General features: G+C 45.0%; 1 protein-coding gene across 1 annotated transcript; it reads left to right on the forward strand.

Moving 5' to 3' along the window:
- Nucleotides 1-34,180: 34,180 nt before the first annotated feature.
- On the forward strand, nucleotides 34,181-104,011 carry LOC134578280 (5-hydroxytryptamine receptor 3A-like). The gene is made up of 9 exons (XM_063437256.1): nucleotides 34,181-34,268; nucleotides 81,076-81,230; nucleotides 81,553-81,597; nucleotides 82,629-82,738; nucleotides 89,157-89,329; nucleotides 93,408-93,568; nucleotides 94,612-94,819; nucleotides 103,292-103,498; nucleotides 103,579-104,011. The coding sequence occupies exons 1-9, from the start codon at nucleotides 34,223-34,225 to the stop codon at nucleotides 103,857-103,859; spliced, it is 1,386 nt and encodes a 461-aa protein (XP_063293326.1). The 5' UTR covers nucleotides 34,181-34,222; the 3' UTR covers nucleotides 103,860-104,011.
- Nucleotides 104,012-144,179: the final 40,168 nt, after the last annotated feature.

Genomic DNA, 144,179 nt, shown 5'->3' on the forward strand with positions numbered 1-144,179 from the left:
TTATTATATCCAGGTCAGCTCCCTTCTCCTCCGCACCGGTCCAGTCAGCTCTCCTGTTAGCTCCCAGTGTAAGTCTCGCGGCCACGTGGAGCGTTGCCACGGTAACCCGTGGCAACGCTCTTAACCACGCGGCTCTCGCGAGGCTTACACTGGGAGCTGATCGGGGAGCTGACCGGACCGGCGCGGAGGAGAAGGGAGCTGACAGGAGCTGCAGGAAAGGTAAGTAAACGCTCTCTGCCAGCCCCTGCCAGCCCCCAACAGCCCCTTGTCTGTATTATGGCAATGTAAGTTGCCATAATACAGACATTGACTCGAGTATAAGTGTCTTATTAAAATGTGCCGAAAAACTCGACTTATACTCGAGTATATACGGTATATGTATATTAATATCCAAATACAATTATATGAGGTATGTACAGGTATGTGTATATAAAAGTACATACATATATATATATATATATATATAGTACTTTCTATTTAATTTCAAAACTGTTTAATAACCTTTACTAACGTTTTAAAACCCAGGATCGCGACCGCTGGTGTGGGATTGGCGGGGACCGGTTAGTGCCCTGGATGATGGGGACGTTCTATTCCGCCCGCCAGCGTTTAGGACCGCCCCAAAAAGGACGGTTTAGAAGGCCCGCCATCCTTAAGGGGTTAACTATATTTTTATTGAGACTCTACTGAGCGGCTTAAGCACGGGAGACCGAAAAGACACTGCTGCGGCCTACCACACCGAAACTGGGGAGGCAGACGACCTTTCCTGCTTCCAGGTATCCAGCTAGAGCAAGCAATCTCCTACCTCCCCCCCCCAACTGGACCAGAGGGGGTTATCCCGGTCCCTACTCGACTGCACACATCGAGGGGCACAGCACCGACATACAGACCCAGCACAAGGATTTAACAAGCAAGGAAAGACAAACCAAAATGGCGACTGTCGCATGGCCTGCTGAGACGACACACAAGCAGCGCGCACCAGCTCTCTGCTCTGCAGACCGCATGTTGAGGCGGCTAAATATGCACTTCCAAAGGCTGTGGACCGCTCTGGAGACACACCTGTTACCCGAACCACTCCGACCCCAAGTCTGTGAACGGGGCGGCGGGAGACGAAGGGTGCAGAGAACTCCCTCGGGCCTAACGCACTCGAATAAGCCTGCACTTCCTAACGCTAGCCCACCTGGGCCGAGGGCCGCCAAGGGCTTGACCCGAAAACGTCGTCCACACGGACGGAAGGAGGACCGCCACAGAAGGCGACAGACTACCAGATCCCCCCGTTACCCCTGCTATGGGACAGACCCGGCCCATGGAGGAGCCCGGGTCAGTGGTTTAAAGACGTCGGCCGTGATCCCGACCGGGGGCTGGAGGGAGGACTCACCTCGCCTTTGCCGAACAGCCGCCTCCGTACCCTCCTCTGCCTCATACCTTCCACAGCGGAGAATATACAAACCATCACAAACCCTGCATACCTCCAGCAACCGGCCAGGTCGAACAGGTCAGCCACGGAAGGCTCAACGCACCGCAGCACGCGACAGGCAGACAAAGCCACAATTGCCCCAGCGGATCACTACTCCCCGGCAGAGAGAAGAAGAGGACAAGGCACCGGGCACTCAGAGCCACAGGGTAATGCGCAAGCAGCTCGCTGGACCTTGGCAACCAAGCTATGGCGGCCTACCACAAAGGGGCATCGGCTGAGTGGCCCACTGGGACTTTAAACACCCAGGCAAGAATTACGGCACCCAAAACCCGATAATGCCCTATTTACCTCTATCTTTACTACTAATGCTGTTTAATTTATAATTGTCTCAACCTCGATAGCTATACCTGTCACCATAATGTGAATAGAGGGGCCTCACTTAACATGTCCACAAAGTTATATTAGCAACGTTATATCTAGTGTTCTCTCCTATGTGGCCATCAACTTATAATGTATAATAGTGGGCTCCACCCTTGCTATACAGAGGCTTTGGAAGGGCTACCATCTGCCTCCCTACCTTAGCCTGCTTGCCTCACACTAAAAGATCCTAGCATAGAGCATATGTTGTCTTAGGCGTTGTTTCCTATTGTGTCATAGCTAAACATTTACATCACCTGCCCTCACAAGCAGCACAAGTGAACATACTTAACAAGCGACATCAATATATATTAAAATAAGCAGCAGAATCTACTGCATAGTTAATATACCCACTTGTTGGAATGACTACTCGCCCTAGCCGGGTTAGCACTGTAAGACAGATAAGCAATGTTTTAACTTGACCTATATATTTAATCTTCTGTTGTTTCGTGTTATGCTGTTTGACCTAACCTTGTACCATGGACTACACCAGAGACAAGACGTGCCCCCACAGGCACAAATGCAGCAACGCAGCACAAGCTCACTCTCTGGACTATACATGAAACTAAGCAAACGTCTCTGAGTCAGGCTATGCTCGTTATAGGCCCTGGCATATTTGTTTTATGTTTTCTATTGTCTTAAAACCCACCGGGCAGCACAGCATTAGAGACGAAGATCTAAGACATGTAATTTTTAAGGTCAATCTTCATATGTTATAAAGCGCCTGCCTTCACATTGTCTAGCTACTACCTAGCAAATGACGGGCTCTGGGTACATAAATCTGTAGCCACCCCTCACCAGGTTTAGACTAGCCCGTTTCTGCAACTGTTCACATATGTTAACACTCTATGCAAGATGTCGCTCACTAACTTACTGCCTGTAGTTTACTGTTTATAATTAAGCACGTCACAGCATGTACCCTAGCTATACCTTCACGAGCACAATGTCTACAAAGTACAGCCTAGAACAAACGATAACCCTATATGTCTTAGTACCTTATTGCAATATACTCTGTTGCACAAACAGCGAGAACCACTTAGAGATAACCCACACTAATTGCGCAGTCTTATTGAAGAAGATGATTATGCTACAGTTATCAACGGAGTTTAACAATTTATTATTATTTTTACATTCACGAAATAGGATGCAACTTTCTGTTACTCGATTATAATATAAAAATGTGCAATGTTTTTCCCTGCCGAACCAATGTACAATATTGTCGACACTCTACACGCCCTAGCTGTTATGGCAGAGCGTGATGTTTGTGATTCTCCCTGCACAATAAAATAAAGAATAAAAAAATAAAAAAAAACTATATTTTTATTACCATTAATAAAAGCTGTGGACATATTGACCCATACATTAGTGTCAGTGTGTTATTGAGTTATAGTTTGGGAGGTAATTCCACCTGCCTATATGGCGACTATGCGCCTGTCGTGAATCTTTTATATTGTCCTGGTAGAGTTGCTATGGTATGTAATTGGAAATTGCAACCTCATCCTTACGCACATCCAGGGCCAAAGTTACCCACTGGGGATACAGGGAAATTTCCCCCTGGGACGTGGCACCTGGGGCTCGGCAGACAGCCCTAATCATGAGACTAAAGCATTTTAACTTATTTTCCCCTCGTGCTGTGATAGCCTGTGTCAGTCTGAGGGGATTAATGAGGGAGGTACTGGGGGCTAATGCGACCGTATTTAGCCTGCCAGCGGCTGGAGGGAGCACTTTGAGTCTCTATTCACAATTCCCAGCAATTTGGGACCTCTTAGGCCCCACCCCCAAGCTCTGCCCCTACATTCAAGCTCTGCCAGAACATGGCAAATCCACATCCCAGTGTTCCCACAGTCTTCAGTGTCAGGTAGGCTTCCGCCCATCACAGTGATTTTGTGTGTATGTGTCTCCTAGGGTCTCCTAGACCGTCTGATAACCGCCCCTGCCTGATTCCAGCTAGCCATGGTAGACAAGCCTGGCATTGCCCTAACCAGGTGTAAAAACTTTACCTTAGGGGGGCGTGGCTTGACCGCACATGGAGTAAGTCGCACGCTGCACTTGCTCCCAGGCCCCGATCCGCTTAAGCCCAGATCCTGAGCGAATCCCGCGGTCCACATGGGGAAAACTAACGGACGATTACCCCAAGACACCCTCCCACACCCCACACCAACCTCAAACCCGGTCCCATGGACGAATTTCTATCCACACCTCAGCACCTCAGAGACACACGAGGCGCGGACAAGATGGCGCCCCCCTCCCCGAGCACCAGCAGCATAGCAGGCTCCGCAAGTGACACACCCGGAGCAGCTGCACTGACCCAAATGTCGCTGGACCTGGCAGCTATCTCAGCCAACATGCTCACACGAGGTGACAAGACGGCCCTGGTTGCAGAACTACGTACCGTTATCCGGGAGGAAATAGCCGCGGTGCGCAGGGACCTAGCGGCCCTGGAGCAGAGGGTGGATGACCTGGAAGAGAACCGCCTCCAAACCACGCATCACCAGCAAGCCACAGACCTAGCTACAGCACGGCAGGGGAATATACTCCTTGAGATGCGTAGACAAGTCGAAGACCTGGACAACAGAGGCCGCCGCAACAACATACAAGTGCGGGCCTCCCAGAAGCCGACAATGAGTCCCCACGGGAACTGCTGATAGGCCTCTTCTCGCACCTACTAGGGGATGATGCACCCCCCGACATATCCATGGAACGCGCACATAGAGCGCTCCGGGGCCCTAGGAGAGATGGCCAGCCCAGGGACCTGATTTGTTGCCTCACATCGTTCCAACTAAAGGACGCCATAATGAGAGCAGCCAGGACTCGACGCACGATCACATTCATGGACTCCCAGGTTACGCTATTCCAGGACCTGTCGCCCCTCACACTGGATGCCCGCCGGGCGCTGAAACCGCTAACAAACATGCTACTGGAGAGGCGGATTCCCTATAAATGGGGTTTCCCATTCAGCCTACAAGCCAAGGTCGAGAACCGCTGGCACACGCTGCGCTGGCCCAACGATGTCACCCGATTCCTCCAGTCCGCTGGATTGCCACATGTCCACGTACCTAACTGGATTCTTGAAAATCCGCCCGCACGCCCCACTGGACCCCACCCAGCGGCCGAGAACCTGCTGAGCAGGCACGCTACCCCTCCTCCGCAACATCGAGGTGGCCCCGTAGGCCCAGAGGAGTAAAGACCGGAGATATCGCAGCTGACCTCCCTTGCCAGGTACCATGGGCCGCCCCCTAAGCTACCCAGCCCTCATAAGGGAACCTTACTTGACCCCCTGACTTTGACGCCTGACGACCCCATTTTGGGCGGGGTGGACACTGTGAAGTTGAGCCGCAGGTTAGTGGGACAATATCACAGGTCCGTAACAGAACAGACTTGGAGTTGCACCTTGGGTGGGTTGTTTGGGGGCAACGGACCATGCCGGGTGGGCTACGATGCGACGAACTGTTTGGGAGGTGGGCTTGGGCTGCTCACCCTGCCGTAGTGCTGACACATAGTCATACCCCTGCCTAGTAGGATGGCGCACGCACAGGTCAGGGTATCGGGGTCTGTCCCCCCATATAATGTTTATTGTCTGTATCCTTTTGTCCATTACAAATTGCCGGCACGCCTAAACTGTGCCACGACGCCGCGCCCGGCGCAGGTCCATAAGTCAATTTAGGCAGCGTACCACTTTACTTACTCTTATGTCTTATGTTGTGTTGCTTTGTATTTCACATGTTGACCTGCCCCACTGCCGCACACCGAAGGAACCCCCTGGTGACCCGCACGCTGCGCCCAATACCCTAGCCCCTGCTATGCACCCAGCGTAGGTTACAAGTTCAATGTAGGTGGTGAGACACATTGCTTGATATAGGTAGTATTACATTGTACTTAAACTGTCGACCTCCCTCATTGCCCTTTACCATATGTTCACCCGGGAGACACATGCAATGGGCTCGTTATTCTTGCATCTATAACTGTTTGGGGTGCCCGAATTACGAATGTGTTTTGTCGATGTCGTGGGTTGCAATGTTAGCATAGACTGCATAGCGTTCTAATTGGAATATGTTGTTCTCACCTACGCTTAAAATGTCACCACCTCCGACTGCGCTGACACGTAGCCATACCCCCGCATAGTAAGATACGCACAGGTCATGGTAACGGGTGCTGACCTCCCCCACATAATGTGAGCATTACCTATATTATTTTGCCTTTAATAAGTTGCCGACACGCCTAAATTATACCAAGGCGTCACCCCCGGCGTAGGTTCATACGTTACCGTGGATAGTACTATACTTTACTTATTATTATGTTGCATGTTGTTTTGCTTGGTACTACACATGACGACTCTCCCCATTGCCACACACCGCATGGGCACCCTGGTGATACGCCACTGCGCCCAATATCCTAGTTTCTGCTATGCATCTGGCGCTATGCATCTGACCACCACCCCCCGCAGGCCTGCCCTGGGGGTCCACTCCCGCCCCCACCTCCCCCCACCCAAGACGGACTAACACCCACCGCGCTAACAGGCGCCCTTACGCAACCGACAGACTCGGACCCCCCCCTCCCTTCCCCCCCCTCCCCCGGACTCGCAAGGACCATGACAGCCATCCCTCAAGGCGGGTCGGGTGCCGAGGGACGCAGGTGCTAATGGCATCCCTTCCCGTGACACAGACTTCGTAGGCGGCCCTCCCCGCACCTAACGCAACTGACCTCCCTTGTATATAGGACTGGAGTTCGACAAGACTTCCCTGACCCACAGTCTCCTGAACGTTGTCAACCGGTCTAGGTTCAAACGTTGCATTGACCTCCCCCCCACCCTTCCCCTCCCCACTCCATGATGGACCCCCCCCTTCAGGCGTCTGCCGTGCGGGGGCCGGGACGGGATTCGACCCGGCCCTGCTTACATACTGGTCCAATAATACTGGAGGCCTTAACCAGCCGGAGAAGCGCTCCCACCTACTCCGCCGTCTTTGGGCGGAGAGGGTGTCCGTGGCGTTCCTGCAGGAGACGCACTTCCGGGGCCCAAACGCTCCCAAACTGGAGAACAAACGTTTCCCTCTGGCTTACTACGCCAATCATCCAGATTCTAAGAGCGCAGGCGTAGCAATACTGTTCGCGCACTCCACACCCTTCTGCCATACCGAGACCCACATAGACCCATGAGGGAGGTACCTTTTTGTCAAGGGTAAGATAGCCGATCACACATCCCCTGCTACCTCTTGTCTCAAATCCCCATGGTTTCCTTTAGATTGTAAGCTCACGGGCCATCTAGCCAAGCACTTTGTATAAAAGAGCTCCAATTGCTAGATATCAGCTTACGGGCAGGGCTCTCTTACCCCTTGTATTTGTATGTGTATATTGTACGTTTCTCAACTAATTGTACAGCGCTGCGGAATCTGTGTGCGCTTTATAAATAGCAATAATAAATAAATAAATAAATAATTTCCCATGTGTACAATTGCTTGCCAAGAAATCTGTACACTATTCTCAATACATTGAATTACCACACTGCCTCTATTTTAAAGAGCCATTCAAGTTTAAACCTTTGTTATCTTTTTTCCGCTTGCCTCATTTTGGTTTTATCAGTGTTTAAAAAAAAAAAAAAAAATTGTCTAAAATTGGGGGTCGTCTTATACACGGAATGTCACTGCAGTGGTTAAAAAAAAATAAAAACAGTAAGATGGCGCCCCCAGCATTTCAGTGTGCTACAGCCCACACACATACCTGCTCTCCCTCCCGCTGATCCACTTCTGAATGCTGTGGCAAGGAGGAAGAGGTCACTATATGCGCGGGAGCTGCAGCAGACTTCAGCACTTACCACCAACGGAGCTCCAGAGACATGCCACACCATAAAAGCAGCAGCCATATTAAGGTTTGCTCCACCTCAGGTAGGTCTTGCTTTCTGATTTATATTTGTGGGGGCGGGGGGGGGGGGGGGGGGGGAAGGGAATGGGGATCAGAGACCAGAGAGAATACTACTGTGATGTCCCAGCATGCCCTCACACCACCTGCTGTATTGTGGGAGCTGTAGTCTCCCAGCATGCACTATAGAGTCATTAACTTCAAAGAGTATCTTAGCACAGGGATGGCATGAGAACCAGAAGTGTGCTTTTCTCCTCAAAGTTGTTCTATTTGATGTTCAAAATATGGATTTCTAAAAATTAGGGGTCATCTTATCTTGGGGGTGTCTTATACACAGAAAAATGCGGTATGTTCTTTACCCATTTACAGTACAAGAGAATATTTTAGAGCATTCAAATAAATATAATAACAATAGTACAGATATATAGATTATTAGAATAATCATAGTAAAAGCTTAAATAATGATGCGTTGGTTTTGGACATAGAGGGATGTGCTGGCTTTTGCATTTGGAGCATGCCACCTATATACTTCGTTTAGATATGTCCTCTGTGGAAAGTCGTCCTCAGCATCCTCTAGATCGGGGAGACTAAACAATACACACACAAAAATAAAATAGAGAAATATAGTGCAGCCATCAATTCTATTCAAGAGATCAGTGGGGAGCAAGCAATATAGTGTAAGACTGGCAACTTCCTCTAAGTTTCTCTAGAGAGAAACTACTTAATACTTACATCGTGTGTTTAATACTTACTTTTCAAACTCATATTCTACATTCTCAAGATCCGGGAGATTGTTAGAAAATAAAACAAGAATAAAAATAAAATTGTGAAATAAAGTTCTGCAATACAATTGTGTTTCTTCACGAGATCTTAAGCCAACAGGGAAACAAGACATTACTTTCTGATTTCTTTGTAGGTAAATTTCTCATTCACAAATATTCATTCTTCCACATCCTCTCTAGATCTGTGAGACTGTTGAGAAATAATAGAGAAACATTTGTAAAACACAGTGCAGCTTTCAATAATAATAACTGTATCATGGTGTCCGTAGACTCATAGCACCACAACAACTGCAATACTTGTGCCTCTATATAAACTGGTCATTTGATTCTTACATAACATCTTCAAGTTGATATGTCAATTGAATAGTGGGTCATTGTATTAATCGTTCAACATTATATAAACTGGACATTGAATCCTTTTATAAAACATTCATCATTATATATAAACTGGACATTGAATCCTTTTATAAAACATTCATCATTATATATAAACTGGACAATGTATCCTTTTATAAAACATTCATCATTATATAAACTGGACTTTGTAACCTTTTACAAAACCTTCACTATTATATATAAACTGGATATTGAATCCTCATAAAAAAAAAAAAAAAAGAAAAATAATTCACTAGTATATGCACTGGGCATTTCATTATTTTATAAAACATTCAACATTATATACACTGGGCATTGGATTCTTTAATAAAATATTCATTACGTTCTATATAAATTGGACACTGTGGAGATATATAAATTTGACACTTTCTTATGTATCAATTGCAGCTGATTTTCCATCATCATTACTTAAGTGTATATAAGCTGCTCACAGTCACATATTACCCGATCTTGTTATCTTAATGACCAGATCATGTTTTCCAAACCCGCACTGCAGTAAGTCACATGGTACCCAAGCACTAACTGTGCTGCACAGTCTAATGAGATAGTATCAATTGTGAAGTTGTTAAAGGGATACTGTAGTGCCAGGAATACAAAGCTGTATTCCTGGCACTATCGCTCCCTCTGCCTCCCCCCTCCCTCGTGCCTCCTCCTACCCATTAAATAAAGGGTTAAAAACCATTTTTTTATTACTTGATCCCTGTGCTGATGTTTAACATTGCAGCACTAGGTGCGAAAGGGACACAGTGCCCAGACCACTTCAATGAGCTGAAGTGGTCTGGATGCCTACAGTGTCCCTTTCAGCATTGTGCATGCATCTCCTAGGCTGCCTGCCATTCATGGGAGTAACCATGGACAGATCAGCTCTTTGGAGACACAGCTTCCACATCCACTGCGCACAGAACAGGCGAGCAATAATTGCATTGCCCCAATTTGTTTATATATTTTCCCATAATACAAACTTTATCATTACATATGTTGCACTCATAATTAAAATGTTCGCGGATTGTAATATGAAGACAGAGGTCTACCTGTAGCTGTCTGCAGCCTCACCAAACAGTGCATCTGAAGGTACTTGATGGGAAATATCTATTTTATTATTATTAGCATGTGTATAGCGCCAACACATTCTGTAGCGCTTTACAAAATTATAAAAGAGGGAGATTTAACAATAAATGAGACAATTCCAAAAAGTTACAGGAACAATAGGTTGAAGATGATCCTGCTCAAACGAGCTTACAGTCTATAGGAGGTGGGGTATAAAACACAATAGGACAGGAGATAGCAAACAAGGTGGGAGTGAAGCAGAGCTGGAGGAGAGAGGAGAGTGCTGCCCTTTAGGAGAGAGCAAGAGACAGGTATGTGAGGTAGAGGTTACTCTGGAAGGTCATAAACTTTCCTGACGAGATGGGTTTTGGGCACTTTTTAAACTATTAAAGACTACGGGAGAGTCTGATGGCGGTCGGCAGGCTATACCTGCAAGCGTGAATTGGCTGTACGGATGCGAGCAGTGGACAGGAAAAGGTCATGGGCAGAGCGGAGATACCGAGAAGGGGCATACTTCTAGATCAGTGAAGATATATAAGAGGGCCTAGAATTGTTCAGTGCTAGATACAGGGGAGGGCTGGCAGCCTTAGGTCTAGGGGGCAAAACCAGTCAAGTGGCCCATTGCACCACCAAATCAGTTCACCATCCATGCCCACCTTTTCCTGGTTTTATAATGGATATTGATGTTATGCTAATCAGTAGCTCTTTGCCATACCCACTCCTTCACGGCTCTGACTTTCAATGTTGTCAGAGCGCAGGCTGAGAATCTCTGAGCCTGTGCTCTGACTCACTAACTGAGCGCTGGAACCACGAGGGAGAGGATAGAATCTGACTGCACCTACTGCTGGTGCGCACCAGTGGACCACCAGCGAATTGTTTAAATTGAATATGCTGGTGTACCCAACTTGTGAGCTGTGTTGACCACCGGGCGCCTCTGTTGTCATGGCACCCTGCGTGACCGCACAGCGTGCACACCCCAATGGCTGGCCCTGCTAACACACACTGACGTTACTACTTAGAAATCCCTCAATATTAATACAGACATCAGAGTAAACACCAATAAACTGTGGACACAGAGCTGATCCCCCCAAATTTATAAAGATTTGCTTAGTGGATTTGTTGTAAGATTAAATCATGAGCTAGCTCACAGGGAGTGGAGTGTGTAGGGGATGTGTTATGTGTTATTATAGAGGATCTAATGTGTGTGCTTATGGTATGTAGTGTATAGCAGTTTTTGTAGGTGATGCAGTTTATTTGTTTGTAGTGGAAGCAGTGTGTTTGTGTATAAGGGATGTATTGTGTGAATCTGTGATTGTATGCATAAGGGATGCAAGGTGTGTTTCTGTAAGTGTGTGCATTGAGTGTGTGTAAGAAATGCATTGTGTTTCTGTGTATATGTAAGAGAAGCAGTGTGTGTGTTTGCATGTATGTGTAAGGGTTTGCATTGTGTGTTTCTGTGTGTGTGCAAAGGATGCATAGTCTTTGTGTGTAATGGATGCATTGTGTGTTTCTCTGTGTGTAAGGGAAGCATGTTGTGTTTCTGTGTGTGTAGGGATGCATTTTTTCTGTGTATGTATATGGATGCATTGTGTGTGTGTGTGTGCGTAGTGTGAAAGAGCTCCCTGTCCTGTAGAGCTCTCCCTTCTGTCCCTTAGTGGTCTCTCCTCTCCCCCCCCCCCCTCCCCTAGCAGTCACTTCTCACACCCACCCACCATCCCTGTGCTCTTCTCATCCCCCCACCCCTCCCTTTGTTCCTCACCCCCTACCCTCCCTGTGTTCTTCTTACCCCCGTGTTCTTCTTAATCCCCTCACCCGCCGTTCTTCTTAATCCCCTCACCCCCCGTTCTTCTTAATCCCCCCACCCCCCGTTCTTCTTAATCCCCCCACCTCCCGTTCTTCTTAATCCCCCACCTCCCGTTCTTCTTAATCCCCCCACCTCCCCGTTCTTCTTAATCCCCCCACCCCCCGTTCTTCTTAATCCCCCACCTCCCCGTTCTTCTTAATCCCCCCACCCCCCCGTTCTTCTTAATCCCCCCACCCCCCGTTCTTCTTAATCCCCCCACCCCCCCGTTCTTCTTAATCCCCTCACCCCCCGTTCTTCTTAATCCCCTCACCCCCCGTTCTTCTTAATCCCCCCACCCCCCCGTTCTTCTTAATCCCCCCACCCCCCCGTTCTTCTTAATCCCCCCACCCCCCAGTTCTTCTTAATCCCCCCCGTTCTTCTTAATCCCCCCCCGTTCTTCTTAATCCCCCCCTGTTCTTCTTAATCCCCCCCACCCCCCCTGTTCTTTTAATCCTCCCCACCCCCCTGTTCTTCTTAATCCCCCCCACCCCCCCCTGTTCTTCTTAATACCCCCCACCCCCCCTGTTCTTCTTAATCCCCCCCAACCCCCTGTTCTTCTTAATCCCCCCCACCCCCCTGTTCTTCTTAATCCCCCACCCCCCCGTTCTTCTTAATCCCCCCCCCGTTCTTCTTAATCCCCCCCCGTTCTACTTAATCCCCCACCCCTCGTCTTCTTAATCCCCCCACCCCCACTGTTCTACTTAATCCCCCACCCCCCCCGTTCTACTTAATCCCCCACCCCTCGTCTACTTAATCCCCCACCCCTCGTCTTCTTAATCCCCCACCCCTCCCCTCCCCTGTAGCGTGGCCGAGCTCCTCTCCGGTCCGCGGTGCCCGGCCGGAGTGATAGGAAGGTGTGCACTACCTGTCAGTCCGGCCGGTTACAGGAAACAGAAACTCCTGTTCCGCCCGGAGTTTCTGTTTCCTGTAACCGGCCGGATTGACAGGAAGTGCAAACTCAGTGTGCACCTTCCTATCACTCTGTCCGGGCACTGCAGACCGGAGAGAAGCTCGGCCACACTACAGGGGAGGGGAGAAGCTGCAGTCGCCTGAGGCTCTTTACAGATCGCTCAGGCGGCTGCAGCATTAGGACCGACCCACAGCGGCCTGTTTTAAAATTATTTAGGGCGGCCTGGGGGGCAATTACCTCCTTGCCCCCAGGCCCAGCCCACCCCTGGCTAGATAGGTATGGATTAGTGCTTTGAATTGACTCCTATAGGATACTTTGGCTCATGTAAGGACTGACAGACGGGTGAGGTGTGAGAGGAGCGACTGAAGAGAGGAAAATTGTGGGGCACTACGGCTTCTAGGAAGACCAATTAGGAGAGGGCTACAATAATCCATGCAAGAATTGGATGAGATAATCAATTCTAATTATGTCAGCCAAGGAGGTGCATCTCTATGAGGAATGTTCAGTGTCTCCATGCAATGCGTGGAGACAATGAATGTCCGTGCTGCATATTGAGGAGCACTGACCCAGGAAGCACCTCCAGTGGCCGTCTGAGTGACTGCCACTGGAGCTGTCCCTAGACAGTAAACACTACCTTTTCTCTTAAAAGGCAGGGGTGACATAGAAATACACTGCTCAAAAAATAAAGGGAACACAAAAATAACAACCTAGATCTGAATGAATTAAATATTCTTCTGAAATACTTTGTTATTTACATAGTTGTATGTGCGGACAACAAAATCACACAAAAATAAAAAAATGGAAATCAAATTTTTCAACCCATGGAGGTCTGGATTTGGAGCCACACTCAAAATTAAAGTGGAAAAACACACTGCAGGCTGATCCAACTTTGATGTAATGTCCTTAAAACAAGTCAAAATGAGGCTCAGTAGTGTGTGTGGCCTCCACGTGCCTGTATGACCTCCCCACAACGCCTGTGCATGCTCCTGACGAGGTGGCGGATGGATCTCCTCCCAGACCTGGACTAAAGCATCTGCCAACTCCTGGACAGTCTGAGGTGCAACATGACGTTGGTGGATGGACCGAGACATGATGTCCCAGATGTGCTCAATTGGATTCGGGTCTGGGGAACGGGCAGGCCAGTCCATAGCATCAATGCCTTCATCTTGCAGGAACTGCTGACACACTCCAGCCCCATGAGGTCTAGCATTGTCTTGCATTAGGAAGAACCCAGGGCCAACCGTACCAGCATATGGTCTCACAAGGGGTCTGAGGATCTCATCTCGGTACCTAATGGCAGTCAGGCGAGCACATGGAGGGCTGTGCGGCCCCCCACTGCCAAACCGGTCATGCTGGAGGATGTTGCAGGCAGCAGAACGTTCTCCACAGCGTCTCCAGACTCTGTCACATCTGTCACAGGTGCTCAGTGTGAACCTGCTTTCATCTGTGAAGAGCACAGGGCGCCAGTGGCGAATTTGCCAATATTGGTGTTCTCTGGCAAATGCCAAACGTCCTCCAGCACATTTGTGGCCTGCTGGAGGTCATTTTGCAGGGCTCTGGCAGTGCTCCTCCTTTTCCTCCTTGCACAAAGGCGGAGGTAGCGGTCCTGCTGCTGGGTTGTTGCCCTCCTACGGCCTCCTCCACATCTCCTGATGTACTGGCCTGTCTCCTGGTAACGCCTCCATGCTCTGGAACCTACGCTGACAGACACAGCAAACCTTCTTGCCACAGCTCACATTGATGTGCCATCCTGGATGAGCCGCACTACCTGAGCCACTTGTGTGGGTTGTAGACTCCGTCTCATGCTACCACTAGAGTGAAAGCACTGCCAGCAGTGGCGTACGTACCGCGGTCGCAGGGGTCGCAGCTGCGACCGGGCCCGGCACTCCAGGGGGCCCGGCCGCCCTGCGGCCCCCACGACCGGGTAGCAGCTGCCACGCTTTGCGACCCCGGCCCGTGCGGCAAACCGCATGTTAAGGGGTCCATCGGGTGGCCCATGCTGTTAGGGCCACCCGATGGACATGGATTGTAATGGGGCCCGGTCTGCGCTGGGCGCTTTAAGAGCGCGACCAGGCCCCCTGTGATTACATCATCACTGCTGGGAGGAAGTGACCGCACGTCACTCCTCCCAGCATACTGAGAGCCCGCGCGGGAGGAACTCTGACTCCCATCAGGCTGAGCCACCACTGGACCCCAGGGAAAGTCACACATGGTAGGAAACATTTTGTGTATTTGTGTCTCTGTATGTGTGTCTGTGTCTTTGTATGTGTGTATGTATGTCTGTCTGTGTCTCTGTATGTGTGTATGTATGTCTGTGTCTCTGTATGTGTGTATGTATGTCTGTGTCTCTATGTGTGTATGTATGTGTGTGTCTGTGTCTGTGTGTGTATCTGTATGTATGTATGTTTGTGTCTGTGTCTCTGTATGTGTGTGTCTGTCTGTGTGTGTGTGTGTCTGTCTGTGTGTGTGTATGTGTATCTGTATGTATGTCTGTGTATGTATGTTTGTGTCTGTGTCTCTGTATATGTGTATAATTGTGTGTATTTCTCTGTATGTGTGTATGTGTGTGTGTCTGTTTCTCTGTATGTGTGTATGTGTGTGTGTCTGTGTCTCTGTATGTGTGTATGTATGTCTGTGTCTGTCTCTGTATGTGTGTGTATGTGTCTGTCTCTGTATGTATGTGTCTGTGTCTCTCTGTGTGTGTATCTGTATGTATGTCTGTGTATGTATGTTTGTGTCTATGTGTGTGTCTCTGTGTGTCTGTATGTATGTCTGTGTCTCTGTATGTGTGTATGTATGTGTGTCTGTGTGTATGTAGGTCTGTGTCTTTGTGTGTGTGTGTGTGTGTCTGTGTGTGTGTGTGTGTGTGTGTGTGTGTGTGTGTATCTGTATGTATGTCTGTGTATGTATGTTTGTGTCTGTGTCTGTATGTGTGTATGATTGTGTGTCTGTGTGTGTGTATGATTGTGTGTCTGTGTCTCTGTGTGTGTATGTGTGTGTGTGTCTGTGTCTCTGTATGTATGTATGTGTCTGCATGTGTGTCTCTGTATGTATGTGTCTGCATGTGTGTCTCTGTATGTATGTATGTATGTGTCTGCATGTGTGTATGTATGTATGTATGTGTCTGCATGTGTGTATGTATGTATGTGTCCGTCGGGGGTGTGTGTATGTGTTTGTGTCTGTATGTATGTGTCGGCGGGGGGAGGGGCCCACAGTCAGGGGGTAGAGAGTTAGGGAAGGGGGGGGCCCACGGATCAGTTTCGCACCAGGGCCCCATGGAGTGTGTGTACGCCACTGACTGCCAGCAATCAAAAGTGACCAAAACGTCAGCCAGGAAGCATAGGAACTGAGAAGTGGTCTGTGGTCACCACCTGCAGAACCACTCCTTTATTGGGGGTGTCTTGTTAATTGCCTACATTTTCCACCTGTTGTCTATCCCATTTGTACAACAGCATGTGAAATTGATTGTCACTCAGTGTTGCTTCCTAAGTGGACAGTTTGATTTCACAGAAGTGTGATTGACTTGGAGTTACATTGTGTTGTTGAAGTGTTCCATTTATTTTTTTTGAGCAGTGTATATGCAGACAGGCAGTAGACACCAGAACAACTACATTGATCTGTAGTTGTTCTGGTGACTATAGTGTCCCTTTAGTGCATTATCTAATCAATTAAAAAAACAATATGATGTTTATTTTCCACACATAATTTAATGAATAAAAGGACACGTCCTATCTACTACAGCTGATTGATCAGAGAGTGTTGAAAAATCTGTCCCTGAGAATATTTTTTTTTGTTTTCTTTATAAATCTTTACAGCTTCCGTATATTTTATCTTCATAAATCTTCCAGTGCCAGGCTGCACCCCTCTCCCACTTACGTCATACAGGGAAATCTAGCCTCTCCTCTTAGTCATCCAACTATCTGGCATGAACCATTAGTTGCACAGCTCAGTGGTACACCTAGACTTCCCCATATAGGTCAGTAGGAAAGGGAGTGGAGCCTGACACTGCAGATGAAGATTTAAAAGTTATAAAATCACAGTAAATGTGAGAATTAAAAAGATAAGCTTTCATGGACAGCTAACCAACAGGATAACCAATATAATAAACTGTACTTGTACAGAATACTCACAACGCTAACCAACTGTACGGTTATCTATGTTATGTTTACTCTTGTAAATATATGTGCCATTGGAAGCATTGCCTGCCCGGCGATGTTATTTCCATGCACAACAAAAACAAAGATTTGCAAAAGAAAAAAAAATTGAGACCTGTGCGTCTCACAGTTTCACATTTAATTGATACAGACCTGCGAGTCTTGTTCTACTCTGTGATGTGTTATAATCTATACAAAAAAAATGAACGAGAGGATTCTCTTGTCTAAATTAAAAGACATTCACAAAAAAAAAAAAATGTATGATGTAATATGAAATATTTAAAATTTAATAAAGATGCATTAATTTAAAAAAAAAAAAAAAAACTGTACTTGTAGTAATATTCAGTCAGTTTTAGGTAAAGTTCAGGGATATACACCTCAGCCCACTTTGGAGCTTAGTGAATAATCCCATCAATGTTCTTTTCTAATATGTGGGTCATTTTCTACTGTATCACATGCCATGCTGCTCATAAAATAATATAACTCCATGTGAAATGAATCCATCATGCAGCATCCTGACACCCTGACTTTCGAAGAGAGTTTGATCCTTGTCTCCAGATATCAAAGGAACATTCTAAACACCATAACCACTACAGACAATTTTACAACAGTTTAACCCTTGAAGGTAAGATGGTACACCCAGACACTCCTGCCAACATAAAAACTTCAATAAAGGTGTTACGAGGTGGGATTGCTCCTTTAAAACTTGGTTTCTATGAAAGAACTCAGGACTGAAACTGGACTGAAGCAAAATGTTCAGTGTTCATGTAGATTAATGTAATCTCAAACCAAGATGTCCCTACACAGCCTTTCCACTCACATAAAGTTTACTTTGACTGTGTGTAGGCGCTGCTGGTGTGAATGGAACAGTTATTCCACCCCCTCTATGCGGTCAGCCGATGGACATCCTAAAATGGCAGGCAGAGCACAGGTTCGGTCATGGGACATACAACTTTATTTAAAATGAAAGTACAAAACAAATTAACTGCACAGTAAATACAAAAAAAGAAAGAGTAAGCGCTTAATAACAAGATGAGGCAGCAACCTTTAAATGGAATCCCTCAAGACCCTTTAGATACAACAAGGAAAAAACAAAAATAAAAGCTGCGCCAAATTAGACCAATAAATTATTAATGAATAAAATATAAAGTAGTCCAAATACAAAAGTCTTAGCTGAATAGATCTTCCTTAGATCAAATAGTCTGTAAAATGCTTGATCAGGAACAATGTCCAAATAGTGTAATATGTTCACTAGGGTACAACAGATGATAAAAGAAGATAATAATGCACTCACATTTATTAGAGCTATAGCTAGCTCTAGAATGGAAAGTGTACAGCGGTATAATCCCCGCTTATGGGATATAATGCAGCCTTCTTTCATCAAAGATAAGTTGACCACTCAAAGAGAATAAAAAAAGGACAACAGATATTGCTCACTGAATAAAATGGTATAGAAATAAAATAAATATAAAATGGTACTCACAAGGATGGAGCAGACAAACTGCTCCTTGGCATTTTTTATTATCCTGGACTAGTGATGTACCGAACTGTCCGCCGGCGAACAGTTCCCGGCGAACTTAGCGTGTTCGCGTTAGCCGCGGCGGGCGGACACATGCGCAGTTCGATCCGCCCCCTATTCGTCATCATTGGGCAAACTTTGACCCTGTGCCTCTCGGTCAGCAGACACATTCCAGCCAATCAGCAGCACTCCCTCCCTTCCACACCCTCCAACCTCCCTCCCAGCATCCATTTTCGATTCATTCTGAAGCTGCATGCTTAGTGAGAGGAGGGAAAGTTTAGCTGCTGCGAATTACATAGGGAAATTGATAGCTAGGCTAGAGTATTCAGTGTCCACTACAATCCTGAAGGACTCATCTGATCTCTGCTGTAAGGACAGCACCCCAAAAAGCCCTTTTTAGGGCTAGAACATCAGGCTGCTTTTTTTTTTTCCTGTGTAATGTAATTGCAGGTGCCTGCCTGCCAGCTTCTGTGTGAGGTTCACATTGGATACTGTGCCTACTTGCCCAGTGCCACCACTCATATCTGTTTTAACAATAGGTTAAGCTTTACATTTAAAAGAAATAATTTTTTTCACTGTAATAGCTTCTGTGTCAGGTTGGATGCCTTGCCCATTTGCACAGTCAGTGCCACCACTCATATCTGTTTTAACAATAGGTTAAGCTTTACATTTAAAATAAATATTTTTTTTTTCACTGTAATAGAAGAGCAGTTGCCTGCCTGCCAGCTTCTGTGTCAGGTTGTATGCCTTGCCCATTTGCACAGTCAGTGCCACCACTCATATCTGTTTTAACAATAGGTTAAGCTTTACATTTAAAAGAAATATTTTTTTTTCCACTGTAATAGAAGAGCAGTTGCCTGCCTGCCAGCTTCTGTGTCAGGTTGGATGCCTTGCCCATTTGCACAGTCAGTGCCACCACTCATATCTGTTTTTACAATAGGTTAAGCTTTAGATTTAAAAGAAATATTTTTTTTTCACTGTAATAGAAGAGCAGTTAGTTGTCTGCAAGCGTCTGGGTGTCAGGCCTACTTCAGCGTGTGCTCTGCAGACCTGTGCCAGCGTACTTTGACAGTTGCCACTCATATCTGGTGTCTCTATAGCGTGCTTTTACAAAGAAAAAAGGTTTCTAGTGTAAGCTAATAGCAGCCAGTCAGTGTCCTTCAAGCGGCTCTGTCAGTCCTTCCTTCAGCGTGTGCTCTCCAGAACTGTTCCAGTGCACATTGCCAATCATATCTGGTGTCTCTATAGCGTGCTATTAAAACCAAAATTTTTTTTTCACTGTTATAGATTGAATAGCAGTTACTTGTCTTCAAGCGGGTGTGTCAGGCCTACAGTGTGTGCTCTGCAGAACTGTTACAGTTCACATTGCCAATCATATCTGGTCTCACAGTAGCTTGCACGCATACTACCACTAATCCCCTAAAAAATGACAGGCAGAGGCAGGCCACCCCGCAGGGGCCGTCGTGGTCGTGGTGCTGTGATTCCCTTTTGCCCTAGAATAATGCCCAGTTTTCAGAAGCCACGTACCCTGAACTTGAAAAGTTCTGAGGACATAGTTGACTGGCTAACACAGGACACCCAATCTTGTACAGCCTCCGCTCGGAACCTTAACGCACCATCCTCCTCCAGCTTAGCTTCAGGCACCTCTCAAGATACCACTCACCCGCCTGCCGCCACCACCAAAACTAGCACCACAGCCGCTTTACTTGGTATGTCGGGAGTTATTCACACACCCGTTTGAAGAAATGAGTGATGCGCAACCATTATTGCTAGAGGATGTAGATAACAGGGATATGTCTCAGGCAGGCAGCATTAAACACATGGAGGTACGGTGTGATGATGATGATGTTGTACCCACTGCTGCTTCCTTTTCTGAGTCGTCAGATACAAGCGAAGCGGTTGATGATGACGATGCGTCCATGGATGTCACGTGGGTGCCCGCTCGGCAAGAAGAAGAACAGGGCGAAAGTTCAGATGGGGAGACAGAGAGGAGGAGGAGACGAGTTGGAAGCAGGGGGGGGGTCGTCGCAAGGAGCTAGTGGCACAGTCAGACAGCATGCATTGGCACCCGGGGTCAGCCCGACAGCACGCCAATCAACGCATGCTGTGTCCACCACCAGAATGCCGTCATTGCAGAGCTCAGAAGTGTGGCATTTTTTTTGTGTGTATGCCTCGGACAACAGCGATGCCATTTGCAACCTGTGCCAAAGGAAACTGAGTCGTGGGAGGTCCAACACCCACCTAGGTACAACTGCTTTGCGTAGGCACATGATCTCACATCACAAACGCCTATGGGATCAACACATGAGTACAAGCAGCACGCCTACTCTAAGTCGCCATCCTCCTCCTGGTCTAGCATCTTCAGCCACGTCAACCACTGCTGTCCTTCTTGCCCCCTCTCAACCATCCGCCACTCCGTCTCCCGCCTTGAGCAGTTTCCGCTCATCTGCCCACAGTCATGTGTCTGTCAAGGACATGTTTGAGCGTAAGAAGCCAATGTCACCAAGTCACCCCCTTGCCCAGCGTCTGACAGCTGGCTTGTCCGAACTATTAGCCCGCCAGCTTTTACCATACAATCTGGTTGAGTCTGAGGCGTTCAAAAAATTTGTAGCTATTGGGACACCGCAGTGGAAGGTACCCGGACGGAATTTCTTTTCACAAAAGGCAATCCCCAACTTGTACTCGATTGTGCAAAAGGAAGTCATGGCATGTCTGGCACACAGTGTTGGGGCAAGGGTCCATCTGACCACTGATACCTGGTCTGCAAAGCATGGTCAGGGCAGGTATATCACCTACACTGCGCATTGGGTAAACCTGCTGACGGCTGACAAGCAAGGAATGCGTCGCATTGCAGAGGAGTTGGTGACACCGCCACGAATTGCAGGCAGTCCTGCTGCCACCTCCTCTACTCCTCCTACTCCATCCTCTTCCATAACCTCCTCGGCTGAGTCCTCTTGTGCTGCTGCGTCTTGCTCCACATCAACGGCACCCCCCCAGCTCCCCAGGTACTATTCCACATCCCGGATACGGCAGTGTCACGCCGTCTTGGGTTTGACTTGCTTGAAAGCAGAGAGTCACACCGGACAAGCACTCCTGTCCGCCCTGAACGCACAGGTGGAAAAGTGGCTGACTCCGCAGCAACTGGATATCGGCAAAGTGGTGTGTGACAACGGAAAAAATTTGATAGCGGCATTGAAGTTGGGCAAGTTGACACATGTGCCGTGCATGGCACATGTGTGTAATCTGATCGTACAACGCTTTGTGCATAAGTACACAGGCTTACAGGACGTCCTGAAGCAGGCCAGGAAGGTGTGTGGCCATTTCAGGCGTTCCTACACGGCCATGGCTCACTTTGCCGATATCCAGTGGCGAAACAACATGCCAGTGAGGCGCTTGATTTGCGACAGCCCTACACGTTGGAATTCAACACTCCTAATGTTCGACCGCCTGCTCCAACAAGAAAAAGCTGTTAATGAATATTTGTATGACCGGGGTGCTAGGACAGCCTCTGGGGAGCTGGGAATTTTTTTGCCACATTACTGGACGCTCATGCGCAATGCCTGTAGGCTCATGCGTCCTTTTGAGGAGGTGACAAACCTAGTCAGTCGCAACGAAGGCACCATCAGCGACATCATACCATTTGTTTTCTTCCTGGAGCGTGCCCTGCGAAGAGTGCTGGATCAGGCTGTAGATGAGCGTGAAGAGGAAGAGGAAGAGTTGTGGTCACCATCACCACCAGAAACAGCCTTATCAGCATCGCTTGCTGGACCTGCGGCAACGCTGGAAGAGGATTGTGAGGAAGAGGAGTCAGAGGAGGAATGTAGCTTTGAGGAGGAGGAAGAGGAGCAAGACCAAACACAACAGGCATCCCAGGGTGCTCGTTGTCACCTATCTGGTACCCGTGGTGTTGTACGTGGCTGGGGGGAAGAACATACCTTCAATGACATCAGTGAGGAGGAGGAACGGGAAATGAGTAGCTCGGCATCCAACCTTGTGCAAATGGGGTCTTTCATGCTGTCCTGCCTGTTGAGGGACCCTCGTATAAAAAGGCTGAAGGAGAACGACCTGTACTGGGTGTCCACGCTACTAGACCCCCGGTATAAGCAGAAAGTGGCGGAAATGTTACCGAATTACAAGTCGGAAAGGATGCAGCATTTGCAAAATAAATTAAAAAGTATGCTTTACACAGCGTATAAGGGTGTCACAGCACAACGGGAATCTAACAGGGGGAGAGGTGGAAGTCATCCTCCTCCTCCTCCTCCTCCCACGACCACGCCGGCAAGGACAGGACGCTTTAAAGACGTGTTGTTGATGGAGGACATGCGGACCTTTTTAAGTCCTATGCATCGCCACAGCCCTTCGGGATCCACCCTCAGAGAGCGACTCGACCGACAGGTAGCAGACTACCTCGCCTTAACTGCCTTAACTGCAGATATCGACACTCTGAGGAGCGATGAACCCCTTGACTACTGGGTGTGCAGGCTTGACCTGTGGCCTGAGCTATCCCAATTTGCGATAGAACTTCTGGCCTGCCCCGCTTCAAGTGTCCTGTCAGAAAGGACCTTCAGTGCAGCAGGAGGTATTGTCACTGAGAAGAGAAGTCACCTAGGTCAAAAAAGTCTAGATTACCTCACCTTTATTAAGATGAATGAGGGATGGATCCCGAAGGGACTGACACTGGGCGATACATTCGATTAAAAAAGGCCTGATGAGATGAGCTGCCTTGGGCTAAAAATGGTCCACACACTGCTGTATTTTAGCTCTGAATGACGTTTGACTTGCGTGACTTATTCGCCACCAACTAGGGTTCAAGCCGCCATGTTTTAGGGCACTTTCTGCCTGTGAAACAAACATCAATTTTTCTGGCCGCTGCTACAGCAGCGGCTGCAACAATACCAAATTTTTCAGGCATGTGTACATGCCTAATTTTTAGGCCCACTGGTGCAGCACTGTGGCTTCAAAAACCAAACTAAAAAAAATCCTCCAAGATGGCACCAATATACCAGTGGTCTAAGCATCTTCCCACCTTGGCCTAAAAAGGGGAGGTGATTCAACAATTAAAAATCTCTGCCATTTACACGTCCACTGATAGGAGACGCGGAAGGTATTAAACTGATATGAACAATACTAAACTCACCACTCCTATCTGGTGGCACATTAGCTTGCCCGCGCAGTGCCCCAAATTTCAAGTAAGAGGACCGACCAAGCATCTTCTTCCATTTCCCTGTTACATAAATCAATGCCATATCCATAGAAATTGTAGAGAATATCCAGGATAGTTTTACAGGGCCAAATCATGTCGCCTGTTGAAAGAGGTGACCTTGCTCGGGTCCCAGGTGTGCGATTCCTAAAATGGCTGCCATATACATGTCCTCTGATAGGAGACGCGGAAGGTATTAAACTGATATGAACAATACTAAACTCACCACTCCTATCTGGTGGCACATTAGCTTGCCCGCGCAGTGCCCCAAATTTCAAGTAAGAGGACCGACCAAGCATCTTCTTCCATCTCCCTGTTACATAAATCAATGCCATATCCATAGAAATTGTAGAGAATATCCAGGATAGTTTTACAGGGCCAAATCATGTCGCCTGTTGAAAGAGGTGACCTTGCTCGGGTCCCAGGTGTGCGGTTCCTAAAATGGCTGCCATATACACGTCCACTGATAGGAGACGCGGAAGGTATTAAACTGATATGAACATTTACTAAACTCACCACTCCGAGTGCTGCTATTTATTTATTTTTTTTGTGGTGAGGCTTTACAGGACAGAGTGCTTCTCCACGGGACATGTTAACTCACGGGCAGCTGGCTCATCAAGGAACCAGAGCAGCTTGAACGAGGTGACCTTGCTCGGGTCCCAGGTGTGCGGTTCCTAAAATGGCTGCCATATACACGTCCACTGATAGGAGACGCGGAAGGTATTAAACTGATATGAACAATACTCCACTCCTATCAGTAGGTCCGTCCCATTGTGATTTATGCCCCCCACCCACCGCGCAGGGATGGGGGCCGGGGAGAGGAAAGTAGGCCCCCCCATTGTGATTTATGGCCCCCACCCACCGCGCAGGGGTGGGGGCCGAGGGGGAGGACAGTAGGTCCCCCCATTGTGATTTATGGCCCACACCCACCGCGCAGGGGTTGGGGAGGACAGTAGCTCCCCCCAGTGTGTATCATGGGCTTTGAGGACAGGTGTCAATCCATACCTGCCAAGTGACCCTATGTAGGGGTAACAGTCCCTATTCTGCTCTGTGTCAGTGTGGATCAGGGCAGGGCTTTGAGGACAGGTGTCAATGTTAGGTGATTTCTGCCCTTTATGGATTAAAAGCAGACTCTGCATCAACTGTGCAATTTTCCATGGGAGTTTTGCCATGGATCCCCCTCCGGCATGCCACAGTCCAGGTGTTAGTCCCCTTGAAACAACTTTTCCATCACTTTTGTGGCCAGAAAGAGTCCCTGTTGGTTTTAAAATTCGCCTGCCCATTGAAGTCAATGGCGGTTCGCGAACATTTGCGGAAGTTCGCGTTCGCCGTTCGCAAACCGAAAATTTCGGGTTCGCGACAACACTATCTTGGACTCCAAGCAATCCTCCAAGCTTTTATTTGTAACTGCACATGGAGCCTGCAATTGAATAGATGTTCTGAAAATCTATGTAAACGCAAGATCCCTCCTACAGGCAGTTATCCTGTTCTCCATCACAGCAACCAGAGTATGTTGAAGATCTACTGCATGAATTTACATTTTACAGCGCAGTTATGTCTAATGACTCAAGTGCACTGTGCTATTTGACCTATCCCCCAAAATTGGTGTCCTGAAAATCAGGATGTTGCAGAGTGGTGTCTAAAAAGGGGCAGGCCAGTGACCCAAAAAGGGGGTTCCCAGGAAGGTCTTGCTCACTACCAATTAAACCACTAATGGAAGACAATGCAGAGAGCACTATTTCAATGTATTTCAAGTGCATCTAATGATGTACTCATGCTATGTTTTTAAAGACAGTTCCCTGGTGTCCCCAAAAGCTGGAAACCAGATTACAAAGTTGGGACAGCAAGACATGACCCTGAAATAGGAGCTGCCCCACCAAACGTGGGGCAGTTTTGAGTCAATTTTTCTAGTGTCTCCAAACTGTATCTGCCCTGCAAAAACCTTATGGGAGGTATGCATTCAAGCATATATACAGGTATATGTTAAAATTAAAATAATATGGGAAGGATAGATGGATGACACTGTTAAACAACACACAAACTAAAAGACCTAAGCTGTGGTCACCTCTGCCCTAGACCTTCTGTTGCATTCCAGGGCTTCAAACAGGAACAACGATTCCGATGAAAATATTGTGGTGCCCGATATGTTCCTTTCATTTTATGTCTTTCAAAGGGAAAGGTTTTGGAAGAGCCCGATCTATTTTGGTAGTACATAGCTGTGCATGCAACGTTGTTGAAAAGGAAAAAAGAGTTAGACGGCCACTGGGTGATGTAAGAAAAAAAAAAACGAAAAAAAAAAAGCCTACAAAGACCTAAGCGTGCATAAATTTCATACTCCAATAAAAAACTAATTCATGTGTGGCCTTGATTTAATTATTTTGGATAAGCTATTCAAATAATCAAATGTTAGAAAAACGTTTCAAATTAGTTATCTACTGAAGTTTCCACAGACTTTATTGGTTACTTCTGTACATTAATCATTTGAAAGGTTTTTCTAGCAGACAATGATCATTTGAAAATGTTATCCAAAATAATTAAAGGAACACACCCCAGTAAATGACATTTTTTTTTTTTTAAATAAAGGTTTAGTAGATATAAAGTCAGGTTGATGAGGATCCTGCTCAATGAATTTACTATTGTCACTGTAATATTTTATAATAGTCTAATTTATGGTTACATTTCCCCTTTATAAAATATTGTAAAGCGCAGTGGAATAATTTGCCACTTCTTATGAACTCCATCCTTTGAAATCCCTCCCCTTTTTCTCCAGAAGAGACTGAAAGTCTCTGAACATATCCCTCTGTGCGTGTGCACCTTTTAAATCGGATACTGCCCACACATAAAGCACTTCAGCTTGGGTGTGGATACGTCCTGTAAATCGAGGCCTATGTTTGTTACTTTGTCCAATGTTTTTAAATGTTAGCAGTCTGCCACTAGGTGGAGTAAAGTCTAAGAAATCAATTTAAAAGGACCTTACAGCCTACACATTTCAGAACCAACAGCTTGCGTTAACACTAAAAATATATCACGTATATAATCAAATTACAACAAATTTGGCCCTTTTAACAAATACTTCATGCGGCTCTGTCACTTTGCAAGTTTTTTTGTTTGTTTGTTTTTTTAAACTGACCCTTTTGTCTATTTCGCTTGTTTTTATAGGCTGTAAATTCACCTTAGTGTTTTAGCACTGACTTATTTTTCTTACAAGGTGCCTGGTCTTTGGGAACCTTGGAAATGGGCAGAGCCAAAGCTCTATTTAAGTTGCTAAGCTAATTTACCCACAATCCATCAGCCTCAAGAATCCCGCAGAATGGCAAACACCAGACATCATGGACAGAGAAGAACAAAATGGAGGCACGCGTGTATCGAAACTGAGCCCAACGAAGAAAAGATAATAAATATATATAAATAAAGGCAATGGAAGGGAGTACAACATTTTAAATACAAGGGGCATAAGGAAAGGTTTAACTTAACAAGAAAAAAAACAACATTACTGTGTCATATTATCTGTAGTAGTAAAAAACTTTAAAACGGAGCATAGCTTTACATACATTTTTGTTATTACTGAGCAAAAATTTAGTATTTTCTATTTAATTGTTTAAGTTGGTATAAGCAAAAAGTACCAACATTTTTTTTATAATTTTTTTTTTAAAATTAGCATTTTAGTTTTTTTGCAGAAATGCAATAATACAGTAATCTATAAATCATCGTCTTTTAGAGAAAAATCCACTGGGTGCACACCAGATCAGAGCGGTCTTTCATGCTATCCTTGTACAGAGGCACGCTTTGTGTCATCAATTTCGACACAGGACACTACACGTCTGTGGTCCTAAGTTGCATCCCCAATGTGCACAGGAGAATCCAAATGAGTTTCGGCACACAAACACTTGCGTCATGTAACTTTTTATTAGATCAAGGAACGCACAAATGTTTCTGTTTTGCAATGAGGACTTTGTCAGGATAATCACTCCTTGAAATAAAATCCCATATATAGTGAAGCACATAAGATAATTATATACAGCTCCTTCGATTCATGGGAATCTCCACGCTACGGAGAGAGCGGAGCTGACACAACATAGTCACATCAAGTGACACTTAAGGACAAGGAGACATACACAATATCCAAACAACGCATCTCCATCTCTCTTGGGAGACAAATAGAAGGAAATAGATATACAATCTAAGTACATTATATTTGTACAATCTAAGTACATTATATTTAAAAAAAAATAAAAAAGAGTAAGAATAACCCAGAATAAAGAGAGCTTATCATAAAGAAATAAAACATTGATCAAATCGCATTGTCTTCATAAAAGAAGAAGTCTTATACACTAATGTTACACATTAGTATGAAATCCATCCCACAATATTGATCCAAATCATAAAGCATACTCAATAACATTCACTAAACTTTTTTTTCCCCAGTAAATACATTTTTGTGTAAATAATAGCACATGAGGGTTAAGAATAATACTGACCATTTGGACATCAAAGGATTAAAAGTATTAAATTGCATTACATTTTATTATATTATAGAATTTACACAAAACTACAGTTGTATGTGCAAATATGGAGGAAAATTGTATTTTTCTACTAAAAAATAACACATAAAACAATTAATAAAGGGTCATGTATAGTGGTAAAGTCTCTGAATGTCATACTACATCCCATCTGTGTTTATACTAAAAAGTTCCAAATCAGAATACGAATAAAGTGCTAAGTGTTGTGCATATATGGAACCAGTGAATACATAATTAATCCAATAAAGTGATAACATCTAAATAATAATGGTAAATAAGAAAAGCTTATAGGGACACTATAGGCACCCAGACCACTTCAGCTCATTGAAGTGGTCTGGGTGCACTGTCCCAGGTCCCTAAACACTGCAAAACTAATTATTGCAGTTAAGAAACTGCAATAATCTTTGGTAGAAAGCAACTAGAGGTGGAGTTAACCCACAGACAGCCACTAGAGGGACTTCCAAGCTACTTCTGGTCGCCTAACTGACACTGGATGTTCACACGCTATGCATTGGGAAGTCCTAGACACACTTTATTTTACAGTTTGGAACAGCAGTAGTAATAGTTTTCTGATGTCTGTAGGATTATCAAGAATTATCAGCATATATATAATTTATGTCCTGATCTTGCCCCTAACACACCCTTGTGCGGAGTTAAAGTCCATCTCCTTTCTCTCCTTTTGCAATTTTGTACCCCAGTGCTCTAAAAGGCCAAAACCCTCTTTCCTACACCATGACTTTATCCAGGGCCAGATTAAGAGCCCAGTGGGCCTGGTGCTGACAATTATGATGGGGCCTAATTACAGAATCTTATCGACCAAAAACACTAAAACAGTCAAACCTCCCAAGCGTCATGTATCTAATGGAGTTGGTCTTGGAGGGAAACTCAAAGGATCCAGCCATGAGAAAACACATACTCTATGCTAATCTCTTTATCTAACTAATGCTTTCATCTTTCAAGTAAATCCATACCCCATAACAGCAGTGTCCATGGGCACTGGGAGATATGGGGACACAGACATTTGGGGACACTGGGACACAGAGACATGGGGATACAGGCACTGGAAGACATGGGGACACTGAGACACTAGGTACACTGGCTGGGAGACATAGGGACACTGAGACACTAGCTTGGAGTCGTGGGGACACTGGGAGACATGGGGACAGAGAGACATAGGGACACAGACACTGGGAGCCATGGGGACACAGACATTTGGGGAAACTAAGACACTAGGGACACAGACACTAGGGACACTGGCTGGGAGTCATGGGGACATAGACATGGGGACACTAAGGACACAGAGACATGGGGTCACAGACACTGGGAGACATGGGGACACTGAGACACTAGGGACACTGGCTGGGAGACATAAGGACACTGGGAGACATGGGGACACTGAGATATGGTGTCACAGATACTTGGAGACCAGGGGACACCCGGAGCCATGGGGACACAGACACTAGCTGGAAGACATGGGGACACTGGGAGACATGGAGACACTGTGTCCCTAGTGTCTCCCTATGTCTCACAGCGTCCCCATGTGAGTGTCCCCATGTGTCTCAATGTCCCCACGTCTCCCAGTGTCCCCTAGTGTCTCCATGTCTCCCTGCTGCCTTTCCCCCCATCCTTCACATACCTGAGCTATAGTCTCTGCAGGCTGGGAGCTGTTGTCTGGACTCTCTGTGCTGTGTAGCTGCTCCCCCGTGGATCAGTGAGTAGAGAGAGGCAGGGAGATGCTGTAACTTCCTATCCCTGCCTCTCTCCATACACTCCATACACACCCTATAGGCCGGTGCTGGTATTGCAGAGTAATCTCAGTTTATACACTGCATATTAGCTGTTATAACTCTAAAATGGGCCTGGGTGCTTTTTTTGTTTGTTTTGTTTTTATAGCAAATCAGGTATAGCAATTTGGACAGAACCCTCTACAACTTCATTCTTCTTATGTAATAAGCCCTTGCCCCTGCTGTGACTACATTCGTACTATTCATTGAGCAGGGCCCTCAACCCCTCTGTTCCTGTGTGTCCAACTTGACACCCCGTTACTAAGGCTAGAGCTGTGCTGTGAACTGTGCCTTCGAGTGCACCTCTCACTAATCCCACTGGTCTAGATACAAAGTAAAATAAGAAATATATGGATAAATCGATAACTAATTCTTTAAATCAGTGTGCTCAAAAAAGACGATTAGCACACTGAAAGCCTCTAATGTTAAAGGTAAATTGGAAATAGTTAAAGATAAGTAGCATGGTCGCAGATGCAAGTACTTCACTCTACGTCATAGAAGAAGTACTCTGTGACACCCTGACGCCCGCGTTTCGCCCGACCGTCAGACGAGCCAGGTCGGGCGAAATGCGCACTTCAGGGTGTCACAGAGTACTTCTTCTATGACTTAGAGTGAAGTACTTGCATCTGCGACCATGCTACTTATCTTTAAAGGAACACTATAGTCACCTAAATTACTTTAGCTAAATAAAGCAGCTTTAGTGTATAGATCATTCCCCTGCAATTTCACTGCTCAATTCACTGTCTTTATCCTGTTAACCCCTTAAGGACCGCTGACGGTTCAGGACCGTCAGCGGTAAAACGTGCGTTTGGACCGCTGACGGTCCTGAACCGTCATAACGGTTTTGGGCAACTTACCTGATCGCCGTCGGTCCCACGGCGGCGATCAGCTCTCCTCCCGGTCCAGGGGGACTGCCTGTCTGCCCGGGCAGTCCCCCCTCGGCAGATCAGGACCCTCACTCGATCACATGACCGCAATAGGGGTCTGTGTATCTGCCTGCAGGGGGACTGTCTGTGCTGACAGGCAGTCTCCCTGCAAGTGAAAAATCATAAAATAAAGTGTAAAACAAAAAAATCAGTGTAAAAAAAATTATAATATGTGTATATATATATGATATATATACATGTATTATATCTATATATACCTATATATAATATATGTATATATATCATATATATAATGTCACACTAAGTGTATTTTTATGTTTATATATACGTATATTAATATAAAAATACACTTATATTTAAATTACACACGAATATATACAATATATATAATAACTATATATATGGTATATATATATATTATTATAAAATACAAATAATATGTTAATAAAAATAAATAACAAAAAATAAAAATAATTTTTAATAATTAAAAAAATTATATATATATTCAATTTTATTCTAACAGTATTTTGATATTGATATATATATATTTATATCAAAATACACTTAGAATGTAATGATATATATATCTATGTATAAATAAATAAATAAAAATAATACGAAATATACATATGTCCACATACAAAATTACATTAATAATTTCATAAATATACACGTAGACGTCAAATATATAAATATGTATATATATTAAAATTCTACGTGCATATTTATGTAATATTTTTACCTAATTAAGTAATTTTAATGATTGCAATTTGAGGGACCTGCCTGCCAACCCAGGCCAAAAGTCCAGATAATTTAATTTGCTAGCACTGTGCTTAACCCTGTAACTTTCTATGACACCCTAAATCCTGTACATGGGGGTACTGTTTTACTCGGGAGACTTCGCTGAACACAAATATTAGTGTTTCAAAACAGTAAAACATATCACAGCGATGATATTGTCAGTGAAAGTGAAGTTTTTTGCATTTTTCACACACAAACAGCTCTTTCACTGAGGATATTATTGCTGTGATATATTTTACTGTTCTGATACACTAATATTTGTGTTCAGCGAAGTCTCCTGAGTATAACAGTACCCCACGTGTAGAGGTTTTATAGTGTTTGTGAAAGTTACAGGGTCAAATATAAGGCTTGATTTTACTTTTTTTTTTTATTGAAATTTGTCAGATTGGTTAGGTTGCCTTTGAGAGCGTATGGTAGCCAAGGAATGAGAATTAGCCCCATGATGGCATACCATTTGCAAAAGAAGACAACCCAAGGTATTGCAAATGGGGTATGTTCAGCCTTTTTTAGTAGCCACTTAGTCACAAACACCGGCCAAAGTTAGCGTTTTTTGCATTTTTAACACACAAACAAATATAAATGCTAACTTTGGCCAGTGTTTGTGACTAGGTGGCTACTAAAAAAGACTGGACATACCCAATTTTAAATACCCTGGGTTGTCTACTTTAAAAAATATGTACATGTTAGGTGTGTTTCGGGGATTTATGACAGATAACGGTGTAACAATGTCACTATTGATACATTTAAAATATATATATATTGAAACAGCAATTTCCTACTTGTATTTATAGGCCTATAACTTGCAAAAAAAAGCAATAAAGCATGTAAACACTGGGTGTTTTTAAACTCGGGACAAAATTTTGAATCTATTTAGCAGTTTTTTTCATTAGCTTTTGTAGATAAGTAAAAGATTTTTCAAGTAAAAGTCCAAAAACATGTTTTTTTTTATTTTTCACCATATTTTATTATTTTTTTTAAATACAATATATGACATAATATAAATACTGGTATGTAAAGAAAGCCCTTCTTGTCGTGAAAAAAACAATATATAACTTGTATGGGAACCGTAAATGAGAGAGCGGAAAATTACAGCTAAACACAAACACCACATAAGTGTTAAAACTGCTCTGGTCCTTAACGTACAAACATCGCAAAAACAGGCCGGTCCTGAAGGGGTTAAATCACTTTGTTTCTGTTTATGCAGCCCTAGCCACACCTCCCCTGGCTATGATTGACAGAGCCTGCATGAAAAAAAAACTGGTTTCACTTTCAAACAGATGTAATTTACCTTAAATAATTGTATCTCAATCTCTAAATTGAACTTTAATCACATACAGGAGGCTCTTGCAGGGTCTAGCAAGCTATTAACATAGCAGGGGATAAGAAAATCTTAATTAAACAGAACTTGCAATAAAGAAAGCCTAAATAGGGCTCTATTTACAGGAAGTGTTTATGGAAGGCTGTGTAAGTCACATGCAGAGAGGTGTGACTAGGGTTCATAAACAAAGGGATTTAACTCCTAAATGGCAGAGGATTGAGCAGTGTGGCTGCAGGGGCATGTTCTATACACCAAAACTGCTTCATTAAGCTAAAGTTGTTCAGGTGACTATAGTGTCCCTTTAACTATTTCCAATTTACCTTTAACATTAGAGGCTTTCAGTGTGCTAATCAACTTTTTTGAGCACACTGATTTAAAGAATTAGTTATCGATGTATCCATATATTTCTCATTTTACTTTGTATCTAGACCAGTGGGATTAGTGAGAGGTGCCCTCGAAGGCACAGTTCACAGCACAGCTCTAGCCTTAGTAACAGGGTGTCACTGTTCTGCATCGCTCTATTCTTAATGACAGCTATCTTTAGCCCTTCTACCAACTATCTCACCATTATAGCAACGGTTTATCTACTGTCTATTTATCTACAGCGTTCTGTGTAGCAGCAGTTTCACCAGGGATAGCTGCGTCATTACGAAACATCAGACCATTAGTGATTACAGGCTCCAGTTACAATGTTGCTAACATAACTGTTGTGACCGTTACTATCTCTCCGTTCTCACGGGGAGCGGTGCTCTTTTCTTTTCTTTTTTCCCCTACATATACATATATACATATATATATATATATATATATATATATATCTCAGTATTTACATCTTCTATACTACTAAGTACTTATACATCCTACAGTACTGGCCCAATCCCTTAACTCTTTATGCATGGCATTTTTTTGCCGCTATTCAGCTTTGCAGATCTCCCTCATATCTACCAAGTGGCCTGGGGTTTGCTTGCCAGTCTTGTCAATATTCTGACGACCTCCAGTCAGCATCAGGCCAGACCCAGGCTCCTGGGAGACAGTAAACTGTCTAATCTACTCTCTTAAGAAAATCATATCATGACATACATGGCATGCTACTGGTAAGTATGAAGTTACTTTAAGAATAAATGCAGTAAATTTGACAAAGTAAATGTCACAATCCACAGTGCCGATGTAAAGCACACCATTTTAGAAAGTTTTCTTCAAACCTCTCTCTCCTAAATGACAATCTTCTACATTAAAACAAGTTTCACCGCTTTGATTGATGTCAAGATTCTTTAGCATTTAGAGCACAAATTCCTTTCTCAAAACAATGTTTTTGTCACAAGCAGATAGATTGCAACGAGGACAGGAGTACTCAAGTGTGTCTGCTCTCAATGCAAAATGTCGAAACCCATCGTGTCCTTAATTTTTGTAGTTTCCTTGCTGGGTAAGTTAATTTTCAAAGACCATTAGTCATTAGAAGAGTCATATTGTAAAGTAGCAAAAAAAATGTGTTTTGAGTTAATTTTATTTAAAAATTAGATAAAACTTATAGGAGAGCATCTGCATTTCACAGGAAATTGGGAAAAGCTACTCACTGGGTTTTATTCAATAAACATCATATTCTAGTGAATTAAAAATGATATTACAAAATGTAGGTAAAAATAGCTAATTTGGAAATTCTCTAACTCAGCTATAGTCAGTTTTTTTTTTACTTATTAATTTAGTGTAGCGTAGACTGTGGTGAAACAGAATTGTTAAATTTAAACACAAAGTGGCTGTAACAATATCAATCTCACTTAATATGGTATAAATGTTGCAGTTAATTTTTAAATTCACCATGGTGAATTGTTTATCAAATTAGCTCAAATGTGTGTTTTTCTAACAATTCTATTTGACGTCAGCTAGATTTTTTTTTACACTGAAAGGAATATTTCAGAAACTGTAGGTTTTACATTCTATAGTTTTTTTAATGGTATCAATTTTATTAGTTTACCAATGAAATTAAAATATTTTTTTATTATGTCCTATACTTGTTATACCAATATAAACAGTGTATTATATAGAATGTAAAATGTTTCAGATAACAAAATGGAAACAAGTAGAACATCAGTCAGTAACTGACTAAGAATATTAGTGTAACGGTTTGGAATTACAGGATTACGTTCTTTTATTTTTGGGGCTTCTTATTAATTTGAGGTGTGTGCTTAAGATACATTTATAATTTACAGCAGTTTTGTTTTGCTTTTTCTAGGGATTTGAACATTAATCCACCTTTTTGTATGTTTTATTGTGAATTTCTAATTGGAAACACACACACACATATATATATATATATATATATATAAATATAAAACACTCAACAGTACTGTAGGTTGATGTCTGCCCACTGTCAGTGACCCAGAGTCAACAGTAACATGGTATTTCATATCAGCATCAAGCCAAAGAGCTGTGATTATTCATGTGTTTGTGGACTGTGTAGAGAACTCAGGACCGGTGCAAGGATTTTTGCCGCCCTAGGCAAAAAAAAATTTGCCGCCCCCTCCCCCCCCATATGTCCTGCCCACCATGTGACATCACAATGCCCCGCCCATATGCTCTGCCATATGGGCCAACGCCAGTCTTCACAAAGTGTCTTTTATCTGAAAAGACTGTTTACATTAAAAAGCCTACAGGCACAGGTTATAGACACCAGAACCACTACATTATGCTGTAGTGCTTCTGGTGACTATAGTATCCATTTAATGTGAGGTAAATTAGAAATTAGTGCCACTAATAATATATTGGATTGCCTACTTACCACCAGATGAGGACAAGAGGCTGATGATGGGCTCAGTCTGGCTCCACAGGTCTGGTGTAGAAGAGGCTCTCTGGAGACTGTTTTTAACAGTGCTCACAACAATTAACGAACAGGAAGCAGCTCCATTTTTCGGGCCCCTTACACAGCTCAAGGTCTGGGCCCCCAGAGCTTGACCGTGAGTATGCCTACAATGCCCACCCATAAATCCACCTACATGGCCCATCCATGAGTTGGGGATGTTTTATGTGTGCAATTTGTGTAAGGGATGTAGTGTGTTTATAGGGGATGCAGTGTGTGTTTGCATATAAGGAATGCATTGTATGTTTCTGTGTGTGTGTGTGTGTGTGTGTGTGTGTAAGGGGTGCAAAGTTTGTTTCTGTGTATGTAATGTAGTTTCTGTGTCTAAGAGAATGAGTGTTTGTGTGAACGTCAGGGATGCATTGTGTGTTTCGGGTGTGTCTGTATGGGAGTAGGAATGCATTGTATGTTTCTGTGTGTGTGTGTGTGTGTATGTGGGGGGGATGCATTGTGTATGTGTGTAGTGTAAAAGAGAGGGTTTGTGGGGTAGGATAGGGACTGAGAGGGGAGCAGCTCTTTCTTTCTTTATTTTTAAAATTCATAGTGCTCTCCCCTCCGGTCAATTATTGATTTCCCCTTCCCTTCTGTCCCTCCATGTTCTCCCTTGGCCCCCTGTCCCTCTGCAGTTCCCCCTTGGTGGTCTTCTCACTCCCACCTCCCCCCCCCCCTTAGTGGTCCTCCCTCTCCCAAACCCCTTAGTAGACCTTCCCCTACTCCCCCCCACCCCCTTAGTGGTAATCTCCCCTCCTCCCCTAGTGGTCCTTATACCCCCTCCCCCCTAGTGGTCCTTATCCCCCCCCCCACCTCCCTCCCTCCCACCATTAGTGGTCCTTATCCCCCTGCCTCCCTCCCACCATTAGTGGTCCTTATCCCCCTCCCTCCCTCCCACCCCTAGTGGTCCTTATCCCCCTCCCTCCCTCCCACCCCTAGTGGTCCTTATCCCCCTCCCTCCCTCCCACCCCTAGTGGACCTTATCCCCCTCCCTCCCTCCCACCCCTAGTGGACCTTATCCCCCTACCTCCCACCCCTAGTGGTCCTTTTCCCCCCCTCCCTCCCACCCCTAGTGGTCCTTTCCCCCCCCCTCCCTCCCACCCCTAGTGGTCCTTTTCCCCCCCTCCCTCCCACCCCTAGTGGTCCTTTTCCCCCCCTCCCTCCCACCCCTAGTGGTCCTTTTCCCCCCCTCCCTCCCACCCCTAGTGGTCCTTTTCCCCCCCTCCCTCCCACCCCTAGTGGTCCTTTTCCCCCCCTCCCTCCCACCCCTAGTGGTCCTTTTCCCCCCCTCCCTCCCACCCCTAGTGGTCCTTTTCCCCCCCTCCCTCCCTCCCACCCCTAGTGGTCCTTTTCCCCCCCTCCCTCCCTCCCACCCCTAGTGGTCCTTTTCCCCCCCTCCCTCCCTCCCACCCCTAGTGGTCCTTTTCCCCCCCTCCCTCCCTCCCACCCCTAGTGGTCCTTTTCCCCCCCTCCCTCCCTCCCACCCCTAGTGGTCCTTTTCCCCCCCTCCCTCCCTCCCACCCCTAGTGGTCCTTTCCCCCCCCTCCCTCCCTCCCACCCCTAGTGGACCTTATCCCCCTACCTCCCACCCCTAGTGGTCCTTTTCCCCCCCTCCCTCCCACCCCTAGTGGTCCTTTCCCCCCCTCCCTCCCACCCCTAGTGGTCCTTTTCCCCCCCTCCCTCCCACCCCTAGTGGTCCTTTTCCCCCCCTCCCTCCCACCCCTAGTGGTCCTTTTCCCCCCCTCCCTCCCACCCCTAGTGGTCCTTTTCCCCCCCTCCCTCCCACCCCTAGTGGTCCTTTCCCCCCCCTCCCTCCCACCCCTAGTGGTCCTTTTCCCCCCCTCCCTCCCACCCCTAGTGGTCCTTTTCCCCCCCTCCCTCCCACCCCTAGTGGTCCTTTTCCCCCCCTCCCTCCCACCCCTAGTGGTCCTTTTCCCCCCCTCCCTCCCACCCCTAGTGGTCCTTTCCCCCCCCTCCCTCCCACCCCTAGTGGTCCTTTCCCCCCCCCCTCCCTCCCACCCCTAGTGGTCCTTTTCCCCCCCCCCTCCCTCCCACCCCTAGTGGTCCTTTCCCCCCCCCCTCCCTCCCACCCCTAGTGGTCCTTTCCCCCCCCCCCCCTCCCTGCCAACGCTGTGATGGTAGTCACATAAAGTAAATTACATATAAGCACAGTGTGGATAATGATGCTTGTGCCTTTGAATGATTTACACAAAATAAAGAATGAGGTGTAATAATTGTCACACAATGTATGAATCTTGAATAGTGAAGCGTGGAAGCATTCTACCTTTGCACAGTATAGGGTAAATTAACCCTAGTGGTGCCTATTATTAGTTCTATTATGTGAAAGATGTAATGAGCCGAAGGAGCAGCATTAAAGAGGAATACCACACATTCTTGCCTCTTTTAATCCAGACAATAGTCTGACACTAGTTTGTTTAAGATTGAGTAATTACATAATCTATCTGGTCCTTTCTCCCCTCCCCCCTCCCACCCCTAGTGGTCCTTACCCTCCCCTCCTGCCCATGTAGCGTGGCCGGGCGGCGCGGAACGCGGGACAGGAACCTTTGTTTCCTGTACCCGGCCGCCGGCGGACTGAAGGGAAGCGCTCACTGAGTGAGCACTTCCTGTCATTCCGCTGGCGGCCGGGTACAGGAAACAAAGGTTCCTGTCCCGCGTTCCGCGCCGCCCGGCCACGCTACATGGAGAGACCGGCAGGAGGGAGTGCTCTGCGCTTCCCTCCTGCCGGTCACTCAAACCCGTCCGCCCTCCATGCTGCGCCGCCTGAGGCTTGCAAGAGCGCTCAGGCGGCGCAGCATGAGGAGCGACACCGGGTGCAGGGATCCGGCGCCCCCTGGTAAGTTGCGCCGTAGGCGGCTGCCTAGGTCGCCTTACAGGTGGCGCCGGCCCTGAGAGAACTTGATTAACCCCTTAAGGACCGGACTTTTTTGCGATGTTGTACATTTGCGACCAGGCATCTTTTTTACACTTTTGTGGTGTTTGTGTTTAGCTGTAATTTTCCGCTCTCTCATTTACTGTTCCCATACAAATTATAGATTGTTTTTTTCAGGACAAAAGGGGCTTTCTTTACATACCCTTATTTATATAATCTCATGTAATTTAATTTTAAAAAAAATGAAAAAATATGATGAAAAATTGAAAAAAACACACATTTTTTTTAATTTTATGTGAAAAATCTTTTACTCATCTACAAAAGCGAATGAAAAAAACTGCTAAATAGATTCAAAATGTTGTCCTGAGTTCAAAAATACCCAGTGTTTACATGCTTTTTGCTATTTTTTTGCATGTTATAGGGCTATAAGTACAAGTAGGATATTGCGGTTTCAAAACATACATTTTTAAAATGTATCAATAGTGACATTGTAACACTATTATCTGTCATAAATTGCTAAATAACACCCCACATGTACATATTTTTTTAAAAGTAGACAACCCAGGGTATTCAATATGGGGTATGTCCAGACTTTTTTAGTAGCCACTTAGTCGCAAACACTGGCCAAAGTTAGCGTTCATATTTGTTTGTGTGTGAAAAAAGTAAAAAACTAAATTGAACGCTAATTTTGGCCAGTGTTTGTGACTAAGTGGTTACTAAAAAAGACTGGACATACCCCATTTGCAATACCTTGGGTTGTCTATTATTGCAAATGGTATGCCATCATGGGGGTAATTCTCATTCCTGGGCTACCATACGCCCTCAAAGGCAACGTAACCAACCTGGCCATTTTCAATGTAAAAATATTTGACCCTGTAACTTTCAAAAACGCTATAAAACCTGTACATGGGGGGTCATGTTCTACTCAGGAGACTTTGCTGAATACAAATATTAGTGTTTCAAAACTGGAAAATGTATCACAACAATTATATCATCAGTAAAAGTGCTGTTTGTGTGTGAAAAATGCAAAAAAAGTCACTTTCACTGACAATATCATCGCTGTGATATGTTTTACTGTTTTGAATCACTAATATTTGTGTTCAGCGAAGTCTCCCGAGTAAAACAGTACCCCACATGTACAGGTTTTAGGGTGTTGTAGAACGTTACAGGGTAAAATACAGTGATAGCAAATTAAATTCTCTGGACTTTCGGCCTGGGTTGGCAGGCAGGTCCCTTAAATTGCAATCAATAAAATAACTTAATTATGTAAAAATATTACATAAATACGCACGTAGAATTTAAATATATATGCATATTTATATATTTGAAGTCTACGTGTATATTTATATAATTATTTATGTAATTTTGTATATGGACATAAGAATAGTTCGCATTCTTTTTATTTATTTATATATACATAGGTATATATACAATTTCATTCTAAGTGTATTTTGATATAAATATATATATTAATATCAAAATACAGTTAGAATAAAATTTCGGATAGATATATAATTTTTTTTTAATTTTTATTATTATTTTTACTTTTTTTAATTTAAATTATTTATTATTCGTATTTTATAATATATATATATATATACAATATATATAGTTATTATATATATATTATATATATATACACGTGTGTAAATTAATTATAAGTGTATTTTTATATTAATATATGTACATATTAATATAAAAATACACTTAGCATGACATTATATATATGATATATAGACATTTTTTTTATTAACTTTCACTTAAATTTTTTTTTGATTTTACAGTTGCAGGGAGACTGCCTGTCAGCACAGACAGTCCCCCTGCAGGCAGAGACTAGGACACCTATTGTGACCATGTGGTCGCCCTCTTGGGCGATCACATGGCCACAGGGGTCCTAAACCGCCATGGGGAGACTGTCTGGGCTGCAGGCAGTCTCCCCACACCGGGAGCACCGCCGATCGCCGGGGGAACGACGGCGATCGGGTAAGTACATTGGACGGTTAGGACGGTTCAGGACCGTCACCGGTCGGCAACGCAAAAATGCCGATGACGGTCCTGAACCGTCCTCCGTCCTTAAGGGGTTAAAAACAATAAGGATCCACTCTCATCTTGTAGACCTCGGTGCACTGTACCTGGGGCTGGCAAACCCCTATTCCATATAGTAAAGACAATGTAGTCCAGGCACTCAGGGTATTTTTAAAACAGCAGTTTTAGTGGAGAAACACAGCAACGTTTCGATCCACAGTCAGATCTTTGTCAAGCTTGACAAAGATCCGAGTGTGGATCGAAAAGTTGCGGTGTCGTGTTTCTCAAATAAAACTGCTGTTTGAAAAAGACCTGGACTACATTGTCTTCACTGTGTAGAGAACTTGGTAGACTAGCATATACAGTCTATGTTTATGTGAAAATGTGTTTAATACCTTTATTAAATACATTTTTAAGCTATAGCATTTTATTTCAAGTTTAAGTTTCTTCTTTTTTTGGCCACACTTGCAAAGTGTGTTTGTTGATAGATGGCACGCTGATGCACAGAACCAAATCAGGATCATGTAGTGGAAGAATATTCCTGCAAAGTATGGTTGCCAGGACCACACACGGATTCTACGTGCTGATGGACAGTATATGAAACGGATTCTACGTGCTGATGGACAGTATATGAAAAGTGCTGTTTTACAATATGTATATGTTGCTTGAGTCCAATCAATTATGTAATCAAAGCAATGTGCTGTGATCTCATCTGCATTAATTACTTTACTTCTTTCCTGATGCATACTGCAGGTCAGTACTTTTCATGCACTGCCTGGTACCTTGAAGATGTGTCCAGTTAAATTTGGTAAATTGGGCTACTCTCTGAGAGAGATTTCATCCAGAAATGCTCAGGTTTTTTTTCCACCCATTTCAATCTAATGTGTATTTGTAGAAGGACAAATCTACAGGTAGAAATGTTCATGGATTTTGTATAGAAAAATGAAAATGCATAAAGATGCAGGCATTCCTTCAAGCTAGGAACAATCCACTTTTTTTTTTTTTAATTCTTTATTTTTGTTAGTGCATAAACATGTAACAGTCGCGTGTGAGGTACCCCAAAGGCAATCCTCCAGCGTTTTAAATTTATAGATTACATTGGGGTAAATGAGAAACATGCACATTTTTGGTGTTATTAAGAGAAGGTTAATACAATATGTTGCATACAAGTTTGGTCATTTATGTCTTGTCATTTAGGTCTGTAAAATTTTAACAACAACAGTGAGGAGTGCGTTAGATCGTGCTTAACCTGTCCTGTCGAATAGGTTGGCAGAATTTTTACATCAATTGTGAAGCTTTAATGCAAATGAGCTGAACTAGAAGTGCGTTAGAACATGCTTTTATGTCACAGTGCTTATGAGACAGGGTCATCAGCTTAACGTTTGTGTTGTAGGTCGCACGTACAGCATTATGGAAAGTTAATTAAGACATTCCCAGTGGGTTGCAGGTCGCTGATAGCGCATCACACAAGGTAGCCAGCCCAAGGCCTAAGTACTCCTATTTAATAAGGTGACTTGTGCCTTGGGGGCAAACCAGTGGTTTTGTAAAAGACGTTAAGCTATCACAAGTGATGATAAACTAGGATTAAGGACATGGGTAGGCAATATAAGCACCAAGCTTGGTTCAGTGTCTAGGTATTAGATGAGCCAAGTGTAGCTTCTCTCCCCAGGGTCTGCTCCTAAGGAGTGTACCCCAGCCAGACTCACATGTCTGTCTTATAATGATAATTAGTGAGTGGTGAGAGACTAGTGAGATAACAGGAATTAAGCACTAAAGATAAGAGTAACAAGCTTATGTTAATCTTCTCGTAGGGTAAGTAGACTGCTACTGGGTAAGTGACAGGTACCATAACAGATGCTAAACGAACAGAAAAATAAAAGATTAAGTTCCCTGGCGGCCACCCCTAGAGCAAGTATATAACAAACATATATAAACATAAACAGAACGAGTGGGGGTCCCTACGGCAATGGTGCTGATGTGGTATATTAACATACAACAGGTACATTACCAAGAGACCTAGCTGGGCTCAGAGTGCAATCAAAACTGGTGGCATCCAGGGGTAGTAAGGCAGTTCGTTCGCACCTAGCCGAATAAGGCTGATGGATCCCCCTGGTGCACCCTTTTTACAGTCCACAGTCACCCTATACCTTGTATCGGTAGGGCACAGTCCCTGTCCGCACTGGGGCATGCCAAGCTTTGGGGTCCAGATGCTAGGCAGTGCAGTTTGGCGACCAGAGTTTGGTCTCTCTGCAGCTTGTCAGGCGTGGGCTTGATCCATGGCGGCTTCCGCCACTGTACCTCCGCTTGTGGGTCTTTGCCGGGTCGGCTTGTGGAAGAGCCTCGCTTTCCGCGGTGGCCCATGGATCGGGTATGCGCTCGGTCCTTTCGAGATTTCCGTCCGGTCGTTAGTCTGCTGTTCCGATTGGATATGTGAGCCCGCTGTTTAGCGTGTGGGGTTGGTCGGTGTCTCAAGCTCTCCTGGTGCCGAGGTCGACTCGCGGCGGCCATTTTATGCGCTCCACGTGGGTGCTGTATTGAGCGGGTGCCTTGTTTAAGTGTGGCGCTCTGCTGCATGCGCCGCTCCAGCTCATCCCAGAACGCCTGGAAAATTGCATCCAGCTTTGCAGCGTATGCAGTGTGTTCTGGGCTTGAGATCCCTGTGATCGCCCTGGGTTTTGTGGGTGCTACTGCGGCAGCAGTTTCAGGGGTGTCTCGGGTCCGTTTGGTTACATGCTGAGTTGTGGGTATAGTCGTCCCCAGCGAGGACCGGGATAACCCCCGCCGGTCCAGGGGGGGGGGGGCAGCAGGGCTATAGTGGGCTCTCGGGTATGAGCGTGTCCCGCGCCAGGGGATCGGCCACCTCCCCCAGGCTCTAGGCTCCGCTCCGCAGTAGGCCGCATGGCCGGTTGCAGTAGTCGCTTGGTGTACCGGGTCAGGAGAGGTATCTCCCTGATGCCCGCTTGATTCCGCTTCAGTTTCTGAGCCTCCCGGGCTGTTGGAGCCAGTATCTCGTTCTAAAGTAGCGTGTTTGCGCCCGTTAGACCAGGAGCTCTCAGAAACCTCGACCGGCCATCTTGGCTGTCAGGCCCTGCCCCCTCGGAACAATCCACTTTTGATACTCCAATCCCCCATCTCAAGTTACGCTATAGCCAAATGTTAGCCTAGATCTGAACTCATGGTCTTCGCAGAGCCAGAAGGACAAGGTTAGCTTCTTTTTAGATTTGGAACTAGCAGGAATATACGGCCATTGATCCTCCCAGACACCTCATGGTCTCAATTGCTGATTTGTCGAGAACTCCTGAGGAAATCGTCAGATTTCAGTTTGGCGTGGAGTAACCTATGCTGTAAAACTGTAAGCACTGCTTAAATCAACATCCATACCTAATGCCATGGTTAACTTGATCCAGCTAAATCAAAGTTATCCCTTCCTACCCACAGCATCCAGATTGCCTTTTTCTCATATTTCTCTTCACCGATCAGTATACAGGGTGTAATGTTGATGTACAGTATGACACTTTATTTTCACATGCTTTGAGAATTTCCTTGGGTCAAGTCCTGGGTGGAAAAGTGTGGGAACTCCCCCAAGATTTTCACCATCCACCTTTAAAAAAAAAAAAATGAACGTACATGCATAGACACACACGAATACAGTTATACAGACATACATGCACCCACTCATACAGTCATACAGACACAAATAGTTATACACACACATACTCTGTCATACAGACACACATGCACCCACTTACACAGACACACACAGTCAGACAGTCATAAAGACACATTCTCATACAGCGACACACATGCACTCATACATACTGACAAAGTCATAGAGACACAAAGTTTGCAGCTGCAGCAATAGCCCAAATGCATTCAGTGTCCAGAAAAAAAATTGGTGCTTACACATCCGGATCCTATACAAAGTGCCTCCAACAGGATGCACATTCACAAATTATATTTTGGATAAACTATTAAAATTATTTTTTAAAATCTTAAAATATAATTACACACACAATATATTAAAAAAAATATCAAATTATGATTATGTTTTCAAAAATGTGAAATCATTTGAAAAGATTATTTAAAAAATATTACATTGAGGCCAAAATGATCAACAAACATAAAAAAAAAAAAAAAATCCTGTCAGAGACAGCGTAGATATTGTAAATGGGAGAGAGACAGTGTTTGCGATCTTTTAGCAACCCTCACCCATGAAGCCCCATGTAGCACATCCAAAATAGTCACAGATTTGGGCTCTCCTCTATAGAATATAGCATAAAATTAAGTTAAGAGTAAAAACAGGGCGTGGCTTGGACGTCGACCAGGATGGAAGCTTAAGCTGTGAGCTCTGCTCCACCGGTCCTTACAAAGCCCTAATAATCCTCGACTATTAGCCCTAATGGGACGGAATTGAAGGGGTGAACCTACCAGGACCCCCAGGGGTTCCCAAACACACCAGTCGCTGGGTCCGATGGATGAATTTCTGCAAACACCAGCAGACACACGCGACGAGGCCGGAGGCCCCAAGATGGCGCTCACTTCCTCCGCACCTGGAGCTCCCTCTACCTCTACATTAGATGGTATCGGGGAAGAAATCCGCACTATAGCGGCCTCCATGGCCACGAAGGCAGACCTCCTGGTACTCACCACCACTATCCAGGATGCCCTGCGAGCTGAAATGTCCGGAATCCGGACGGAGGTGGAAGCGCAGGGTAACCGCGTCCAAGAGCTAGAACGCTCCCATGAGGCCCAAACTGCCAGACTAGCGTCAACTGACACGGCCGTAGCTCGACAGGGTGACTTGCTCCTGCAGCTTAGAAGGACGGTCGAAGTCCTCGACAACCGCGGGCACCGATGCAACATCCGGGTACGCGGCATGCCGGAGACAGAGGGCGAGGAAGACATCGAAACCACATTAACGGCCCTTTTCTGCCTGATCATGCCTGGTGACACCCCGCTGGAAAATCAGGCACGATAGAACACACAGGGCACTTAGACCTCGCTCACTAGAGGAAGGCCCGAGAGATATATGTTGCTTGCACTCATTTGCCATGAAAGCTGCCATCATGAAGGCGGCCAGATCCCAGCCCACATGGAATATCGAGGGGCGCATATATCATTATTTAATTACCTATCTCCGGTTACATTGGAGGCCAGAAGAGCATTGCGACCCATCACATCGCTCCTTAGGGACCACAACGTTCCGTACAAATGGGGCTTCCCATTCGCCCTATCGGCAAGGCACCAGAACGGGTGGGTATCGATCCGCTGGCCGGAAGAGGTCCCCAGGTTCCTGGAGCAACTGGGACTACCATCCGTACAAGTACCAGATTGGATCCTGGGACCGCTAGATGCTGGCCAGAGGCCACAGCGCGCGCCCCGTCGACGCAGGGGAAGGTCGCCGCCGGGACCACCACGTCGCCACCGCGATGCACGAGGTGGCCAGGAATAGCAACCGCCACTCCGACACTGCTGATCCGCCAAACAGGTACTACCCTACTTAACACTGGGAGGCCCCCTGAACTTAGCGCTGTATCGCTGATTTGATTGGGCCGAGTGACCTCACTGAGACGCTTATACCTGCCTTGATATCCACAGTAGCCTGGACAGGGATGGGTGACGGATACATGGACCTTGGGGAGGTTACAAGGGAACCCACAGCACCATTTCCACACTACCAGGGCCGCACGGAGGAACAATGCATCCGCAATGGGAGCATACATGACAAGGGGACTACTCGGATCGACTTCCCTCCCTTGCAGAGATAACAGTGGCAATTACGTGTCTCTCCTTGTTTTTAGAGCTACCAACCAGAAAAGTGCTTTGGGTTTCCCGGACGGGACCTTGGGGTGGTGCTGAAAAGGGGGGCAATGGAAATAATTTATCCCTATGAGGGAACGATCATGGCTGACCCCTCATGTTTACATACGCACCAAAGCCATGGGAAGGGACTTTTCCAACAGCGTATGCGAGACCCGAACTGTACATTGCCCTAGGAAACTAGGTTCCGAGACTATCCTCATCTTGAGACATAAGAAACGAGTAGGGATGCTAACATAGGGACTTCAGAGAGTTTCCCAACACCCAAGGGACCCATAGAGGTGGTAAATGCGACTCGCCCATACCCGGACCAAGATATAGCGAGTAGATAAGGGGACAGGGACAGGACGGCTGATCTTATTCATTAGGCCCAAGCAGATTACCCACACAGTCATGAGTTTGTACATCCCGAAGGGTAGGGTAGGTTGGAGGTACAATTGTTGCTTAGGGTCTGCACTGGAAGGGGAAATGGGGAAGACATGCTGGCGGGAGACGCACGTGGGATTGGCGGAAATGTATTATTGCTGGTTGTTATCAATATTGTCTATGTTTATGCCTATAACATACAGTTTGTTATAATAATGTTCAACCTCATGCACACTTGCTCCTCCCACGTTTAAACACACTTGGGCTAGGACCTGGTTGGAGCGGGACAGACCGACACCTGACCTATTCACGCCACATCCACTATACCAATCCTGGATTAGACCCCGACCACAGCTCTATACTTTCACTTGTGCAAGACTCTCAGCGGAGCCACAGGCTTGTTCACGCACTGATCTGGTTATCGGGGTGACACCTGGCCACTCCTGCTGTGACACAAGTGACCCTCCTTCTTCAGGAGTCTCTGGGGTGATAACCTCCTTTCACTCCACTGGGGTCGACACCCAGAGGGGAGGCCCGCCCGGCCCACCCTTATTTTACCTACCGTAATTGAAACAATTACAGTACCTACCTCACACACACACACACACCTCACCTACATACACCTACACGCATTCACTCACACATACACCATTCCACACGGCTGCAGTATGCATTCAGGCGTGATACAGATAGCAAGGGACAACAGCCACACGGAAGTCCGAAAGTAGTCGGTGCCCGACGAGACACTCTGATACCCAACCATAAATAGAACTGAGCGGGACACACGAGATATTATCTCTCATATTAGCGCGTACATCCCCACTGGACTGCACCGTCGGCCCGGCTCATCGCTCCGCTCGGGCGCACCCCCTGCGGACGAGCGCGCTTGGCCGCGGGAAGACTATGGCGTACAACCGCGCTCCCCTGTCCGTCATGACTCAACTGCAGAGGCTTGAATATACCAGAACGTCACTCTCACCTACTGAGAGTCCTGCAACAGAAACACATATCAATAGCGATACTACAAGAGACCCACTTCAGGGAATATGCGGCCCCCAAACTCCTTAGCACTCAATACCCAATAAGCTATTGCAACAACCACCCGGTGGCTCGCCGAGCGGGAGTCACAATATTGATCGCCGCTGACTTAGGTTTCCAGGAACTGGATCGAATGGCTGATGACCAGGGACGTTTCCTGTTCCTAAAAGGAGTAATAGCCGACAGGGTGTACACTCTTCCCAACTCAAAACAAGCACAATTTCTACGAGGGACGCTGAACAAACTACACGGATTCTCGGAGGGTGCACTGATTGTGGGAGGAGACTTCAACGCTCCTTTAGACCCGCTTATGGTCCACTGGCCACAGCTGCCTCTCACAATCTCGCATCAGATCCATCTGCAAATTGCTGGGGGAGCTGGCGTTGGTTGACTGCTGGAGGGCAATTCACCCCTCCAGCAGGGACTACACACACTATTCAGTAATACACAATCGCTACTCCCGAATAGATTATGTGCTCATCAGACGAGATGGACTATCCCGCTTGCGGACGGCTTCTATAGAACCTGCCACGTGGTCGGACCACGGCTCGGTCCAGGTTGAACTGGAATCCCCGTTGTTTAAACCGGCAACTTGGACATGGCGCCTGAACAAATCCCTGCTCCAGGACCCTGGGGTGAGAGGGGAGGTCTCCCAAGCACTGGAAACTTACTTTGATGAAAACGGAACGGAAGAGATATCTCTGGTGTCAGTGTGGGAAGCACACAAGAGTGTCATACGCGGCACCCTTATCAGTATCGCAACCCGCAAAAGGAAGGAAACAACCCGCGCAATGACAGACGTATACGACACCATTAAACGCCTCGAATCCCAGCACAAACGTTCTCAACTAACCGAGATCTATGATGAACTGATGGAGGCCAGGCGAACTTTGAAGACCCTCCTCACACAAAGATATCACCGCTTGCTCCAAAGATCGAAAAACTTTTTCTACACCCATGCGAACAAAGGAGGGAAGTTCCTCGCCCGCCTCTTAAGAGGTGATACACCACGCACGCAAGAAAATTACGCTTATCAACGGGCAGAATATCTCCATACCCAGAAGAAATAGCAGAATAATTCCGGGAGTACTACAATTCCCTCTATAACATTCGTCCACCGGAGAACCCAGCACAAAGACGGGATTCATCATTACATATACGGACATACCTACAAGATAATGTGCGGAAACGGGTAAATCCTGAAGCAGCATCTATGCTTGATGAACCAATTGACGCGGAGGACCTGGCCGCGGCACTAAAGGGCACGAAAACTGGACGAGCTCCGGGACCGGATGGGTTCTCCACGGGATACTACAAACACTTCGCTATGATACTAATACCATGGCTAACTAAGACTGTCAACAAAGTAACAGAGAGAGGGCAATTTGGCATGGAATCCCTGACGGCAACTATAACGGTCTTGCTCAAACCTGGAAAAGACCCGGAACAATGCGGCAGCTACCGCCCAATCTCTGCTGAATGTGGACACAAAGCTCCTGACAAAAGTGTTGGCGACTAGACTTCAACGGATACTACCGAGCCTTGTTCACGTGGACCAGACAAGGTTTATTCCGGGCCGAGAAGCACGGGACAGTACGTTACGCCTATTCTCTATACAACATCATGCGCGGAAATACCAGAAACACCTCCTATTATCCACAGATGCAGAGAAGGCATTTGACCGGGTCAGCTGGGAGTACATGTTCCAAATGCTCCGGTTTATGGGCATTGGGCAGAGAACCATGGCATGGATCACTGCCCTATACAATGCACCGAGGGCGGCGGTACGCGTTAATGGAGCACTGACTACAAGCTTTGGTATCGCGAATGGAACCAGACAGGGATGCCCCCTGTCGCCTCTCCTGTTTGCACTATCCCTGGAGCCGCTCCTACAGGCAATCCGAGACCGTCAGGACATACATGGCTACACGTGGCAGGAAACGGAACATAAGGTGGCCGCATACGCGGACGACCTCCTTTTCTTTGTTTCCCAGCCTCGGATCACACTACCTTGCTTACTATCAGAGATGGACAAGTTCGGCCGAATATCAGGGTTTAAGCTCAACCTAGCGAAATGTGAAGCACTGAACATCACCACACCCGCGGAAGAATACGAATCCCTTTCTCCCTCCCCACTCTTTCCGTTTCGTTGGTGTACAGGAGCAATGAAGTATCTCGGCATCTGGATTACCATGAATCCCCAAGAAATATACCGGAGTAATTTCACGACACTACTGCAAAACATCGAATTAGATTTGAAAAGATGGTCCTACCCACATATCACCTGGCACGGCCGCATAGTGGTTCTTAAAATGAACGTACTCCCAAGGGCTCTCTACCTATTTCAGACCATACCGGTAGCCTTACTGGCAATATTCTTCTAGACCCTGAAATCGGCGATCATAAAATATGTATGGAGGGGGGAAAGATCCAGAATACGACATGATCTACTATGCATGCCCAGACATAGGGGGGGCTTAGCTCTGCCCGATTAAAAAAAATATCACCAAGCGACAACGCTGCAGCGAATCATGGAATGGTACGAATCTGAAACAACCAAACAATAGGTGATTCTAGATCGGGAGGGGGATGCTGCAAAACTGAAGGCGGCGGTATGGAGTAGATGAGCAATGAGAGGCAGCAGGAGAAGAGACGAGAATCCAATAACACAAACACTTCTCACATGGGAAAACCTCAGGGAAACACCACAAGTATCTCCGACCCCCTGCCCTTTGCTACCGATCACACACAACCCCAACATAGGAGGCGGATTACCAACAGACGCCTGGGCATTTCTAGGCGAGGCAGACTACATCCCAATACATAAAGTCACCCAGGACGGCAACCTGAAGTCTCTGGACGCACTATTGGATGCATGCCCACGGTCTCCCATGGTAGTCTTTCGATATATGCAATTGAAACATTATTATTATTCACTCGCACACAGGGAAAAATTACGAAGAGATCTAACGTGGTTTGAAGACCTCTGCTCCCCCGGCGCATCACTTGGAAAATCTCTCGAACCTCTACCAATACTTATTGACCAGTCCCGCCTCAGAAAACAACACCTTCCAACGACACTGGGAGTGGGCCATGGATAAAACATTTACGCCGGCACAATTGACAAAGCCTTGATATGGCAACATAAAAGACTTTACACGTGTTTGCGGCCATCTTGCGCACGAACAGCGGTGTTTGCCTTTGGTCGCGTGGAACTAAAACGGATATGCAAACAGGCGAACAGCGCTGAGTCCTCCAGACCTCCGTAAATTCGTACTGAAACTACCGAACGTTCCGCCGTTCGGTAGAAAGACTTAATAGACTATGGGGATTCTAGCGACCACCGAGATTCGACTGGATGGCACGAATTTCATATCCTTTCACCGTACGAATGGGGACCGACCGCAAGGCCAAAACTTATGGAACTGTTTTCGGCTAGTTGGTCTGTGCGGTCGGTCAAATCTTTGGAACCCTATAACTCCCGAACCGTTTATCCGAATTAACTGATTTTTGGATATGTTGTCCCCCTGAATAAGAGCTATCAAACAGTGTTGGATTTAAAGGTGTACCCCCTGTTTTTGGGGTACATCCAGAACTTGGGTAAAAATGTGTACAGTATAATTATGTTAACTGTTTATCTGAGGGGAGGGGATGTGTGGGTTGAACCTTGTATGCAATTGGTTATTTTCAACCTCCCCCTGGGTGTCTTCTATTTGTACCTGCCTGTAATAAAAAGCAGGCTGGGTATTCCAGATCTCAGTTCTTCTTGACCCTTCAAAACATAGCCTCATCTTGTTCTTGGAAGGGGATTATTTGGGAATATTACTCTGCTCTTTTTACAGCTGAACCTGACTCTCCCTCTGGATATCGTGGATGGGATTATACCAGCTCTACTTTGACACAGCAGCTTGCAAGGAAAAGGACGTCTCCAACGGCTGATACCCTCTCACTACCTAGGTAGCCATTACATTGGTTGGCAGCGGTGGTATGGTCCTTTTCATCCACAAAGCAAGTGCTGAAGAGAGTTACAGCAGCATGGAAGAGCACCTCAAAAGGATAAGTCGCTACGAGGGTGACGCTTACTTTGAGGAGGTAAAGAGGCGGTTGGTCTGCTATGGCCCAGACATTACAAACGAGGTGGTCTCTCAGGTAATGCACCAGTTAGATGCTGAGAACAGGGAGGCAATGGCATTTGAGCGACAACTGTGGAGGGTGAGGATATGGACACCCAGCCTCCAGCAGCAGTGTGTACCCCAGGGAGCTGAAGGTGTCGTCCTTCCTCCCCAGCGGCAGGGTGAACCCCAGGGAGCAGAAGGTGTCGTCCTTCCTCCCCAGCGGCAGTGTGTGTTACAGGGAAACAAAGGTGTCGTCCTTCCTCCCCGGTGGCAGTGTGTACCCCAGGGGGCCAAAGGTGTCGTCCTTCCCCCCCAGCGGCAGTGTGTGTCCCAGGGAGCTGAAGGTGGCATCCTTCCTCCCCAGCGGCAGTGTGTGTCCCAGGGAGCTGAAGGTGGCATCCTTCCTCCCCAGCGGCAGTGTGTACCCCAGGGAGCAGAAGGTGTCGTCCTTCCTCCCCAGCGGCAGGGTGAACCCCAGGGAGCTGAAGGTGTCGTCCTTCCTCCCCAGCGGCAGTGTGTGTTACAGGGAAACAAAGGTGTCGTCCTTCCTCCCCGGCGGCAGTGTGTACCCCAGGGGGCCGAAGGTGTCGTCCTTCCTCCCCAGCGGCAGTGTGTACCCCAGGGGGCCGAAGGTGTCGTCCTTCCTCCCCAGCGGCAGTGTGTACCCCAGGGGGCCGAAGGTGTCGTCCTTTCCCCCCCAGCGGCAGTGTGAACCCTAGGGGGCCGAAGGTGTCGTCCTTCCCCCCCCCAGCGGCAGTGTGTACCCCAGGGAGCTGAAGGTGTTGTCCTTCCTCCCCAGTGGCAGTGTGTACCCCAGGGAGCAGAAGGTGTCGTACTTCCCCCCCAGCGGCAGTGTAAACCGCAGGGGGCCGAAGGTGTCGTCCTTCCCCCCCAGCGACAGGGTGAAACCCAGGGAGCTGAAGGTGTCGTCCTTCCTCCCTAGCGGCAGTGTGTGTTACAGGGAAACAAAGGTGTCGTCCTTCCTCCCCGGCGGCAGTGTGTACCCCAGGGGGCCGAAGGTGTCGTCCTTCCCCCCCAGCGGCAGTGTGTGTCCCAGGGAGCTGAAGGTGGCATCCTTCCTCCCCAGCGGCAGTGTGTACCCCAGGGAGCTGAAGGTGTCGTCCTTCCTCCCCAGCGGCAGCCTGTGTTTCATGGAAAAGAGCACAGCACCCTCTCTCCCCAGCGGCAGCTTACCATAACAAGGGTGCCATCAGAAAATGCCCAGAAGGCGCAGATGGGACTGGTCTCTGTGCCTGACCTACCGGGATGCTGGACAGCCTATCCAGATCCCCAACTACCCTCACCGGGACAACAGGAGGAGGGGGTAAGTACCAACTCCCCTCCCCAGCTAACTCCTAGCGTGGCACCAGGGTTAACAGAGGCGATGGTAACCCCTACCGACTTCCATTTTCCCTTGGCTACTGAGCCGGACTATGGTCTCAGCACCCCAGCAGAAGAGCTGGCAGCTGGGCATAGTGCAGTCGGCCTCTGCCCTCCCTCAAGTCCCCACAGCATGTTGCCCCATCATCACAGCAAAATACCCAGGTGCAGTAACTGCTTCCTGTGGGTGGGTCACCCTTGTACCTGTTTGTTGTGGGTGGGCTACTCTGGCATTTATTTATTGTGGGTTGGTGGATCGACTAACGGAGGCACTGACCGACAGAAGGTCAGGTGCCTGGTTAGTCTTCCCCCCAAAGGGGAGATGTGTGACAAACTGCCTTTTGCCACTGGACATTGGAGAGGGCTTATCGCTAACCTCCTGCCCTGCGACTATGGTCCCGGGACATATTGCACTTTAAAAACTATATCTGGGCTTAATGGATTTTTATTATGCTGTTTCTGGCTCTTTAATTGGGCTGTACAGAGACTATGGACACCTGGAAAATGTGTAATTGCCTTGCTGAGATTCGGTATTAAAAACCGTTCGTGTCTTTTAACTTTCCCTTTGTCTCAGTGTCTGGGTGGCCGCCATTTCGGGACTTTACATGTGTTCGCGGCCATCTTGCGCACGAACAGCGGTGTTTGCCTTTGGTCGCGTGGAACTAAAAACGGATATGCAAACAGGCGAACAGCGCTGAGTCCTCCAGACCTCCGTAAATTCGTACTGAAACTACCGAACGTTCCGCCGTTCGGTAGAAAGACTTAATAGACTATGGGGATTCTAGCAACCACCGAGATTCGACTGGATGGCACGAATTTCATATTCTTTCACCGTACGAATGGGGACCGACCGCAAGGCCAAAACTTATGGAACTGTTTTCGGCTAGTTGGTCTGTGCGGTCGGTCAAATCTTTGGAACCCTATAACTCCCGAACCGTTTATCCAAATTTTGGATATGTTGTCCCCCTGAATAAGAGCTATCAAACGGTGTTGAATTTAAAAGTGTACCCCCTGTTTTTGGGGTACATCCAGAACTTGGGTAAAAATGTGTACAGTATAATTATGTTAACTGTTTATCTGAGGGGAGGGGATGTGTGGGTTGAACCTTGTATGTAATTGGTTATTTTCAACCTCCCCCTGGGTGTGTTCTATTTGTACCTGCCTGTAATAAAAAGCAGGCTGGGTATTCCAGACCTCAGTTCTTCTTGACCCTTCAAAACATAGCCTCATCTTGTTCTTGGACGGGGATTATTTGGGAATATTACTCTGCTCTTTTTACAGCTGAACCTGACTCTCCCTCTGGATATCGTGGATGGGATTATACCAGCTCTACTTTGACACAGCAGCTTGCAAGGAAAAGGACGTCTCCAACGGCTGATACCCTCTCACTACCTGGGTAGCCGTTACACTCCTCTAGCTCCCACTATCAAGAGGTGAACGATAAACTACTCTCCATGTGGTATAGAACACCAGTACTGCTACACAATATTTTTCCCACTACACCACCGTGTTGGAAATGCCAGGAAGACAGAGGGACTCTTCTGCACATCTGGTGGGAATGCAAACACATCGTCCCATATTAGGACCGAACCAAATCAGACGTTCAACTAATACTGGGAGATGATATTGAATGGTCAGAAGAACTAGCCTTATTACACATCTCCGCACAACCGTTGTCCACATACAAAAAATATATCCTGCGGCACTTATTACATGCGGCCAAATCACTCATACCGGTGTACTGGAAGAAAACGGACATCCCTACCCGGGAGGAATGGATCCATCGAGTCGAGGACATCAGGGCAGCTGAAGCACTGCAAGCGTAAATGACGGTCAGGGGAGCAAAATGCGCGGAAGCCTGGGCTCCGTGGTTTACCTTGCGCGCGAGACCGTAGGGGGGTGCCGACGTGGGATCGGGGCCGGGAGACGGTGCGAACCTCGTAACATACCTGTAACATAAGTTGCGCTCCGTACCAGCCCTCTGGCGCTAGCAGATACAGGAACTACCTCTCGCACTCCGCCTACAACATATACGACGGCTAGGGGACAAACACAGAATAGACGAACAAATAGACGCACGCGAGAGGGATACACAAAAAGGAACAACTGACACGAACTCAAACAAGGAACATGAGACCCACACACACTACAAAAGCGGGACACAGGTTTCAATAACTCCACAGGTACAGGGGGACATAACAGAATGGGGCTCACACTCCCACAGAGGTCACAACCGGATGAATGCTTGGTATACGCCGACATGAAGCACACAACACAAATATGTGAGGACGCTACTGGACTGGGCTATGCACGTGTACGGCAGGCCCAAGACTTCACACCCCATAAACACTCAGCAAAACTTTACCCCCCTTCCAAGGAAACCTGGAACACGCGCGATCCACGCTCCCACTGATTCATGCAACACACCTAGCAGCCACCCTCACCCATCGCCCCTGACACATCGCACCCTGGCGACATACTATCTAGCCAGGGAAACTGACTGGACACTAGCTAGACCACCTGAACCAAGAGGGAATTCACGTACTAGGGTAGGGCACAAACTCAACATGTTCGCCCAAATAAGTAACCCTCAGTAGAGGTGTCACGACAAGCAAAACCGACCGCAATACAGACAGGGGTACCATTCACAGTAGATTGGACCATAGGGGGGGGGGGTACTGACTGCACTATGGCTTGGGTTCTTACGGATCATACCCCTTTGTTTTCCTCACCCTTACATTAAATGTCTTGTGTCATGCTGATACTGTACCACTACACATACACGGCCCCCTGTTAGGCCACAACCCCACACAACACATTACAATCTCACACTCATCGGCGAAAATTGTAGATACTTACCACTTGCAGACCCGCAACCTCAGGACATCTGTGGACGTTACTATGTTCACATCGCTCTAGCTCTAACCAGGCACACCCAGCTCCATGAGGTATCACCACAACAACACAATTCTTTATGGATATATACTGTTCCTTCATTGTAATCTTGCATTCGGTTGTTGGAAAGGGCCTGCAAGCCCTAATTTTGCTTTATCCACTTGATGATAAAAAAAAGATTATCAAAGAAAAAAAAAAAAAAAAGATTAAAAACAGTACTTCCTGTGTGCCACCTTGGCTAACCAATCCCCATGCAGCACCCAACAACCTACCTAAGAGCTATACACAAATAGTGGTGTACACATGCTCAAACTCCTTCACAATCACCATGCTATGTTCTTGATAGATTCATGCCATATTCGTTCCGAGTTTGTCTGATCCCAGCAGCAATTTAATGTTAGTGACTGCTGTTTCCTTGTAAATAAGAGGAGTGTTGACTTGCCAAAAGTACAATACCTAAATATATCATGCAGACTTGAAGTGTTTATGGTATGACAGAAATATCTTCCCAAGAATCAGATCTCTTTCTGCCCCTAGCTAATGCTTGCTCACTCTACAACTGTCCTGCCCATGTGTTGGATTTGTAATTAACTGAGGGACATACCATTCATTTTTTGTTTCCTTTTATGTTTTTTTGTTTAGCTATGCTGCAATTGTTTTGTATCAATTATGTGGTTCCTAAAGAGTCACATATTCCTTACGTCATTGACACGACTCTGAATACAGTTTGACATCAATAATGTTGAGAGTGCACAATCTCAATTGGCAGCTCTGCCTTATATTGCTATCTTGACAGACAACATTTTGACCTAACGACCTTGCCTGCCTGAACCTGTTTTGGTTAACCCTTGTCTGCCTGATCCTGTCTGGATTACCTGGTTAACCTCTACCTGCTTGATCCCGTCCTGGACCTCCTGGTAAACCTTGATCTACTTGTTTAATCAGCCAACGTCTGTGTTTTTGCTGGTCCTGCCTGTATTATCCTATTTACACTTTCCTCTTGTTTTCCTGTATCTTGCCCTGCACTGTATGGTCTTGGACTTTCCAATGTTGTTTATTTAATCAATAAAGACTTTACTTTGTCTCTTTCTCTGCATGCTGAGCCCATTCACCTCAAACCATAACAGTCTCACGCCTGGCATTATATAAGCATGTAAAACAAATAATGTGCAACGTATGTGGTCTGGTCGAGTTAATACGTTGGCAACAAATGAAATCAGTATATTATATTAAATTAAGAGTTGAGCTTTGTCTGCCAAGCACTTCCCACTAGTCTTTAAGGTATTATGAATATCAGCAAAAATCTATTCTAATACCAGCACTCTGTGTGTCTGCTCATAATGTGTCCCCCATTTGCAGCATTTTTTTAATGTATTGGTTCTTCAACATGGTGCTCTCATATTGCGACAATATTTCCTTAATATCTGTATTGTTAGATTGGATCAGAACTCCAATAGCTCCCACAGTTGATATCCAATGTTTACTATTCACAGAAATTCTACTATGGTCAACTGATGTGGCCAATTATGTCACATACATCCCACTCGACAGTTACTCCATTTTCTTTCTGTCCCCTTTTATGTGTCCCATTAATATTATTTATTCTCACCACAGGTGCTCCCCATCCAGTTGTCAATTGGTCTCAGGTGAAAATCACGGTGCACCATCCTTAATGTAATCTGCCCCAAACTCTTACATGATATATGTGTTAATGCTGCAGGTTTGCACATATTTAGCTTTACTATTGCATGTATCAATAGGAGCATAGGAAGTTTGAAATGTGCAATGTGTTACTTTAAATTTAAAATAATATTGTGACGGATCCTCTGGTCACCAAACTGGGTACGTCTCCTTCAAACCCCCATCAGATTGTATCATACTTACCGTAATTTTATTTTCCTGATCATTAATCATGGCAGCATGTACTTATGGGTTAGCAGAAAGGGTTCACAGCAGAAAGGACAGGAAATAGAACTCTGAAACTGGTATAAATAGACCCCTTCCCATCAAAACAGTCTTAGTAACCAGCTTCACAACTCTTATATTAGACCACGTATCGTGATCAGGAAAAGAAAAGGTAAGTAAAACAATGTTCCTTATTCCATTTATTTATAAACATGGCAACATTTACTTATGAATACCAAAGCAGTATATATAGCGGGAGGGATAGAATAAAAAAAAAAAAAAGACTTAACAGTTATAAAACCCATTATTGAGCTACATAAAACTAACAAGCCTGGTTATAAAATATCTGCTCTGACAAGTTATTGTACCCCAGAGGGTGTTGGTTAGCAAACCTCTGGTATTTAAATATAGGGAATATCCTGGAGAATTATAGTGTCAGGTAGGAACTATAATCAGTAGCGATGTCGCGAACATAAAATGTTCAGTTCGCAAACGGCGAACGCGAACTTCCGCAAATGTTCACGAACGGGCGAACCGCCATAGACTTCAATAGGCAGGCAAATTTTAAAACCCACAGGGACTCTTTCTGGCCACAATAGTGATGGAAAAGTTGTTTCAAGGGGACTAACACCTGGACTGTGGCATGCCGGAGGGGAATCCATGGCAAAACTCGCATGGAAAATTACATAGTTGATGCAGAGTCTGGTTTTAATCCATAAAGGGCATAAATCATCTAACATTCCTAAATTGTTTGGAATAACATGCTTTAAAACATCAGGTATGATGTTGTATCGATCAGGTAGTGTAAGGGTTACGCCTGCTTCACAGTGACAGACCAAACTCCCCGTTTAACGCACCGCAAACAGTCCATTTGCACAACCACAAACTCCCCATTTGCACAACCACAAACTCCCCATTTGCACAAGGTTGGATACCAAGCTAGCCATGTCCCGTTCCTTGTCCTCACTGATGTCATTGAAGGTCTCTTCCTCCACCCAGCCACGTACAACACCAAGGGTCCCCGAAAGGTGACAACAAGCCCCTGTATTTTTTTTTAAATGTACACTACTGTTACACCAGATATGAGTTGCACTGGTGTGACACTGTGCCCTGGCAGGCCCTGAAACGCACACGTGTGAAGGAAACTGACTGCTATTATTTCACAATTTTCTATAGCATTTTATGTTTGTTTGAGACCACCTTAAAAATTTTGGATATCGCTAAAAATCATGATCACTATATACTTTCTCTACAAACCTCTAAAACGAACCAAACTACTCATCCATCCGCTATACCACTTTATCCCACCTAGAACTAGTGCCCAGTTAAAATACTTGACTCTTACTTACCCACACTCAGTCATGCCACACACATTTCACCACTACTCTCACTGAATCCCTCTGACTACAGCTAAATTCATCTTCTACATCCGAACACTACTCCTAAGATTGGGTTGTCTCGGGTCTTTCATTAAGAATAGGGGCAGCTTCGGTCTCCTTCAACACTGACACTCCAGTGCATATTATTAAAAGATTGGGCAGATGGAAATCCTCAGTCTACAACCGATATATTCCTCATCCCGAGAAAGAAATGAGGAAAGCTTTTAAAAGTTTGGCTTTGTAAATTTGATGCAATAAGTGTGTTTTTCTTTAATACCTTTTCACCCTCTTTACATATATTACTAATATGTTTCTGAACATATATATTATATTATTCACTCACTCACTCACTCTCTGGACCGGCCTAAGACATCATGCTGCCTAGGTCCAACGATAAATGACTATGGGGGGATAATGTATAATAAACACAGGTTACTGGCTATGGAGGGATAATGTATAATAAACACAGGTTACTGGCTATGGAGGGATAATGTATAATAAACACAGGTTACTGGCTATGGAGAGATAATGTATAATAAACAAAGGTTACTGGCTATGGGGAGGATAATGTATAATAAACACAGGTTACTGGCTATGGGGGGGATAATGTATAATAAACACAGATTACTGGCTATGGGGGGGATAATGTATAATAAACACAGATTACTGGCTATGGAGGATAATGTATAATAAAACACAAACAAAAAAAGAAAAAAATTAATGCAGCTTCAGAATTAATCCAAATTGTATGCTGTCTAAGAGGTGAGAGGGTCTGGGAGGGAGGGTCTGCTGCTGATTGGCTGGAATGTGCCTGCTGACTGTGAGGTACAGGGTCAAAGTTTACTCAATGATGATGAATAGGGGGCGGACCGAACATGGAAACAGTTCGGGACATCACTAATAATCAGACCTTTAAAAGGAACAAGTTTTCATGATTGATATTCAAATGTCTAGACGTATACAAGATAAACTGTAACTGTTTGTGTGACTGTCTGCCTGTAACTGTTTGTGTGACTGTCTGCCTGTAACTGTTTGTGTGACTGTCTGCCTGTAACTGTTTGTGTGACTGTCTGCCTGTAACTGTTTGTGTGACTGTCTGCCTGTAACTGTTTGTGTGACTGTCTGCCTGTAACTGTTTGTGTGACTGTCTGCCTGTAACTGTTTGTGTGACTGTCTGCCTGTAACTGTTTGTGTGACTGTCTGCCTGTAACTGTTTGTGTGACTGTCTGCCTGTAACTGTTTGTGTGACTGTCTGCTTGTAACTGTTTGTGTGACTGTCTGCCTGTGTCTGTGTGAGTGACTGTATACAGGCATCTTGTTGTGGGAGGGGAGGAGGGGCGCCGTGAAGACTTTTTGCACAGGGCGCCTAATGGCCTAAGGCCGGCCCTGCTCAAAACATAAAGGCACAGTCTAGAAATTATAAACATATTTTGGCAAAGACAACAGAAGTTAATGCCCTTCTCTAATATAGAAGAAATATTCAATGGATGGCACTTTCACTTTAGAACCTTGTCAAAGGCATAACTTCCAGACACCAGGCTGGAGCACGCCCTGAAATTCCAGACACCGCTGAATTAAAATAGACATAACCTGCTATCAAACAGGGAGGATAAATTAAAGTGAACATGTAATGGAATAAGTGACTTATCTGCAATCATGACTTGCATATATCATAAAGATACATCGTGTATTCAGTATATTGGACCGGTGAAAAGGTGGTAACCAAATAATCACAATTGCCAAAGATATTCAATTGTCCTATGAGAACAAAACAACCACATAGTTACGCTGACCTCATCTTTAGATGGCGAGAATTTACGGCCGGACCTATGGTGATTTTAAGATCCTAGTGCAACTGGTTTTATCTGCAAAGATAACACTAGTCTAAGCACATCACTCACAAATGTTACATAAATGCAATTTTAGGAATAAAGGTAATTTATGTGATCTAGGTACAGAGACTATGTGAAAAATGTCAACCAAATTCTTGTCACACACAACCTGCAATGTTTTATTATGCAGCTTAAATCCACATATTGGCTGGAAAGTCCAGATAGTAGGACGCCTAGAAGAGTCCCCTTGACCATTAGAACATGCCAGATGCAGTGAGACTTCATTTTCAGGGATTTCCCTGATTTGTCTAGTATCTGGTATTGCTTGAAGATTAAATATGGTAGAATTGCCTGGGGGCTGAAGAGACCTTCCACTGGCAATTAAAACACTAGCAGCAGCATCCACCATTTATTTAACATGAAGAATATGAGCCTAGAAGAGTAAACGCTATTGCAGAAATTGAATTATAATGTTCCTCCTGGCAAATTTACAACCGGAAATCCCTGAGAAATTCTGATACTTACCCCTTAAAAACCCAAGAGCATGCCGTCCCTAACATACAGCATTCGGATTGCCAAACATAAGGTCCCCAATGGATCAATCAAATAGCAGAATAGTTACTATAAGAAATAGCACATTCTCTCAATTTTATAAATTATGCTTTAGGACATTTTACTCAATTAGAAAGGATTTTCTATACTAACTTTAGTACACGGAGTCTGAAAACTGAATAAAAATTATAACCAGACCAGGAGTAGTTAATTTTGCAGAGTAGAATCTTGCAAAAATAAAAATACGAAGTTGTCACCCGGTGATACAAACAGCAAGTATTCAAAACTTTCAAATCAAGGTCAAATTTCCTTGGACAAAGCATACCAGTGAATATAGTCAGATAATTGCTTCAGAGAGTTAATTGCTCACAGGAGTCAATAAATAGCCAAAGCTGTACACTTGCAATCAGCGAGATGTACTAAGCTGTACACCTGCAATCAGCGAGATGTACTAAGCTGTACACCTGCAATCAGCACTATATTCTAACAACTGCCTGATGGAGAGGGTGTGTGTAACGGATCCCAGTACTCCAGCTGAGTAAATCCGTGAAGAATCTCCCAAGTGCACTAGTGATTATAAGTGTGAATATCCCCCAAATCCCCCAAACATGAGCCTAGTCATGAAGGGGTAAAATGATCTGTTTAATCCAGGCTCAATGGCCTGCTTTTATACATTTCAGAGTCACAGCAAACACGCCAAGGACACTCTCACACACAGAACTCCCCTATGAGAGATAATTGAGTCAGGAACTGTACAAACTCAATTATCTCCAGGCACAGAAAACACACAATGAATAAAACAACCCAAAATACACATAAAATACACGAAAACCCCACAAAAGTCAATTATTTGACCGACCGTGCACATGGTCCTATGCCCAAAACAGTTCCATGAAATCAGGGCTAGCGGTCGGTCAACTTTGGTAACATAAAAACAAAGTTTAACCCCTTTTATTCCAGAAGTTTGGTCCTTAAGGGATTAAACAGATTCCCGAACGGAGGAATAGAATGGTTCCTGGGAAGGCAAAATAGGGGTTTTGTCACATAGCTCTCCCCTAGTTCCATGGGACAGCATACCCGCCTAGACCCCAACGGGTTGGCTGGGGAATGACCGGTCAAGTTGGTTATTTTTCTAGCTCCGGAAAGTGGCGAACCAGGGACAGCCAGGGCAAGCCACTAATGTTGGGGAGATTTAACTCCCAAACAGGGAGTTTGTATATGGCCAGTGGGCAGGAGGCTAGCGTCCACACTCGTCCAGGAGCCCGTGGCGAACATCAAGTCAGAGGGATGTTCGGCACAGGGTTGATTTATTTATACTAATTTCAGAGTTTTACTTCCGTTTAGATGTTAGGGGAGGAGCTAACAAATGTAAATGCTGACATGTTTGATCAGGATAAATATTTCCAGTCCATTAAAAGATCTTTCAGATGACTTGTATTTATGCTACCAGTACCAGAAATCATAAATCAATAACATTGTTTGGCAGAGTGAGTGAATATTTGTACAAGTTATAGCCTTAGGCCAATGCCTTTAGTGAAAATGTTTTTTAGTTTGCGGTGCACCTGCTTTTGGAACTCATTCAAATCTAGAATCTGGCTTTGATGTGTTATAATAATAATATTATTATTATACAACGCCAACAAATTCTGCAGTACTTGGCAATCATGGAATGGGCATAACTGACTTGTCGTTGACATGTAAAATATTAACAGAAATGGGTACAGAAGGCCCTGCTCAAGTGAGCTTACAATCTATTATATGTATTGGTGTGGTCGGTAGATTTAAACAGAAAAACATGGAGGAAAAAGCTACACATTTATGATTTTCCCCAAGGTGCAGCTGTTTCTAGATGCAATCCGTGACTCTGCAGATTTCTGTCATTTGTTAGTATTTCTTTTGTTCCTCAAGGGTAATATAAAATATGCAAGCATGGACAATTTTCATAAGTTTGATATTTTTTCTGTATTTATCATGAATACTTCAGATTGATTTAGATTGTCTACAGCCTAGGCAAGATGTCAGATTGGTGCCCCCTCATAGATCCCTGAGCTCTGTTTCTGTGAGTAATGTGTGTGTGGTGGAGAGTGTGTGGTGGGGGTGGGAGGGGAGGTTGAGAGCTGTAATTGGGGCTATATGTTCCTGTATGTTTGTGTTTGTGTGCTGTGGATGAGTCTGAGTGTTCAGTGTGTGAATAGGTGAGTCTAAGTGTGGTTGAGTGTTGTATGTGTAGTGTCTGTGTGTATGTAAATGTCCAGTGTGCTCTCCTCCTGCTTACCTTTTGGCAGGTGATAGCGTGATCAATGATGGTCCAGTGGAGGCACGCTGGGTAGCTGGATGCCTGTTGGGCTGGTGGGTTGCTCTGTGCTTACTGGAACCTGCTCATTCACCCAGGGACCAAGAGAATCTGTCCAATCATAACTTTCAGGCTAAATCAATCACTAGCATATTCTAATAATCAATAGCATATCAGGGGCAGACTGAAAAAAACAGAGGGTCCCTAGGCGTAATAAAACAAGGGCCCCTTGCCAGATTCCACTGCTGACCTTGGCAATTGGAGGGGCTGGGAGGACAATAGATCCCCCATTTAGTTTACAAGCCCCACTCCAACACGCCGACAATGGTCGGGGATGGGATAGGAAAAGAGGTCCCCCATTATCATTTAGGGGAACCAACCGCAGTCAATTAGTGGCGGCTGGGTCGCACACTAGGCCCCCCATTTAATGTAATAGCCCCACTCACGTGGCACAGTTGGGTGCTGGAGGGGGACTTTATGGCCCCCCTGTTAATTATTTTAAAAGATGCCAAACATGGGGGCATAGGGGACCTGTGCCAGGTTCCCCTTTATTGGATTAGTGACTGGTATCCCTTGTCTTTTTTTCACAACAGTGAGCTGATTACAGTTTAGTATATATACCCCTACTCACGGTACAGCAGTAGGGGAAGAAGGGAGAATTTACCAATACCAAGTATTTTTTACTTAGTATTCGTAAAGTTCACCCCCTAGAACCCGGAGGGAGGAGGGCCCGGAGGGTGGGGGCACCCTCAGGGCACTATAGTGCCATGAAAACGAGTATGTTTTCCTGGCACTATAGTGGTCCTTTAAGCTCCACCATGAGTCTAAGAAAGTCAATCTGGGGAAAAAGCCATAATTCAAAGTAGTCCTTACTTTGTCTCTTGTTTTTAGTTAGAAATAGGTAAAAAAAAGAAAAAAGAAAGAAGAGAAAGACAAAGTAGGAAAGAAGTATGGTTGTACAATGACAGTGCCGACAGTGGGATTTTTGTAGATAAATCATTTGGAAAGTTATGAAAGTTTTAACAGTATTGAAACAATAGAGATAATTAAATCAAGAACTAAGTGTAATTTCTCTGTAGTTATCCTGGCTATACTACAAGGTCATCCTGTGACTATTTAATATACTGTATAAATGTTCAGATCAAATACAAGATGTTCTTTGACACATTCATTTTTTCCAGTATTCACTAAACCCTGAATTATAGTTATATAAGCTGCGTGTGTGTGTGTAAGAGCCTGTGTGTGGGTGTGTGTGTAGAATCCAGTGAGTGAGTGAGTGTGTGACACAAGGGGGTAAAGAGACCACAAAAACAGGATGAAGACACAAAAACATGAAAAGAGCGTGAAACAGGGGATACAATATACAAAAAGGAAAAATAAGAAAAAAGGTGGCAAGATGCACAAAAGGGGCAACAAAAATGGGTAAGAGAGGCAAATGGGGGGATATTAGACAGACAGATAAAGACACATTTTTGGGGCAGCAAAATGTGTCTTCGCCTGCGTAGACAGAAGTCCTTGCGCCGACCCTGGCTATCTACTGAAGCCGTGAACGGGAATATGACGTTATATTCCGGCTCCTGTAGCATCAGTAAATGGCGCGCAGGTAGCAGAGCAGGGAGATCACAGCTCCCTCGCCGCCGTGGATTCCAACACAGCCTTACGCCTCCCAGCAGCCCCACTGGACCTCAGGGACAGCGCGAACATTGGGGAAGCCGGAGTGGGTCTTTGCGGGTGGCATTTTTTGCCGTCCCCTGGTTAGTGCCACCCAAGGCAAATGCCTACTTTGTCTTTGGCTAAATACACCAGTGGTGCACGGTGCATGCTTACGACAGACGTATTTTTCCTGCATATTTGACATTAATTAAGCAGCACAGAAAAGAGTTCTGTATGTGTAGTGTCTGTGTGTATGTAAATTTCCAGTGTGCTCTCCTCCTGCTTACCTTTTGGCAGGTGATAGCGTAATCAATGATGGTCCAGTGGAGGCCATTCTTTGCAGGGTCCATGGTGGTCCACTGGAGGCACGCTGGGTAGCTGGATGCCTGTTGGGCTGGTGGGTTGCTCTGTGCTTACTGGAACCTGCTCATTCACCCAGGGACCAAGAGAATCTGTCCAATCATAACTTTCAGACTAAATCAATCACTAGCATATTCTAATAATCAATAGCATATCAGGGAAAGACTGAAAAAACAGAGGGTCCCTAGGCGTAATAAAACAAGGGCCCCTTGCCAGATTCCATTGCTGACCTTGGCAATTGGAGGGGCTGGGAGGACAATAGATCCCCCATTTAGTTTACAAGCCCCACTCCAACACGCAGACAATGGTCGGGGATGGGATAGGAAAAGAGGTCCCCCATTATCATTTAGGGGAACCAACCGCAGTCAATTAGTGGCGGCTGGGTCGCACACTAGGCCCCACATTTAATGTAATAGCCCCACTTACGTGGCACAGTTGGGTGCTGGAGGGGGACTTTATGGCCCCCCTGTTAATTATTTTAAAAGATGCCAAACATGGGGGCATAGGGGACCTGTGCCAGGTTCCCCTTTATTGGATTAGTGACTGGTATCCCTTGTCTTTTTTTCACAACAGTGAGCTGATTACAGTTTAGTATATATACCCCTACTCGCGGTACAGCAGTAGGGGCAGAAGGGAGAATTTACCAATACTAAGTATTTTTCACTTAGTATTCGTAAAGTTGGCTGAAAGACCAAAATTAATAAAAGGAAGGACTTTTCATAATTTGGGTCTTTCAGCTTTTAGCAGATAGCTCCCTAGTACGTGTGAGATTGACTTTTTTGGTACCCTGAAATATGACAATCGAAAATAATGACCGAAAAACAAATGGACAAATTGTCTAAATTTGGCTTGGCCAAAATAATAATTTTGGCGGCTCCTAAAAATATAGTGCAGGGCGTTTAGAAAGAGCGAATGTAGGCAACGTGAGAATACAGAGGATAGGTGAGTATTCTGGGAAAAAACTTTCCAAGACACAGGAAGTGGAGATTACTTAAAGGACCACTATAGGCACCCAGATCACTTCAGCTTAATGAAGTGGTCTGGGTGCCAGGTCCAGCTAGGTTTAACCCTTTTTTCTATAAACATAGCAGTTTCAGAGAAACTGTTATATTTATAATAGGGTTATTCCAGCCTCTAGTGGCTGTCTCATTGACAGAAACATAGAAACATAGAATGTGACGGCAGATAAGAACCGTTTGGCCCATCTAGTCTGCCCAGTTTTCTAAATACTTTCATTAGTCCCTGGCCTTATCTTATAGTTAGGATAGCCTTATGCCTATCCCACGCATGCTTAAACTCCTTTACTGTGTTAACCTCTACCACTTCAGCTGGAAGGCTATTCCATGCATCCACTACCCTCTCAGTAAAGTAATACTTCCTGATCTTATTTTTAAACCTTTGCCCCTCTAATTTAAGACAATGTCCTCTTGTTGTGGTAGTTTTTCTTCTTTTAAATATAGTCTCCTCCTTTACTGTGTTGATTCCCTTTATGTATTTAAATGTTTCTATCATATCCCCCCTGTCTCGTCTTTCCTCCAAGCTATACATGTTAAGATCCTTTAACCTTTCCTGGTAAGTTTTATCCTGCAATCCATGAACCAGTTTAGTAGCCCTTCTTTGAACTCTCGCTATGGTATCAATATCCTTCTGAAGATATGGTCTCCAGTACTGTGTACAGTACTCCAAGTGAGGTCTCACCAGTGTTCTGTACAATGGCATGAGCACTTCCCTCTTTCTACTGCTAATACCTCTCCCTATACAACCAAGCATTCTGCTAGAATTTCCTTCTGCTCTATTACATTGTCTGCCTACCTTTAAGTCATCAGAAATAATCACCCCTAAATCCCTTTCCTCTGATGTTGAGGTTAGGACTCTATCAAATATTCTGTACTCTGCCCTTGGGTTTTTACGTCCAAGATGCATTATCTTGCACTTATCCACATTAAATGTCAGTTGCCACAACTCTAGCCATTTGGCTTATCCCTCCTGGAACATCAACCCTGTTACATATCTTAGTATCATCCGCAAAAAGACACACCTGACCATCAAGACCTTCTGCAATATCACTAATAAAAATATTAAAGAGAATGGGTCCAAGTACAAATCCCTGAGGTACCCCACTGGTGACAAGCCCAAGCTTCGAATATACTCCATTGACTACAACCCTCTGTTGCCTGTCACTCAGCCACTGCCTTAACCATTCAACAATATTGGAATCCAAACTCAAAGATTGTAGTTTATTGATAAGCCTTCTATGTGCAACAGTGTCAAAAGCCTTACTGAAATCTAGGTAAGCAATGTCTACTGCACCACCCTGATCTATAATTTTAGTTACCCAATCAAAAAAATCAATAAGATTAGTTTGGCATGATCTCCCTGAAGTAAACCCATGTTGTCTCTGATCTTGAAATCCATGTGTTTTTTGATGTTCAACAATCCTATCCTTTAACATGGTTTCCATCACTTTCCCACTACTGAAGTAAGGCTTACTGGCCTATAGTTGCCCGACTCCTCCCTATTACCTTTCTTGTGAATGGGCACAACATTCGCTAACTTCCAATCTTCTGGGACTACTCCTGTTATCAATGATTGGTTAAATAAATCTGTTAATGGTTTTGCTAGTACACCACTAAGCTCTTTTAATAGCTTTGGGTGTATTCCATCAGGTCCCATTGACTTGTCTTTACTTTTGACAGTTGAAATAGAACCTCTTCCTCTGTAAACTCACGTGTAATAAATTACTCATTTATCTTTTTTCTTAACTGAAGTCCCTTTCCTTCATTTTCATATGTAAATACCGAACAAAAATATTCATTGAGGCAGTCAGCTAGACCTTTATCCTCATCTACATACCTTCCTTCTTTTGTTTTTAATCTAACTAATCCTTATTTTACTTTTCTTTTCTCATTTATGTATCTAAAAAAAGTTCTGTCCCCCTTTTTTACTGACTGTGCTATTTTCTCTTCTGTGTGTGATTTGGAAGCTCTTATAACTTGCTTAGCCTCTTTCTGCCTAATCTTATAGGTCATTCTGTCTTCCTCACTCTGGGTTTTTTTATAATTACTAAATGCTAACTTTTTGTTTTTTACTATTTTGGCCACATCTGCGGAGTACCACAGTGGTTTCTTGAATTTTTTGCTTTTACTGACAGCCGCTAGAGGCGCTTCCCACTGTGATTTTCACAGTGAGAAGACGCCAGCTTCCATAGGAAAGCATTGTGAATGCTTTCCTATGGAGTGACTGAATGCAAGCGGGGCTCATGGCGAGCATGCGCATTCAGCCGAGGAGGAGGAGAGGAGGAGTAGAGTCCCCCGCCCGGCACTGGAGAAAGAGGTAAGTTTAACCCCTTCTACCCCCTAGAATCCGGCGGGAGGAGGGCCCTGAGGGTGAGGGCACCCTCAGGGCACTATAGTGCCATGAAAACGAATGTTTTCCTGGCACTATAGTGGTCCTTTAAGCTCCACCATGAGTCTAAGAAAGTCAATCTGGGGAAAAAGCCATAATACAAAGTAGTCCTTACTTTGTCTCATGTTTTTAGTTAGAAATAGGTTAAAAAAAGAAAGAAAGAAAGAAAGAAAGAAAGAAGAGAAAGACAAAGTAGGAAAGAAGTATGGTTGTACAATGACAGTGCCGACAGTGGGATTTTTGTAGATAAATCATTTGGAAAGTTATGAAAGTTTTAACAGTATTGAAACAATAGAGATAATTAAATCAAGAACTAAGTGTAATTTCTCTGTAGTTATCCTGGCTATACTACAAGGTCATCCTGTGACTATTTAATATACTGTATAAATGTTCAGATCAAATACAAGATGTTCTTTGACACATTCATTTTTTCCAGTATTCACTAAACCCTGAATTATAGTTATATAAGGTGTGTGTGTGTGTGTGTGTGTGTAGAATCCAGTGAGTGAGTGAGTGAGTGAGTGTGTGACACAAGGGGGTAAAGAGACCACAAAAATAGGATGAAGACACAAAAACATGAAAAGAATGTGAAACGGGGGATACAATATACAAAAAGAGAAATAAGAAAAAAGGTGGCAAGATGCACAAAAGGGGCAACAGAAATGGGTAAGAGAGGCAAATGGGGGGATATTAGACAGACAGATAAAGACACATTTTTGGGGCAGCAAAATGTGTCTTCGCCTGCGTAGACAGAAGTCCTTGCGCCGACCCTGGCTATCTACTGAAGCCGTGAACGGGAATATGACGTTATATTCCGGCTCCTGTAGCATCAGTAAACGGGGCGCAGGTAGCAGAGCAGGGAGATCACAGCTCCCTCGCCGCCGTGGATTCCAACACAGCCTTACGCCTCCCAGCAGCCCCACTGGACCTCCGGGACAGGGCGAACATTGGGGAAGCCGGAGTGGGTGTTTGCGGGTGGCATTTTTTGCCGTCCCCTGGTTAGTGCCACCCAAGGCAAATGCCAAGTTTGTCTTTGGCTAAATACACCAGTGGTGCACTGTGCATGCTTACGACAGACGTATTTTTCCTGCATATTTGACATTAATTAAGCAGCACAGAAAAGAGTTCTGGGCTGCCTAAGTCATGTGAACTGGGAGTGTAACTAGCCACCGGCATACAAGTGCAAACATCTCCGTGCAGGGTTTTAAGCAGAAATATTGCAATTACAGACTTGATGACCACCTGTAAGCACAGGTGTCATCTTTCTGGTTGAAGTAACCCTTTAAGTTTTTTTATTGTTGTTTTTATTCCCCCAAAGATACCGTAGACAATACCAGAGCAATTAAGACATTTGCGATCAAAAGAGTAAATCTGGTACTTTCCAGATAACTTAAATGTGAGAAATTCTGGTTTCTTGTCCTGAGGGACACGGTTTGTAAATACCCTTGTCTTGACTCCTTTATCTTATTTTTTATTTTATTTAATAAACCTCCTATACCACAGAAGCCCCTCTGTGCTGTTTCAGATATATGGTCTACTAAACAATTGTCTGGAGTGTTAAGGACACCCACTCGTGAGACCAGCTGCATGGTATTCTAAATATAAATTAAATAGACATATATATTTATGGACACTAGCTATAAGTAATTTAGTTATTGTATTTAGGGAATCGATAAGGATTTTTATTGTGTAATAATAGCCAATTATATTCTTTATTTGAACCAACTCCTATTTTACATATATAAAAATATACATAGAGTTACTTACTGTATTGGGTTTACTGGTCCACATATAGATGTATATACTCTATTTGGTATATTGCTACCTTGGTACTGCTGTTTCTTCCATCTTCTATTAGAAAATCAGAAATTATTAGAAGCTGGCAATGTTAAACTTTGTAATATTGTGGGAGTATTCTCCTTCAAATACACTTTAAACTGTGCAGTGGAATGGATCCCTGGAATTAAACAATATGCAATGCACACCGTCCACAAACTATGGCTATAAAGGTTTCAACAGCAGAATTAGGAGAAAACTGTGGAAGGTCCGATTACAAAACAATATGCTCTATTTCTACCAGATGGGGAGAGTCCACCATTTTTCCAGTCTGCCCTTAGTCTGTGAACATTGCTGCAGATCATAAAATTCACAGATAATTTCAAAATTTGTTCAGGTGGCTTAATTCTTGTAATGAATTTGAAAAAGCAGTTGACGGTATTGCTTACAGAAGCAGAATATAGCTCAGATGTTCATAGCCAGTCAGGGCCGGTGCAAGCAGTTTTGCCGCCCTAGGCAAAAGAAAAGTTTGCCACCCCCCCCCCCCCCATGTGACATCACAATGCCCCATCCATATGATCTGCCATATGAACGAACGCCAGTGCTGCACACAGTGTGTGCTTACATTAAAAAGCCTGCAGAGACAGACTATAGAAACCAGAACCACTTCATTAAGCTGCAGTGGTTCTGGGGACTAAATTGTCCCTGTAATGTGAGTTAAATTAGAGGTTAGCATCACTAATAATATACTAGATTGCCTTCTTACAACCGGATGAGGATGGTGATGGGCTCTAGCTGCAGTTTGTGGCCACAAAAATCAATGTTCTGGGGGAACGTGAAGCAGCTCTTTTTTTTGTTGGGCCCTTTGCACAGCTCAAGGTCTGGGCCCCCAGAGTCTGACGGCGAGTATGCTCATAAGGCCCACCCATAAGTCTACCTACATGTTCCACCCATGAGTTCACTCACAGGGAGTGGAGTGTGTAGGGGATGTATTACATGCAGGGCCGGACTGGCCCACTGGGATACCGGGAAATTTCCCGGTGGGCCGTCGGCACCTCGGGCCGGGGAGACATTTGGGTATGCTGGCGGCTGCTGGGGGAGTTCTTCTGGCGGCCGCAGGGGGAGCTGTGTGTTCTGTCTCTGCTCCCCCGCGCGCTACTTAATAAGACCGGGGCCGGAATGTGACGTCATATTCCGGGCCCGGTCTCATTAAGCTGCGCACTGGGGAGCAGAGACAGAACACACAGCTTCCCCTCAATCATCTGGGGTGGCAAGACATAGCCTTACATATTACATGCAACAATATATAGCGCAATGACTTATGGGGCTGGCATAGTTTTTTTTTTTCTCAGGGCTGCTTTGTATCCCCAGTCCGGCCCTGGTTACATGTTAGTGTAGAGGATAAAAAGTGTGTGCTTATAGAATGTAGTTTATAGGGATACCAGTTTGTGTAGGTGATGCAGTGTGTGTGTTTGTGTGTAAGGGATAGAAAGCAGTGTGTGTTTGTGTGTAAGGGATAGAAAGCAGTGTGTGTTTGTGAGTAAGGGATGCAAGGTGTGTTTCTGGTTGTGTGTAAGGGATGCAAGGTGTGTTTCTGGTTGTGTGTAAGGGATGCAAGGTGTGTTTCTGGTTGTGTGTAAGGGATGCAAGGTGTGTTTCTGGTTGTGTGTAAGGGATGCAAGGTGTGTTTCTGGTTGTGTGTAAGGGATGCAAGGTGTGTTTCTGGTTGTGTGTAAGGGATGCAAGGTGTGTTTCTGTGTATGTAAGGGATGCAAGGTGTGTTTCTGTGTAAGGAATGCAAGGTGTGTTTCTGTGTATGTAAGGAATGCAAGGTGTGTTTCTGTGTATGTAAGGGATGCAAGGTGTGTTTCTGTGTATGTAAGGGATGCAAGGCGTGTTTCTGTGTATGTAAGGGATACAAGGTGTGTTTCTGTGTATGTAAGGGATGCAAGGTGTGTTTCTGTGTATGTAAGGGATGCAAGGTGTGTGTCTGTGTATGTAAGGGATGGAAGGTGTGTGTGTGTGTGTGTGTGTAAGAGATGCATTGTGTGTGTGTGTGTGTGTGTAAGAGATGCATTGTGTGTTTATGTGTATGTGTGCAAGGGATGCATTATCTTTGTGTGTAAGGGTTGCAGTTTGTGTGTGTGTGTGTGTGTGTGTAATTGAAGCCTTGTAGGATTCTTTGTATGTGTATGGATGCATTGTGTGTTTCTGTGTATGTAAAGGGAAGCATTGTTTAAGTAGTGTGAAAAAGAGAGTTTGTGGGGTAGGATAGGGGCTGAATCCTACCAGCCTCTTTGTGCCTCTCTCCCCTCTTGTCCCTTACTGCTCTCCCCTGTGCCTTAGAGCTCTCCCCTGCCCCACTGTCCCTCAGTGATCTCCCCTGTCCCTTAGTAATCTCCCGCCTCCTTTCCCGTAGTGCTCTCCTACCCCCCACATCGCTTGGTGCTCCCCCCATCCCTTAGTGCTCTCTCCCTTGCATCCCATAGAGCTCTCGCCTGCCCATTAGTGGTCTCTCCTATCCCCCCCTCCCTAGTCGTCTCTCCTATCCCCCCTCCCTAGTCGTCTCTCCTATCCCCCCCTCCCTAGTCGTCTCTCCTATCCCCCCCTCCCTAGTCGTCTCTCCTATCCCCCCCTCCCTAGTCGTCTCTCCTATCCCCCCCTCCCTAGTCGTCTCTCCTCTCCCCCCACCCCTCCCTAGTCGTCTCTCCTCTCCCCCCACCCCTCCCTAGTCGTCTCTCCTCTCCCCCCACCCCTCCCTAGTCGTCTCTCCTCGCCCCTCCCCCCCACCCCTCCCTAGTCGTCTCTCCTCTCCCCTCCCTAGTCATCTCTCCTCTCCCTCTCCCCTCCCTAGTCATCTCTCCTCTCCCTCTCCCCTCCCTAGTCATCTCTCCTCTCCCTCTCCCCTCCCTAGTCATCTCTCCTCTCCCTCTCCCCTCCCTAGTCATCTCTCCTCTCCCTCTTATCCTCCCTAGTCATCTCTCCTCTCCCTCTCCCCTCCCTAGTCATCTCTCCTCTCCCTCTCCCCTCCCTAGTCATCTCTCCTCTCCCCTCCCTAGTCATCTCTCCTCTCCCCTCCCTAGTCATCTCTCCTTTCCCCTCCCTAGTCATCTCTCCTCTCCCCTCCCTAGTCATCTCTCCTCTCCCCTCCCTAGTCATCTCTCCTCTCCCCTCCCTAGTCATCTCTCCTCTCCCCTCCCTAGTCATCTCTCCTCTCCCCTCCCTAGTCATCTCTCCTCTCCCCTCCCTAGTCATCTCTCCTCTCCCCTCCCTAGTCATCTCTCCTCTCCCCTCCCTAGTCATCTCTCCTCTCCCCTCCCTAGTCATCTCTCCTCTCCCCCCCTCCACCCCTCCCTAGTCATCTCTCCTCTCCCCCCCTCCACCCCTCCCTAGTCATCTCTCCTCTCCCCCCCCTCCACCCCTCCCTAGTCATCTCTCCTCTCCCCCCCCTCCACCCCTCCCTAGTCATCTCTCCTCTCCCCCCCCTCCACCCCTCCCTAGTCATCTCTCCTCTCCCCCCCTCCACCCCTCCCTAGTCATCTCTCCTCTCCCCCCCTCCACCCCTCCCTAGTCATCTCTCCTCTCCCCCCCCTCCACCCCTCCCTAGTCATCTCTCCTCTCCCCCCCCTCCACCCCTCCCTAGTCATCTCTCCTCTCCCCCCCCTCCACCCCTCCCTAGTCATCTCTCCTCTCCCCCCTCCACCCCTCCCTAGTCATCTCTCCTCTCCCCCCTCCACCCCTCCCTAGTCATCTCTCCTCTCCCCCCTCCACCCCTCCCTAGTCATCTCTCCTCTCCCCCCTCCACCCCTCCCTAGTCATCTCTCCTCTCCCCCCTCCACCCCTCCCTAGTCATCTCTCCTCTCCCCCCTCCACCCCTCCCTAGTCATCTCTCCTCACCCCCCTCCCTAGTCATCTCTCCTCTCCCCCCTCCACCCCTCCCTAGTCATCTCTCCTCTCCCCCCTCCACCCCTCCCTAGTCATCTCTCCTCTCCCCCCTCCCTAGTCATCTCTCCTCTCCCCCCTCCACCCCTCCCTAGTCATCTCTCCTCTCCCCCCTCCACCCCTCCCTAGTCATCTCTCCTCTCCCCCCTCCACCCCTCCCTAGTCATCTCTCCTCTCCCCCCTCCACCCCTCCCTAGTCATCTCTCCTCTCCCCCCTCCACCCCTCCCTAGTCATCTCTCCTCTCCCCCCTCCACCCCTCCCTAGTCATCTCTCCTCTCCCCCCTCCACCCCTCCCTAGTCATCTCTCCTCTCCCCCCTCCACCCCTCCCTAGTCATCTCTCCTCTCCCCCCTCCACCCCTCCCTAGTCATCTCTCCTCTCCCCCCTCCACCCCTCCCTAGTCATCTCTCCTCTCCCCCCTCCACCCCTCCCTAGTCATCTCTCCTCTCCCCCCTCCACCCCTCCCTAGTCATCTCTCCTCTCCCCCCTCCACCCCTCCCTAGTCATCTCTCCTCTCCCCCCTCCACCCCTCCCTAGTCATCTCTCCTCTCCCCCCTCCACCCCTCCCTAGTCATCTCTCCTCTCCCCCCTCCACCCCTCCCTAGTCATCTCTCCTCTTCCCCCTCCACCCCTCCCTAGTCATCTCTCCTCTTCCCCCTCCACCCCTCCCTAGTCATCTCTCCTCTTCCCCCTCCACCCCTCCCTAGTCATCTCTCCTCTCCCCCTCCACCCCTCCCTAGTCATCTCTCCCCTCCCCCCTCCACCCCTCCCTAGTCATCTCTCCCCTCCCCCCTCCACCCCTCCCTAGTCATCTCTCCTCCCCTCCACCCCTGCCTAGTCATCTCTCCTCCCCTCCACCCCTCCCTAGTCATCTCTCCTCCCCTCCACCCCTCCCTAGTCATCTCTCCTCCCCTCCACCCCTCCCTAGTCATCTCTCCTCCCCTCCACCCCTCCCTAGTCATCTCTCCTCTCCCCCCCTCCACCCCTCCCTAGTCATCTCTCCTCTCCCCCTCCACCCCTCCCTAGTCATCTCTCCTCTCCCCCTCCACCCCTCCCTAGTCATCTCTCCCCTCCCCCCCCACCCCTCCCTAGTCATCTCTCCCCTCCCCCCACCCCTCCCTAGTCATCTCTCCCCTCCCCCCTCCACCCCTCCCTAGTCATCTCTCCTCCCCTCCACCCCTCCCTAGTCATCTCTCCTCCCCTCCACCCCTCCCTTGTCATCTCTCCTCCCCTCCACCCCTCCCTAGTCATCTCTCCTCCCCTCCACCCCTCCCTAGTCATCTCTCCTCTCCCCCCCTCCACCCCTCCCTAGTCGTCTCTCCTCACCCCCTCCTCCCTCCCTTCCTTTGTGGTCTCTCCTCACCCCCCTCCTCCCTTCCTTCGTTTGTGGTCTCTCCTCACCCCCCTCCTCCCTCCCTTCCTTTGTGGTCTCTCCTCACCCCCTCCTCCCTCCTTCCCTTCCTTTGTGGTCTCTCCTCACCCCCCTCCTCCCTCCCTTCGTGGTCTCTCCCCACCCCCCTCCTCCCTCCCTTCGTGGTCTCTCCTCACCCCCCTCCCTTCCTTTGTGGTCTCTCCTCACCCCCCTCCTCCCTCCCTTCCTTTGTGGTCTCTCCTCACCCCCCTCCTCCCTCCCTTCCTTTGTGGTCTCTCCTCACCCCCTTCCTCCCTCCCTCCCTTCCTTTGTGGTCTCTCCTCACCCCCCTCCTCCCTCCCTTCCTTTGTGGTCTCTCCTCACCCCCCTCCTCCCTCCCTTCCTTTGTGGTCTCTCCTCACCCCCCTCCTCCCTCCCTTCCTTTGTGGTCTCTCCCCCACCCCCTTCCTCCCTCCCTCCCTTCCTTTGTGGTCTCTCCTCACCCCCTCCTCCCTCCCTTCCTTTGTGGTCTCTCCTCACCCCCTTCCTCCCTCCCTTCCTTTGTGGTCTCTCCTCACCCCCTTCCTCCCTCCCTTCTTTGGTGGTCTCTCCTCACCCCCTTCCTCCCTTTGTGGTCTCTCCTCACCCCCTTCCTCCCTCCCTTTTTTCTTGGTCTCTCCTCACCCCCTTCCTCCCTCCCTCCCTTCCTTTGTGGTCTCTCCTCACCCCCTTCCTCCCTCCCTCCCTTCCTTTGTGGTCTCTCCTCACCCCCTTCCTCCCTCCCTGCCTTCCTTTGTGGTCTCTCCTCACCCCCTTGCTCCCTCCCTTCCTTGTCTCTCCTCACCCCCTTCCTCCCTTCCTTTGTGGTCTCTCCTCACGCCCTTCCTCCCTCCCTCCCTCCCTCCCTTCCTTTGTGGTCTCTCCTCACCCCCTTCCTCCCTCCCTCCCTTCCTTTGTGGTCTCTCCTCACCCCCTTCCTCCCTCCCTCCCTCCCTTCCTTTGTGGTCTCTCCTCACCCCCTTCCTCCCTCCCTCCCTCCCTTCCTTTGTGGTCTCTCCTCACCCCCTTCCTCCCTCCCTCCCTTCCTTTGTGGTCTCTCCTCACCCCCTTCCTCCCTCCCTCCCTTCCTTTGTGGTCTCTCCCCACCCCCTTCCTCCCTCCCTCCCTTCCTTTGTGGTCTCTCCTCACCCCCTTCCTCCCTCCCTCCCTTCCTTTGTGGTCTCTCCTCACCCCCTTCCTCCCTCCCTCCCTTCCTTTGTGGTCTCTCCTCACCCCCTTCCTCCCTCCCTCCCTTCCTTTGTGGTCTCTCCTCACCCCCTTCCTCCCTCCCTCCCTTCCTTTGTGGTCTCTCCTCACCCCCTTCCTCCCTCCCTCCCTTCCTTTGTGGTCTCTCCTCACCCCCTTCCTCCCTCCCTTCCTTTGTGGTCTCTCCTCACCCCCTTCCTCCCTCCCTTCCTTTGTGGTCTCTCCTCACCCCCTTCCTCCCTCCCTTCCTGTGTGGCCTCTCCTCACCCCCTTCCTCCCTCCCTTCCTTTGTGGTCTCTCCTCACCCCCTTCCTCCCTCCCTCCCTTTGTGGTCTCTCCTCACCCCCTTCCTCCCTCCCTTCCTTTGTGGTCTCTCCTCACCCCCTTCCTCCCTCCCTTCCTTTGTGGTCTCTCCTCACCCCCTTCCACCCTCCCTTCCTTTGTGGTCTCTCCTCACCCCCTTCCTCCCTCCCTTCCTTTGTGGTCTCTCCTCACCCCCCTCCTCCCTCCCTTTCTTTGTGGTCTCTCCTCACCCCCTCCTCCCTCCCTTCCTTCCTTCCTTTGTGGTCTCTCCTCACTACCTCCTCCTGCCCTCCCTTTGTGGTCTCTCCTCACCCCCTCCTCCCTCCCTTCCTTCCTTTGTGGTCTCCTCACCCCCCTCCTCCCTCCCTTCCTTTGTGGTCTCTCCTCACCCCCTTCCTCCCTTCCTTTGTAGTGTCTCCTCACCCCCCTCCTCCCTCCCTTCCTTTGTGGTCTCTCCTCACCCCCTTCCTCCCTCCCTTCCTTTGTGGTCTCTCCTCACCCCCTTGCTTCCTTTGTGGTCTCTCCTCACCCCTCCCTCCCTCCCTTCCTTTGTGTTCTCTCCTCACCCCCTTCCTCCCTCCCTTCCTTTGTGGTCTCTCCTCACCCCTTCCTTCCTTTGTGGTCTCTCCTCCCTCCCTTCCTTTGTGGTCTCTCCTCCCTCCCTTCCTTTGTGGTCTCTCCTCCCTCCCTTCCTTTGTGGTCTCTCCTCCCTCCCTTCCTTTGTGGTCTCTCCTCCCTCCCTTCCTTTGTGGTCTCTCCTCCCTCCCTTCCTTTGTGGTCTCTCCTCCCTCCCTTCCTTTGTGGTCTCTCCTCACCCCCCTCCTCCCTCCCTTCCTTTGTGGTCTCTCCTCACCCCCCTCCTCCCTCCCTTCCTTTGTGGTCTCTCCTCACCCCCCTCCTCCCTCCCTTCCTTTGTGGTCTCTCCTCACCCCCCTCCTCCCTCCCTTCCTTTGTGGTCTCTCCTCACCCCCCTCCTCCCTCCCTTCCTTTGTGGTCTCTCCTCACCCCCCTCCTCCCTCCCTTCCTTTGTGGTCTCTCCTCACCCCCCTCCTCCCTCCCTTCCTTTGTGGTCTCTCCTCACCCCCCTCCTCCCTCCCTCCCTTTGTGGTCTCTCCTCACCCCCCTCCTCCCTCCCTCTTTTTGTGGTCTCTCCTCACCCCACTCCTCCCTCCCTTTGTGGTCTCACCTCACCCCCCTCCTCCCTCCCTTCCTTTGTGGTCTCTCCTCACCCCCTTCCCCTCTCCCTTCCTTTGTGGTCTCTCCTCACCCCCTCCTCCCTCCCTTCCTTTGTGGTCTCTCCTCACCCCCCTCCTCCCTCCCTTCCTTTGTGGTCTCTCCTCCCTCCCTTCCTTTGTGGTCTCTCCTCACCCCCTTCCTACCTCCCTCCCTTCCTTTGTGGTCTCTCCTCACCCCCTTCCTCCCTCCCTTCCTTTGTGGTCTCTCCTCACCCCTCCTCCCTCCCTTCCTTTGTGGTCTCTCCTCACCCCCCTCCTCCCTCCCTTCCTTTGTGGTCTCTCCTCACCCCCCTCCTCCCTCCCTTCCTTTGTGGTCTCTCCTCACCCCCCTCCCCCCTCCCTTCCTTTGTGGTCTCTCCTCACCCCCCTCCTTCCTCCCTTCCTTTGTGGTCTCTCCTCACCCCCCTCCTCCCTCCCTTCCTTTGTGGTCTCTCCTCACCCCCCTCCTCCCTCCCTTCCTTTGTGGTCTCTCCTCACCCCCCTCCTCCCTCCCTTCCTTTGTGGTCTCTCCTCACCCCCCTCCTCCCTCCCTTTGTGGTCTCTCCTCACCCCCTCCCTTCGTGGTCTCTCCACAACCCCCCCACCCTTAGTAGTCTCCCCTCCACCCCCTCCCATAGAGGTCTATCCTCCTCATCCCCCCCTCCCTCAGTGGTCTCTACTTATCCCCCCCACTTCCTTCAGTTGTCTCTTCCCTTGTTCTCCTCACCCACCTCCCCTACCTCTTCTGTTTCCTGTACCCGGCCGGACTAACAGGAAATGCTCACTGAGTGAACACTGCCTGTCAGTCCAGCTGGGTACACGAAAAGGATGTTCCTGTACCACGGACAGGAGCTCGGCTACGCTACAATGAGGGACTGACAGGAGGGAGCGCTGTGCGCTTCCCTTATGCCGATCCCTCTTTTCTTGCGCGCCCGGGCCGGTGCACCTTCATAGAGCTTTCTATAGAGCACTCAGGCAGCTGCCTAAGTCGTCTATAGGAAGCACCGGCCCTGTATCCAGTACTCCTATAGACCAGTTTAGAATCTACATCCTGCATGCATCTGTTACTAGGGGGCAGACCTGTGTTTGCCAGTTTCTTCAAAGCTAGCAGGAACAGCAACCTGAATACAGAAGATAGGAATCATCGCCGTCTTACATAATAAACTAGAATATGTAATCATTATACTGCAACACAGCAAATACATATTACCCCATTCTATGGTATTACTATGCATCATCAGCCATCCCAATCCACCAGGCATTTATTCCATTTACCCAAAGGCCTGGTTCAGAGAGGCTCTAGTGCCTTTCAAATGTAAAAAAAAAGCATTAATTCCAAAACTGATGCACACTAGTAGCTAGCTTTTAGTTACCTAGAACAACTTTCACTTCTGTTCACTGTACTATACACTATTTACATAGTTAATACAGTTAATTAAAATATTGTGCTTTACGCACGAATTTAGACTCATTAATACCATTTACCTCTATATACAAGGCATAGTTTATGTATTTTCAATTGGCTTCACCTTTTCTTTGGATGTCACCCATTGTTAGGGTAATGGACATTCATAGATAGGATTATTCCATTATGCAGTCCGTCTTTAAAAGGTCCCACAACATTCTGTAATTTGTTTATATCCCAGGTTGCTGTCACACTCAGATGGTCTGTAGTTTCAATGATGTGCTACAAAGTTTGAATCTGACCGATCTTCCGGGTCCTGATGTGAGACCGGTAAAAGACTGGAGAAAACCAACCGTGGTCTATATAGACTTTTACCTCTATACGGTCATCGACTTGGTGAGATTTTTTTTTTAAATGGGTGATCGTATTGTAAGTTCAGCTGCTTAGACTAACCTATGACTTGCTTAGGCACAAGTACAGAGAATCCTGAAACTTTTTTTCCTTATACGCCTCAAGTTTTGGAGTCAACGCATTACTTTTAGTTGTGCACAGATATTACTTTCTATGTGTATGTAGCAATGACTCTGCACGATAATTATTGGAGACAACCTACCTGCTTTTTTTGGTGGTGGTTGAAAGGTTGGGTTGCATAGCGTCATTTGTTAATTATGATGAGAATCTTATGTTAAGCTAACCTTATTAATCTTACATTTTTTAGGACACAAGTCTACAGATCTTAACTACCCTTCTCTGGTTTAACATGGTAAGGAATTGAAATCTTTATGATTCTAGTGTGCTTTAACACATTGCCAGTTTACTTTCATGTGAATAAATCAGGTTTACTCATTAAATTCCAGATTATGAAAAATAATTTAGTACATCCAGGGATAGACTGCAAAAACTTGATATTGCTCACAGACTTTATCAATACTCTGAATTAAATTGTATATAGTCCAGAGATCAGCCAGTTCAGACGGAGCCGGTACTAAATGATGGAACCTATTCCTTTGATTTAACAAAATCGACCCATATCTACCTGCAAAGGCAGTTCAGCTGAATTTGAATAATTCAGTTGTGCCACATTTTACAGGCAGATAATGACCAATTCTAATATTGGCTAATGAGACGACTAACTCTATGAAAGATCGGTTTAACTACAAAGAGGGGTACATCATAGACGATTAATAATAACATAAAAGCACATCTTTTAAACAAGCACACATAAATGAAATAAAAAGTAGTAACAGGAATTCAGCACTGAGACTGTGAGTATACAAAACTTTAAAACCACTAAAAAAACAAACAAAAAAAAAACAAACATACGGTATATATATATATATATATATATATATATATATATATATATATTCATGCTACAGTTAAATCAGGTGACAAGCCCAAAAGTATAGATTCCAAAAATACTTTAACTCCTAACAATAGCCAGATGAAGAGAAACCAGAAAATTTAGTAACAGAAACACAAGCCTAGGGCAAAACTGAAAACCAATTCCTAGAAAGTAGGACATCTCTGTTGGAATCCCAAAAACCGTAAGTAAGCAGTCGAAGTAAAAAGAGGAGTTTACATGGGGAAGACAGTAGCAATAGAGAAAGTGTGAGCGATTGATTGGCATGAATGTTCTCCGTCAAGCATCGCTTGAATGGCATTGTGTGAGACGCTTGCTTGTTTTTGACATTGTGACTGGAATATGCCGGGAGTCCACCAGGAATTTGACATGGGCTTGGTAAACAATTTGTCACTTTCATTCAGATTTTATTACGTGTTTTGCTATTCCAGGTGTGGACAGATGAGTTTATTTCCTGGAACCCTGATAATTTCTGTGAAATTAATAGAGTGCGCATACTCGGCGAAATACTTTGGAAACCAGACCTCTACATTTATGAAATGTAAGTTATACAAATGTTATTCGTAGAAAAGTTCTGATTATGTGCATGCAAGACCCAAACCACGCTTTGAACTTCCTTCATATGCAACTGAAGTAACCAGATATGTTAGCAGATTTAAGGTTTAGAGTTGAAACCCTCTGCGTTAGTGGGGTCCTGTTATTAGTTAACCTTTCTAAAAGCCCACCATGTTTATTTTGACACTACAAATTCCCTTATGCTAAAATGACATATTAAACACCATAACCACTACAACTTACTGTAGTACATATGGTGCTAGGAGTGCCCTGGAGTCTTCCCAAAGTAAGTATTCAAACCATTTAATAATAGTTTTACCTGGTTCCTGCCGGGCAATCAATGCAACCTTCTCTGCTGCCAGAAGAGCTTCCAGTTAGTTCCACTAAGTTAAAGGACCACTATAGGCACCCAGACCACTTCAGCTCAATGAAGTGGTCTGGGTGCCAGGTCCATCTAGGTTTAACCCTGCAGCTGTAAACATAGCAGTTTCAGAGAAACTGCTATGTTTACATTAGGGTTAATCCAGCCTCTAGTGGCTGTCTCATTGACAACCGCTAGAGGCGCTTCCTCACTTCTCACTGTGAAAAATCACAGTAAGAAGATGCTTACATCCATAGGAATGCATTGAGAAATGCTTTCCCATGGACTGATGGAATGCGCGCGTGTCTTTTGCCGCGCATGCGCATTCAGCGCTGACGTTGGAAGAGGGAGGAGATTTCCCCAGCACCGAGGGAGCCTGGCGCTTGAGAAAGGTAAGAGTTTAACCCATTCAGCCCGGCGAGAGTGGGACCCTCTCAAGTTTGTTTTCCTAGCCCTAGAGTGGTCCTTTAAGTCATGCCATACAGGGCTGAGGAGTGCCCATTGGCTGAGAGGATTGCTCTCAGCTAAAGAGTGCAGACCTGCATGCTAAATGGTAGCTTCTTGCAGGAGCTTCAAGCAGCAGGGGAGGCATTATCGGGCGACATGCGGGACTAAGGTAAGTTGTCATACCACTCCTAAATGGATTGACTACTTAGTCTAGGAGAGTTCCAGGGTACTCATGGAACCATAACTGCTACAGTTGGCAGTAGTGGTTATGGTACTTAGAGTGTTCCTTTGAAATGCACAAGTTGTATTGGCATACCACAGAGCTGGCTAACTTCAATTGTGAAATCTGGGAGAGCTGTGGTAAGTTGTAAGTACTGTATATACTCGAGTATAAGCCAATTTTTTTTTTTATGCTGAAAAAGCCCCCCTTGGCTTATACTCAAGTGAGCGCTTCCCTAGGGCACACCAGCCCGGGAGGCGGGGGGGGAGGGGGGGGGCGCTAGGTTTAGGGGAGCACAATGCTCCTCCTGCCGACCACCTAACGTAGCGCAGGACAGGAATTTCTCAGTGAGCACTTCACTTCAGTCCACCGGTGGCCTGGTACAGGAAACAGAAGTTCATGTACTGCGGTCCACGCCACATAGGTAGGACAAAAAGGGGAAAGGACCACTGAGGGGGAAAGGACAACTGAGGAGGTGGGGGGGGGGGAGAAGGGGAAAAGGACAACTGAGGAGGTGGGGGGGGAGAAGGGGAAAAGGACAACTGAGGAGGTGGGGGGGGGGGGAGAAGGGGAAAAGGACCACTGAGGAGGTAAGGGGGGAAGAAGGGGGAAAGGACCACTGAGGAGGTAAGGGGGAAGAAGGGGGAAAGGACCACTGAGGAGGTAAGGGGGGAAGAAGGGGGAAAGGACCACTGAGGAGGTAAGGGGGGAAGAAGGGGGAAAGGACCACTGAGGAGGTAAGGGGGGAAGAAGGGGGAAAGGACCACTGAGGAGGTAAGGGGGGAAGAAGGGGGAAAGGACCACTGAGGAGGTAAGGTGGGAAGAAGGGGGAAAGGACCACTGAGGAGGTAAGGGGGGAAGAAGGGGGAAAGGACCACTGAGGAGGTGGGGGGCAGAAGGGGGAAAGGACCACTGAGGAGGTGGGGGGGGAGGAGAATGGGGAAAGGACCACTGAGGAGGTGGGGGGGGGGGAGGAGAATGGGGAAAGGACCACTGAGGAGGTGGGGGGGAGGAGAATGGGGAAAGGACCACTGAGGAGGTGGGGGGGAGGAGAATGGGGAAAGGACCACTGAGGAGGTGGGGGGAGGAGAATGGGGAAAGGACCACTGAGGAGGTGGGGGGAGGAGAATGGGGAAAGGACCACTGAGGAGGTGGGGGGGGGGGAGAATGGGGAAAGGACCACTGAGGAGGTGGGGGGGGAGAATGGGGAAAGGACCACTGAGGAGGTAGGGGGAGAAGGGGGAAAGGGCCACTGAGGAGGTGAGGGAGGAAGAAGGGGGAAAGGACCACTGACGAGGTGAGGGAGGAAGAAGGGGGAAAGGACCACTGAGGAGGTGAGGGAGGAAGAAGGGGGAAAGGACCACTGAGGAGGTGAGGGGGGAAGAAGGGGGAAAGGACCACTGAGGAGGTGAGGGGGGAAGAAGGGGGAAAGGACCACTGAGGAGGTGATGGGGGAAGAAGGGGGAAAGGACCACTGAGGAGGTGAGGGTGGAAGAAGGGGGAAAGGACCACTGAGGAGGTGAGGGTGGAAGAAGGGGGAAAGGACCACTGAGGAGGTGAGGGTGGAAGAAGGGGGAAAGGACCACTGAGGAGGTGGGGGGGAGAAGGGGGAAAGGGCCACTAAGGAGGTGGGGGGGGGGGGCGGATGGGGGAAAGGACCACTGAGGAGGCAGGGGTGAGAAAAGAAATATGCAAATTCTTTAAAAGAGGATTTTCCTTTTGCTTTAAATGTGTTTTATTAGATCAGTTTTTAGTGAATAAGTGCACAGTCTGTAATGTGACTAACTCCCATTATCCCAGTCATGGGATAATCTGAAGCTTTGCATTGCATTATCACAGTCATGGGATAATTTGAAGCTTTGCATTGCATGTTGATACCAGTAGCTGCTGCATTTCCCACCCTAGGCTTATACTCGAGTCAATACGTTTTTCCAGTTTTTTTAGGTAAAATTGGGTGCCTCGGTTTATATTTGAGTATATACAGTACATTTATAAATTAATAATTTTTAACTTGGTGTATAAGAATTGAATGCTTCTAAGATGCAATCTTATTTAATTTTATATATTACACATATGCAAAATACAGTACTTGAAGTAATATTTATATATAGTAATAGTATTAGAATGAATGGTTGCAATTTTCAGAAGTACTTTCTTAAAGGGAAACTGTTAGTTCCCAGGATTTTTTTTTTTTTTAATTCTTTATTTTCTGTTGTGCAAGGTATAACAATAGACTTACTCAGCCACAATAGCAGACGTAAGCGGTAACAGACAATAATCAAAACATGGCATATGAATAAACGGCACAGTTTTTAGGTTTTGTTGAGAGAAAACGTAGACAGTAGATTGACATTTAAATTAACATGTGAGTTTTCCTGTCTGACATGCACAATTTTAAGGAGTTAATATAACAAGAGTTAACCGTTGCTAGGGTTAGTTTAAGTGGGTACTAACTAGGGAGGCTATACATATTAAGCTTTGATAAAGCAAAATCTAGTAGTACGGTTCGCAGTAGTTTAAAAAAAAAAAAAAAGAACAAACAAACAAAAAAAACCAAGAACACTATGTGTACATGTTAGAGAGACAAATAGTACGTTTACAGAATAGGTAGACTTAGTGAGTTGTCTTTAAAGCTTGGAGCGTAAACATGCAAAAAAAAAAAAAAAAAAAATGAATTATGTTAGTTAACGCAAAGGCGAGATTTACACAATGTAGCTTAAGTTTTTTTTTTTTTTTTGGCAGTGCACATTTTTTATATAACATGTACATGTGAAAACATTAAGCTTTTGTTTTAGGATATGGTTGACATCAATTTTTGAGTACCTCCTGTTAGGCTAAACGTGTATAAAACTTCACTAGTTGGGCCTGGGTGTAGGTAGGGCTAGCTAGTACCATAGTGCGGTTCCAGTATACATGTCAGGCTATCTAGGAGCGCAACAGGTTAAAAGAATGGAACATGTCGCCATCTCGCAGGTAAGAGGGGTAAGTGCTAGGCATGAGCCCTCTCACTCTGTCGCAGCGGTGGCATTGAGTCAAAGTGTAACCCTAGACTCTATAGTAGAGGCGTGTACGCCAAACTGCGCTCATTATCTTATGTGGGGATCGTGAGTGGTATGGACGTAAGATTTAAGTGCATTACAAGTAGAGACCATAACAAAATAGATGCCACTTTAAGCGGGGGCGCATATGGCAATCGCCATAAGGGCATGGTGTGTCACAGACGGCCTCCAGCATGTCTTCAGAGCAAAAAAGTTCCCAGGATTTTTAATTTGACATTTACTCATCACCTATCTTTAATACATGTATTACTCGGGTGTGAAAAATAGAACTAAAATTTAGAAATCCACACCTTTTTATCCTGCAAATGGGCACCTCCATCTTAGCTCCCTGTCAGTCACTGTTGTAAGCTCTCTTCTGTGCACCTGGCAATCAGCATATGGAAAGACATGAAACAAGGTTTGTCATTTGCAATGTGTTCCACAGCTGTGCCTGAATTAAACTGATTTTTTTTTTTGCTAAATTGTTGACAAGATTTAAAAAGAAAATGAAGTTTCAAATGAAAGAAGGTTAAATAATGTTCAATGTTTTTTTTCCACTGGTGAATATGGTACAATGAGATTGGGTATACATTCTAAGGGCTCATTCAGAATCTTGTCACTTTGTTTTAGTGACAGCCACTACTCATTACTGCTTTTTGCTACTGTTAGTGAGTAGTGTCTGTTTACCATCTGCAAAATGATAAATGTAATGACAGAATTACCAGCTGCCACTACTGAAAGCCGGTCACTTAACATTCGCTACATAGTTTCTGACTGGTTGATAACCCTGTCACTGCTCATTACTGCCTGCCACTAAACCCACGTCTAGCCTGGTGTAAATCTCTTTACTGGCCAAACGCTGCTTGCCACATAGGTTATATCGCGCATGCTCAGGTATGGATTTCAGTGCATTACCAGCAAGTCGCTAATATCCCCTTAAGGACACAGCTTCACATGGGGCTAGAGGAATTCAACAAAATAGACTCCCATTTATTATACCATATACGGATAGCGGCTAATACCCTCATAGCAAGAGCATGGAAACAGGTTCAGGCACCAACTAGGGAGGCCCTCATCCAGCAAATATCCCTGAATTTGCTGTACGAAAAGGGACTAAATAGGCAAAAACCCTCAAAAAAAACACACCACCTTAGCCCACACTAAATGGGTGACACAGATGGGCTTAGAAATGAAGAAATAGTCGAAAATAAATAAATAATAAAAATAAATAAACAAATAAATAACCATACGGAACAAGTCGCCTGGTAAAAGGGGCAAATTAGGAATTGAAAAAGGGACACTTGGTTCTTGGAGTTAAATACCCCCACAGAGGCATGGCGCTACACACGGTCGGAGGAGACTGACCACCACCCTAGCTGAGCACAGTTACCCACCTGTATATATAGTTTTAGAGTGTAGGGAGAGGGTGTACCTATACACATAACCACGAGAGCAGACAATCTCTAGGAGGGCTCATAAAGCATCAGAAACGAGATAGGAGAAATAGGCCATGGGCAGGCCAAGGTGAGGGATTGCTCAGGCATAACACATGTGGAGGTACAGGACACCAGGTTTATTATACAATGTCACACAGGATATGAGAATGTTCAGATACATTCCCCCCTAACCTAACCCCCTCTTACCTACCTTTTTTCTGTACCCAACCCCTCCCCCCAACTGGTAAACTGTTCATTAATGGGGCACTGTGGAATAATTCACAATGTACTAGACTAACAGTAAATGTATAAGATGATCTTACAGTATTGCGATGATGAGAAATTTATTTTCCCCCATCACCCCCGCTTCTTTTCTGTACCCTTGGAAAAAGTTAATAAAAATTATCAAACTGACAAGGACACAGCTTCAGTAATAAAAGGCAATCATGACGGAACATTTCTGTCATGTGTCCTTAAAGGGATATTAGAGTGGCTGGTTTCTGTAGCGGCAGTCTTTATTAGTCATAGCCTGCAACAATTTATCAACAAATAATGTAAATCTGGTGGCAGCTTGTAGTGATTACAAGTTATTGGCTCTTGCTAACAGCAACAGCTTGTGTCTGCTATTGTATATTAATAATTGTATTTGTATTTTATTGTACACTAAGTGTAACAATGCAATGATTTGTGGACCCAGGACATACTTGAAAACGAGAGAAATCTCAATGTATCTTTCCTGGTAAAATATTTTATAAATATATAAATAAATTTACCGAAAAGATTGTAAACAAGCCCTGGTATAAGCTGGGTTATATGTAAATACCATTATACATCTGGTTTAAGCACTTTTCATTTTGGGTCATTATATCTGAAAATGTGATATTTTACCTATAATTGCATAGGACAGACTATAATAAGGATTCTTCAGTGAAACTCTATTACTCCATCACAAGCAATGGCTCAATCAGTTATTCAGCGCCTTTGAGGACTGTCACTAGCTGTAACCTGCATATCCTCAAGTTTCCATTTGATACTCAAACGTGTACCTTAACCTTTGGTTCTTATATTCACTCAGGTACGTATGCACTCATGTGGTGTAACTATTATCTTGGACTGAAAATATCTTATCTGCAAATTCAGAATATAAACGCTACAAGAGGGGACATCTCTATGCTTGTCGGTAATAAGCAGCTGTTAAGCATTGTAAACCCCTACAGTCGGTAGATGTTTGTGTCTACAAAATATTAACATCAATATATCCACTGAGCACAATACAAAGATACCTGTACAATACACAGAGCTAGGTAGACTACAGAGATATCCATACAACAGGGAGAGCTGAGTAAAATATAGAGAAATATCACACAGAGCTGGGCGCAAAAAGATACCATAACTATCCCACACAGCCAGGATCACTGTGATGGATTATTACACAGAGCTGCAATACAGAGATATACATATGTATAATTATTTAGCTTTCACACCCTCTGTCTATCTTTCTAGCCCTCCCTTAGCTCCCTACTTACATGATCTCATCTTTAGTAGTGCTCATGATATGATAATGTTAGCTTTCTATTAAAGGAACTCTATAGGCACCCAGACCACTTCCGCTCATTGAAGTGGTCTGGGTGCAATGTCCCAGGTCCCTTAACCCTACAAAGCCAATTATTGCATTGTTTTTATAAACTGCAATAATTAGCTTTGTGGGGTATCTCCACTTTTAATGGCTGTGTACCAGACAGCCACTAGAGGGACTTCCGTGGTGTTAGGCGACTTTTGGTCGCCTGTGTCACGGGAAGTCCCCATAAGAAAGCACTGTATAATGCTTTACTATGGGGAAATTCTAAGGGAAGGGGGGGGGGGGGGGTACTAGAGGGGACTGTAGTGCCAGGAAAACAACTTTTCCTGGCACTATAGTTTCCTTTAAGCAGGGCTCGAGTCCTGCAGGAACGCGTGGGAACGGCGTTCCTGCACTTTTTTCACAGCAGGAACGCCGTTCCCCCTGCAGGCACTCAGGGGGCGGCAAAAAATGCCGCCCCCAAATGCCCTCTGTTCCCCCTGTCATGGGAGGGCCACCTGATTGCCCCCCCTCCTCCCCCCCGGCGGGCGGCTCTCTCCCTGTCACACGCGGCGAGGGAGCTGTGTCCTCTCTGCTCCCTCTCGCCGCGTGGGTTGTCTGCTGATGCCGGGAGCCGGAATATGACGTCATATTCCGGCTCCTTGCATCAGAAAACGGCGCGCGGCGAGAGGGAGCAGAGAGGACACAGCTCCCTCGCCGCGTGTGACAGGGAGAGAGCCGCCCGCCGGGGGGGGAGGAGGGGGGCACTCAGGTGGCCCCCCCATGCCAGCCTCACTGCAGCCCCACTGGACCCCAGGGACCCATCCATGCCAGCTTTCCTGAAAGGTAGGGAGGCTGGGTGGGTGGGAAATGTTTATTTGAATAATTTGTATATATGTATGTCTGTTAGTGTATGTGTATGTATGTATGTCTGTGTGTATGTCTGTTAGTGTATGTGTGTGTGTGTATGTATGTCTGTGTGTATGTCTGTTAGTGTATGTGTATGTATGTCTGTGTGTATGTCTGTTAGTGTATGTGTATGTCTGTTAGTGTATGTGTGTGTCTGTTAGTGTATGTCTGTTAGTGTATGTGTGTGTGTGTATGTCTGTTAGTGTATGTGTGTATGTCTGTTAGTGTATGTGTATGTATGTGTGTGTATGTCTGTTAGTGTATGTGTGTATGTCTGTTAGTGTGTGTGTGTGTGTGTGTGTATGTCTGTTAGTCTATGTGTGTGTATGTTAGTTCATGTCTGTTGGTGTATGTATGTGTGTGTTTGTGTCAGTGTGTGTGTGTGTGTGTGTATGAGTGTATTTACGTCTGTTATCATATGTACGTGTGTGTGAGTGTATGTGCTTCTGTTAGTGTATGCATGTTTGCGTGTAGGTGCTTCTGATAGTGTATGCATGTGTGTGTGCGTATGAGTGTATGTGCTTCTGTTAGTGTATGCACATGTTTGCGTGTATGTGCTTCTGTTAGTGTATGTTTGTAAGTGTCTGTCAAATCAGTGAGAGTCTGTTTGTCATTTAGTGTGTGTGTGTGTCTGTCAGTGTGTTTGTGTGAGTCTCTCTGTCAATGAATGAGTGTGTGTCAGTGAATGTGTGTGTGTGTGTCAAATCAGTGACGTCTGTGTGTTTGTCACGTAGTGTGTGTGTTACTGTCAGTGTGTATCTGCCAGTGTGGGTGTCTGTCAGAGAGTGTGCTTAGAGGGACACTATAGGCACCCAGACAATTTCAGCTCATTGAAGTGGTCTGGGTGCAGTGTCCCAGTCCCCTTAAACCTGCAAGTGTAATTATTGCGGTTTCTCAGAAACTGCAATAATTACCTTGAGGGGTAACTCCACCTCTAGTGGCTGTCTATCAGACACTAGAGGGACTTTCGGGTGGTTAGGTGACCAAAAGTCGCCTAACTGATGCTGGACGTCCTCACCCCTGTGCATGAGGACATCCAGCATCTGCTAAATACCCATAGGATTTTAACCCCATCAGTGTCGAATGAGGGAGGGGGGGCACTACAGGGAATTATAGTGCCAGGAAAACAGCTTTGTTTTCCTGGCACTATAGTATTTCTTTAAAAGGAGCAGGAAAAGGTGGAGTCTAAAGAGGAAGGGGTGGGTTCTTAATCAGGAAGCGGTGCGCCCTTGACAGGAAGGGGTGGTAAATTTAGATTAGGGGGTGCTCCGGTATAGTCATGCCTAGGGCAGCACAAAATTAAAATACACCACTGTGTGAGTGTCTGAGTATGTGTGTGCGTCTGTGAGTGTCTGAGTGCATGTGTGTGTCTGTGAGTGTATGTGTGTGCACGCGTTTATATATGCATACGAGTGGGGTTTTTTTTGTGGGGGAGAGTTCCCACACTTTTTTCCCCAGGACTTGACCCCTGCCTTTAAGTATTGCTGCTGTTATGAAACATGTCAGCTACTCCATTAGCTCTCAGCACACAGTCTAGCACAGGGCGCACATGGTAAAAGGAACTAGATAGATAGATGCAATCCATTTTTTAATCTACTTCTGACTCACTGTTAGCTCTCAGCACACTTAGTTAAAGCAGCAAGATACTGAGACTCCAACCACGTCAGCTTCTCCAGGCTCACTGTTAGCTCTCAGTACACACAGGGTTAAAGCAGCAGGATACTGATAGACTCTTTATTACCTTTGCAGCTGTCAATATAACTAATCTGCATTGGTAATATGGAGCCAAGAAGTAGCTGAATAATAACAATAGTTACAGATTAAAACATATTGAAATCAGAACAGTTTTCAGAGTCACAGCCCCAGTCCTGCAGTTTGAAGACTCACAACATTTCAACTAGACACAGTATTAGTGTCTCAGGTCTCAGCTGTGGAGTGACTGAGCACTTTAAATAGTTGTTAAAACTGTTTGTCACCCATGAGATTTCCCATCTCTCTCTCGCTATTATATCTGAGTAAACTCCCTTGCTTAATCAGCCTTAAGGCATTCACTAGGGCTTTTGGAGGATAGAAAAAGATAATATACACTTACATTTGGCAGGGGCCAGGAGCTGCTGTGGCTGTGCTCGCTCTCTCTCTCTCGCTCTCTCTCTGTTACTTCCAAAATGGCTTCTTGCTTCTCTCTTTTGTGAACACTGTAAAAGCACCCCACAGTGCGATCATTAAAGTATGGCTCCTGAATAGAGAGGAAAATAGCATGCCTCCACTCATGGGCAGTTGGTCGTGGTGCTCAAATGGCAGCTCTATGAACATTTCAAAAAATTCCATCTTAAAGGGCACAACACGTGCAAAACTTGCTGAAACAGGGTAGATTTCAAACCAGCACCATTTTTTGTCATGCTTAGATGCTCTCCAGTAAGCTTCTCCAAACAGCTACCAATGAGGAGGGAGGGGCCCTGCAGAATTGAAACCTATTACAGAATTAAACAGACACTAATATTTTTCCATAGTATTTTTACTTGCCACATTTCCAGAAAAAGAATCATAGTGTTTCTAACAACTGATAATATATATATTTTCCCACATGGGGAGGGATTTTTTAAAGTAAGTAATATAAAATAAAATAAAACATGTTGGAAAAAGTAAATGTATTTCTGAATATCACTGATATTATCATCTCCTTCAGTTGAGGAAATAATCATGTTACCGAAAGCCAATTCCAGCCAGATAATCCAAAATGCTAAGGAAATTTTTGTTAGCAAAGGAGACTGGACGTTGGAAAATATTACTGTTGAAACCCAGATTCTTCTGACTGATCAAGTGAATTACAGCCAAGTAGTCTATCAGGTACAACGGGTGTTCCTAGATATAAATAAATTCTAATATATGAAACATCAATACACATTTTAGGACAATGCATATCAGCTGTGTACGTGCGAATGATCGTGTCTGCTGTGAAAGTGATCTCATACCAATCTGCAACAATGGACGCAAGAGCACATATTAGACATACTAGTAATTAATGCCACCATTACTTTAGTGTGCCAGTGAAGTTCATACTTCTATCAGGTATCTTGTTTTTGCGTTTGACCCAAGTCAATGCCCATTTTAAAGGGTTACCACAACCACCATGACCACTTTAAAGTATGTATGTGATTGAAACACTGCACATACTCAGTAATCTGCACTTCTGTGTGCACACTCAGCACACATGATTTAGGCAGCCCAGAACTCTTTTCCAGGCTGGCTTAAGTCAATTCTGTGTATGCTTTACTTTTGTAGTCAACGCGCTGGGGACATATGCGATAATCTTCTCCCTTGCTTGCAGGGCGTCTGCAATAGCCTCCATCCCCTCCTCTTACTGTGCCCTCCCTCCCGTTAAACAGTTTGACCTATTAATAGGCAACCATCCCAGGGTACATCTGGCATTATAACTACTTTAACCACTTACCTTGAACCCCAAGACTGACACACTTAGTTTAGCAGAAATGCAAATGCATAATTCTTGATAAAATTGCTTGAGATTATTATTACTATCATCATTATCATCACAATCTTTGAAACGCAGTACCATGTACCATGTAAAATACACCACGCACCCCCACCCCTTTGTAGCACACTGTTAAGAGAGGGAGGAGAGGGTGTTTTAGTGCCTGCGTGTTTGTATCTGTGAATGTATGTATACGTTTGTGTGAATGTGTATTTTTAGGTGTTTCGTGTGTCATACCCGAACATCTGTGAACGTGTTTGCATATTTGAGTACCTATACTCCATGTTTTATATATACGTTACATATTTCTGCTAATATCACATTCCTATTTCTTTTTAATATACATACATACATAGATATATCATTTACATGTTTTGTTTTTTTATTTACCTTTTTCTAGATAACCATGAAAAGAGCTCCAATCGTTTATATTATTAATCTCATCATCCCGTCATGCTTTTTGGTTTTTCTGGACATTGCCAGTATGTTTATACCAATAGCAAGTGGTGAAAGACTCAGCTTTAAAATAACTGTTGTTTTGGGGTTCTCTGTGGTTTTACTGATTCTGAATGATATGATCCCCAACTCTGATGATATCCCTTTTTTAGGTATGTATTCAGTCTACTTTTAAACCTTTATTGATGGCTTATTCTGTGTTTGACAGTGAGATAGAATAGTTATGTATTTGTAATTATTTCTGTTATTCTTTATAAAATTACAAGATATTAATCAGTTGTGTGCATTCCGGGCTGGCTAAAGAAAGTTGCCAGAGGTGGCGTTACATAGAATATATCAGAATGTGTAGTGTTTCTTAAAAAATAAAAATACTGCACTTACAAAATCCTTGCATCATGACCTCTTAAAAACACTGTTATCACAAGTGATCATGTTGCTTTGAGTCAGTATTTAACTATGGAAATAATAATAACCACCAACACACAAACAGTGAGGACAGTGGAAGCCTATATATAGGAAGGATATAGTACCAGACCTTATAGTGGCCTGGGCTTAATGTTTAAGAAAAATATGCGATATGGAAAAATCTAATCCAGGCCTAGGTCAGGATGGAAGAAAGATTGATAATGAGTAAAACAGAGCAAATGGACATGGATACCAGAATATAGTAAATAATTATTGTACAAGCCAAGTCTAATATAAGGAATCAAGGAACGTACTCTCAGGCTAACAATCAACACAGGACAATTAAGGGGTTACAATGGCTACTTATAGATCCCAGTGGCCTCTGATTGACTTCTTTCACGTGTGACGGCAACAAAAAAACGCGACCTTCGTTGTGTGGGCATAGTGTATTGGCAAACCGTCAATGCAAGATACGGGCCATGATAAGCATAAACTAAGAAGGAACTGGAAAGCATGGAAAGCACTGGAACGGGAAAGTGCTCCCAGGAGCTTTAGTGGACACCTCAAACAATAAGGAGGTATGACAGGTTCCTGTAAAAAAAATTATCAGAGAAGGTATTCAGGTGAAGGTATTCATTCTTATTGCTGCTCTAGAAATAAGTTTCTCCAGAAGAGTGTAGAGTGACTTACCTGGCCGTCGATCTGATATTCTCGTGTATGGGACAGTCACGCGGCCCAAAAGCCAGACATGCAACTGCTGCTCGCATTCAGAGTTCCTTCTTAAGCATGTTCAGCAGTCACGGGTGTGACGTGGACCAAATCACACCTAACACTAAATAAGTTCTTTGGCCCAATTGACTGTGCCCTATCATATCCTAGTGTCTGTCAAGTGCATTCCTTGTTCTTATCTAATTTTTCAGGTTATGACCTTGGCTAGTTATTGACTCTGAGTATTTCTATAAGTAGTTTATATGTCTATCTGCTATTCTATTTTCTGGACTCCAGATAGTTTATTAATGATTCTGTTTCTCCGTTATCCTGACCTTGTTTGTATTTGATTTCTCTCTTTTGTATGTTGAGCTCAGCCACTCTAAGGTCCGGTAATACCAGGGGCGTATTAGCCGCGAGGCAAACAAGGCATTTGCCTTGGGCGGCATTTTCCAGGGGGCGGCAAAAAAGCCGCCCCCCAAATGCCCAAGGCAAATGTCTTGTTAGCCTTGCAGCTAACAGACATGCTGGGCTGCTGGGCGGTCGGGCGGCATTGGCGGGCGGCGGGCGAGGGAGCACTTCCTCTGAGCTGTCTGCTCAGCTCCCTCGCCAGCCGCAGAGTGAGGCTGGGAGCCGGAATATGACGTCATATTCCGGCTCCGCCTCCCAGCCTCACTGTGCGGCGCGCGAGGGAGCTGAGCAGACAGCTCAGAGCAAGTGCTCCCTCGCCAGCCTGCCGCCCGCCAATGCCGCCCGCCCAGCAGCCACTGGACCACCAGGGAAAAAAGATGACCCCCCCCCCCAACATTCCCAAAGGTAAGGAGGCTGGAGGGGGGTTAAAGTAAAAAAAAAAAAAAAGTGTTAATGTGAGTGAGTGAGTGTGTGAGTGTCTGTTAGTGAGTGTGTGTGTGTCTGTTAGTGAGTGTGAGTGTGTGTGTGTGTGTCTGTTAGTGAGTGTGTGTGTGTGTGTGTCTGTTAGTGAGTGTGTGTGTCTGTTAGTGTGAGTGTGTGTGTGTGTGTCTGTTAGTGTGTGTGTGTCTGTTAGTGAGTGTGTGTGTGTGTGTCTGTTAGTGTGAGTGTGTGTGTCTGTTAGTGAGTGTGTGTGTGTCTGTTAGTGAGTGTGTGTCTGTTAGTGAGTGTGAGTGTGTGTGTGTCTGTTAGTGTGAGTGTGTGTGTTAGTGTGAGTGTGTGTGTGTGTGTCTGTTAGTGAGTGTGAGTGTGTCTGTTAGTGTGAGTGTGTGTGTGTGTGTCTGTTAGTGAGTTAGTGTGTGTCTGTTAGTGATTGTGTTTGTGTGTGTGTGTGTGTGTCTGTTAGTGTGTTTGCCTGTGAGTGTGTGTGTGTGTCTGACTGTGTGTGTGTGTGTATGTGTGTATGTTAGTGAGTGTGTGGGTCTGCTAGTTTGTGTCTGCTAGTGACTGAGTGTGTGTCTGTTAGTGAGTGTGTTTGTCTGTTACTGAGTGTGAGTGTGTCTGTTAGTGTGTGTGTTTCTGTTAGCTAGTGTATGCGTATCTGTCAGTGAATGTGTGTGTGTGTGTGTGTATTTAGAATGCGGGGCGGGGTAAAGGTTGGGTGGGGGTGGCGCGCGGGGGGTGGGGGGGTGGGGCGCCTGAGTTTTGTCCTGCCTAGGGCAGCACAAAACCAGGATACACCACTGGGTAATACATCTGTTCTATCTAGTCAACTATTGTTCTCCTTGACTCTGCCTCCATAATCAGGCTTTGTCAGTTCCTACAGCTATGATTAAAGGGCTCACAAAACTTGATCTGCTGCATCCCAAGGCCAATGTACAACAAGAAGCTATGTGACCATTGGGGATTTTTGAAAAATGTGCAAGGACCCCTGAAAGTGACAAAGTGCTTTAAGTGATTAACTGAACAGAGACTGGTGTATTCTTCTATATTAACAAACATCCTGTTAAAGGAACACACCAAGCGCAAGCACCATAACCACTAGAGCACTTAACACTACTAAACATAGTCCCCTAACCATGCCCCCACCTGTGGGCATCGGTATTTAGACACTGTAAATAAAAATAATTGGCTAGCGGGAGGAGGCCTTAACAATAATATTGAAGGAGGAAGTACCTAGTGTCCTAATTATAATATTCTCAAGAGAAGTGAGACTTGGCTATCAGAGTGCTCGGATTGGTTAGCTTAGTAGCCAACCAATCAGAGCACTCTTACTGATATGACATCGTGTGGGTAATTCCCCCTGTAATCTAATAGCCGACAGCGTTTGTGACAGCGAGTGGGAAAGCGTTTGTAAGGCTATGGCAAGCCCTTGTGGGGTGAATATAGATTAATTTAATTGTGTTACAAATTTATTTCTTTAATTGTGAATCAGGTTGCTGTTTTTTTTATTCTTAGTTGCATTGGGATTAATGGATTTTTATTTGGCCCGTTTTGGGCTGAAGAAAAGTAGAACTAGAAGAAAGGTAACTTTTGATTAGTTTCATTGCCCCACTCCTACTAACTATTATTAGGGTGAGTGGTGTAGCTAGGGTCCTTTATTTTTAATGGGGGCTGCTAGGGAAAAAGATGACCCCTCCATTGTTTAATTAGAGATCCATGGGCAGAGACATTATGTATACCCCTTTTAATAATATAATCCGGGCCCTCATCTGCTACCAATTGGTGTGGATCCAGGGGAAGGACACTAGTTCCTCCCTCTCTAATATTATAGTTAAGTGACAGTGGGCAGTGGTCTGTCCACCATTATTTTTTTTATTTTTTTTTTATAATTTGCATTTTATTGAAGTTTGTACATATAGTATACATCTTAGCCATTGTATGGAAGTATAACTAAACCTAAGAATTACAATTTGGGTTATTGTTGGGAACTTGGGAACACTGATGCTGCAGGAACTAAGCAGAGATGCCTATGTGAAAGCCTGAAATACAGATGCACGAAAGGGTTGTTGTTAGATTGCACTGGCTTATGAGAGGCCAGGTGTGGCTATCAACGGATGGAGATGCAAGTCTTATTGCGAGTCTCACTACAAGTCCTGGTTGCCTGGCATGTGTTGTTGCCAGTTAACTGCTGTTCTGGTGCGTCAGTTGCAGGCTATCCCCTCTAGATTCCCTCTTCTTCCTGGGTTTTCCCTTCGTCAGGGTCTCTGTGGGCAGTGCGATTGTCATGCCTAGGCTGTGAAGAAACGCTGTTGTGTCTCCAGCGGATGACAAAGTAAGTATTTCTTCCCTGTGGGGGACTATTAGAGTACCCACTGTTCCCCATCTGTACTTGACAGAGTGGTCTCTCAGCCTTCTGGCGATGGGGGCCAGCTGCCTCCTCTCCATCAGAACCGGGAATGGCAGATCTCTGTAAATAGATACACTGCTGTCCCCAGGGTCCTGGAGCGATTCAGAATTGCAATTCTCACTGCTTCATCTCTTGTGACTGCGATGGTGTCTCTAGGGTCTTCAGCTGGCGCTGTGGCAAAAATGCATATTCGGAACACCAATGTTATCTGCGGAGGATCATTGCACCCCTTTATTCCCATGGAGGTGATCAGTCTCTGGGTAACCTTGGAGGCAGATGTTACGGCGTCTGTGGCTGGCTTCCAATGTGGCCACCGCACGGCTTAGCTGGTGGACTTGCTAGGTGAGCCGTGATCTGGCTCCTTGCTGTTATGCTACAATTATATGAAATGTGGAACACAACTGCAGAGTTTACTTTCCCAGGATTTAATCTAAGAATAAGGTCTCTTGTTATCACGACACTGTATCTTTAAATGATTCGAAGTGCAATTGTAGTAATACGTAAATAACAAATGAAACTGAGTAAGTAAAAAGTAGAAATTGTATTTGTTAAACAGCAGGTGATATTTCGTTTGAGGAAGAAATATATAGTTTAAAGGAATACTTAAGGTTTGATGACAGTTGTTGCTTTCGGCTAATTGATTCTAGCCAGCTGAGAGTGAACCTTTACACAGTCCGTGCGGTTTGGAGGTAATAGTGGAAACCAACAACAGTCTGATTATGAGAGGATTGGAGAAAGCAGAGAATCTGTTACACAGTCCGTTATCAGAGGATTGAAGAAAGCAGAGAATCCGTTACACAGTCCAGAGGTTCGGTACACAGTAGTCAGTAACAAGGAGTTTGAGCTGGCGGTATGAATCCAGAAGTAACCTAATACATTCACCAAGCGATTTGAAACTGGCGCGGCTTCTCTATAAGGGCTTGAGAGAGCCGCATCAGCAGGCCCGGACTGGCCATCGGGCATACCAGGCAAATGCCCGGTGGGCCGCGATGGCCGTGGGGCCGAGGTCGGCAGGGGAGATCACAGGATCTCCCCTGCCAGCCCCTGCAGGGCCAGCGCTACCTGAGCGCCGGCCCTGCTGTGTGTCTCCATGGGCCGGTGGGCAGATCAAAGATCTCCCTCACCGGCCCAGAGACACTAACAGGCGGCCGCCGGCAGGAGAGGGTGTGAGGGAGGGAGGCAGGAGAGAGGACCGGTGGAGCTCTAGCCAGCAGCTCCACCGGGTCCTCTCGCGAGGTCTGGGCGTTGCCGCGGTTACCGCGGCAACGCTCACATCTCGCGAGAGTGAACTCTAGCCTTCAGGCTAAAGTTCACTCTCACCACTGGACCATTAGGGAAGGATGGCAGCACGGCACCCCTCCTCCCCCCAGGCAGAACGGATCCCCTCCCAGGCTAAAGGTAAGAAGGGAGGGGGGATATAACTTGTTTTTTTTATTATTAATAAAAAAATATTTAATTTTAAATAAAATATACATTCACACTCACACACACAGCACCCAAACACACACAGCACCCTCAGACACACACACAGCACCCCCAGACACACACAGCACCCTCAGACACACACAGCACCCTCAGACACACACAGCACCCTCAGACACACACAGCAGCCCCAGACACACACAGCACCCCTAGACACAAACACAGCACCCTCAGACACACACAGCACCCTCAGACACACACAGCACCCTCAGACACACACACAGCACCCTCAGACACACACAGCACCCAAACACACACAGCACCCTCAGACACACACACAGCACCCTCGCTCACACATATACAGCACACTCCCACACACATATATATATATATATATATATATAATAACCCTCAGTGAGTTAACAGACAAAGAAAATTAGAAACCTAGAATGTGACGGCACATAAAAACACCCTCACACACAGCACCCCTCTTACATACACACACACTGCGCCCCTCACGCATACAATATGTCCAAATATATATATATATATATATATATATACACACACACACACTAAAGCACCCCTCACACTGCACCACTACACACATTACGCTCCAGATTCACGCTAGATCCCTTACCCTATATGCACTCTTAATCCTCTACACAGACACACACACACACACAATCTCCTATACACACTCTGGGTCCTTTACACAGTAGATCTACTACACACACACTACATTCCTTGTCAGCAAACACATACAACATTCTCTAAACACACCCTCTCTACAACCCCTACACACACTACGTCACCTATACACACACACTACAGCCCGTATGCACACACTCGCTACATCCCCTATAACACTATGCTCCCTATACACACACTCTCTACAGCCCCTAGCCACACATATTACACCACAAACACAAATGAAATTGACCTATTTACACAACACCACACCACACCCTACACACACGCAATCCCACATGCAGGCTCCATACACATGCACCATACACTTTCCTGGCCCTTTTGTCCTCCGGTATCCCACTTATGGAGACACCAGAGACAATTTAAAAGCAAACTCAGCGCAAGCATGTTATTAAATTTGCTTGCGCTGCGCAGAACAAATTCAGGGCCTTTTTCTAATGCCAGAGCTCTTCAGCGGGGCTCTGCGCATTGAACAAACATGCTCACTTTGAGAGGGGGCATGCTTGTCATTAGTGATGACAAAACACACCCTCTCTGGCCCGGCCCCCTTCTTAGGGGGCCGCTCTGATTGAAAAATGCCCGGGCCTAATTTTTTTCCCAGTCCGGCCCTGCGCATCAGAGAAGGGGGCGGAGACCTGTTCCGAAAAGCGGAAGTGTCAGAACGGAGCTGTAAGGATTCCAAATGTAAGTCCTGACACTTGCTGCCTGTAGCTTGCCGTCTATGGTTGTCTCCCTTGCCTCCACCACTGTGATCTTTTGGTGAATCACTCCGATTTCAGCCTGGGCCTCCCGTAGGTCAGCTTTCCACACCTCTCTCAGGTCGGTCAGAAGCCTCCTGATGTCTCCTTTGGTGGACGGAGTGGAATCTTGAAGTAGAGTCTGATGTCTGGCAAACGAAAGTTTTCCGGGCAGTTCTGCTTTCTATTCTTGCGCCCCATTGTGTCATCTGTTGGAGACTGTGAATGGTTTAGTATCAGGGTCGATATTTGAGCCGCTGAAGTCAGTTTATTGTGGGGTCGCATCTGAGTTTTTTTTTAATTTCACCCACCCAATGCCCACTGTGGGGGACTATGTCCCCCCTCAGGTATTTCACTGGCCCCATCTCCCTGGGATAGGGACTTTCCAGCAAAAGGGTATATATATATATTTTTTTTTTTTTTTTTTTGTTAACTTTTTAATGTGGTGGCTAGTTAGCAAGTGATGGCCAGCTGCCACATAATTAGCCCTTATGCAGAAGAGGGCTTTTAACTGCTAGCACAGAAATAGTTCAGATGTTTTCTAAATCCAGGTCTGCATTTAATACCCATTGAACAGCACTACGGAATCTGATGGCGCTATCTAAATAATAAAATAATAATGCATTCAGTATGGATTTCAGTATTGAGTCCTGCTGAAATCCAGACCAAATTTAGGCCTGTTCAAGATCCGCACATTGTTGAATAGCGTGATCAGTGTCCAGATTTTGCAGTCTGAATGGCACTGTATGCAGCAAGATGGTTTTGGACTTTAGTGAATAACTACCGTTTTTGTTGGCTTTGTAGTATGTAAATAAATGCATCTTCCCTTTCTCTGAAGTCCGAATGACTTCCCAAAGCTGCTGAAATAAATAATTCTGGCTGTTTCTCTCCACGTTGCTCTTACACTGACCCTCCTCCCTACTTCCCCTTGCAGGCAGTGCTTTTCCTTAGGCTGAATTCAAGCAAGAGAGATGGAAATATACATGAAATTTGATTCCCTATCATTTAAGATTAAGTCTTATTTGTCATAGCAAGTACCATTTAAGAAACACTCCATGATCCCTGACGTCCCTCCAACTTCCCTAAAGTGCATGGTTTAGCTTATTGGCTGAGAGTGATCAGCTAATGCTCTCACCCAATGAGCTGACTCTACACAACCAGTTTTAGCTCATTAGAGCAAATGGAAGCTCTGTGCAGGAGCTTCCAGTTCTGGTTTTTAAACTTCTTCTGGTACAACTACTTACAAGGCACGTCTTCCACCATAACCACTACATGCATTGTCGTGGTTATGGTGCTTGACATATTCCTTTAACTAAAAAGTAAAATCCATGTTGCATGACAATATATGCCTGTTTACATGTCCCTACATGTTTTATACACAGGTATATTCTGCTGCGTGTGTATGGCCATTATGGTATTCAGCACTATAATCTCCACAGCTACATTATACATGTATACCCTTTCGGAAACCCAAGAAGAAGTCCCACTTTGGGTAAAGACATGGATCATAAAATATTTGGCGTGTGCTCTTCGCTTCCATTTTAAGTCAAAGGATGAAGATCTGGTCGTTGAGGTGACAGATTACAAAAGTGAGTATGGTGTTATAAGTAGGACAACTCCACAAATCTTACATTACATAACCACCTATACGAATTTTGTATCTTTCTAGATGCGGACTTTACTAAAAGAACAGAAAAAAATATTGAACTTCGAGACAGGAATAAGAGCAGCTTAAAAGACGTTCAAAGTACCCTGGAAGTAAAGTTGTTGAAAAGGTTACTGGTGGAAGTTCTGAAGATCCACCAGCAGTTGGTGGTCCATCTTTGTAAGGATGAGGCTGTATCTGAATGGCACATTGCTGTTTTGATAGTAGAAAGGTTAATCCTTATTGTCTATTTCATCATTATAATTGCACTTTTTGTCATTATGATTAGTGTTTGGTCCAACTGAATGATATCTACAAAGGAAAACAAAGTTCTTGAAAGATATCCTTGCAAATGTATGTTAAGTGCGGTTTCAAAAAAGTCAAACGGATCATGTTGCAAATATCAAAAACAGTTTACAATTATTAACCAGGTCTATGCTAAAGATTATTACAATGGAAATGGACTTTCAACAATCTTTTAATGTAAATACTAAAGATTTAGGGGCAAACTGAGGCCCAAAGTATATATATATATACATACAGTATACACTCGAGTAAAGGCCGACTTCTTCAGCACATTTTTTATGCTGAAAAAGCCTCCCTCGGCTTATACTCAAGTGAGTATTACTTATCTGTTCACTGGCTCTCCCGCTCATCTGCGGGCGCCTGCAGCCTCTGTGGGTGGTTCCTTTACCGATGCCTTTTGAAGGGGGAATAATTCAACAAAGGTAAGTTAAAAGGTTTGCAGTACAACTGCCTATTGCTCTCTGCCAACTCCTAAAGATTTGCTTTTGTGTGCACTCGCACCATCGAAGCAAAAGTCCAATTATCAGTATAGACTTGCTATTTCCGTATGAGGTAAAACTCTCTCTGTTTTAACTTTTAAAAGTGAATTAATTGTTCTGTTCACTTGAGAGATTTTTCATCATTTCCAAGCCATAAATGGGAAGGAATTTCAAAGTGAATTACAATGTATCCAAGGGTCTTACAGAGTGGATTCAGGTGTCGGTGAAGACTGATGTTCTGGATAGAGACATGCAAATGAACACACTTACCATGCCACTTTTTCTTCCTGTTTTGTTTGAGTAAAAGTGCTGCAGATAATGTTTGTCTTTTGTATGCTTACACAACTAAGCCTCAATAATAGTATCCTGGGCTCATCATCAACTGACTGAGTAAATAATGTCAGCGACTCACAGAATGTGACGGCAGATAAGAACCATTCGGCCCATCTAGTCTGCCCAATTCTTTTTAAATACTTTCATTAGTCCCTGGCCTTATCTTATAGTTAGGATAGCCTTATGCCTTTCCCATGCATTCTTAAACTCCTTCACTGTGTTAACCTCTAGCACTTCAGCTGGAAGGCTATTCCATGCATCCACTACCCTCTCAGTAAAGTAATACTTCCTGATCTTATTTTTAAACCTTTGCCCCTCTAATTTAAGACGATGTCCTCTTGTTGTGGTAGTTTTTCTTCTTTTAAATATAGTCTCCTCCTTTACTGTGTTGATTCCCTTTATGTATTTAAATGTTTCTATCATATCACCCCTGTCTCGTCCTTCCTCCAAGCTATACATGTTAAGTTCCTTTCCTTGTAAGTTTTATCCTGCAATCCATGAACAAGTTTAGTAGCCCTTCTCTGAGCTCTCTCTAAAGTATCAATATCCTTCTAGGGATACAGTCTCCAGTACTGCGTACAGTACTCCAAGTGAGGCCTCACCAGTGTTCTGTACAATGGCATGAGCACTTCCCTCTTTCTACTGCTAATACCTCTTCCAATGCAACCAAGCATTCCACTAGCATTTCCTGCTGCTCTATTACATTGTTTGCCTACATTTGAGCCATCAGAAATAATCACCCCTAAATCCCTTTCCTCGGGTGTTGAGGTTAGGACTCTATCAAGTATTCTGTACTCTGCCCTTGGGTTTTTACATCCACTTGTACTTTGTAATTGCACTTATCCACATTAGATGTCAGTTGCCACAACTCTGACCATTTTTCTAGTTTACCTAAATCATTTGCCATTGGATTATCTCTCCTGGAACATTAACCCTGTTACATATCTTAGTATCATCAGCAAAAAGACATACCTTACCATCAAGACCTTCTGCAATATCACTAATAAAAATATTGAAGAGAATGGGTCCAAGTACAGATCCCTGAGGTACCCCACTGGTGACAAGCCCAAGCTTCGAATATACTCCATTGACTACAACCCTCTGTTGCCTGTCACTCAGCCACTGCCTTACCCATTCAACAATATTGGAATCCAAACTTAAAGATTGCAGTTTATTGATAAGCCTTCAATGTGCAACAGTGTCAATAGCCTTGCTGAAATCTAGGTAAGCAATGTCTACTGCACCACCCTGATCTATTATTTTAGTTACCCAATCAAAAAAAATCAATAAGATTAGTTTGGCATGATCTCCCTGAAGTAAACCCATGTTGTCTCTGATCTTGAAATCCATGTGTTTTTAGATGACTCTACTTTTTGAATCTGTGTGAATATCAGGGATGTATACAATGTTCACACTTTGACAGATTTCAAGAAACGTCAAGAAAAAAATGTTCCCTTTACAGTACTATGTTAACCTTTCTCTGATGGATCTTTCTAAGCCCCAGGGGTTACTAAACGTAATCATAATTTGATGTTCAGACAGGATGGATGCCTACTTACTGATGCCTCAATTACTGATGCCTCAATTAATGTAATTTATAGTAGCTGCTGCATTTTCCACCCAAGGCTTATACTCCAGTAAATACATTTTCCCAGTTTTTTGTGGTAAAATTAGGGGCCTTGGCTTATATTTGGGTCGGCTTATACTCGAGTATATACGGTATATATCGTGGAGGCAGAGTTCAAGGACATGATGACTATCTTGTTACTCTAGTTCATTCATATGTACAAGGTCACGAAGGAGCACAGGGGGCATAGCTGTAGCTACTTGAATGTGGCCCTACACCAATTACAGGTATGCCTAGGATCAAACCTGTGATTAGGGAGTGTGAATATTTTCTCTGCGATGAAGGGTTAAATAAAAAGACTGAGTAATACAATTGGAAACAGAGGAATATGGGAATTAGGGAATATGGACAAATAAAATAGATAACAGTTTATGTAAAAATATGTAATTACTGATAGTATTAAATTGTGCTACTGTACCTAACACAATAGACGAGCAAAACTAGCTTGTACTTAATACGTTTAAAATGTAAAAATGTTCCTTCAAAAAAAAAAAAAAATGTGCTGTATATCCTTGCCATAACAATGTACACCATTGAAACGCCTGTAACCGCTGTTGTGGCGCCCACAGGCTACTCTGTTAAGTAATCAAATACACAAAGAAAAATAAAAAATTGTGCTACTGTAAAACATAAGCATATCTAAAATGCCATATTTTATATAAGCTCATGTATGAAAGGTACCATATTTCATGTTTATTCTGAATTCCCAGACACCTGGTGTTTATATTTTATACAGATCATTGAGTGACTTTGACATGCAATAATAATTATATAAAGCAATTGCAAATGAAAACTAAAGAAATATATCGGATATATAATGTATCTTTACAAATATTTAAAATAAATGTTTTGATTTTTTTTTTTAATATAGTGAGACAATTTCTTTCACTATTGTCATGTGTGTGCTTTATTGTATACAATTCCACTATTTTTTTAATCAAGTTTTTCTGTTTCCATTTCTGGTTTGGAGAGTGAGTAAGTGTGTGTGTGTGTGTGTTTGTGCGTGTGCGTGCATGTGTGTGTATGTGTGTGTTGACCGGGCTGTCACTCAGAGTCTAGTAAAATTAAAGATTGTGATTGCTTTCCAATAGTAATCAATAGACTTGTGAGCAAATCATTTTCACCTGCGACAAACTAATATAGGCTGAAGAAACTTCCCTAGCTGAGAGGCGTGTCCAACAATGCAATCTGACCAGGTTTATAGTAAGTTTAGAAATGTTTACTACCTCTTTTCCAAAGTTTGTCTTCTTTATTTTCATTTGCATATTATATTTGTTTAATATTGTTTATTAGCTGGTTTAAAAAAAATAATTGTCAAGTAATCTATATCTAGGTTGCTATATCCATTATGTTTTCCTGGACACACATAAGTTCATCATGTTGATTGGAAACACCTGATTGGCAACATATGCCCTGTATTGTGGATAATGTCAATGCTGCATGATTCTTGATTTGTATATATGTGTCCTGGAAAACATGGTGGATATCTATCTACCCGTCTATCCCTTTAGACAGACGGACGGATGGGTAGATAGATGGATGTGGTTGTTGGGCAAATACTCTAGGTGCCATTATCCTAATTAGTGCCAGGCACAGTTTGACAAAAAGCTGGCACTGTCTTAGGACTTACATCCCGGGCCCTCTGCAGCCATTTGCCTATTGCTGAAGTGAAGCCTTTCAGATGTTGGTTAGTCCACCACTATTGGGTTAGTCCAGCACTCTTAGCCATTGGCTTTCAAAGTTGGATGAGAAAATGTGTGTTACTTTAAATTTTCAACAACAGAAATATAGTGTGATATAATGTTATTTTCCCTTACACATATATCTGGAGAGAAAATGTAAAGAAACTCTCCTGCAACTGGCATAATTCATTGCGGTTTGTTTATTAGTACAAAAAAGAGCTCCACGTTTTTTAACATTTATTGTTTAATCTGTGTGCTCCACTTTTTTGGGGGTTGGGTGAAATACGCAAATGTGCGGCAGCTAATTTATATAAATAATTCACTATTACATAAGTTCAATAAGTAGTAAGTTTAAAATTAAAAAGCGCCAGGCAATGTTGTCTTCAGACTTTTTTGTATAACTGATATATTTCATTACCTTCGTGAATGTATCCCATCTCTGCTGTTTGTTTGTGTTCTGCAATGTCCTTCTCCACAACTGCTGCCAAACGTTGCTCTGAATATTCAAGATGCAGTTTAATTAATTAATCATAAAGAAGTAAAAACGATGAACACCGGAAATTGTTGATAACGAGGCAAGATTTATTAACAGTGGAATCAATTGCCCCACCAAAAGGCTGCCAAGTCTATGTTATTCTCCACATAATACATACATAAAGCTTGAATACCATTTAAACAAAGCAAATAAATGTAAATACTTTGTTTCTGGACCATATATAAACTCTGGTGTTATCAGTGGCGCTAAATCACACTTATTATTCTGTCTTCCTTCCCAAACCTATTAAAAATCTACTTCTAAATACTCACTTGAGACCACTTGATCCACTCCTATGAGTTTAAGTTTATGTGGGAGGTTTGACATCAACTTTCGGGGTGCGGTGGCTTACGGTGCAGCTATGAAGCACAGAGGATAAATGGTAAGTCTACAAATTCCACAAACATACATTTCTTAATATACAGCATTGGGAAATAAAATATAAAAGAAGCAAATTAAAACCGATGTGGCTTAGTACATTTTTAAATATTTCTTTATATCTAAGAGGTATACAGTGTTAAGAAGTGGTTGAGAGATTATGATAAAGACTATTGATGCCAATTAGCTAAACACACCCATGGAGGTGTGTATAAAAGATCAAAGAGGATGTGAACGGACAGATCTGATGAAGCCGTGAGTACGGCGAAACACGTCATCACGCTAACTACGCACCACGTGTTACGCACAACTGGAAACTCCTCCTCCCGGAAGTCTGAATCAAGCAGTGGCGACAGTATCGGCGGAATACTAAGGGACTTGTCGACACACAAAAGTATACACAACATGTTTTATTTAATCACGTACTGTATGCAGAGGAAGGTGAAGTACATGTGCTAAGCTGGGCATTAAATATGTGAAAATAATCTTTTGTCCGTGCAGTCTTTTTCCTTAAGGAAATATTTGAAGAAGCTGATACAGCTAGAGCAGGCTTTTACTGCTCTATCTTTGTGAGTGTAAATTTTATATCACTATACTAATAAGTCTTTTAAAATAGATTTACACTATTGCTTTTCTGTCTCTCCTTTTTATATGTTCATTGCTATTGGAGAGGACGCATATATGTATGTATAATTTTGTTTAACACTTTGAGTGCACTTTCTATATATTTGCACTTTATCACAAATTGCACATTTGGCACTTTAGAAATTTGGTCTTAAAGACACAGCACACCTTTATTTGGATTTGTTTTGTATTATAAGAGTGTTGTGTTGGAGCTTTACACTTGTTAAGGTGCAGCTTTTTCTGTTTTTATAATATTTCTTGATATTTGTATTTAGACTTTTAGACATTTTTTACTAGCGCCTATTTTCTACTTGTTTTTGGTGTATATAGTAAAAAGATCAGTCAAATAAGAAAAGATAATAAAGGCCCATCAAAAAATTTAAATTAAAGGTGTCGATGGCATCCTATAACAATTATAAGCATGCCAATAGGGCTTGCAAACTGACAATTAGAAGGGATAAACTTGAACATTACAAGCTCACAGTCTGTAATGCTTACATGAATTTAAATGGAAAACAACTGCAGAATAACACAGGTACTGTATCTTTAATTAAATGGATGTTTGTTAAACGGAGTAGGCAGCTTCTGGTATACATGCAGTATAGCAGATAGGAGTTTGCCAGTCCATGGAAACGGAGCAAAATAAGAAATGAAAGTTGCGGCAGGAATGATTAGTTTTGGAGTTAGAGGTAAGCAGGCTTGAGAGCAGGCTGCAGCAGGAATGATTAGTTTTGGGGTTAGAGGTAAGCAGGCTTGAGAGCAGGCAGTCTCCTATTACGGATTCAAATATGACTTAGCTTTCAATGGTGGAAGTCCAGGTTTCCCTAAGTTCTCCTCCGGGGAGGAAAGAGGTTAAGCAGGAAGAGGAAGATCCAGTTACAAGCCGTGGTCGAGGTTAGGAGAAGGTGGGTCGAATAGTTTTCCAGTCCGGGTTCGGTGCACAAAAAGGTTAGAGGAATCTTGCTAGCCAGTTTGATTTCGCGGTAACGCTTTTCAATAATCCAGCGTCTTGAATCTGGCGCGGTCTCATTATGTAGCGTGGGGAGACCGCGTCAGAGAAGGGGGTGTGGCTAAGCTCCGTCAACCCGGAAGAGACAATGTAACGACAATACCGGTAGTTAAGACATGACAGTACCCTCCCTGTAAGGAGCAACCACAGGGTGCTATCAACATGGTTTAGACGGATAGCGTTTGTGGAAGGCGGTAATTAACCTGTTTGCATGGATCACAGAGGAGTTTTCCCAAGTGTCCTCATCAATTCCGTAACCTTTCCACCTAATGAGGTACTGCAGGGAGCCACGATGGATCCGCGAATGCAGAATCTTTTGGATCTCGTATTCCTCTTCACCTTGTACCAAAATAGGATCAGGAGTAGTAAGTGCATCTCTATGGAAAGGGTCAGAAATTTGAGGTATGAGCAAGGAAACATGGAAGACAGGGTGAAGTTTCAAGGTAGGTGGAAGCTTCAATTTCACAACGTTACGGTTGATGATTGACAATATTCGAAAAGGACCAAGAAAGAGAGAACTCAGTTTCTTTGAAGGACGGTTGGTGGACATGTTTTTTGACGAGAGCCAGACAAGATCAACAATTTTATAAGCTGGAGGAGGTTGCCTCTTAGTATCAAAAAACTTATTTTGATTAGCGGATGCGAGTTTAAGATTTTCATGCAATTTAAGAAACAGGGAAGACATGTAAGAGTTTTGATTTGAAACGGTGGGGTTAGAAGACGGAATGGTATGAGTGGGAAACGAAGAGGGATGAAACCCATAATTTGAGAAGAAGGGAGTCATTTTACTACTGGTATGAACTGAGTTGTTGTATGGCCATAGGCAACTATATGATCCAATCATCTTGTAGGTGGGAACAATAACATCGTAACATCGTAAATATTGCTCTAAGCATTGGTTAACTCTTTCAGTTTGCCCATTGGTTTGGGGATGATAAGCTGAAGATAGTTTGCGTTGAATAGGGAGAGAAGAACATAATGCGTTCCAGAATTTGGAGGTGAACTGGGTTCCTCGATCTGATATGATTTCATCAGGAAGTCCATGAGGTTTCACTATATTATCGAGGAATACTTTAGAAAGTTCCAATGATGAGGGTAATTTCTTCAAGGGGATAAAATGGGACATTTTCGTGAAGTGGTCCACTACTACTAAAATAGTGGTATGATGTTGAGAAGGAGGGAGTTCTACCAAGAAGTCCATAGAAATGGATTGCCAAGGCCTCTCCGGAATCGGTAGATTCAATAATTGACCATATGGTTGATGATGTTCAGACTTGGATCTTTGGCAGGTTGAGCAAGTTTTGACATAGGATTCGATGGTGTTGTCCTGGCGAGGCCACCAATAATATCTCTTGGATAATTCTAGGGTCTTTTTCATTCCAGGATGACCAGCCAAAGGAGAATCATGAATTAATTTGAGTACTTTATTTCTGAATATGGGAGGAATGTAAATCCTGTTATTGAAATAATAAAGACCATTTTCTTTGATAGTTTGGTTGACTTGGGAAGTTCAAGAGCATCTTCGCTTAGACCTTTTATGTCATCCGGAAGGGACGTTATGATTCCAATGACTGTATGAGGAGGAGTTCCAGTTACAGGAGGACCTCTCAAGTCAAGAATTCTGGAAAGGGCATCCGCCTTTTTGTTTCTGGATCCGGGTGTAATGATATTGATGTTACAAAGTTTTGGAGTCCAGTAGCCAGATCAGCAATGTTTTCTGCCAGAGGTAGCCACTCGTTACCCAGGTGGTTGAGCCCCTGAGCCTTGAGTGGCCTTCTGGTCTTAAGCAGAGATGGGAGACTGGAACAGAGAGATGATAATCGTAGTGAGGCAAGCCGAGGTCAGTGGGAAGGAGAAGCAGCAAAGTCAAAACGGTCCAAAATCAGCAACAGGTAGGAGAAACAGGAACAAGCTTGATTAGAGAGTACAGGAACCACAATAATCTGGCAAAGGCACAGAGACAGGAAGTGGCTTTTATAGGCCAAGAACCAGACACATGACCAGACACAGCTGAAGAGACTTGTCACTGATACCAATGCTTATAGAGTCAAGGTTACCAGATCTCAGGTACATTTGCAAAAGGCAGGCTGGTGTAGTGGTAAGGAAGAGGTTTAGCAGCATGTAAACCAGGGTTCGAAACCCAGCAGAGTCAGTTCCTCACAACGGGTCTAAAAACAATTTGAAAATTAAACCGCGAGAAGAAAAGATTCCATCTTACTTGCCTAGCAGAGAGAGTCTTGTTGGAGTGAAGATATTCAAGGTTTTTATGGTCAGTATATACCATTATAGGAGTTTGTGTTCCTTCAAGAAGATGTCACCAGGTTTCAAAGGCTGCTTTTATACTCAATAATTCTTTTTCTCCAATAGGGTAGTTTTTCTCAGCAGGAGACATGGATCGTGAGAAGAAGGCAACTGGATGAAGAGGATCTTGAGGTGTTTTGTGTTGAGAGAGGACAGCTCCGATGGCTGTCTCTGAAGCATCGGTTTCCAGGACATAGAGAAATGTGGGGTTTGGAATTTGAAGAATAGGAGCAGTTGTAAATCTTCTTTTTAATTCATCGAAGGCTGCTTGAGCCTTTTCATTCCAAGAGAAAGGATGCTTTTTGCTGTTAAGTAGATTGAGTGAATGAGCTACGTCGGAGTAATTTTTAATGAATTTTCTATAGAAGTTGGCAAACCCCAGAAAACGTTGTAATTATTTTACATTAGAAGGAATGGGCCAGTTGAGGATACAGTTGATTTTGGAACTATCCATGCTTATCGAATGAGGTGAAATAACGTATCCTAAAAAGGTAATTTCATTAACGTTGAAAATACATTTTTCTGGTTTAGCGTATAATTTGTGAGTTCTGAGTCTGGATAGAAACATAGAAACATAGAAACATAGAAACATAGAATGTGACGGCAGATAAGAACCATTCGGCCCATCTAGTCTGCCCAGTTTTCTAAATACTTTCATTAGTCCCTGGCCTTATCTTATAGTTAGGATAGCCTTATGCCTATCCCACGCATGCTTAAACTCCTTTACTGTGTTAACCTCTACCACTTCAGCTGGAAGGCTATTCCATGCATCCACTACCCTCTCAGTAAAGTAATACTTCCTGATATTATTTTTAAACCTTTGTCCCTCTAATTTAAGACTATGTCCTCTTGTTGTGGTAGTTTTTCTTCTTTTAAATATAGTCTCCTCCTTTACTGTGTTGATTCCCTTTATGTATTTAAATGTTTCTATCAAATCCCCCCTGTCTCGTCTTTCCTCCATGCTATACATGTTAAGATCCTTTAACCTTTCCTGGTAAGTTTTATCCTGCAATCCATGAACCAGTTTAGTAGCCCTTCTTTGAACTCTCTCTAAGGTATCAATATCCTTCTGAAGATATGGTCTCCAGTACTGTGTACAGTACTCCAAGTGAGGTCTCACCAGTGTTCTGTACAATGGCATGAGCACTTCCCTCTTTCTACTGCTAATACCTCTCCCTATACAACCAAGCATTCTGCTAGCATTTCCTGCTGCTCTATTACATTGTCTGCCTACCTTTAAGTCATCAGAAATAATCACCCCTAAATCCCTTTCCTCAGATGTTGAGGTTAGGACTCTATCAAATATTCTGTACTCTGCCCTTGGGTTTTTACGTCCAAGATGCATTATCTTGCACTTATCCACATTAAATGTCAGTTGCCACAACTCTGACCATTTTTCTAGTTTACCTAAATCATTTTCCATTTGGCTTATCCCTCCTGGAACATCAACCCTGTTACATATCTTAGTATCATCCGCAAAAAGACACACCTTACCATCAAGACCTTCTGCAATATCACTAATAAAAATATTAAAAGAGAATGGGTCCAAGTATTTTAGAAATGAAAGATGAGATAACACCCATCTCACGTGTTTCTTGTGTTCTTCGGGAGTGTTAGAGTATATATGAATGTCATCTAAATAAATGATAACACAAACATCTAGAAGATCCCTGAAGATGTCATTTATAAAATGTTGAAAGGTTGCGGGGGCGTTACAGAGGCCGAAAGGCATCACAAGATACTCGTAAAGGCCATATCGGGTCTGGAAAGCAGTTTTTCATTCATCGTTAGCCTTGATTCTAATAAGGTTATATGCCCCACGGAGGTCAAGCTTGGTGTAGATGGTAGCAGTTTTTAACCGTTCAATCAATTCATTCATCATGTATGTTACTGCTAAAGTGCAGAAATCAGTTATTCTGCAGACTAACTAGTTAATGTGCAGATTAACTAGGGTGATTCGTTAAAGTGCCAAAAATTGTTTCATTTCTCAAATATTTCTCAAAGTACCTAGGTGTCAGGGTACCTGAGGTCTCTACCTTTGAGAAGGGTAGAGACTTAGTTGTTTATCCGTCTAGACACGTCATATCTCCCGTTCCTCGCGGTCCATCCAGTCATTCTAACGCTGGCCGCAAGGGATCCGCTTCCTTTTCTAACATGACGCTCGATACGTGACGTCTTGACGCTATCCCGAGCGACCTGCCACTCTATTGGCTTTATCCTATCAGCACCCAGCTGAGGCGTGTCTACTCTCCGGACTCAGGGTATTTAAGCTTGCTTCTCTAGTCAGCTCATTGCCCTGTCGTGGTTCTAGCTTGTCTAGTCACTCAGTGCTCTTGTATTCTAGTATTCTCTTTGGTTTTGACCCGGCTTGTTGTACTATTCTGCTTATCTCTGTTATCCCTCTGACCCGGCTTGTCTCTCGCTTACCTGTCTTCTCGTTCCCTCGACCTCGGCTTGTCTCTGACTATTCTCTGTTATACTCTGTACGTTAGTCCGGCCATTCTAAGGCCCGGTATACGTACCTTTCTACTGTTTGTACTCTGCGTGTTGGATCCCTGTCCCGATCCTGACATTACGACAGGGCCAATGGATCCTGCAGGTACAAACAGTCAGCTTGGTTCTTCCGACCCCAGGTTTGATGCCATGGAACACAGGATGGATCAGATGGCCCTAGCACTACAGGCGCTATTGTCTCGTGCTAGTAACACACCAGAGGAGACACGTACTCCTTCGATCTCTCCTGCAAGTTCAGGTCTAGAAGTAGCTACTGTTGGTGCTTCTTCTCGTATTACTCCACCAGTACGCTATGGTGGTTCTCCTGAGAAGTGTCGTGGCTTTTTGAACCAGATCAGCATCCATTTCGAATTACAACCCCGCTCCTATCCTACAGATAGAGCGAAGGTTGGATTTATTGTTACGTTACTCATTGAGAAGGCTCTGCGATGGGCTAATCCTTTATGGGAGAATGATAATCCGTTAGTCTATAACTATAATGCCTTTGTAGCTGCTTTTAAAAGAACTTTTGACCCCCCTGGTAGGAAGGTCAATGCAGCTAGATTACTGTTGCGCCTTAGACAGGAAAATCGAACACTTGTGGATTATGCACTAGAGTTCAGATCCTTGGCGGCAGAGGTTAAGTGGAACGAACAGGCTTATATAGATGTATTTTTAAATGGGTTATCGGATGTAATCCTTGACGAAGTCGCTACTAGAGAGCTCCCTGAGAATTTGGAGGATTTAATTTCTTTTATCTCTCGCATTGATGAACGCTTAAGAGAGAGGCAGAACACTCGAGATAGGACTCGTAGACCCTCCTTTAAACTAGCTCCTGCATTTCGAGATTCTGAGATCGAAACCTCACGTGTCCCTGAGCCTATGCAGATAGGTAATACTCACCTCACAGAGGAGGAGAGACAGTACAGGAGAAGGGAGGGTTTATGTATGTACTGTGGAGACAGAGGTCATCTACGCCTAAATTGTCCCAATCGTTCGGGAAACGCTCGCACCTAAGTTTCTCTAGAGGACAGGCCTTGGGTGTATCTATTTTGTCCTCTGTTCACAATTATAAAGATCACAGGCTTCTGTTACCCGTTTCTTTGACTTGGGAGAAGGGAGTAGTAAAAACCATGGCTTTGATTGATTCTGGAGCTGCTGAGAGCTTTATCGATCAAGTTTTTGTTAACAAGCATACTATCCCATCCCAGTTAAGGGAGACACCTCTGGCCGTTGAGGCCATAGATGGTAGACCTTTACTTGAGCCTGTTATTTTCCGTGAGACCATACCTATTAATTTAACTGTTGGTATCTTGCATGAGGAAGACCTATCCTTGTTGATCATTTCCTCTCCTTCTATTCCCATAGTCCTGGGGTACTCCTGGTTAAAGAGACATAACCCTATCATTAATTGGGAATTAGGGGAGATAATCTCATGGGGTCAGAATTGTCAAGAGAAATGTTTGCGGAAGGTCTCGCCCCTTTGCCTGGCGAACACGTCGGCTAACTCCTCTAATCCTACAGAGACTCAAATACCACCTCAGTACCTGGATTTAAAGGCAGTATTTGATAAAAGGAGAGCCGATACTTTACCTCCACACAGATCCTTTGATTGCAAGATTAACCTACTCCCTGGTACCATGCCTCCCAGGGGTCATGTATACCCATTATCTACTAAAGAGAATTCAGTTCTAGAGGAGTACATTCACGAGAATTTAGACAAGGGATTCATTAGGAGATCCTCCTCCCCTGCCGGGGCTGGATTTTTTTTTGTTAAAAAGAAGGATGGTTCACTTAGGCCTTGTATTGATTATCGAGGTTTGAACAAGATAACCATTAGGAATGCTTATCCCATTCCTTTGATTACCGAACTCTTTGATCGTTTAAAGGGTTCTACCATTTTCACCAAGTTAGATCTCAGAGGGGCATATAACTTGGTGAGAGTCCAGCAGGGACACGAGTGGATGACGGCGTTCAATACTCGTTACGGTCATTATGAATATACAGTTATGCCTTTTGGGTTATGTAATGCACCGGCTGTATTCCAGGATCTGATTAATGAGGTTCTTAGGGAATTTCAGCAGGAGTGTGTTATTGTATACCTGGACGATATACTCATACATTCTAGAGAGATTGAGACTCACCACGAACAGGTCAGAAGGGTTTTGCACAAACTTCTTCAACATGGTCTGTACTGCAAATTGGAGAAATGTAGTTTCGATCAATCTCAAGTAAATTTCCTCGGTTATGTGATCTCTGGGGAGGGATTTAAGATGGACCCGGATAAGCTCCAGTCCATTCTGGATTGGCCTCTACCCAAGGGTCTCAAGGCCGTTCAGAGATTTATTGGGTTCTCCAATTACTATAGGCGCTTTATTAAGGGTTATTCTTCTATTATTGCGCCCATCACCAATATGACCAAACAGGGGGTTGATACTAAGAATTGGTCTACGGAAGCTCTCCTTGCTTTCAAAACTCTCAAGGAGCTTTTTGCTTCCGCCCCAATTTTGGTTCACCCTAATACCACTCTTCCTTTCCTACTTGAGGTAGACGCCTCGGAGACTGGCGTAGGTGCTATCCTATCCCAAAGGTTAGGTGTGGATAAACCATTACATCCATGTGGTTTTTTTTCTAAGAAATTGTCTGGTGCGGAGAGCAGATATGACATTGGTGACAGAGAACTACTAGCTGTTATCAAGGCTTTAAAAGAATGGAGACATTTATTGGAGGGGACATTACATCCTGTTACTATTTTAACGGATCACAAGAACTTGTCCTATATTGGAGAGGCCAAGCGATTGTCTTCCAGGCAAGCTCGTTGGTCGTTATTCCTCACCCATTTCAACTACGTTCTTACTTATAGGCCTGGTTCAAAGAATTCTAAAGCCGATGCTCTATCTCGCCAATATGAACCTTTGGCTTCTTCTGAACCGGTTCTGTCCTCTATAGTACCCCAATGCAACATTATTGCCAACACAAGTCTCAAAATCCATTCTCCGTTGCTTGCCCAGATCTTGAACTTACAGCATCTGGCACCTGGACAGACTCCTGAGGGAAGAAAATTTGTTCCTCCTGAACTCCAACTGGAGCTCTTACAGTGTTTCCACGAAAGCAAGGTGGCTGGTCATCCTGGCATTCGCAAGGCTTATTCCCTGATCTCCAAGGATTTCTGGTGGCCTTCCTTACGAAAGGATATTAAGGAGTTCGTCGGGGCATGCAAGACTTGTACCAGGACTAAACAGCCTCACGCATCCCCTTGTGGTTTGTTGCTCCCCTTGGACATTCCTGAGAAACCATGGTCCTGTTTGGCCATGGACTTTATTGTAGATTTACCTGCCTCCAAGAGACAGACTGTTATTCTCACGGTGGTGGATAGATTCACTAAGATGGCTCATTTTGTACCGTTGCCTAAACTCCCCTCGTCTCCTGAATTGGCGGAGATTTTTGCGAGAGAAGTTTTTCGCTTACATGGGATACCTTCTGAAATCGTTTCTGATAGAGGCTCTCAATTTGTCTCACGATTCTGGAGATCCTTCTGTTCTCAATTAGGTATCAAATTGAACTTTTCCTCTGCATATCACCCTCAGTCTAACGGAGCCGCTGAGCGTACTAATCAAAAGATTGAACAATATCTGCGCTGCTTTGTTTCCGAACACCAGGATGATTGGGTCGGTTTGATTCCTTGGGCAGAGTTCGCACACAATAATCTCGTTTGTGATTCTACTCGTTCCAGCCCCTTCTTCATGAACTATGGCTTTCATCCCTCCATTTTTCCTTCGGTCTCTTCTTCCCAAGGAGTACCGTCGGTTGATGATCATGTCGCCAATCTGAAGAAGTTGTGGGATCAGACTCGTCAAATTCTTCTGCATAATTCTATGTTGTTCAAAAAACACGCTGATAAACACAGAAGGGCGGCTCCAGTTTTTGTCCCTGGGGATAGAGTATGGCTGAGTACTAAGAACATTCGTTTAAAAGTCCCCTCTATGAAATTTGCGCCTCGGTACATAGGTCCTTACAGGGTTTTGGCTCGTATCAACCCGGTTGCGTATCGCCTAGCTCTGCCATCGGCCTTACGCATTCCCAACTCCTTTCATGTGTCGTTGCTGAAACCACTGATTTGCAACAGATTCTCCTCTACGGTTTCCTCACCTCGTTCGGTTCGGGTGGACGGCCAGGAGGAGTACGAGGTCAACTCCATTATCAATTCCCGATTTTCCCGGGGAAGATTACAGTATCTGGTCAACTGGAAGGGATATGGTCCCGAGGAGAGGAGCTGGGTACCTCAGGAGGACGTCCATGCTCCTCGTCTCCGCAGGGCGTTTCACTCCCGCTTCCCTTCTCGTCCCGGTTCCTTCCGCCCGGTGGGCGTATCTGAGAGGGGGGGTACTGTCAGGGTACCTGAGGTCTCTACCTTTGAGAAGGGTAGAGACTTAGTTGTTTATCCGTCTAGACACGTCATATCTCCCGTTCCTCGCGGTCCATCCAGTCATTCTAACGCTGGCCGCAAGGGATCCGCTTCCTTTTCTAACATGACGCTCGATACGTGACGTCTTGACGCTATCCCGAGCGACCTGCCACTCTATTGGCTTTATCCTATCAGCACCCAGCTGAGGCGTGTCTACTCTCCGGACTCAGGGTATTTAAGCTTGCTTCTCTCGTCAGCTCATTGCCCTGTCGTGGTTCTAGCTTGTCTAGTCACTCAGTGCTCTTGTATTCTAGTATTCTCTTTGGTTTTGACCCGGCTTGTTGTACTATTCTGCTTATCTCTGTTATCCCTCTGACCCGGCTTGTCTCTCGCTTACCTGTCTTCTCGTTCCCTCGACCTCGGCTTGTCTCTGACTATTCTCTGTTATACTCTGTACGTTAGTCCGGCCATTCTAAGGCCCGGTATACGTACCTTTCTACTGTTTGTACTCTGCGTGTTGGATCCCTGTCCCGATCCTGACACTAGGTAATCTGCAAATTACCTAGATAATCTGCACATTACCTACTAGGCACTCGTTAAAGAGAAAATAAAATCATAGTTATTTTATTTATTAACAAAAAATCAAGTTAATACAATCAATAATGTTATTTATTCAGCAACAAAGAATCAAGTTAATACAGTCAAACAAGAATCATGTTTTTAGCAACAAAGAATCATGTTAAAACAATCAAACAAGAATTAAGTTAGTTGATACAATCCATTATCAATCAATTAAAAAACTACAATAACTGTATCCTCAATCAACGGTGTATAAGGCAGTTTAAGATTACTATCGATAAATTCTTGTCTTTCTATAGGTGATTCTGTAGAAGCAGGGGATAACGGAATGTCCTCTTGAGTAAGATTTGACTGTGATCTTATAATCACAGTCTCTTGTGAATCCTCTAATTTTTTAAGGTCTTCTTGTCAGGGTCTTACCTGAGTTGGGAGTCTGTAGCGCAGATATGTTGCTCACCCTTGCAGATAGCCACAGGCCAAGGTGGTCAGGTAAGAATTCACCTGGCCTGTGGGTCTGTGCACGGGGGCTGTGCAGGATGCAGTACCAAATACGCAGGACAGGCAAGGACAGAACCAGCAGGATAGTCGAGGGATAGCCGAGGTCAAAGGATGCCAGAGGTCAAGAACAACGAGGAGTAGCCGAAGTCAAGGGATGCCAGAGGTCAGAATAAACGTAGTCAGAAGCCGAGGTCAAATACACGAAGCAGATAAACTGGAACACAGGTACGACACAGGAACACTAGATCAAAGACTTGACACTGAGCACAGGGCGAGGCTGGGTTTAAATACCCTGCTGATGATCGATCAGAGTCAGGTGAGACACAGACAAGTCAAGGTGCAGCCCCCGGTGTAGTAGCTATGCCAGGATGAACAAGACTGGAATCAGTAGTCTCTGTGTAAAGCTGCTGTGGCTCAGAGGCAGAAAGCAGGACTAGGATTGATAAGTTCCCCGGTTCAAGTCCCCTGTTGGGAATTCCAGGAGCGACCACGTCTGGCCGTCTGTCTCACAGGTGAGAACCCTGACACTTCTTCAGGATTTATCGAATGTAATACACTTTGTGGTATAATAGAAGAAGACAATCCCACTTTTGCGGGACAACCGAACATGGCTTTGTATGGACTTCTTTTAATTGCAGAATGATAGGCACAATTCTTCATGAATTGTACAAATCGTACGCCCTCACTCCACTTGTTAGTTTGGTTATCAGCCATCCAAGTAGTGAGCATGTTTTCAATGTCTTGATTCGCTCGTTCTACACTTCCTTGACTTTGGCTGTGTCTAGGTTTGCCATTAACCATTTTGCTTTCTGGCCACAACTGTGTTACACTTTCTAAGATTTTATTACAAAATTTGCGTCCGTTATAAGAATGCAAAATACTTGGAGCACCAAAAAGGAGAAACATATCAAACAAGTTTCAGGCTACTTTTTGATGTGAGCGGCTTCAATACAACAAATTTTGTTAAGTGGTCTTGGTATACGAGAAGAAACTTAAACTTTCCCTCTTGTTGAGATTGGTAATCGTTGAGATCCACCTGGCATCTGCTAATGAAATGCGAGGAAATAATTGGCTGTCATGTTCCTGAGCAGTTCAGAGAGGAGACGATTGCCAGGGTTATTGGTTGAAACTTTATTTATCTTTTTAGACATATAACAATTTACTTGAAATAAAGAATTAAGGCAATCTGCCACAAACAGGATACTTTGTAAGAAAAACAGAATAAAGGCAATATGCCACAAATGGAATAGCTTGAAAGCAAATGAATTAAAGTATTTTATATACAAGTAGGTTTGAAGTGATTCCAAGGAGATTAGTAGTTTGTGGAATGTCACACTGCAGTCAGGTTCAGGTTGATACAGGGTTGAAATAGTTAATGCTGGTAAATAGGTTCAGTATAATATAGTTCAGGTTGCTTACGGGATTATGCAGAGTTTCAGGATTTGAGGCAGGTAAGTACATTCCAGTATAATGTAATACAGGTTGCTTACAGGATCATGCAGTGTTGCAGCAGTTGAAGCAGTTAAGGATCTTCAAAATGGTAGATCAAGCAGGTAAGTCTCTTCAGATTGAAATAATGCAGATAAATACAGGATGTTTTCAGGAGCCAGGATCAGAAGTTCTATGTCAGAACACTGACTTCAATGTCAAGGCACTATTGTGTGCAGGGTGTCGACTTATGAAGCCTCCTCATTAGTTAATACAGGTGAGGATGTTAAAGTGAGTGAAGAGATTAGTGGCTAGGGAGGCCACTAGAGGTGAAGATCATGAAGTTCCCTTAAAGGGCCAGTAATAAAATAAAACAATATCATGGTTGTCAGGATAGGATCCTGACATCGGCTTTACAACAATCCCTTTTTTCACACTTTTTTGTTTTTGTTGACAAGGTTCATATAAATCCAAAAACATTTTTATTTGGGCTTGGGTTATGTTTTTATAAAGTTTATTTAATTGCTTGATCATTCTGTCTCTTTCATCGTGGCCAATTGACAAATGAGTAGAATACAATATGTCAAACAATGCTTCGGCATGGACAAACTTTTTCACACTTTCTCGCGCATCTGACAATTGCGCAATGAGTTTTTTGCAGCCTTGTACAGTCAACACATCATACCTTTGAATTAGTCGATAATCTCGAGATGGTTCTTTCTTCTTGGAAAGTTTTATTCGCTTTACATCTTCAATTATGGAATCATACTTTTGTTTTGTCATTAAAACACTATTATATTTTGAATCTTCGCTAAAGAGGTTTGCCAAGAATCTTTTCTTCATTTTACTCAACAATTCTGTGCTAGGAGTTAAATGTATCTGGTTTAAAACTGGCAGACACCAATTCTGTGCTAGGAGTAACATTTTTCTGCTTTAAAACTGGCAGCCGACGCAAGAGTTAATTTTATCTGCTTTAAAACTGGCAGCCACCAATTCTGTGCTAGGAGTTAAATTTATCTGCTTTAAAACTGGCAGCCGACGCAAATTAAAACAACCGGCGAAAGCAAGGCGACGCCAAGACGCTGGCGAAACCAAGGCGACGACGCCAAGATGTAAGTGGAGGGAGAGGGGGAAAGTTTCACACTTTAACGATACGTAAGCCGTTAATGTGCACATTACCTAGGTAACAGTGTCTGTGAGTTAAAATGGCCGCCATCCATTGTTCTCACCATGTGCTTCATCAATTTTTCTCACCAAGTGCCTCTGATACATGAAATGGTGGCCACCCAGTAACTCCACAGTTTGTATGGTAGTCTATCCAGCCAAACCAACAGATGAAACACATGGGGAACAGTGCAACAAACGAAGGGAATCATAAAACATATGGACAATAGTCATATTTGTGCACAACCTCCAGTTTTGTCACAGGGCACAAATAGTGTTTTCAAATGCCATATATCCCAGGGCCATAGTCAGAAGGTAGGAGGTGGGCAAGCAGCCCCCTCCAAGAACACGTGGTGAGGTCTGTTCTGCCACATTAGTGTTTCAAAACAGTCAAACATATCACATTGATGATATTGTCGGTGAAAGTGAAGTTTTTTGCATTTTCCACACACAAACAGCACTTTTACTGATGATATCACATTTGTGATACGTTTTACTGTTTTGAAACACTAATATTTGTGTACAGCGAAGTCTCCCGAGTATAACAGTACCCCCCATGTACAGGTTTTATAGTGTTTATGAAAATTACATGGTCAAATATAAAGCTTGATTTTCTGTTTTGTCACATTGAAATGTGCCAGATTGGTTGTGTTGCCTTTGAGAGCATATGGTAGCCCAGGAATGAGAATTACTACCATTATGGCATACCCTTTGCAAAAGAAGACAACAAAAGGTACTACAAATGGGGTATGTCCAGTCTTTTTTAGAAGCCACTTAGTCACAAACACTGACCAAAGTTAGCATTCATAATAGTTATTTTGCATTTTTAACACACAATTAAATATAGATGCTAATTTTGGCCATTGTTTGTGACTAAGTGGCTACTAAAAAAGACTGGGCATACCCCTAATTGAATACCCTGGGTTGTCTACTTTAAAAAAAAAATATGTACATGTGAGGTGTTATTCAGAGATTTATAACAAATAACAGTGTTACAATGTCACTACTGATACTTTAAAAAAATATATATTTTGAAACAGCAATGTCCTACATGTACTTATAGCCCTATAACTTGCAAAAAAAAGCTAAGAACATGTTAACATTGGATGTTTCTAAACTCAGGACAAAATGCAGAAACTATTTAGCATGGGTGTTTTTTGGCGGTTGTAGATGCGCAACAGATTTGAGGGTCAAAGTTAGGACAAGTGTGTTTTTAAAACATTTTTTATCATATTTTATAATTAATTTTATAGTAAATTATATGATATGATGAATGTATCGGAGAGCTGTTTTACCACAGCTTAGCTTAGCTTAGAATAATTCAGGAACAAGTAGTAAATCCAATAGGGTAACAAGCACAATCAGCAAGGCAATCCAATAATATCCCATCACCTTTCCCAATCACTGGATGACACACAGTATCAGGAGTAGAACTGAGGTTTAATGACACAATTCCTGCTTTTATGTGATTCTCCCATGCAGGGGAGGCACCCACCATAATTACTACAATAACCAATCACATAGACGTTACCTCCCACACATCTCCTCCCCTTAGTGTTGCGGTCACCGGCCCGCCGAGCCTCACGGTCGTGCCCGACCGGCACGACCGCTCCGACTACACGAGCTTACCTGCTCGTCGGCGAGCCGGGAACCGCGCGTGTAGTTCTTCCGGGCATCACGCCCGAATCCAATATGGCGCCGACCACGTGGTCGCGTCTATGGATAGCCCCGCCCCCGAGAATTATACTAACGTGTGCGTGACGTCACGACGTCAACGCACACGTACGTTCTGGGGTCAGAGGTCGCCCTCTGACCAATCATAGCTTAGAGAGGGGTATTTAAACCCCTAATTCACCCTAGTACTTTGCCATGTCGTGGTTTCAGTTTCCTGGTTTCCTGAAAGTGCTAGTTTCGTGTTTCTGATTTCCTGGTATCCTGATCCTTGGCGTTTCCCTGGTTATTCTGATCTCTGGTTTCCCTGACTTGGCTTGTCTTATCGGTATTGAGTATTTTCTGGCTTCCTTGACCTCGGCTTTCCCTTTGACCATTCTCTGTCTCTAGCGTATTAGTCCGGCCATTCTAAGGTCCGGTTTACGCTCTGTCCTGTTATTTTTCCTTTTCTGACTTATGTATATGTTTACATAGATTCTGCGTGCTGGACCACATTACTAGTCGTGACATTACGACATGGCCATGGATCCTGCAGAACTATGCAAACATATGATCGCCTGTGAAAATAGGGTGGAGGATATGGACCACAGGTTAGACCAATTTGCTCAGGCATTTCAGACCTTGCTCCAGAGGACTGCCTATTTAGAGGTCCCTCCTGTACCACCTGTGGTTCCGCCACCTGTAGTGGTTCCCGTACCACATAAACCACCGTCCATAACTTTGTCACCGCCCCCTCGTTATGGAGGTGATTCTAAGGAATTTAGAGGTTTTTTAAACCAAATAGAATACCACTTTGAGGCCTCCCCAGGTTCATTCCCAACAGATAGATCTAAAATAGGCTATCTGATGAACCAATTAACTGGAAAAGCCTTGACTTGGGCTAACCCCTTATGGGAAAGTGGTGACGCAATAGCCCGTGATTACAGTACCTTTCTTACGGCCTTTAAGGCTACATTTGAACCTAAAGGCAGGGAGAAGAACGCTGCCAAAGCCCTTATGAGAATCAGGCAAGGCAATCGTTCTGTAGCCGATTATGCAATAGAGTTCAGGACATTAGCGTCTGAGGTTGATTGGACCAATAGCGGTCTGGTGGCTGCTTTCTCTGAAGGTTTAGCTGAGAATATACAAGATGAAACTGCAGCTAGAGAACTTCCGGTTAGTCTTAATGAGTTTATTGCCTACATGATAAACATTGATAACCGGCTCAGAGAGAGAGAGAAAAACAAACAACGTAACAGACGTTCTAATTTGTCCATAGCTCCTCGTTTCTCTAACCCAGTGGTGAGTAGCCAAACGCCTCTTCCAGAACCTGAACCCATGCAATTGGGTAGTGCTAAACTCACTGAGGCAGAGAGACAACACAGACGTAACGAGGGGTTATGTATGTATTGTGGCAAGAAGGGACATCTAAGATCGTCATGCCCGGTTCGGCCGGAAAACTTGCACACCTAAGGCACGTACGGGGACCGACCTTAGGTGTGATGTATATGTCCCCTAAATTGACTAAGAACCATTTCCTGGTCAAAGTAACCTTATCTTTCGAGAACACTACTGTTCAGTGTGAGGCTATGATTGACTCTGGGGCAGCGGAGAATTTCCTAGACAAAGAGTTCTCTGCTAAACATCTCCTGCCCTTAAGACATAAAGAGAAACCTATAGCAGTCGAGGCCATTGATGGAAGGCCTCTTACCCAGCCTTTCATCACACACGAAACTCTGCCAATCACTGTTTCAGTGGGTATTCTCCACTCTGAAGAAATTACCTTTCAAATCATATCTTCACCTACAGTTCCGATAATACTCGGTTTCCCTTGGCTCCTGAAACACAATCCACGTTTAGATTGGATTGAAGGAGAGATTGTGAGTTGGGGTGAGAGATGCAAAGGTGTTTGCTTTAAGCAAATCCCACAACCTATTGGCACCATTAATGTTCCTGTTACACCTCCCTTGACCACACAAATTCCTCAGCAGTATATGGATTTGAAAGAGGTATTTAACAAGGTCCAGTCAGAAGGGTTACCTCCTCATAGACCTTATGACTGTACTATAAACTTATTACCAGGGACTATGCCTCCCAAGGGAGGAGTCTATGCCTTGTCCCCCCAAGAAAATCTTTGTTTGGAGGAATATATTAAGGATGCTCTCAGAAAGGGTCATATCCGTAGGTCCTCCTCACCAGCCGGGGCTGGATTCTTCTTTGTCTCTAAAAAAGAAGGAGACCTACGCCCTTGTATTGATTATAGGGGTTTGAATAGGATTACCATAAAAATGCCTACCCTATTCCCCTTATATCAGAGCTATTCGACAGATTAAAGGGAGCTCGAGTCTTTACCAAGCTCGATCTCCGAAGTGCCTACAATCTAGTCAGAATTAAGGACGGTCACGAATGGAAGACCGCATTTAACACCAGAATGGGACATTACGAATACCTGGTTATGCCGTTTGGATTATGTAACACTCCAGCGGTATTCCAGGATTTTATCAACGATGTCCTAAGAGAGTACCTTCACATGTTCGTTCTAGTGTATTTGGACGACATTCTCATCTATTCCCCAGACCTAGAGACACATCACGAACATGTGAGAATTGTACTGAAAACCCTGTTACAGAACGGCCTTTACTGTAAACTGGAGAAATGCCAGTTTGACCAAACGGAGATACAATTCCTTGGATACGTTATATCTCCGTCTGGTTTCCAGATGGATCCTCGTAAACTGGAGGCAGTCTTACAGTGGCCATTACCCAAGGGCCTTAAAGCTACTCAACGCTTTATAGGTTTTGCGAATTACTACCGCAAATTCATAAGGGGATTTTCCTCCGTGATTTCCCCTATAACCAATTTAACAAAAAAAGGAGCAAATTGTATATCTTGGCCCAAAGAAGCAAGAGAGGCATTTGAACGATTAAAATCTTTATTTTCCTCAGCACCTGTCCTGACCCATCCTGATCCATCCAAACCATTTATCCTAGAGGTGGATGCATCAGAGACAGGAGTTGGAGCCATTCTGTCTCAAAGAGAGAGTCCTGATACGCCTTTACATCCCTGTGGATTTTACTCTCGCAAACTCACACCTGCAGAGAGGAATTACGACATAGGGAATAGGGAACTTTTGGCCATTGTACTTGCCCTTAAGGAATGGAGGCATCTCTTGGAAGGTTCCAAAGAGCCACTTTTGATCTTTACTGATCATAAGAATTTGGCTTATATTGGGGACGCTAAGAGACTGTCCTCTCGTCAGGCTAGGTGGTCATTGTTCCTCTCCCGATTCAATTTCGTAATTACATACAGACCTGGTACTAAAAACACCAAGGCAGATGCACTTTCTCGGCAGTTTGAGACAGATGAAGTTCCGGAACAGGTGATATATCCTATTGTACCTCCTGAATGCCTCATTGCCACTACAGTTTCCGAAGTGTCTTCTCCACTCTTCTGTGCCATAATAGCAGATCAAACTCAGGCACCTGTGGGAAAACCTCCGGACAAACTGTATGTGTCACCTCAGTTTCAAAAGAAGGTACTAGATTTGTTCCATGACAGCCTCACAGCGGGCCATCCTGGAGTCCATAAAACTCTCTCTGCCATCTCCAGGAGATTTTGGTGGCCTGCTCTTAGAAACGATGTCAAAGATTATGTTGGGGCATGTCAAATATGTGCTGTTTCTAAAGTTCCTCCCAGGTCACCTCCTGGACTATTACAACCACTGCCCATACCTAGTGATCCATGGACCCACTTGGCCATGGATTTCATTGTGGATCTACCCAGTTCAAACGGGTTTAATACAGTCCTTATGGTCATTGATAGATTCACGAAGATGGCACATTTCGTCCCACTTAAAAAATTACCATCTGCTCAAGATCTAGTTCAAATATTCTTGAGAGAGATCTTTCGGTTGCACGGTGTACCCAAAAGCATAGTATCTGACAGAGGTACCCAGTTTGTTTCTAGGTTTTGGCGTTCCTTTTGCAAACAATTGGGCATCGAACTCTCCTTTTCGTCAGCATATCACCCTCAAACAAATGGAGCAGCAGAGAGGGCGAATCAGTCTTTAGAAGCCTATTTACGTTGCTTTATAAATGCCAATCAATCTAACTGGTACGAGCTCTTACCCATGGCTGAGTTCGCCAGAAACAACGCCACTCATGAATCTTCTAATCACAGTCCATTCTTTGTTAATCAGGGTTATCACCCCACTGTTTTTCCTTCTGCATTCTCAGACACAGAAATCCCCGCTTTGAACACCCGTTTAGATTCGATTCATGATACTTGGGATTCCGTCCATTCAGCTCTGCAAAAAGCCTCATTACGAGCGAAGGTCCAAGCTGACAAGAAACGGGGCGCTAATCCTGTCTATATTCCAGGTGACAGGGTGTGGCTCTCCACAAGACATATCAAGCTTAAGGTCCCGTCCATGAAATTTGCCCCTCGGTACATTGGTCCCTTTCGAGTTACCCAACGTATTAATCCAGTGACCTATACTTTGGCACTACCGGCTCATATGAGAATAGCGAATACTTTCCATGTGTCTCTGCTCAAGCCCCTTACTTGCAATCGCTACACAAGGGTATCCACTCCTCCTCCGCCCTTGGTAGTGGGTGATCAAGAGGAATACGAAGTCCGTTCTATCATGGACTCCAAATTATCCAGAGGTGTCTTGTCCTATCTCGTTGACTGGAAGGGTTATGGTCCCGAGGAACGTTGTTGGGTTCCTGCTGACCGGGTCCATGCGCCCCGTCTTATCCGGTCATTTCACAACCGCTTTCCTCTTAAGCCGGGTCCTTCCCGCTCGGTGCGCGGTCTTCGAGTGGGGGGTACTGTTGCGGTCACCGGCCCGCCGAGCCTCACGGTCGTGCCCGACCGGCACGACCGCTCCGACTACACGAGCTTACCTGCTCGTCGGCGAGCCGGGAACCGCGCGTGTAGTTCTTCCGGGCATCACGCCCGAATCCAATATGGCGCCGACCACGTGGTCGCGTCTATGGATAGCCCCGCCCCCGAGAATTATACTAACGTGTGCGTGACGTCACGACGTCAACGCACACGTACGTTCTGGGGTCAGAGGTCGCCCTCTGACCAATCATAGCTTAGAGAGGGGTATTTAAACCCCTAATTCACCCTAGTACTTTGCCATGTCGTGGTTTCAGTTTCCTGGTTTCCTGAAAGTGCTAGTTTCGTGTTTCTGATTTCCTGGTATCCTGATCCTTGGCGTTTCCCTGGTTATTCTGATCTCTGGTTTCCCTGACTTGGCTTGTCTTATCGGTATTGAGTATTTTCTGGCTTCCTTGACCTCGGCTTTCCCTTTGACCATTCTCTGTCTCTAGCGTATTAGTCCGGCCATTCTAAGGTCCGGTTTACGCTCTGTCCTGTTATTTTTCCTTTTCTGACTTATGTATATGTTTACATAGATTCTGCGTGCTGGACCACATTACTAGTCGTGACACTTAGCTTAACAGTTAACATAATTATAATACGCATACTTTTCCCCAATTCTTGGAAGTACCCCAAATATGGTAGGTACACTTTTAAATGATCTGGGTGAGAAACATATTCAAAAATCACCCAGATCAGATCAGGGGTTCGGGAGTTATGAGGAAGCAAAGATTTGACCGACCGCATGGGCGAAGTAGCCGAAAATAGTTCCATGAGTTTTGGCCCTGCGGTCGGTCTCTGTTCGTGCATAAAAAGTCACAAAAGTCTATGCCATCTATGGTTGAGTTAGCATTCGGATAATTCCCCTGGTTCGTGGGATTCATCTTACCGAACGACGGGCCGTTCGTGTGTTTCAGTCGGCACTTTCTGAAGTCCTGGAGGTTTTAGCGGTGTTCGGTTAGTCGAGTGTCCGATTTGAGTTCCAGACACTCGACGACCATACTCAGCTGTTCATGGGTTTAAGATGGCCGCCTCCACGTGTTCGGCTGCCGAAATGGCGGCCACCCAGGGAATACAGCAGAGCATTCGTGTGTTTTAACAAGGTGTCAGGATCGGGTCAGGGATCCAACACGCAGAGTACAAAGAGTAGCAGATACGTATACCGGACCTTAGAATGGCCGGACTTAACGTAAAACTACGTATAGAATGGTCAGTGACAAGCCGAGGTCGAGGGAACGAGAAGACAGGTAAGCGAGAGACAAGCCGGGTCAAGGATAACAGAAAGACAGGTAAGTAAATAACAAAGCCGGGTCAGAACCAAAAGACAAGAGAATAACAGAGCACTGTGTGACTAGGCAGACTAGAACCACGACAGGGCAATGAGTAAATGAGAGAGACACTGTTAAATACCCTGGTTAGGGAGAGAAGACACGCCTCCGGCGAGTCCTGATTCGTCTCCACAGATTTGAGTGACAGGCCGTTCCGGGTTGGCGTCATGACGTCGGCTTCCGGGCTTCCTGCTATAAAAGGAAGTGACTCCCTCGCGTCCGGCGTTTGCAAGACCAGGTGAACCGCGAGGAACCGAGGAGACATGCCGTCCGGACGGATAAACTTCTAAGTCTCTACCTCTCTCAGAGGTAGAGGCTTCAGGTACCCTGACAGTACCCCCCCTCTCAGATACGCCCACCGGGCGGAAGGAGCCGGGTGGCGAGATGGAAAGCGGGAGTGAAATGCCCTGCGAAGGCGAGGAGCATGAACATCCTCTTGTTGTACCCAACTCCTCTCCTCAGGACCATAACCCTTCCAGTCAACCAAATATTGTACTCTCCCCCAGGAGATACGAGAATCAATAATGGAGTTAACCTCATACTCCTCCTGACCCTCCACCTGAACAGAGCGAGGAGGGGCGATTGTGGAGGAGAATCTGTTACAGATTAGAGGTTTCAGCAATGACACGTGAAAGGAGTTCGGGATGCGTAAAGCAGCTGGGAGAGCTAAACGATACGCCACTGGGTTAATTCGAGTCAAGATCCTGTAGGGACCAATATAACGAGGAGCGAATTTCATGGAAGGAACTTTAAGCCGAATATTCCTAGTACTTAACCAAACTCTATCGCCTGGAACAAAATTCGGAGCCGCCCTTCTACGTTTATCAGCATGTTTCTTAACCAGCATAGAATTGTGTAGAAGAATTTGTCGAGTTTGATCCCACAAATTCCTCAAATTGGCAACATGGACATCAACCGACGGCACTCCTTGGGAAGGCGAAACCGAGGGAAGAATAGATGGATGAAAGCCATAGTTCATGAAGAAGGGGCTTGAATGAGTAGAGTCACAAACGAGATTGTTGTGCGCAAACTCCGCCCAAGGAATCAATCCGACCGAATCGTCCTGGTGTTCGGAAACAAAACAACGTAAGTATTGCTCAATCTTCTGGTTGGTACGTTCGGCAGCTCCGTTAGACTGAGGATGATAGGCGGAAGAAAAATTCAATTTAATGCCTAATTGAGAACAGAATGATCTCCAGAAACGTGAAACAAATTGGGAGCCTCTATCAGAAGTGATTTCAGAAGGTATCCCATGCAAGCGAAAAATCTCTTTAGCAAATATCTCCGCCAATTCAGGAGAAGTCGGAAGTTTAGGTAAAGGTACGAAATGTGCCATCTTGGTAAACCTATCAACTACGGTGAGGATAACAGTGTGCCTTTTAGAAACAGGCAAATCCACAATAAAGTCCATCGCCACACAGGACCAAGGTTTGTCAGGAACTTCCAGAGGCTGTAGAAGGCCACAAGGAAGCGAATGCGGTAGTTTAGTTTTAGTACAGACCTCACAGGCTCCGATAAAATCCTTAATATCCCTCCGTAACGAAGGCCACCAGAAATCCTTAGAGATCAAAGAATAAGTTTTGCGGACACCCGGATGGCCAGCCACCTTACTCTCGTGAAGACACTGTAAGAGCTCCAGTTGGAGTTCAGGAGGAACGAAATGTCTAGAAGCAGGAGTCAGTCTAGGTGCCAGATGCTGCAAGCTCCTTATCTGATCAAGCAGCGGAGAGTGGATTTGGAGAGTAGTGTTAGCGATAATGTTACACTTGGGTACTATAGAGGACAAAACCGGCTCAGATATGGCAGCAGGTTCATATTGGCGAGACAAGGCATCGGCTTTAGAATTCTTAGAACCAGGCCTATATGTGAGTATGTAGTTGAAGTGAGTGAGGAATATGGACCAACGAGCCTGTCTCGATGATAGTCGTTTAGCCTCTCCAATATAGGATAAGTTTTTATGATCTGTCAAAATAGTAACAGGATGCAAAGTCCCCTCCAATAAATGTCTCCACTCCTTTAAGGCCATGATAACCGCTAGGAGTTCCCTGTCACCAATGTCATATCTGCTCTCAGTACCTGACAATTTTTTTGGAAAAGTATCCACAAGGATGTAATGGTTTATCCACCCAACCTTTGGGACAGAACGGCACCTATACCTGTCTCAGAAGCGTCAACTTCGAGTAGGAAAGGTAGTGTAGTATCAGGGTGAACTAAAATTGGTGCGGAAGCAAACAGCTCCTTGAGTGTCTTAAAAGCCAGAAGTGCTTCAGTAGACCAATTCTTAGTATCAGCCCCTTGTTTGGTCATATTGGTGATGGGAGCAATGATAGAGGAGTATCCCTTAATGAAACGTCTGTAGTAATTAGAGAAACCAATAAATCTCTGAATAGCCTTGAGACCCTTAGGTAAAGGCCAATCTAATATGGATTGGAGCTTCTCCGGATCCATTTCAAACCCCTCTCCAGAAATCACGTAACCAAGAAAGGTAGTTTGGGATTGGTCAAAGCTGCATTTCTCTAATTTGCAGTACAAGCCATGCTGAAGAAGTTTGTGTAAACCCTTCTGACTTGTCCGTGGTGAGTTTCAATATCCCTGGAATGTATAAGTATATCATCGAGGTATACAATAACACAGTCATTTTGAAACTCCCTAAGAAACTCATTAATTAGATCCTGAAATACCGCCGGGGCATTGCAGAGACCAAAAGGCATTACAGTATACTCATAGTGCCCATATCGAGTATTGAACGCAGTTTTCCACTCGTGTCCGTCGTGAATTCTCACCAAGTTATAAGCACCTCTAAGGTCTAACTTAGTGAAAATCTTAGAACCCTTTAATCGATCAAAAAGCTCGGTGATCAAGGGAATCGGATATGCATTTCTAATGGTTATCTTGTTCAGACCTCGGTAGTCAATGCAGGGTCTTAAAGAACCATCCTTCTTTTTAACAAAAAAAAATCCAGCCCCAGCAGGAGAGGAGGATCTCCTAATGAACCCCTTGTCTAGGTTTTCATGAATATACTCCTCTAGAACTAAGTTCTCATTCGTAGACAAAGGGTATACATGACCCCTGGGAGGCATAGTACCAGAAAGTAAATTAATTTTGCAATCAAAAGGCCTATGTGGTGGTAAGGTATCAGCCTTTCCTTTGTCAAATACTGCCTTTAAATCTTGATACAAGGACGGTATCTGTATTTTGGTAGAGTCGGTAGCGTTATTAAGTGCGTTAACACTACAGATAGGTGACACTTTCTTTAAACAATTCTCTTGACAATCCTGACCCCACGAAACTATTTCCCCTGATTTCCAATCTATAACGGGGTTATGTCTCTTAAGCCAGGAGTATCCCAGGACTATGGGAACAGAAGGAGATGAAATGAGTAGTAGGGATATCTCCTCCTTGTGTAGAATACCAGTAGTTAAGTTAAGAGGTGTGGTTTCCCGGAAAATCACAGGCTCAACTAAAGGTCTACCATCAATGGCTTCAACAGCCAAGGGTGTCTTCCTTAACTGGGATGGGATAGTGTGTTTGGTGAGAAAATTTTGGTCGATAAAACTCTCAGCAGCCCCGGAGTCTATCAATGCCATAGTCTCTAAGGTTCCCTTCTCCCAAGTTAAAGAGACAGGTAATAGGAGTCTATGTTCTTTGTAGTTATGAGTAGAGGACAAAATCGAAACACCCAAGGTCTGTCCTCTAGAGAAACTTAGGTGCGAGCGTCTCCCGGACGACTGGGACAGTTCAAACGTACATGACCTCTGGCTCCACAATACATACACAGTCCCTCCCTTCTCCTGTACTGTCTCTCTTCCTCTGACAGGCGAGTAAGGCCTAACTGCATAGGTTCTGAAAACTGTGGAGTTTTGGTTTCAGGACTTTGAAATGATGGCGCTAGTCTAAAGGAAGATCTACCGGTTCTATCTCGAGTATTCTGCCTCTCCCTTAGACGTTCGTCAATGCGAGAGATAAAGGAAATTAAGTCCTCCAAGTTCTCGGGAAGCTCTCTTGTCACTACCTCGTCAAGTATTACATCGGATAATCCATTTAAAAATACGTCTATATAGGCCTGTTCATTCCATTTTACCTCTGCCGCCAAAGACCTGAACTCTAGTGCGTAATCCACAAGTGTTCGGTTGTCTTGTCTAAGGCGCAACAGTAATCTGGCTGCATTGACCTTCCTGCCAGGGGGATCAAAAGTTCTTTTAACCCCTTAAGGACCAAACTTCTGGAATAAAAGGGAATCATGACGTGTCACACACGTCATGTGTCCTTAAGGGGTTAAAAGCAGCTACAAAGGCATTATAGTTATAGACTAATGGATTATCATTCTCCCACAACGGATTAGCCATCTCAGAGCCTTCTCAATGAGTAAGGTGATAATAAATCCCACTTTTGCCCTATCAGTAGGGTAGGAACGGGGCTGTAGCTCGAAATGGATACTGATCTGGTTCAAAAACCCACGACACCTCTCAGGAGAACCAGCATAACGTACAGGTGGGGTAACTCGGGAAGAAGCACCTACAGTAGCTACCTCTAGCCCTGAACCCACAGGAGGAACAGACGTATTACGCATCTCCTCAGGTGGATTAATAGGACGTGATAGCAGCGCCTGTAGTGCTAGTGCCATCTGATCCATCCTATGCTCCATGGCGTCAAACCTAGGATCAGGAGAACCAAGCTGACAATTTGTACCTGCAGGATCCATGGCCCTGTCGTAATGTCAGGATCGGGTCAGGGATCCAACACGCAGAGTACAAAGAGTAGCAGATACGTATACCGGAGCTTAGAATGGCCGGACTTAACGTAAAACTACGTATAGAATGGTCAGTGACAAGCCGAGGTCGAGGGAACGAGAAGACAGGTAAGCGAGAGACAAGCCGGGTCAAGGATAACAGAAAGACAGGTAAGTAAATAACAAAGCCGGGTCAGAACCAAAAGACAAGAGAATAACAGAGCACTGTGTGACTAGGCAGACTAGAACCACGACAGGGCAATGAGTAAATGAGAGAGACACTGTTAAATACCCTGGTTAGGGAGAGAAGACACGCCTCCGGCGAGTCCTGATTCGTCTCCACAGATTTGAGTGACAGGCCGTTCCGGGTTGGCGTCATGACGTCGGCTTCCGGGCTTCCTGCTATAAAAGGAAGTGACTCCCTCGCGGCCGGCGTTTGCAAGACCGGGTGAACCGCGAGGAACCGAGGAGACATGCCGTCTGGACGGATAAACTTCTAAGTCTCTACCTCTCTCAGAGGTAGAGGCTTCAGGTACCCTGACACAAGGGGAATGTAACGAGCATACAGGGAGGTAAATTACAGCCACACTTCACACCAGGGCCGTCCGGTTGTTCAGTACTTTAGTTCGGATGGTGACTACAGCAGTTCACATGCAGACTTGTACATCTTTTTACCAAACAACTGGATGAATCTTAGAATGGCCACATATAGTTATATGAAAATCTGCATAATCCAGGCACAGGAAAAACTTTTAGGTTCCAACAATAATATTATGAAGGGAATGTATTGGACAGCCAAAGGGGTTCTGCTACAATGACCATAATGGTATCTTTAGAAAGACCATTTATTGGCAAGAAAACCAGTATTTAATATGTATGATTACAGTAAATGAGTAAGAGGAAAATTGCAGCTAAACACAAACACCGCAGAAATGTAAAAACAGCCCTGGTCCTAAACGGTAAGGAAATCGAAAAACAGTCTGGTCACTAAAGGGGTTAAAGTTCCTTAGAGAGAAAGCACCATTCTTTAATGAAAATATATTTATTAAACGTACCTATATTCCGAAAGTGCGATATACAAAGTAAAAACAAAATAAGTGATTATGTGTAATGCTTTCAAAAATAGAGAACGCAATTTGAGGAACACAACTGCAGAAATAAAAATTAGAACTGTACCTTTAAGGAATCTCAGTAAGTAGTACAAAGTACTTTGAAGTAATTTAATGGGGTTTTCACTATTCCAATTATCCAGAGAAAATGTGAACATAGTGTAAAAGTCTTGCAATAGTAGAATAGCAGGAAGCAAGGTAGCTAATTTGTTGGCAATATATATTGCAACATCAGTAGCAGATAAGAGTTACAATGTTATTGCAATGGAATAGTGTAGCAATTAGTAGCTAGCAGAAAGGAGTGAGGATATAAATAACAGATGCAGTTATACTTATAGTATTCCTGGTGTCTTCAGAGAAGTGAGAAAATCCTTTAATTAGTCCGAGTCTTTTTGAAGGAGAAGGCAACAACGTAATAATCGAGGAGTGGAGAGATCAGCAAAGTCGAGGTCGGGGTCTGGTCCAGTACACAAATGACGATGAGATAGGAGCTCAGTTTGTAATTTCTCTAATGAGGCAGAATAACTAAGAAAATTGTTTTTGGCGAGGCTTCCCTATTGTCAGGTCCCCTGCCCCCGCGCCGCTCACAGCGACCTTGCTTACCTCATCACAGCGAGCGGCGTCATCTGGTCCCTGTCTCCAGACTGGCAGTGTGTCTGATGCTGCATGCTCCAGAGCAGCTTCCTTACATGTGTGTTGCACCCGGTCATGTGACCCGGCACACAGTGATGACCTCAGAGACCACAAGGGAAGGAAGAAACTCATCCCACGTGTTGTGGTTAACACTAATTGGAGATTAACCAATCAGACACACCCTGTATGTATATAAGCTAACCTCTCCCTTGCCTCAGTGCCCTGTTGTGGTCTTTGGTTTACCATTGAGCGTTGCACTTGTTATTTGGATTTCCTGGTTACTGATATTTGACTTTGTCTCTCGTTATTCCGTCTCTCTGTTTCTCTTGACCTCGGCTCGTGTTTTGACTATCCCTTTTTGCATAACCCGACCATTCTAAGGATCGGTATTGCAATTCTTTCTACTCTGTCCTGTCTGTGTGTTAGGGTTCCCTAGTGAACGTTACACTGATAAGCCGAAACCCGGAAGTGACTCCAAGGGATCGAGGTTCGGTAAGTTCTGACAATATGTTAAATAAATATCTACTGGATTATTGCTGTGCAGCACCATGGTTGTTACAACATGCAATCATTGCCTTAGCTATTCAAAGAGGTTGGGGGGCATGTAATCTCCCAATATCCTTAAATATGTCTTGGAAGATGTCAATAATAACAGTGAATGTCTGCAACTGGTTCAGTGAATGTGTGACAATCATATTTCATTGTAGATGTGATCAATGTAAAACAGAAATTTTATCTATTAAACAACTTGGTCCTCTAGAGTCTGAGGAACCAAGCACAGCTCCTTCGCATGAGGATATTTCTACAGTGCCCAGTTTGTACTACTGAATTTCACAAGTTAATTACACATGGGCCCCATCAGTGAACCCAAAGAACAGCCTTTGCCAGTTTCCAAGCCTGCGTTTATAATGCTCTTAAGAAGATAACAGAGTTGTGAATAAGGTGCTGTTGCTGTAACCAATGTCTAGAATCAAAATACCAAAGAGTACAACAAAAAAAATATATATTTTTTTTTTTTTAAAAAAGGACATGTAATGGAACAAGGAATTTTCACTCAGTTTCCAGTTTATCAAGCAAAATCCAGAAGGGGTTTCTGAAATATCTGATGTAGTCCATGATATAGCTAACAAAGCCGTATTATGCTGAACTCATAATTGACTAGAATGAATTTTATCAACTCATCTTTAAATTTCCACATTCATATTAGAGGTACTATGGACCACAATTAGGGAAGGGTCAAATGGGGATCCAGCATGGTCACGAAAAGTGGTAAAGAAATAGACGTGTCAGTATTTAATCCAAATTCATAGAAGATGAGGTGTAAACATTCTCCACGTCAGCTTCTCACCTTAGCAAATAACCATAAGACCTTAGAATGTCTACCTTTAACCTATAAAAGAGAGACAGCTCAAATGTGAAACTAGCCAAGACCAGAATACCAGAAATTCGGATATACAATATAACTATCAAGATCAGGGTTACAGAAGTCAAGAGTCACTAAACAAGCCAAAATCGAATAACTAGAAAATCAGGGCCTATATAACAAGAACCAAGAGGAAACTGTGACAGCGCAAAGACTAGGGGACTGAAAACCTATTTATACCCTGAGGTGGACATCGATTGGTCCATGTCACCCCTTCGCAGGTTGACCAGATGTCTTGGTTTTCATTTATGTGTCCCAGGGTCCAGAGAAAGTTTATCAGAGCGCATGAATGTCCAGTTTTTTATACTAACAGCGGCCTCGCGGCTGCTCATACCTGATTAGAGAACTGCTGGTTCCTAAAATGTTGGCACAAAATGGATGGCGGGGTTCCCTGCCACATCCCTTCCTCCTGGCGGTGTGTTTCTGGCAATGGCCAATCCTTGTCTTGTTGCTACACAGATTTTGCCAATTACCAGTCAGTTAGAGAGCATGCTGCGTGGTGTCATTATGCCACAACGTCACCCCTTCATTTAGTCTCCCACCTGCAGTGCCTAGAAGGAGCAGTAATTAAATGCAGCAGCAACGAGAGAGTAAAGTAAAGGAGCAGAAGGGAGTAGAAAGGTAAAGGAGCAGGAAGGCGAGAAAGAAAAAGGAGCAGAATGGAGAGGAAGGTAAAGGAGCAGAATGGAGATAAAGGAAAAGGAGGAGAAGGGATCAAAAGGAGCAGGAGGGAGCAGAAAGTAACAAAAGGGAGCCAAGGAGGAGAAAAGGCAGTGTCAGAAGATAAGACTGTGTCTAAATGAGATTGGAGCAGGCTACAGGAAAGACAACTTGGAAGACAGTGAAGTGATCCCTCTACTTTGTCCTGGACACCAAATCATGAGGCTTTGGTACCTGGGCCTGGCAGGCAGACTTTGCACCCTCTCAGATCCCCAGGTAAAAAAAAAAAAAAAGTAAAACTATAACTGTTAATGTATTCATCCTTTAAAAATTTGTTGAGATGAAGACATATTTGGCATTTTTAAAGGAGCAATCTGTTCACTATAACAACTTCATTAAAATGTTGTTATTATGGTGCCAGTAGGCCCCATGGGTGCTCTATTGTCTTAAGGGGTGGAACAGTAAACCTACTGTCTACTAAACCTAGCCCAACAGTAAACCTACTGTCACTAAATGCTTGTTTCCCTACATAGTGTATAAATGAGCCTCAGAAGTACATTTTATAATCTTTACTTTCATTAGATTTTCTGCTTCTCCTCTGATTTTATGTGTGTATCATACATACATACAGATACAAACACTGGCATACATACAGATACAGACACACAAAGACTGATATACAAACACTGACACAAACACTGATACACATGCAGATGCACAGACACACAGATACAAGCACTAACACACATACAGTTGCACAGACACACTGATACACATACTGACACACATACAGATGCACAGGAGCACAGATACAAACAATGACACACTCATACAGATACACAATACAGATACACACACTAACACACATGTATAAACATTGACACATACAAATACAAAGATACACACTGACACATACAAATATTTTCTGCAAACCATTTGTTTTCAAATGAAATGCATTAAACATATTTTTTTTTCGTCCACTAGGGTGAAAACAGCACTGCGCATGCGCCAAAAAATAAAAAGCAAGGAGGGAGCCGGCAGCGCTACCAGCTCCCTCCTTGTAATAAATAACTATTCCTACTCTACCCCCCCCCCCACCCCCCACGCATTAAAACCTATCACTATGACCCCATATTAATAAAAGGGAGGTTCAATCCTCCTGCATGCCCCTACTCGTGGCATACTGCGAGTAGGAGCATGTCACCTAAACAGCAAGCAGCCACTGGCTGCTCACAGTCATTTAACACTAAATAACAGCAATTTAGTGACTGGGCAGCTATAAGGGGGGTCCTGGCACAGGTTAAATCCTCATGCATACCAGGTCCCCCTGTGCCAGGTCCTCCATGGTAGTAGGGGCATGTCGCATAAACACCGAGAGCCAGCGCCTAAACACCGAGAGCCAGTGGCTGCTCACTGTCATTTCAAACTGAATATAAAAATCAGTATCTTATATAGAAGTGATAGAGAGCTACGTTAAGAGTACATGTAACCAAAAGTTATAGCAATAACTATAACAATGTTGCAATATGAAAAACGAGCTATTTAGATCTAAATAGCTACTTTTTACACATACTCTTACCGTAGCTCCCCCTGGGGCACTGAATTTTACTCCTGGGGGTACGTGTACAACAGGTTGAGAACCCCTGCTCTATGAGAAGCAGTAATGACACGCCTTACTAGGTGTGCCAGAGCTTCACTCAGCTCAATATATGCCCACAATGGCTGCCAAAGCCTCCTCAGAGTCCTCAGGATTCAGACACGAGAACTTACAAACCACATCACACACAAACATTTCCTCACCACATTAAATATCATATAGTGTGATATGTTTATTATAAATAAATATAAAGAGACAGAAAAAAATGCCTATAGAGCGTCATGCTCTCTCGCTCTCTCTCGCTCTCTTTATCTCTCTCTCTCTCTCTCTATATATATATATATATAGATAGGCGTAGCCTGTAATTGTGGGAGGGGTTACCCAGCTATATAAACTCAGGCCCCCTCCTAATCAGTACTGGTATCGCTGGGTTCATGCAGAACCTTTCACTTCCGGTTCAACTTACCTGGACATCGCTCCCACGTGGTCTGGCTTCCGACCAAGTTCTACCTGCCTCCTACTGTCCGTTTTCGGTGCCCTCCGGTCGGCATCCTTACCCGCTGGCAGGTCCTCCTACTTCATGTGGCCAGACTGACTTTGGCTCCAACTCCTATCCCGCTCAGCCACCTTCGCGGCGTACCAGCGCCAGATTATACTTACCTGCTCCAGTGGTCCGTTTCCAGGGTCCCAGAACCGTGAGTCACCCATTCACACCACACTCAGCCAGACGCCTGGCACCCGTTCATGCACTCAGACTCAGTCACCCAACTTTCATTCATACTTACCTTGTCGTTCCATGCTCCGTTCGAGACCTCACTCCACGCATGCGCATTCACCACTCTGGCACTTACCCTCCAACGCTGGTCGGCAAGCTGGTGATTAGTCAAACGTTCAAATTCATCCTAATCATACTTACCACACATGCGGCTGCTCACAACGACCCCTGGTGGCGAAAAATATTATGACATGAAAATGTTTTTTTTTTTTCCCTCTCCACCTCTTCTTTCCCCACCTTAATTATTTAAACTGTTTATAGTACCTTATAAGTTCATTACTGTTTGGTCACCATCTGTACCCCCATATATTCACGTTAAGGTGTAATTACACACTACTAATATGCTAACGGTAATATTACAATTCATACACGGCTATTACTCTTTTTCCACGTTGCTAACTGGCTAATATTATCTATACCCTATACTAGGTATTTTCCCTAACATTACTTCTGCTAGCAGTCACACTTGACTGCCTCAGTTCCTATACCCATTTAAGAAGTAGTCTGGTTCTCTTTAATCAGGAATAAAATATATTATAATAAAATAAATATATAAAACCTTTTAGGCGTTATTCTCTCACACCCCTACATAAATCACTTACTCCATCACCCCTCCCCTCTCAGGTTTCGCAAATTTCTAAAACAATCCACTAAACTACTCTAGCAGACTCCTGCTTACCCCATAGCGTATGGCCTATTCCGTCCTTTATATGTTCTGAACATATGAGTAACCACTGCCTCCTGTACTCGCTCTCATTTCATTCCGGGCACCCTGACACCTTTTCAACTCTTCCCCAGAACCTTGGGGACTCATCGGACTCCCACTCCTAGTCCATTACAGCTATGTCAAGAAATCACCTCGTCCCCTGTGCTATATAAGACTAAGAGGGTATAGAGGATGACTCTAGCTTTAGTCTCAGATAACCCCCCCGTACTAGCATTATAGTACTACTCCTGACAGCACCACTGTTATCAATCCATCAGGTGAGATTACTCACAAAAAAAAAAAAAAAAATTATATTGGTAACCCCAACCAAGCAAACCCAGGCGTAACCAGCTATTCTAATATTTCAGATTCTCGAGTATCCTCTATTCTCCGTAGTGAACCCTTACGTTTCACTATTAGGTACGTCATCATTTGACACTTACTCGCTATATCCCAAATAAGTAGGGCTGTCAACTGGTAATGTATAGCGAATTGCCCCTAGCCTATCATAAGTTAAACTACTCCTGTGAGGCCAACATCCATCCTCATCGGAGGTATACGCCCCTCGGTCCAACGCATAGCTAGAGCCTCACTACAACCGCTGTCGGTTACCAGTTAGGGCCTCACCAGTCACACCCAATTACATTGTCTTGTTACAGTCACCGAGAGGCCAACAATCCTGCCACGTCATGCAAGTGGCCCCCGTCCACTCGGCCCTCCTCATAGATAGAGCCTCTCTCGCCACTTGGCACTAGCAGGGCTTCACCTTCCTTGCAGGACAGATAATTTTTCGCCTCTGGCCTAGCTAGTACCAGTTGACACAGGCACCTTTACTCATTATTAAAGCCATATCTTTACTCAGCTTTCATCTAGTACGTCTCAAATTCCCAACCGAAAAGAAGTACTGGCTATACCCGAAACCCCACCTAGGCCTACCACCCCGGCCGGCCCAAGCACCCCTACCAAGAACTTGGAACCAGCCAGTCCGTACTCTCCCCGGTCATGGACTATCCCCAAGCGCGCAGCCGAACGTCGCATGGGGGTCCCGTTTCCAGCTACAGCCTGCTAGGCCGAACTATATCAAAATTTTCATTACCCACACATGCACCCCCCAGCCAGGAGTGGTCCGGCATTCCAAGAATTATAGATTCGTTCGATAGAGATCGAGGACCTAATATAGAAACATAGTAACATAGAAACATAGAATGTGACGGCAGATAAGAACCCGTCTAGTCTGCCCAGTTTTCTAAATACTTTCATTAGTCCCCGGCCTTATCTTATAGTTAA

This window comes from Pelobates fuscus, chromosome 12, assembly GCF_036172605.1.
Source record: "Pelobates fuscus isolate aPelFus1 chromosome 12, aPelFus1.pri, whole genome shotgun sequence".
NCBI lineage: Eukaryota > Metazoa > Chordata > Amphibia > Anura > Pelobatidae > Pelobates > Pelobates fuscus.

What these genes read in the sequence shown, in the direction of transcription:
- LOC134578280 (XM_063437256.1), top strand. Translation starts at nt 34,223, where the DNA reads ATGTCGAAACCCATCGTGTCCTTAATTTTTGTAGTTTCCTTGCTGG. An exon ending in TTTTGTAGTTTCCTTGCTGG is followed by an intron (nt 34,269 to 81,075) that starts GTAAGTTAATTT and finishes TTTATATCCCAG; the next exon opens with GTTGCTGTCACACTCAGATG. An exon ending in TGGTTCTTATATTCACTCAG is followed by an intron (nt 89,330 to 93,407) that starts GTACGTATGCAC and finishes CATCTCCTTCAG; the next exon opens with TTGAGGAAATAATCATGTTA.